This window comes from Elephas maximus, chromosome 8, assembly GCF_024166365.1.
Source record: "Elephas maximus indicus isolate mEleMax1 chromosome 8, mEleMax1 primary haplotype, whole genome shotgun sequence".
NCBI classification, from domain to species: Eukaryota; Metazoa; Chordata; class Mammalia; order Proboscidea; family Elephantidae; genus Elephas; species Elephas maximus.
The window spans coordinates 76,391,216-76,535,394 of NC_064826.1; the positions used below are offsets into that span (position 1 = coordinate 76,391,216).

The 144,179-nt window shown below is 36.3% G+C and overlaps 1 protein-coding gene across 1 annotated transcript; it reads right to left on the reverse strand.

Annotated features, from left to right (window-relative positions):
- Nucleotides 1-6,661: 6,661 nt before the first annotated feature.
- Nucleotides 6,662-91,961, reverse strand: MEOX2 (mesenchyme homeobox 2). The gene is made up of 3 exons (XM_049893816.1): nucleotides 91,161-91,961; nucleotides 20,956-21,128; nucleotides 6,662-8,020 (listed from the first exon to the last, which is right to left on the reverse strand). The coding sequence occupies exons 1-3, from the start codon at nucleotides 91,672-91,674 to the stop codon at nucleotides 7,796-7,798; spliced, it is 912 nt and encodes a 303-aa protein (XP_049749773.1). The 5' UTR covers nucleotides 91,675-91,961; the 3' UTR covers nucleotides 6,662-7,795.
- Nucleotides 91,962-144,179: the final 52,218 nt, after the last annotated feature.

Genomic DNA, 144,179 nt, shown 5'->3' on the forward strand with positions numbered 1-144,179 from the left:
AATATATAATTGGGAAGACATTTTATGGAGGAAACACATAACTTTAATGCAGCCCATATCCTTGCTTTTATGTAATGCTTTATTTCATTGTAGATGGTGAAAGTAGCTTGAAAGTTTTACAGTTTTGCGAGACAATCTGACCTCTGCACCCCCCCAAATATGGAATGCTTGCATGCCATGCTTAAATTCCATTTTGCAATATGTTGTGCCATTCTTTCTTAGAATAATATAGTCATTTTAGGGAATTCTAACTTGACACCTGATTTCACTTTAACAGCACCTGCTCAGAGGATAATTAGCAGTCCATTTTTAAAGAAAGGACTTCCATACTGCACAGATGGCATTCCTCATACCAGACAACCAACAATGTATGTTGGAAACCAGCCAAACTGACTGTCTGCAAAAAATTGTGAGAATTTCAAGACAGGCATCTGAGTGGAAGGAATATTTTCCCTTTTCTCCCAAACCATGTATGAACATCTGCTAAAGCCTATTCTCCTTAACTTTTCTTTCTTGTTCTCTTCTAACTTGGTATAATATATGAGCGAAATTTCAAAGACCATAACCAGATTTTTGTCTTGGTTTGTGACACCTATATATTGTCTATTAAAAAATGTTCCAGAGCTCATTTTATAACTGTGCTAATTTAGATTTATGGGTATGTCCTTAAATGGACTTCATGTTATTTTGTGTGTATTTTTTTTTTTTTTTTTTGTATGTATGTGTTTGGAAACCCTGGTGGTGTAGTGGTTAAGTGTTACAGCTGCTAACCAAAGGTTGGCAGTTCGAATCCTCCAGGCGCTCCTAGGAAGCTCTATGGGGGGCAGTTCTACTCTGTCCTATAGGGTCACTATGAGTCAGAATCGACTTGATAGCAGTGGGTTTGGTTTTATGTATGTGTTTATTCAACAAATATTTCTTGATTGCTGCAATTGTCAAGCTCAGAGCTAATGCTCGTAGTTGTGAAAATAATGCACTGTCCACCTCCAGTGAGGTTATTCGCTTCATAGTTACAATATAGTTCTACATTTGTTATAACGGTGTCCAGGTGACCATGGTCTGGTATTCTGGGAAAGAAGCAGCCTTTTCTAATTCACAGAAATTTAGCTTGTGGGCTGTTGGTGGGCTGCCAGGGACTGTTCCGGCGGCTGGAGACATACCAATGAACATGAAAGACAAGGTTTCTGCTCTCATGTAGCCTACATTCAATAGGGGGAACAAATCATCAGATACCTGCCTGACAGCTAAGAAGAAAAAAGTTTCTAAAGGAATAGAATGTGAGAGGCGGTGTCATTTTAGTTAAGAAGATCAGGGGTTGTGGTATGAGGAATTGGAGACCTAAAGGAAGTGAGGGGATAAGTCAAGACATAAGTGGTAGGAGAGCATTTCATTTCAAGAAGAGAGTCTAGGGATTTTGAAGGGAATGAGGAGTGAGCTCAGGGCAGCCAAAGATCAGGCAGAAGCCAAGAGTCACAAGAGCTGAGATCATGCAGTGAAAATGTTGGCAGACAAGATGAGAGATCAGGCTATTGCCAGATCTTACAGTATCCTGAGGACCAATTAAAGGTTTTGGTTTTTGTGCTGTTCTGTGCAAAGAAGGGACATTATCTGATTTGCCTTTCCTAAATGTGTGCAAATGTTTCCTTACAGACCATTGCCTTCACTCGGAATTTTACGTTTACAAAAGTTAACATAAACCACTTAATAATCTGATTTTAAAGGGACCAGTCAGGCTGCGGTGTGGAGAAATGTTTGCAGCAAGAATGGAAACAGGAAGATAGCTATTTCATGTGTTAATTTCCACAGATACATTGTAAGTGGCTTCAGTGCTTGGCCACTGCATTTTTCTGTCCTACTTGCTGGTCAGATACCTGGAATTTCAAATGCTCTTTGGAAAACCGTCATTGTTTCACAGAGCTTTATTTGTGAAATTATTATTTTTTGTTGTTTTGATGACTTTTCTTTAAACATGTTCATTAAATGTACCCTAAATCTCTTTAAAAGTCACTTTTTAAATTATCTTACATAATTGGGTTATTGAATATATAATTGGATTATATAGGAAGAGTGATACAGGAAACTGTAGGTGTACTAAACATACCAAAATAAATATTTTTAAAAAACTAAGCCTTTCTTATTATTTGATAAAATTTTATGTACTAATCTAATGAATCATATATGTATGTATATAAATATATATAAAGTAAGGAAAAATAATGAAATAATAAGTGACAAAGAAAAAAATGTCAAAATATGGAGCGTAAATGGCCAGAATCATTATTGATTTTGCCACAGAAACTTGAAAATCTGCAGACAGAAAAATAATGATAGTTGAGCACAGAAAAAGCAATCTTTTAATTAAAAGTTGGTTATTAAATGAGTTTGCTGTGCTGTGATAGTTTGCATGTTGCTATATTGGAAGCTGTGCCACTAGTATTTCAAATACCACCAGGGTCATCCATGGTGAACGGGTTGAAGAGGAGCTTCCAGACTAAGACTAAAAAGAAAGACCTAGTGACCTACTTCCGAAAATTAGCCAATGAATTCTACGCATCACAACAGAATATTGTCCCATACAGGGCCAGAAAATGAGCCTTCTAGATTCGAAGGCACTAAAAATACACAATCGGAATCAACTCGAGGGCACTGGGTTCTGGGTTAAAAAATACACAGTGACCAAGACAATGGACTTGAGCATACCAAAGATGATGACAAAACAGGACTGCATCATGTTTTTTCGGTTCTTCATGGGGTCGCTGTGAGTCAGGCCTAACTCTACAGTAATAACAATTAAGGGGAAAATAAGACTTTAAAGAAAAATTATTATTTTTTTTTACTTCTCTTATGTGTACTTTCAATATACTTAACAAGTTTAAATGTTAAGATGAGAGCATTATAAAAATACATTATAATATAGAATAACCTAGATTTTTTTTTAAAAAGCCACATTTAAATCTTGTATTTTTATAGATTGTCAGAGTTTGTTGTAGCAAGTTTTCTTTTTTTCTGGAACTTTTTATTTTTTCTTGTGTCCAATATCTCTAGCAGCATTTTGACAGAGCTGAAAGCAAGAATGTTGAGGTACCCATGAGAAGAACTGTTCTTACATATATTCTGGCCAGGTTTAGGCATGAAATATGAAAACATGGCAAAAAAAATAAAAATAAAAATTTATTATACAATTTCAAGATCAATCCTACAGATTCTAAATGTTCATAAGACTTGGAATGTTTCAAGAATCCAATTTAAATATCAATCTAAATACTAAACTTGCATTGATTATACAACCCAAAAGCCAGTGCCGTCGAGTTGATTCCAACTCATAGCGACCCTATAGGACAGAGTAGAACTACCCCCATAGAGTTTCCAAGGAGCGCCTGGCAGATTCGAACTGCTGACTCTTTGGTTAGCAGCCGTAGCACTTAACCACTATACCACCAGGGTTTCTGATAATACAACAGTAGGTCTGAATTTATTCTTATTTATTGATAACTTTTTACTGAAAGAATTTACCAAAGGCAGTTGACAAGAAAATGAAATTTTCCTCCAAAGGGTTCAAGGAAAAAGATGAAGAACTCTACCAATTTAGAGTTTATGTTTGATATTTTAAGCATAACATTGTAATCTGAATACCGCTCACCTCATATATTAACTAAATTATCTTAATACCATTTTTAGTATAAGATAGGACATACTTAGGCTTAAAAATCACCAGCCTAAAAAAAAAAAAAAAATTTTTTATTTAAGTATATTTAGAAGTTGAAATGAAAACATTTTTCTATATAGCTCCCTACTCACTATCCTAGGATTCTCTAATATCTTACTACTGATTTTGTTTTAGCTCTATAGTTTCCTGGAAACCCTGGTGTCATAGTGGTTAAGAGCTACAGCTGCTAACCAAAAGGTCTGTAGTTCAAATCCACCAGGTGCTCTTTGGAAACTCTATGGGGCGGTTCTACTCTGTCCTACAGGGTCGCTAAGAGTTGGAATTGATTCAAATTGAGTTGGAATTGATTCAAATTGACTCAATGGCAGTGGGTTTGGTTTTTTGGTTTTCTATAGTTTCCTCTCAATTTCTCTGAGAAAACAATTAGCATTTGGCCATTGTAAACATGCCAGTAATTTAAAGAAAAAACTGTTCTTGAAAACCAGTAATATTGGTAACTTAAAATACATATTTATACAACTCACTTTGTTTTTCAGGCCTCTGATCTTATCCTACTGTCCTGAGGAAAACTCTTATTGAATTTCATAAGTCAGACCCACATTTATTTCATGCAATGTTATTCAGAACTGTATTAAAACTGTGGTTGATTATTTTAAATGCATTCAGTTCATTTTTAAAAATAAAATGGCAAACTCAGTTCTTATACATGGTTTCTGAAATAGAAAATATAGGCTGACAACCCTAGATAAATATGGGAAATAAAAGTTAATTGGGGTCATATTAATAATGAGTTGAAAATAAGTAAGTCAGCTTTTGGAAAAACTGGTGTTCATCCCTATGAATCCTGCTGGAAAAACCACTACAACCACAATTCCACACTATTTTCATAGAAAGGTTCTTTTATGCTGTTATGAATTTCCGCAGAGCTACAAGATCTGAGACTGAATCACACAAAAAGGGAATTATGTAATAAGATACCAGGGCATGCCTGAATCCCAGTGTAGAATTAAAAAAAAAGTATAGTTCTTTTCAATTTTATCACTTTTGAAGTAAATTAAACCCAGATAATTTAATTTTCTTCACATGATTTTAATTCTAGAAGGATGCTGAGATACTATCTAGCTAACCTATGCACCTCTTTTAACAGAGGAGAATATGAAAATACTCCTTAGATAGTAAATTAATTAAAATTAGTCTAGCCTACTTGTTTGCTTGTTAATGTGTCATCGGTGTGGTAATGTGTTCTTTCATCTTGCATATAATCTTATGTATTTGGGATAAAAAGATGATCAACCGTGTAGCCAGTCCAGCCTAGCAACTCTTTATGCACTCTGGAATCTAATTCCACTATATTGTTTCAGATACAAATCTTTAATAAAAGTCATAGTCCATGATACAATGGCCTCACATTTCATAAATGTAGAATCTATTTCGAATCACCTTTTCCAACTTCATGTATCATGCTACATTGTAATTCTTATATCTTTCTCTTTGGCTATAATCCTTAACCCTCTTTAGCTACTCTTAGTGGTTCTTTCCTCTTTATTTCTGGAAATTATTTTCCTGCCCAAATGAATTATCCTCCACTTGTCCCTATTGAACTCAATTCAATTTGTATCTTCCCACTTCTCCAACTTGTCAAGATATTTTGAATTTAAATCCTTTTCTACAATAACAAAGTCAGTCCACCCAAGTAGATGTCATCAGTACAAATACACTTAGCTTTCATTCAAGTGATGGATAGAAGTGTCTGTTTTATGCCTTGAAGCCTCTATCTGAATAATCTGCCTTGAAGTTAATTTAAAACTATTGCTAACTGCTATGATAAAATTTATTGCATGAAAGGAAAAATGTGATATAAATAATATAATTACTTAATTTCTTGAATACTATATATCATGTTGGAAACCTTGGTGGCATGGTGGTTAAGAGCTATGGCTGTTAAACAAAAGATCAGCAGTTGGAATCCACCAGGATCTCCCTGGAAACTCGAAGGGGCAGTTCTACTCTGTCCTTTAGGGTCACTATGAGTCAGAATTGACTTGATGGCAATGGGATTTTTTTTTTTTTTTTTTTTTGGTATCTATCATGTTAGAGTAAATTAAAATAAGCTGAATCTATTTTTTCTATCATTCTAAAGAGAACAAAATTAATTAAATAATGAGGTTTTGGAAACTTTAACTGCTTGTTTCTTTCTAATTAATGAAGGAGACTGCCAATCTTTCCAAGTATTTCTGTTAAAATATTGAACAAATGAAAAATACACTGCAAAGTTATTATAATAAGTAGCATTTATGCATCCAATGCATGTGTAATCATTCCTGACCCTAAATGAAGCTACTATAATCCTGACTTCTAGAACCTTATATATGTAATGTCCATTAAAACAGGCCTACACATTCTAATTAGTTTATTTAGCTTATTTTCCACATCAAATGTCTTTGGATATTTTAACTCAAAAATCACTACTGATGAATTCATTTATACTGTATAAAACCCATTGCCATGGAATCGAGTAGAACTGCCCATAGAGTTTCCAAGGAATGCCTGGTGGATTCAAACTGCCAACCTTTTGGTTAACAGCTGTAGCTCTTAACTACCATGCCACCAGGGTATACTGTATATAACTTTTAAAATGTTTGACTATTTATCTCATTGTGGTGAATATTACTTTTCTTCTTACCTTTAACTTTAATATCATAAAGCACACTGAGAAATCCACTTAGCATATTCTTCTGATCAAGAAATGTCTTAATATATACCTACTCTTGGAGTTCTTTGATTACCCAAGAATTCCTTTTGCCTGCCACAATAAAAAATAAATATAAAAACAGATAAAATACAGAGTATTTGTTAATTATGATAACCTGGATTTACATAAAAGCAGACTTACCTGGGACTTTAAGTATTTATATTAAAACCTATAAAACATTTAGGAAATCACAGTAGGAAGACCAAAATTATTTACAAAGAATCATTTATTAAACACTTCTTTTTACAAAATACAAAGATTGTTGTTCTGTATGAATATACCACATATGAAAAAATAATGTTTACTGTATTTCATTTTAAGACATTCAGAATTTTGTTGTCTATCAACATGAGGAGTCAACTTTGCTTTGCAACTTGCCTAATGCTATTACCAACTGGGGGGAAATCCCTTTTCTTGTTCATTAAATCATATTTATAACAGCTAACATAGAAATAAAATCAGACAATATCTGTCATACAAAGCTCTTTTTGCAAGGTAACTGATTTGCCTATGATCCTAAATTTTTTTTTTTAAGCTATAAGATAGGAAGAATTGAGGAGCTAGGTAAGTTTTAAAATATGTATTAGCAGCAGTTGATAGTAAATGCAACATAAGATTTGTTTTGTCTGTGGTACAAGAATATGTCCTATCAGACTCTACTGTATTTTTCTCTACTTGAACACAAGGAAGCATGTACTGATTGTCTTTGGGATGACAAAAGGTATAAAGAGAAGCTGGTTTTCATTGTGAGTGCCTATTTTCATCAGCTTATATGAATGTATTGCTAAAATTAGTGAGGACAGAAAAATGAGTTAAGTATAGTATAGTATATACAGAGTTAAAATACATTTTATATCCACTTAAAAGTGATTTCAGGCACTGTGGCTGTTCAGGATAAAATATTTCATGGTTTATTCTTGGTAGCAATTTAATTTTCAGTGCAAGCAAAAGCAAATACCTGCCCACTGTCATACACATGACCCCATACATCCGGAATGTTCAAAGTAAGTTCGTCTTCTGCATCTTCACTTTGGAGGCATCTTGAATGCAAATGTCTCATGGTTTGCTCTTGAGAGCAATTAAATTTTCAGTGAAAGCAAAAGGAAACACACCTGCCCACTGTCATACACATGACCAAACATATCTGGAATACTGAAAGCAAGTTTAGCTTCTCCATCTTCACTTCGGAGGCATCTTTAATAAGTGGCACTTTGTGTAAACCCTCCACAAATCATGAAAACCAGACTTGAGATGCCTGAATTTAATAATAATAAAAATCACTGTCCTCGTCATCTTTCTGTGTAAACGATGTTAGTGTAAGCCTTGCCATCACAACATTGCTTTCCTGAGAATGGAGTTGGTCTTCTCGGCATGTATCATAAATGTGCGTGCTCTGAGCTGTGGTCGCTGTCGTGACTATCTTCGTTTGCTAGAGAGTCCCCTGTGTGCTGGAGGGTGGCTGCTCCAATTCCCGACAGCTCTGAAGGGAGAAGTGTTCCTTTTTTCACATTCACCAGTTCCTTTTCTCGAGCTGCAGCTCCTTGCTGCCCTCCTTTTACCCTCTTCCATTTCATTCTCCTGTTCTGGAACCAGACTTTCACCTTTTACAAAGAAAGAGAGCAAACAAACAAGGAAATTAAATGGACATGTTTTCCCCTCTACTGTCATCAATTAAAAATAATTCCTTGAAGGATACCATGACACTGTGAAAGAGCAAATATGAAAATGGACCCAAACTGAATTTAATTAGGTTTCATAATCCTGCTAATGATTTTGTAAGTAATTTTTGAACTTTCAGAAGGCCATTACAATTGCAACATATTTTGTATGCTATGACATACAATAAAAAAAAAAAAAAAAAAAACCCGAAACAGATGGGAAAGAATTCTACCTTGTAAGGTTCCTCAAAGGTGTTTGGCTCTATAAAGAGTTAACCACAAATTCGAGCTAACATTGTAATATTTGTGTTCTTCCAACTTTTTTTTCCCGCAAAATTCTTCTTTGACTAGACATCTAACTAAATGCCTAGACAAAGAAGAATTTCGCAGGGAAAAAATTCTGTCAGTTCATGAGCTAATTTAAAGCATACCCAAGGAGATAGTGATGAAGGTGTACCTGAAAGGTCATTCTGTACCGTTAACAGTCCTCTGCTTCCATCACAAACTTTTACTTGACCATTCTTCCCACCGTGAGCCCTTCTTCTTCTGAACTATTCATTTTTTTTATTCTTTTGCCTTTAGTACTTTAATTTTTCTCCAAAAAACAGGTGATTCTAATCATTTTCTAACAGTATGGTCAAACATAAAATTTCTCGACTCTATTAAACTCTAAAACTAAAATTGTATAATAATTCACATCAACTTTCTAGAGATAAGATTCCCTTTCCAAAGATGAACTGAAATTGCCTAATACACTTAGTGCTCATCTAAGTTTTAAAGCAAGAAATAAGGTAAGTATGCACTAAATGACCATCCATGGTCAGAACCAGAATAACACTGCCATCATTGCGTCTTCCTGCTAAGTGTTGCTTTCATATTATATTTCTTTCCTTGTATACTTTCCTTAAGCTAAGTTTTCCTTTTAGATTTTATTTCTCTATCTACCCCACCCAGTGCTACAAGCATGAATTTTGTGTTTGACATGCCCTTGCCTTTCTTTAGAACAAATGAAAAAAAGAAACAGCTCTTATCAGAACATGTGGCACTCAAGAATACACCATTTTTGCTTGTTTCTCGGGGTTACCAAATTGGAGTGTTTTTGCCTATAGACTCCGTGCCCTGTTCATGCTGAAACAGGCTCATCCGCATTCATTTTCATCGCTGCACGCTATTTCACTGTGTGACTATACCGCAGGTTGTCCATTCTCCTGTGCATGAACGCTTGAGTTACTTTTTTTTTTTTAATGCATTTTTAAAATGCATTTGTGTTTTCATGAACACGTGATAAAACTCCTCTGGGTGCTGCACCCAGAAGTAACACTGATGGGTCTTAGGGCACATGAATGTTCAATTTAACAATACAGAAAAAATGTTTTCCGACATTTTAATTTAACTCCTCCACGCACACTGCAATATGTAAGAGTTCCAATTGATTCACATCTTTGTCAACATTGGAGGTTATCGGTCTTAATTATTTGCCAATACCGTATTTTTACACAAATAACGGGTGCCTTTTTTTCTACATTTTTTTGCCAAACGCTTCCCCCCCTCTGCCCCACCCACCATGAGGTATTTTAGTAAGCATTCTATAATTTTTTTTTTTTTTTACAGCAACATGTTAAAAAAAAATTGGAATAGCAGCACTTACAAAAATACCTTGTAGAGAGAGGGATCGATTAGCAAATGAACGTGGAAGGCAATGTTATTTGCATAAAAATACAGTACACTGTTATCACATTGTGTTCTAATCTTGCATTTCCTGGTTACTAACAAAATAAAGCATCATTTTAAACTTTCGTGGATCAATTTTGTTTCTTCTTTTGCAAATGCCTCTGCATCCCTTGTTTGGGCTGCATTCTTTTTAAATTTAACCTTAGTCTTCATTAAAAAAAAAAAAAAAACTAAACCTGTTGCCATTGAGTCGATTCCAACTCATAGCAACCCTATAGGACAGGGTAGAACTGCCCCATAGGGATTCAAACTGTCGACTTTTTGATTAGCAGCTGTAGCTCTTAACCACTGCACCAGGGCTCCTATTCTTTATGGAGTTTATAAATTATGTTCTGGGAGCTTATTTCATTTTTTGTGGTTATATGGCTGCTATTATCTTCCCTCAATTTATGGCCTTTTTCCTCTCCTTAGAGTATCTTTTGATGATCAGACACTCTTAATGTATTCAAATTTATCAATTGTTTCTTTTATGATTAGTATTTTTATGTCTTCTTTTTTAAAAAATTAGTTCCTTGCTGAAGATACAAAGATATTTTTCTATGGCTTCTATGAATTTTAAAGGCTTGCTTTCAAATTGAAGTGCCTAATCCATGAAGTATTGATTTTAGTTAGTATACTATAGTATAAAGAAAATATTTAAATTGACTTTTTTCCATAAGGATAACAAGTTATCCCAGGACCATTTATTAAACAGTCTACCCTTTGCCCAGTGATCACTGCATCAGTTCAGTCATAAATCAAGTTTCCATGCATGCATGTGCTCTGTGTTTCATTCCTTTGGTCAATTTTTCTATCCCTGTAGCAAAACCACACTGTCTTAAGCATTATAAATTTATAGTAAGTCATTTTTGTTTGGTAGGAGTAGTTGCCCTGTTTTCTTCTTCTTCTTCAGGAATATCATCAATAGCCTCCATTTTCATTTTAGACACAATTGTGATTTCTGCAAATATACAGTGCTAAAAAAAGTGAAATGTATTAAATATTCAAAGGTGTATATATATTCAGTCGTCTTTGAATCAATAGTCCATCAAAATTAGTATAGTTTCATCAGAAGCTTGCACCATATAACATTTAAACCGAGACCTTTCTCAACTATGGAGCTCTTGGCTGCTAACCAAAAGATTGGTGGTTCAAACCCACCCAGTGTTTCTGTGGGAGAAAGACCTGGTGAAACGCTTCTGTAAAGATTACAGCCCATGGGGTACTTCTACTGTGTTACATGGGTAGCTGTTGAGTTGGAATCAACTAGATGTCACCCAACAATGACTATCACGCCATAATTGAAGTCTTCAATCATACATTACACATGTATATGGCAATAAGAAAATATAATAAAAAAGACGGGTTTGAAACTTAGATATGTGTTTGTGTGGTATTATTACTTAGTAACAAAAATAACGATTACTTGCATTTTTATTGCATACTACTAAGGGCTAGGCAACTGTACTAGGTGTTACATATGCATTATTTCTAATACAATTTTTCCAGATACTGTAAACATTATTCCTATTTGATGGATGAAGAAGCTCAGACTCAAAGGTTAAATGACTTGCTTCAGGTTACATAGATGGGAAAACATGGTGCTGAGATTTAAACCTGGGCTTGTTTGGCACCAGGTGCTGCTTTATATTCTATTACAGTTCAAGGTCCTATTTTTCAGCATTCAGGATAAAAAAGTAAAGCATATAAAATATGTGTGCTCCATCTATGTGATTACTATCATTCAGGTAATTCTCCTACTCGATATAATTAAGTTTGCAAATATGACACTATTTTCCTGTACTGTAATTTAGGTAATTACACTACTCAATTTAATTACCTTTGTAAGCCTGACATTGGATGTTGCATTAGATCTTTTCCACATGAGTTGGGTTCTACTCTTGGCTTCACTTCTAAGTTTTTGTGTGTATTTGAGAAAATTATACTTCTTTCTGCCTCAATTTTCATATTTGTGTTATTGGTATAATAAGCCTCTCAAAATTCTCCGTAGGGACATTTTCTCCACAGACAATCCCAGATGGAACAAGCACATAAATCGTCATCATCATCATCACTGTCACCAAGAGCTGAAACATCCAGTCAAAATAATCTTGGCAGAAAAATGGAAGAAACAGATTTCTTATAATCTATACTTATTTCCTCTTCTGGGAGGAAGGGGACTGTAAATCCATAATAGTATAAAACCTGTTATGTGCAATTCTAAATGAGAACAATGTGAGATTATGGTATAGATTTTGGCGATACCGTAGGCTATTTTGCAATATTTCCTACATCTGCCATGTGAAATTTCACCACTTTTAATTTTTTAAACAGACTTGCAAAATACTTTGTAGCTGCTTATAAAAATAAGCACTTAATAATGATATAGCAATCCCAGTATCTTTATATACTATTTTCTTTAGGCATTAGAAAATTATTTGAAAACTGAAATCCAAGAAGTTGGTAATAGAACAAAAACAGTAATAGACATGGGATAAATACGTCTTTTAAAAATGGGAAGGAAGAATGCAAACCTTCAAAAATCAGTGTTTCTGGATTTATTTTCAACTATGCTATAAAATATTGAGGTGTATTAAAAATAAGGATTAGAAGATTGTTGGGGAAAGCACACACGTTTCCATTAGCACGACGGTATTAGCAAAAAAAAATCTAAAAAATAACTTCAGATTATAAACTAATATTGTCATTAGAATAATAGTAGCACAACAGAATTATGAATAAAACTTTATAGTTTAATTTAGTATCACTTCACCAACTCAGCTTCATTTTTTGTTTCTGTTTTTAAGACGCTGTACCACCAGGGCTCCTATTTTTAAGATAAAAAAAAAAAAATTTTTTTTAAGATAGCAGGGCATAATCGTTCCAGTGCCTGACATCTTATTTTAAAAAATAATTATTCTTGTTATTTTGACCAAAATGTACAACTATGTTTCATACAATAATCAGCATTTGTAAACTAAATAGTGTGAAAACAATCTTATATTTCCTTGGTGACTTGGCATATGCATTTTTTCATTCATTCTTACTTTAAAAAATATTACCCAATGTCTAGTGACAAGTACAGTGTCAGATCAAAGATGGGAGGGTTGAAGAGAGGAATATACAAATGAATAAGACATAGGCTCTACCCTCAAGTTAGTCACAATCAAGAAAAGGAGACATGTAACTAATAGAGATTTTATTGGCTGTATATGAAGCCTTTGGCATATACTGAGGTGTGTAAGATTTAACTTCATATTTTATAGAATATCCTTAAACTGTTTGCTGTTCTAGTTGAGGTCATTTGTATTCATTTATTAAGAGATCCCACCAAGCATCCATGAGGTGGCATAGAACTTTTTACCCTACTCTTAATGTCCCACATTGCTATGCTGCCACACAATTATTAGAGTTAATGATTTATTTCCTCTACTAATTTCATGTTGCTGCTGTGGTTGGCATGCTGTTTGCCTTCTGAATTTTTTATCCTGGTCATCTAGAGTATAAACTGGATCACCAAACATTAAGACAAATACCTCTACCTTTGTGCATGATATATAAATTTTGTCACCTTTTATTATTTTATTTGGGCTTAAAGTCAGTTTCATCTTCTGGTCTGCAACTGTGCTTGAAAGTGTTGGATAAGTGAGATTTTTTTCTTAAGGTTGGATCCAAAGTAAGAGTCCATACAAAGACTGTTTTGTTATATAGTACAATTTACAAGTCAGATTAAAAAAAAAAAAATGTATCCCAAGAGTCTGAGTAGTGTAAAAATACTATTATTCATAAAATCAAACCAATATGAACCAAGCCTTATATGTTCTTAATATTTCTGCATGAAGAAAATATTTTTCAACAAAATCATCATAATTAGAAAAATGAATAAAACAAAAGTTTATAATGGTCCATTGCACTAATAGTGAATATTTAAAGTGCTCGGTCATAGATTTCACTTTTCATAACATTTTCTTATGAAGAAGTATACATTTTTCTCTCTTAGTCAACAAATTATATAGTATTTACATTGCCTGGATGATCAAACCACTCCTTAAAGAAAACGAAGAACACTGATTCCCATCTGACTCTTTTCACTATAGAAAGCTGCTAAGAGAATTTTGCTGTGATTAATTTGTTTGAATTATGTAGTTTTAGAATCAAATTACATTTTTGTTTTTAATAAAAATATTGTGAGAATAATTATTGCCATTTACTAGATATTTATTTTATATCTTTATTTACCTTATTTAGTTATTCAAATTATAACCTTCCACGTATAAGTCCAAAAGATACCTGTCCTCTTAGGGCTCACAATGTACCAGAGGAGAAAACAAATAAAATATGTAGCTATCTTGTCACACAATTTCCTAAGATGGCCAAAGAGGTAAACGGGTTGATAGAAATATAAATCTACATAATTCTATAATCCATTTTTATAATACTATGAGAATATCTGTCTTTTCAAGAAAGAAACAATCATAAAACCAAGTGTGTAAATGAAAACTGAAAATTTCAGGTCTCAAAGCATTTGGAATTTGTAGATTTAACATTTCAATTGTTTCCATTTTTATCTGGGCATTTGAAATGGTACAGACAGTATCTAACAAATACTTGTTCACAAAACATGCAAAGAGTAATCACATAAATACAATTTATAGATTTATCACATCCCAGTGATTAAATTTGTTCGCAGTAGCTAATCTAGTAAACTCAATATAAATAGGTCCTAGAAAGACTTATTCAAGTAATTCAGGTACAAAGTCAGCCGTTAAACTCAAGAATTAGAATCGAGCAGCAGCACCAGTGGAGCCTTAGTGGTGCTGTGGTTAAGAACTCAGCTGCTAACAGAAAGGTTTGTGGTTCAAACCCACCAACTGCTCTGAGGGAGAAAGATGTGACAGTCTGCTTCTGTAAAGATTTACAGCCCTGGAAACTCTATGGGGCAGTTCCACTCTGTTCCACATGGCCGCTAAGAGTCAAAATCGACTTAAAGGCAACAGATTTGGTTTTCGTTTTTTTTCCATCACTAAGGGGGTGCAAGGGGTGTGGACCACACAGGTACACTGTCAGAAGAGGTGACACCAAAATCGCTCTCCATAAAATTTCTGTGCAGTGTTTCAGCAGAAATTTATTACGTTTTAATAAAAGTAACCATTATTAATTACAACAACAAAATTTTTTTTCATAAGCCTAGCTTACAAGTATCAATATATCTACAAGGCTAAAACTTTACGCCAATTTACTTTTTGAACCTTCCAACGCACCCCGGTCAGAGCTGTCATTATTACCCAGTTACAATGACGTTTTCAATAATTGTATGTGCGCGCTATAAGCACATGCTGTTGTTTTTGTTGCTGCTGGTGTTTTTATAGTAGCTGACTTTGTCAAATTTTCTGGTGTTTTCGCTACAATATTGTGGTAATTAGCATGGGGGGTGATGCCATAAGTTACCGTACTGGGTGACACTAGCCCTAGTGACATCACTGCCCCATTATTCCAGTTTGGAGCAAAGTCATGTTTAATCTTCCCAAATAACAGGCACTCTATAAATTAAACAAAGGAAACATCTTAGTGTTATACTGGGTGACTGGTGAATACTACTCTGAAGAAATGAAGAAATCGTCTAAAATCGCTGGCTACACAGGTAACCTTGGATTAGCTTGAAAAGCCCGTATGTCTGGTCAGTATGTCTGGACAATATGGAGACATAATCTATTAGCTAAAAAGTAAAAGTATTTATATAAATTTATAGAAATAGACCTCGAAGGAAAAGGATTGTGTGGAAAAACTAAAAAAAAAATCTGGGCAAAAGACAAAAACCACTGTTTATTTGGCACACACAAAAAATTCTCCTTTTTTGGATGGCTATTTTGAAAATACTTGGTATTGGGCCATTTAATGATTTATGAGTAACAAACAAAATATAATCCCTTTTATTCCCACTAACAGAATATAATCTGACTAGGTGGGATTTTCCATTTATCTTGGCAGCCGTATCATGAATTTGGCCTGTTTATTCCAGTAATCTTAGCTAGTTTACAAATCTTCAACACTGCACCTTTGGTTAGATCTATGAAAAAAATTTTGTGAAGTGGAAGGATCTACTTTTCCTATATTTGGCAGCACTAACTCCATAAAAATGTCCATTCTGCCACTCCTTTTATCATGCAGCTGCTTTTTCTCTTCTTCTCACTGTGAGATATCAAAAATTTGGCTGGAACAGTCTCCAAGTTTATCTGGATGGACAAAAAAGCCAGAATAAGCTTGTCAAACTTATAAATGCCTTGGAACAGGAGGGTCTTTAGACTGACTCATTCTTTGAAATATTCTAAACGGCCAATTATTAGCTGTGACTGAGAAGAACATACAAAATGTGTTGTAGGGGACATGAATGCTGGAATATTACTAGAGTGGTAACAATGCCACAAAATAGCATTATATATTTAATAATATTTGAAACTCAACTTTGTTCTAAGGCCTCCATGTTTATTTAACCTAAAATAATTTTCTTTAATACCTATATGCTAACATGAAATCATTTTGAAGGCTGAGCCTCTTCATTATCTTCTTCTTTTTCTTAGGCCAGGTGGAGTTCCAGGGAATTATAGACTTCCCTTGATATGTAAAGATTTTGCATTATGGAAGACACAAATATAAGAGTGTGGCACCATTGTGACATTTTATGATGACTCTTCATGAAGAAATCTGGAATATTTGAAGGCTGAATGAGGCTTAAGTATTTAACATATCATTTTTTTTTTCACTAGAGGGAACATAGTCATTATTATTGCAAATCTTTCTAATGACATACACGTGGTCCATCATAAAACATAAATCAGGAGTTTTGATTGGTGATATAAGCAAAGTATCTACATATAACATAACTGTTATACACATACATATTTTATAGGCAATCACATAAAATTTCTGGATGAAAGTATGTGTAAAAACCACTTCTGATTATATAGTAAGTTTTCCTTAAGGAGAAAATTATTTCTGTAAAACAATTCTGCTATAAATCAAAATGTTTTAATATTTGTTCCTTTTCCCTTTACATTATATGCATATGACTTTTATCTCTGCATTGTAATATTTTGAGAGGCTTTTACAAAGTCAAAAATATTTTAGGAGATATAGAGAATTCTATTAAAGCTAAGGAAAACACTGAACAATATAGGGTTCTATATAATATTCTTTGGTGTGTTCATTTAAGTTACCTGACTAAATCTCGTGTGAATTTAAAGTCTGGAAAAAAGTCTTGCAGAATGGAAATTTTAAAAGCACGTATCTTTAATCAGAATAGTTTCACTGTGGAAATCCTATAAAATGTATTACTTAAGAAAATATATGGTCAAGACACGGATTACATAGATAAAGCATGTAGGGCCTTAATGTAAAATCTAAGTAATGGAGTAGCTGGCTCCAAATTTAAAGAAGATGAATAAAAAGGGTTTTGTTTTTAATTACGTGCCTGTAACTTTAAAAGCCCAACCTTTAGAAAATAAACTGGAAATACATGACTGGGACTAGAACCCTGGCACCTTGGAGGAGTGTGTCCTCCTACCTTCAAGGACAGTACAACTGATGATTGACAGAACAGAATAATTTTTTTTCTTGATAAATTCAGCTCAGAATATATAAGTAAAGCTTCCAGAATCTGATTTTAAGATAATGCATGCACACAGAAGTGTAGGAATTTAATGGCTATTGGGCATAACCAGAAACATTCTCCCATGCAATCCTGTCATTCTTCTCTTGTGACATAAAACACTCATCACAATTGTTGGTATTTGTTCAATATTTGATTCTTCTATGAATTCTGGCAGAGACTTGTCTAGCTTGTGTTTAACCAGATTGCATTTTCAGCACCTAACTTAACAAATATTTGTTATAAAAGAATTAATGCAACATACATAGCAAGATTCCCACCATGGGTGATAGCTGTGTTTTATAGTTTACATTAAAAACAAAAATCTTTCATATCCTTTAGGACATATAAACCTACTTAGAAAAAGAGCAGAAAGTTTTAATGGGAATTTTGTACCTTGGGGAGATTGTTACTTACCTAAGAGTACACAATTCCAAGTGTCAAGTCCAGGACTTCTACTCAAATTTTTCTTATAAAAATTCAAGTCTTTCAGACTAACCATAGGGGCCCTCTAAAGACTTAGTTTTGATTTGGAATTTAGATTTCACATGCACACATCTCCTTTTCATATTAAATTTAAAACCACAAATAGAAATTTATTATTATTTTTTTTTTCTGTACAACATCAATTCTTTGAAAAGCTAATTATCTCTCAAGTTTTTGACTTTGTTTTGTCCTATGAAGCTGTGGTTAGATTTTTTCCAGAATGGCCTCCAATGAATCTAGACTCCCTATATTCACTCCCTTAAGTGGTCCCCTCCTACACTGACATTGAGCTTGGTCATATAACTTGCTTCGGCCAGTGGGATGATAGTAAATATGATGTAAGCAGAAGCTTGAAAAGCCCTTGCACAGTGGAGCTTGTTCGTCCTCTCATTCTGTTGAAATGTTTCTACTGCCATATGAAAAAGCCAGGCTAGCTTATTAGAAAATGAAAGTACATGAAACAGACGAGTTTCCCAGCTGAGGCTGCCTAGACCAATAAACTCTTAGTTAACCCACCAGCTGACTGCAGCTGCGTGAATGATCTAGGTAAAACTTGCAGAAGAACTCTAACTGAGCCAATTCCAGTCCCTGACTCACAAAATTGTGAGCAAATAAACTGGAGGTTGTTGGGCGATTTGTTATATAGCGAGGGCCAACTGATACAAAATTAAAAAGAGACTTTTTTTAAAAAACAAAGATTAAAATTGCGTGTGTGCATGTTTGTACGTATGTATGTTGTCTTAGTTATCTATTGTTGCTATAACAGAAATACAGGTGGGTGGCTTGAACAAACAGAAACTTATTTTCTCACAGTTTAGGAGGCTTGAAGTCCGAATTCAGAGCACAGGCTCTAGAGGAAGGCTTTCTCCCTCTGTTGGCTCTGGAGGAAGTTCTATCTATGTTTCTTCCTGGTTCCTTCAAGATCTCCATGTGGCTTGGCATCGGTCTTTCCCATCCCTGCTCTGCTTGCTTATTTACTCTCTTTTCTATCTCAAGAGATTGATTCAAGATACACCCTACACTAATCCTGGTCATTAACATAAGAAAGACAGCCCATTCCTAAATAGGATTATAGCCATAGTTATTGGGGTTAGGATTTATAACCCATATTTTTGGGGGACACAACTCAATCCATAATACATGTATATGTAATTTTTGGATATAACTGTGTAAAATTCTTTTCCAAGCATAGCATATCAGTTAGGAAGAAAGAAGAAATATCCAAAATGCGTTCATAGTCCCCAAACCAGATTTACTGAACTGCTTCTAAACAGCAATCATTCTTAAACATAAAAGTGAAACCTCTGCCCTATAACCAGATAATGATAGGTAGCTATAGACCATCCCAGATTAGCAACACAGAGTCTTAACTTTTCTCTTGGCTGAGAGCAGAGTACTGGTCTTCTACCATTTCTACAGATTAGAAACAAACCCTAGTTTGCTATTTCCTTAATGTTTTATGTAAAACGTGGACACATTTCCCGGAGTTCACTGTCTCTACAGAAGATCGTCAATGTGCAATACCCCCTCCCTTTCTTCTGCATCCCAGTTTAAAAAAAAATTAAAAAAAAAAAACAGATGTCTGATGATGTAGATTTTGGATCCTGCTTTTGAGCATACCAAGTGCTGTACACTTCTGGAGGAAACTTTGTATGTAAACTTCAAGGCAAGGAAAATGTTGTGCTCCATAACTTAGGTACTAGTCATAATACTGAACAGAATATAAACTGCCAATGAATAAAACCACTTTAAAGTGTTCCTCTGTATATTTCCACTACCCAGAAACATCCCACTAAAAGCTAAAATATAGAAATCAACAGAAGGAAAGCAGATGATTTAAGAATTGGATAGAATAACTTGCTCTTCTAAGATATGTATTTATTTGTCCACACCCTGTTGTTTCTTCAGCTCCAGTGGGATCCCTAGAGAAGGTACATACAGTGAGAGAGGAAATGAGACTCTCGCCCTAACAGAGCCAATCATAACTGCACTGTCCATAAAAGATGTTTGCATTTCTCTTTCAAGAATGTTTTTCTAAAGATTTGCAACTTTTAACCATCAGTAGGCTCGACTTTCCTAGGGCAAATCAGAATCTATACAAAATGCAAGTTGTCCACTATTGGAGCAAATTATTTGGCATTCAAACAAAATCCAAGAAACGGACCTATATTATTTAGGTCTGTGAGGTCCACAGATCATTAATAATTTCAAATTGTTCTTTAAACAAGTGAATACCAGAATTTTGAATTTCTGAGACCAATAGAGTTTCAAAAATATTTTAGTTAATCGGGCAGAAATACTTACCAATGATCTATTTGACCTTTACTCCATTATTTTTCACCTTCTTGAACCTAATCTAGACCATTTGACCCTTTTTTTTATACATTGCAGCATAAATGTAATTGGCATGGATCTTTTCCAGGTGAAAACATTTAAAGGTCAATGCATGAGCCTCCAACTCCTTCTTACCTCCCATGGTTACCATCCAGATTACATGCGAAGATGTCAGAGTCAGAAAGGGTCTGTGAGTGATTATTTGGAGTGCTGAACTTGTACAGTTAGTATGTCAAGGGGGTAAATAATAAACTTTTCTTTTATGTTATGCCATTGATTATTTGGCATTAATTTGTTACTGCAATATACCATATCCTATGCTGAGAAATACAGGAAATGAACATGGGGTTGCCAGCTTTTTATTGTGCCAATAAGGAGATTTTAAAATACAAGAAAAGTTCTTATCATGTGCCATCATTATAAAAAAGAAATAATATTTTAAAACCAAAAAATATAGGAAGGGCATACTATCAGAATAAAGGACAGTTCCTTAACTGGGGTAAATACAGCTTTCTTTTAAGCATCACTATATTTTTCTTATTTTTGTCACTTTGCTGGGTCAAAACTTTGTTGTGAAATAGTGCACCTATCCTCCAACTGGTTTTTGGGAACCATAGATCTGGATATTTTGAAAATGGCAAAAGAAAATTGTTGACCCAAAGCAATAAAGAAAACATCACATATTGGCCGTGTCTAGCTTTACCTGTCTTTCAGTGAGATCCAGATTCACTGCTATCTCATATCGCCTCAGTCTGGTCAAATAATTATGATGGGCAAATTCTGCTTCAAGTTCTCTGATTTGTTCTTTAGTAAAGGCTGTCCTTTCCTTCCTGGGTTTGCTGTTGACTTCTGACTTATAATTTCCTTCCTGGGAGTCTGAAAAAAAGAAAGAGAGAATTAGCCTTCATTCATTCATTCTAACACACTCAATTATTCTTACCAGAAATGTTTATTATGTAGCTTCTTTCCCAGGTATTATGCTCCAAGAGACAAAGAGATCAAAGAGGGTAAGATCTGTCTCACCTCAGCAGGGTGAGATCTATTTATTTTTTATCTGGCCTCATCTAACAGCCTAATTAGGGAATTGTCTAATTTTCTTCTTACAAAATATGAACAGAAATTGTAATTGCTCTTAATATGCTAGTATAATAATTACAAACTAAGTCCTCTCTACAAAACAATCGTAGATAAGATTTTTCCCAATAAATGGCTCATATACTTAAAAAAAAAAAAATTTTTTTTTATACTTGAGCTCTAAGTATGAGTGAAAGGAATAAGCCTAAAAAACTAGTGGCGATTCAACATATGAATATTTGAGCAATCCAAATATTTAGGGCCAGTTGAATGCAACAGGACCATAAAAGCCTGTTCAAGTTCAGATTAAGCATACATAAATATATGTGTGCACTTATGGATCTTTTTATATTTATTTAGGCAAAATCTCTCTTGAGGGCAATAACAATGCTCTTTTATTTTGTATAATACTTAAAATAACATGGAATCCTTATAAATAAAATGGTGTTTATACAATTTAATAAATGAACAGAGTTTTAAAATGGTTTCTTTTTATTACGTATGAGATAAATAGAAGACACACAATAGGTAACATCAACTGTCCACAACACCAAGTCTTACAAGGCCACATAGAAATAACAATAATTTAGAGCATATCATTCCATTTTTTCTCTCAAGGGTTCAAGAGATAATTAACAGGAGTATTTCATATATCCTCACACTATCTCTGACATGTAGATTAGAAGTCTTAATTATACTGAAGAACAGTATGTTTCTACAATGAAAAAAACATTTCACATACACCACTGAAAGGCAATTGTACCCAGCTCTAATAATTCATGTCCAATTTATCCTTGGTAAAATAACATAATCATGATAAAGTGGCATGTTTGTACCCTCGTGAAAAGTATTTCAGTTTTTTTAAGTATTTTTGAGCATGTACACACAACTAGTGATATCTCCATCCAATGGGAGTACAAATAAATCTTCAATGAGTCCAAATGAGAGAAGGGATATAGAAAGCACGATGCTTAACCAACGGTTACAAAGGCAAAGACTTTGTGTTTTAGATTGACAAATGTAATATGGTATGGCTTGTAAAGAATCTTTTTAGATGCATCATTTGTTTTTTCATTCAATGATACACAAGCATGTCAATATACAAAACAGACGATTTTTCTTTTTTAGGTTTCTTTATTCTTTCTGTCTGTCAGGGGGAAGTCTAAATGGAGTAAGGAGGGCTTTGTATAAATGGAAATCCACTAGACAAGGCATACTCATGTAAACAATTTTGTTTGATTCTCACCAGAATCTAAGCTGGCCAGATGTGAAGTTTTCTAGGTCTAGTAGCAGCAGCAGCAGCAATAAGTTTGCATCAAGATTTTGGCACACTGGCCATTACTTTTCCTGTGACGGATCACAGAGTATGTCTCACTGACTGGTGCACTAGCAATGTCTGAAATTCTTCATAACTCACTGACCACACTTCTGCTCTTGTCACTTATCCCCACGTTGACTTGCTCCACACCTTGGCAGGGCATATGGGACCTTATTCAGAGTAAAAAGTGGTTTTGTGAGATGTCACACACGGGCTGATTGCATTTTACAAGAAGTCACTGGGATCAGGTGAGTTATGTAATAGATGATGTGTGAATTCTCAGGTAGACCATATTTAAACGCTGCCAACTTACCTGGCTCTAAGTGGAAACTGCAGTCCATCATCCCCCCCCCCTTTTTTTTTTTTTAAGCTACAAATTTGCCAAGATCCATGTCATTGGAAGCATTTAGCTATTCTGGCATTCTGTGAGCAAAACTTCCAGATGACTGATTTTTTTTTTTAATTTTCCATTGGCTGTTCTGGCCAACCACAAACTCAGTCACAGCACAGAACATTCAGATAAGAGGTCCCTCTCACAAGGATCTATGTTCTCACGTGAATCAAAAGAATTTTTGCCAACTGGAGCCACGCTCAGTCTGAAATCTGTGGCCGATTATTCTTTATGTGGGGACAATACTCTTTTCCCTTCAGGAAAGCAACTGTGGAAACTGACAGCAAAGCCAGAGCATTTTTTCTCATGAGCAATTCAATTTGAATGATTCATGTTTAGCACATTCCCTTATGTAAGCATGAATGAACAAATCCACACTGAAGAAAGCTATTAATTTGTATATATTTTTGTTTCTTTGAAACCTATCTCTTTAAGCTTTTGCAATATTCTAAAATACTTCACAAATACCACTCCCCCACATACAAACACACACACAAAAACAGAAAACATGAGCCAACACTCAGAAGGACAGTCGCATGTAATGGGTCTATAAATGCTCCCACTATAACTAGAAATATATAACAGGAGGATTATGTATCCCGTGACTGGATTTAAACAAAAGTCTGGCTACCATTCAACATTTAAATCCAAAAGCAACTTACTGAAGGCCTAAATTCCAAACCACAATTGCTCACCAAGTAAAACCCAGTGACTAAAATGGAGCTGTGCATACTTACATTTACAATAATCACAGATGGACAGGATAATTAAACAGTAATTAATGTGATGAAGAGTGGGTGTGCCTCTTGACATGATCACCTAAGAGAGAGAATGTCAATATAGTGGAGGTCGTACCAGCACCAATGAACCCTATGCATACTTGTATCTTTGTATCTGTGATTGTGTTGTGGGTTTCACAACAATGCTCCAACTTTTTTACTCCTATTAAAGCCATGTTCCTGGGAATTACATTTCTGAACTTGGGTGTTTAAACCCTTTTGACTTTTTTTTTCCCCACAATTCCCATAGCCTATCATTTTCTGACCCCGAAGCCTCTGCCACTATCACCTGACTGGCTTTGCTTAGGTGGAAAATGTGTGGGAGGCTTGGATGAGGCTTTTGGCAAATTTCTCATTAGTTTCCATCTGTTTCCCAGCTGTTTCAACTGAAGCAAACCTCCCTCCGTTTTCTTCAACCTCCCATAGCCTATGCCAAATGGTAGGTGTTGGAGGGGAATCTGGAAACCGCCTTCCTTTCTTCCATACAACCACAAACAAAATGTCACCATCTGTATACTATATTTCAATGTAAAATATTAAAATTGTTGCTTTTTGTCTCAGATACTTTAATGCACAGGCGAGTGCACCCTCATGCTCCCTCACCTCTTTGAGGAAATATTGACTTATGTGTTCAGGTATAGTTGGCAGTCCCAGTTCCCTAACCTTTTGCTCCCTGGGACTACGCTAATGGAAGAAGTCTGCAATACTTCCGCGGAGGATAAAAATTGCCCTCCAAGGATCATTTCTGTCTAGCATTTAGAACTTCTCCACATGTGACTTTTTATTTCCCCTAGTGCAAGAGGATGCCAAAAGATAATCATGTTTTATTGAAGGCAAGTAATGTGGGGGCTTGGTCTGTTCACTAGTGGCACAGCATGCTCTTTAGCAAAAGAGAAATATTAAAGTACAACTGAATGTATTTTTGGCTACCCTGAGTAAACTTATTAACTTGTTTAAATGAAGAACATAATTTACCTGTGTCTGTACACTATCAAAATGTAAAGGAACATCTATACAGCTTGAATTTAAATGAATTCTTGTTCCATATTCTGAAGAAAGAATGAGTGCTAAACCTCAACATATTTTAGTCCTTTGTAACTTTTTGTATCCATGTTTTATAAGCTATTCGGAATGATAGATATTCTGTTATTTTATTAGCAAATCTGTACAAGCAGTAGGCATAGAAAACTAGCCAATAACCATCTTTATATAGGCATGGGGATTGTGGGTGGAATAAGAAATACTTATAGAATAATCCATTTGATACTGATAATTTTCACATTTAAACAGGAAGTTGCCTTCTTTATGAGGAATTTATCCAATCTGCTAGTCCAGCTTTTTTGATAGACGTTTCAGCCTCTCCATGGTTGTTTTATGTTACGTTTGTATGTCTTGGTTTGGTTTGTTGTTTTCCAAAGTAAACAGCCTTCCTCTGGGATTCTAAATTCTCTTGCCAATACTCTGCAAATTTGAAAACTACAGCCATAGTGAGCCTCTATTATAGATGAGTTGTGTAACCAGGTAAAAATAGAATTGAAAACCACTATGCTAGATCTAGAACAGAAATTCACCTTGAAAACATTATTTCTTGTACCTTCAATTTGAAAAAAAGGATAGTTAGGGTAATAGTTTCTCTTATAACACAAACCCACATTTCACAGAACAACAACAACAACAAAAAATTTCCATAGACTTAAATTATTATGATAACAGTTGCCTTTAACATGCAAAAATTATCTTATTTGGTGAACTAGTGATTGTCAGTCGATGAATTTACTCACTTTCACCATCTGGCCATCCTGCTCTACTATCACCTCCTTGATTATTCATGGGATAGTCTAATATCCTCTCAAAAAAAAAAAAAAATATCCTCTCAGGGATGAATTAAGTCAGATAAATCCCGATTTTGTGAAATACAGATAGATTACTTCTTATTATATTTGTACAGGCAATTTTTTGTTTCGAATAAATAATTTACAGAGTATATCCTATTCATTTTTCTTAAAGGAATTTGGTTCTCACGTGGAGGGCTATATTCAAAGATTAACTGTGTGTAGCTAAGAATTTTATGTAAAAGTTCTTCAATTTTAGTTTACAGATCTTTTTTTCCAGTAAGTTCAGACTTGTTTTTATTCAACTAAAACTTAAAGTCAGATTAATAAAAACTTAAATATACATGACCATGTAAGTATTTAACAATAGCTACTTACATAAGCAAAGTTTACAATTCCTAACTGCTTTCTCACATCATGTAATACTACGTAATGATGTAAAGGGAGATAGTGTTGAGCCCCAAGATGCTTTATGAGATGCTTTATTTAAACTGCCTTTTAGAATGAAAGAGAATTTGGAAAAAGCTGATTTTTGAAAATATCTCATCATAAACACAGTGCCTAGGCTGTGAAAATTTACCAAATATGAAAGAGTAAATAAGCCAAGTTCAAATATATATGGTATGAGAGACAGTGTGCATGTGTGTAAAAAGAGAGAGCTGAAGTTACCACAGGATTGTTCTTAAACGGATGCTAATTTTATAACTTAGCCTAAATATGAATATGAATACTTTGAAAACATATATATCATAACTTACATAAAATATAATGTTCATATCTCTAAACTCATCCAGCCAATAGATATAGATACTTGTTAAAATAGGTAATGCAAGGGTCAAGATGTTGCCCTGACCCTTACATTGCATTCCTGGGATAAACTGGTAAATACCATAAAATGTTTCTCTTTGCATCCTCTTACCCCACCTATAATTTTAAGATACTGGCAGTTACAGGAATTTTAGCCAATTTAAGCAGGTACCTAGTCCATAATTCATTTCAATTCTCTACTTTTTTGTGTTCATCAACATTTGAATCCAGTTTTACCTTATAGCCTCTTCTTAGTGTTATCTCTGTTTTTAAACAATGGAACTTTATCAGTTGAGTTTGTTTAATTTTATTATCTTACATTTTTTTACTATTTTCTATGTAGTTCTTCCTGGTACGAAGGGGATGCAACCCACTGGCTCTTCCTTCCTGACAAAATACAAAGTGAAATCCACAAAGAACTGAAATGTATGGATGACATTAATATGTAATTAATGGTGTACAATTCCAAATGTTAAATAAAATCAGTTACATCTGGGGGAAAGAAAAAAAAAGGGAGAGAGAGAGACCAAAAACACACAAAACTGGAATACAGTGCAACTACCTTTGGTCAAATCAGGCAAAGATTTAATTATTTTCATTATCAAGTTTAAAACATCTAACACAAAAACAAAACAAGCACATCTTCTGGGTATATGTAAGCTTCTTAGATCTTTCTACATATTTCTAGGCTTAGAAACTGGTTATACATGCCCAAAATTGGCTTTATGCCTCTTGCTACATTCCAGAGAGAAAACATAAACTACAGAAAGATTATGCCACAAAGCAAGGCACATGCACACATCTGGATAGCGTGTCATGACAGCACTAAAACCAATGAGTTCACAATAAGCATCAATTCTACCTTCAGTGGAATTAGGAACCCCTAATGAAGAAAAAAAAAAAAAAAATTTTTTTTTTTTTTTTAATGAAGATGTTCTTAATATACAGCATTACGTTAAGTATTCCTCAATCCAATTATTTTAAGGAACATAGCCCTCCTCTCATCAAAGAGTTCTCATCAAGCTCTTTTTTTCTTTTCTTACAATGCTTAACACATTCTGCCACTCTATAGGTGAATTTTTTCTCTGCTAGAGTATAAATGTTTGTTGCCAACAGTATAAATATTTGCTGCCAACTATTGTGCCTAGTTTACTCAGAGACGCTGTAGGTGCGTGAAGATAATGCTGGCATTCGCACTTACGTTGTAATACATGCAGAAGCAATAGGCAAGGTCATGAAGAGGATGTAAACCTCCACACAAGTCCCTCAATCGCCTCCCATCCAGTTCTTTTATCATCAGCAAATGGCTTGGAGTTATATAGTGTTACTAATACCTTTAGGGGAAACCCTGGTGGTGCAGTGGTTAAAAGTTCAGCTGCTAACCAAAAAGTCAGCAGCTCAAATCCACCAGGCCCTCCCTGGAAACCTTATGGGCAGTTCTACTCTGTCTTGTAGGGTTTCTGTGAGTCAGAATGGACTTGACAGCAATGGTTTTTTTTTTTTTTTTTATTACTATTCATAAACATATACATATATATGAATAATATGGAGCACATTATGCTGAGTGAAATAAATCAAGCGCAAAAGGACAAATATTGTCTGATCTCACTTTTATAAGAAGACAAAAATAGGCATACACATAGAAATCAATGTTCTTTGGTGGTTAGCAGGGAAAAAAGATGGAAGGAGAGGGAATCACTCTCTAGACAGTAGACATTGTTAATTCTGGTGATGGGAAAGGCAACGCCAAATGCTGGCGAAGTGAGCAAAATTTAACCAAGGTAAAGGATGACACTAAGAAATACACGAATATGGAACATTATTGGTAAAAGCTATAATATATACAATTTGGCAACAACAGCTGTAACAACCAAAAAACACATGGGTGATTACATAGATATATATCTATGCATACATGGATATAAAAAAAAATGGATATAAGAAGGTATATATGTGTATGTACGTGATCATATATAGGTGTATTGGTAGGCATATGTATATACATGTTTATGAGTGCTGCACATATACTCGTACAGACAATAAAGTACATAGCAGGCACAGTCTTGAATACTTCCCAGACTTATCCAAAAACCTTGCTGAATTGGTTTTCTGTGTTTGAATGCTAGGACCATAGTCTCATGGGACATCATGGTCAACTGGCACAACATAGTCCATAAAGTTTATGTTCTGCCTTTTAGTTTGATAAGTAGCATCCAGGGCCTTAAAAGCTTGCAAGTGGCCATCTAAGATATAACTATTGGTCTTTACTCATCTGGAGCAAAAAAGAAAGAAGGGAACCAAAAACTTGGAGATGAAACCAGTCACAGGACCAGTTGCCTACACGAACCAAGGCCTTACCTATCCAGAGACAAAAGAACTAGATGGTTCCCACCTACCACTACCAACCATTCTGATCAGGGCCACAACAGATGGTCCCAGATAGAATGGGAGAAAATCGTAGAACAAAACTCTAAATCTCAAAAAAAAAAAAAAAAAAAAAAAAGGCCAGACTTGCTGGTCTGGCAGAGACCTGAGAAATCCCTGAGATACCCTTTAAACTTTGAACTGAAATTAATCCTGGAGGTCACTTTTCAACTAAATAACAGATTGGCTCATAAAATAAACTATCACTGTGAGTACTGTGCCTATATATATATAAATATATATATATACACACACACGTGCACGCACACACACATACAGATGAATTGCCCAACAAGCAAGGTAAACACATGCTTAGGGCATCAACAAAACAGGGGCAACAGTAGTCCAAAGCAAAGATGCACAGATGCCAAGCACACAAGATACAAGAAAAAGTGAGTGCTGCAATGGAAGGGAACTGGCAGGGCACTAAATGAAATTGATAGCAGCTCCAGAGTGTGAGAGTGTGTCATCTGGAAATAAAGTTCACGCAGGATCACAAGAACAGGTGCAAGGTTGTTTAAGCTATGAGGCTCCTACCGCTTCAACACCCTCACTGACATCTGTCTCCTATGTTCCCCTCCCGTGTGACTGAAACTCCTAATCTTGGTAGGTCTCTTGGGAGTATACAATTTCCTTCTAACAAACAAGAGGTAGGGCTGTGCTATCAAGTTTAACTCTTGCTACATTCACACAATATGGAACTGGATCCAACAGGAGTGGTTACTGGGCAAGGACAGATTATATTAATAGATAATCAGTCTCTGATTCATTCTGAGAGAACTGTCTTGTACATCCACATCTGTTGATCCAGCAACTCCAGCCAGGTGAGCCAGTAATGCTCTTTGCCATGATGCAAACACAACAGCATGCTCTTATGCATGCCCTGGTGAACAACCAGTGGGAACGCCAGTCCCAGGTGATGCATAAAAGCAAGGGAACTCGAATAAGTCAACTATAGTAATGAATTCAATCATCATGTTACTTTTTAACTGTATAGTGTTTACATACAGAGTCATGTCCTAAGTTTTGTAAACAATAATATTCATATCTTTAAAATATGTTTGGAGATGCATGAATGGTTCTCAACCCACCCGGAGCAAAGGAGAATGAAGAACACCAAAGACACAAGGTAATTTTGAGCCCAAGAGACAGAAAGGACCCCCTAAACCAGAGACTGCATCAGCCTGAGACCAGAAGAGCTAGGTGGTGCCCAGCTACAAGCGATGACTGCCCTGACAGGGAACACAACGGAGAGCTCCTGAGAGAGCAGGAGAGCAGTGGGATGCAGATCCCAAATTCTCATAAAGAGACCAGACTTAATGGTTTGACTGAGACTAGAAGGATCCCGGAGGTCATGGTCCCCAGACCTTCTGTTAGCCCAAGACAAGAGCCGTTCCCAAAGCCATCTCTTCAGACAGGGATTGGACTGGACTATGGGATAGAAAATGATACTGGTGAAGAATAAGCTTCTTGGATCAAGTTGACACATAAGACCGTGTGGGCAGCTCCTGTCTGGAGGGGAGAGGAGAGAGCAGAGGGGTCAGAAGCTGGCCGAATGGACGCGAAAACAGAGAGTGGAGGGAAGGAGTGTGCTGTCTCATTAGGGGGACAGCAATTAGGAGTATATAGCAAGGTGTATATAAATTTTTGTATGAGAGACTGACCTGATTTTTAAACTTTCACTTAAAGCACAATAAAAATTTTTTAAAATATATATGTTTGGCATACATGGGGACAAAATCTAGCATACATTTAATATAATACTAACATTGGTAATAATTTGATACTAACATAGAAAATGTAAAAAAAAATATACTGGAAATATTAATATTTACCTAACACCAAAAGTTTTAATTTGTGTATCAAATGAGTTTAATTTTTTTCTGCCTGTTGTGTGGGACACAGTGCTTGATATTACTCTACATACGCTAGTAGAAGAGGTATTAGGCACATTAAGAGGATGCAAAATTTAATATTGTGCGAAGTGTGTTTTTGTTTTGCAACAAGGAGGGTGTTTCTAAATTCACCTTCCAAGAAAGCAACAAAGGGCGTGGATATACCTGATGAAGAATGCATTAAAGCATTCAAGAAATTACTGCAGGCTTACCCTGACGACTTAAATACAAACCTTTACAGAGAAGTGAGACAATTTCATTCTTACCTGAGAACTAGGTTTACAGATTCAGGAAAGATAAATTTATTCAAGTAGACATATATGATTCCATAACAGAAGATTAAAAAAAAAAAAGTGTATTTCCCAATGTTGAAATTGTTTTACACATATTCCTAACTTCAATGATCACAAACTGCACAACGAAATGCTCATTTTCGTCCCTAAAGAGACTCAGAGATCCTCAGCGGACAACAATGATTCAAGAAACACTCAATTCGTTATCCTCGTTATATATGGAAGCAGCTATTGTTCGGCAGCTTAATTGTGATGAAATCATTGAAAATTTTGTAAGAGCAAAGAATAGAAATAAATGTTTTTAATTACAACATGTTAGAGATGAAAGATCTACCTAAAAATAAAATGCAGTAATTGTTATATTTGTTTCTCGATCATTAAGTTTTTTTATGACATCTTTTCATTTGTTCATTTGTAATCATAGCATATATTATGAAATAAGCACCCAGACTGAAGTATGAGCTGTTTAAAACAAAATTGGCCAAAGTCAATTTTTCATTGTGAGAGAGCAACAGAATTTTACACTGACTATTGAAACAACTAAGGTCACTGACTCATTTTTCTTTGTTGTGGAATATGTGGCATATTCTTTTTGTAGAAAATGTGGTATATAGTAAAAATCATAGTATTCCGCAACCACTAAAAATTTTATAATCCAATTCATCTCATTCCACTAAAATGGCATACACCACTTTTGTGTTCAATTGCTAATATCATAGTCACATTTAAAAAGAAGTTACGGGGGGCAGAGCCAAGATGGCGGACTAGGCAGACGCTACCTCGGATCCCTCTTACAACAAAGACATGGAAAAACAAGTGAATCGATCACATACATAACAATCTACGAACCCTGAACAACAAACACAGATTTAGAGACGGAGAACGAACTAATACGGGGAAGCAGCGATTGTTTCCAGAGCCTGGAGCCAGCGTACCAGTCAGGTACGGCACAAGCACAGAGAGCTGCCCCACCCCCCTGAACTAACCCCGGGAGGGGGACCAGCCGGTTCCGCGGGCAGTGTGGGACGCAGCCGGTAGGAGAAGTCCCCGGGAGGCAGTGACTGGTCTTGGAGCAGAAAGAGCAGCGTCCGAGCCGGGGAACCCTCCCGCAGGGATTTGGACTGGACACAGGTACGGCATAAACACGGAGAGTTGCTCCACCCCCTGAACTAACCCCGGGAAGGGGACCAGCCAGGTCGCGCGGGTGGCGTGGGACTCAGGTGGTAGGAGAAGTCCCCGGGAGGCAGCGACTGGTATTGGAGCGGGGAGAACAGCGTCCCAGCTGGGACACTCGGTCGCAGCACAAGCACGGAGAGCTGCTCCACCTATCTGAACTAACCCCGGGAGGCGGCCCAACTGGTTCGCGAGGGCGGCACGGCCACACGGCTGGAGGGACGAGAAGTCCCCCAGAGGCAGCGACTGATTTTGGAGTTGAGAGTGCACCGTCCCAGTAGGGGAGCCTTGACGCTGGGCGTGGGGCTGGAAGCGGAGGATCTGACCGTGACTCCAGCGGGCCAGACCCCCCGGGGGCAATCTCCACACAGCCAGCACACATAGGCGACGCGCCCCACGGGAATCTCAGATATAATAGTCATTCCAAGCAAGACAAGCAACTCTGGCTATATTCTGAGGTGCTACTCTCCTATCTCTCTGTTCCCTCCCCCACCCTCCCCAGGCGGCTTCATTAACATCTGAATAGCCTGAGCCAGAGGGAGAACTCTGATAGGGATCTGACTGCATTTTTTTTTAGCGGATTTTCTGGAAAAACTAGTTTCCCAGTGATGGCTCAGAGACAACAATCCATATCAAACCACTTAAAGAAGCAGACCATGAAAGCTTCTCCAACCCCCCAAACAAAAGAATCAAAATCTTTCCCAAATGAAGATACAAACTTGGAATTATCAGATACAGAATATAAAAAACTAATTTACAGAATGCTTAATGATATCACAAATGAAATTAGGATAACTGCAGAAAAAGCCAAGGAACACACTGATAAAACTGTTGAAGAACTCAAAAAGATTATTCAAGAACATACTGGAAAAATTAATAAGTTGCAAGAATCCATAGAGAGACAACATGTAGAAATCCAAAAGATTAACAATAAAATAACAGAATTAGACAACGCACTAGGAAGTCAGAGGAGCAGACTCGAACAATTAGAATGCAGACTGGGACATCTGGAGGACCAGGGAATCAACACCAACATAGCTGAAAAAAAATCAGATAAAAGAATTTAAAAAAATGAAGAAACCCTAAGAATTATGTGGGACTCTATCAAGAAGGATAACCTGCGGGTGATTGGAGTCCCAGAACAGGGAGGGGGGACAGAAAACACAGAGAAAATAGTTGAAGAACTCCTGACAGAAAACTTCCCTGACATCATGAAAGACGCAAGGATATCTATCCAAGATGCTCATCGAACCCCATTTAAGATTGATCCAAAAAGAAAAACACCAAGACATATTACCATCAAACTTCCCAAAACCAAAGATAAACAGAAAATTTTAAAAGCAGCCAGGGAGAAAAGAAAGGTTTCCTTCAAGGGAGAATCAATAAGAATATGTTCTGACTACTCAGCAGAAACCATGCAGGCAAGAAGGGAATGGGACGACATATACAGAACACTGAAGGACAAAAACTGCCAGCCAAGGATCATATATCCAGCAAAACTCTCTCTGAAATATGAAGGCGTAATTAAGATATTTACAGACAAACACAAGTTTAGAGAATTTGCAAAAACCAAACCAAAGCTACAAGAAATACTAAAGGATATTGTTTGGTCAGAGAACCAATAATATCAGATATCAGCACAACACAAGGACACAAAACAGAACGTCCTGATATCAACTCAAATAGGGAAATCACAAAAACAAACAAATTAAGATTAATTAAAAAAAAAAATACACATAACAGGGAATCATGGAAGTCAATAGGTAAAAGATCACAATAATCAAAAAGAGGGACTAAATACAGGAGGCATTGAACTGCCATATGGAGAGTGATCCAAGGCGATATAGAACAATACAAGTTAGGTTTTTACTTAGAAAAATAGGGGTAAATAATAAGGTAACCACGAAAAGGTATAACAACTCTATAACTCAAGATAAAAACCAAGAAAAACGTAAAGACTCAACTAACATAAAGTCAAGCACTATGAAAATGAGGATCTCACAATTTACTAAGAAAAACGCCTCAGCACAAAAAAGTATGTGGAAAAATGAAATTGTCAACTACACACATAAAAAGGCATCAAAATGACAGCACTAAAAACTTATTTATCTATAATTACCCTGAATGTAAATGGACTAAATGCACCAATAAACAGACAGAGAGTCACAGACTGGATAAAGAAACACGATCCATCTATATGCTGCCTACAAGAGACACACCTTAGACTTAGAGACACAAACAAACTAAAACTCAAAGGATGGAAAAAAGTATATCAAGCAAACAATAAGCAAAAAAGAAGAGAAGTAGCAATATTAATTTCTGACAAAATAGACTTTAGACTTAAATCCACCACAAAGGATAAAGAAGGACACTATATAATGATAAAAGGGACAATTGATCAGGAAGACATAACCATATTAAATATTTATGCACCCAATGACAGGGCTGCAAGATACATAAACCAAATTTTAACAGAATTGAAAAGTGAGATAGATACCTCCACAATTATAGTAGGAGACTTCAACACACCACTTTCGGAGAAGGACAGGACATCCAGTAAGAAGCTCAACAGAGACACGGAAGATCTAATTACAACAATCAACCAACTTGGCCTCATTGACTTATACAGAACTCTCCACCCAACTGCTGCAAAATATACTTTTTTTCTAGCACACATGGAACATTCTCTAGAATAGACCACATATTAGGGCATAAAACAAACCTTTGCAGAGTCCAAAACATCGAAATATTATAAAGCATCTTCTCAGACCACAAGGCTATAAAACTAGAGATCAATAACCGAAAAACTAGGGAAAAGAAATCAAATACTTGGAAAATGAACAATACCCTCCTGAAAAAAGACTGGGTTATAGAAGACATCAAGGAGGGAATAAGGAAATTCATAGAAAGCAACGAGAATGAAAATACTTCCTATCAAAACCTCTGGGACACAGCAAAAGCAGTGCTCAGAGGCCAATTTATATCAATAAATGCACACATACAAAAAGAAGAAAGAGCCAAAATCAGAGAACTGTCCCTACAACTTGAACAAATAGAAAGTGAGCAACAAAAGAATCCATCAGGCACCAGAAGAAAACAAATAATAAAAATTAGAGCTGAACTAAATGAATTAGAGAACAGAAAAACAATTGAAAGAATTAACAAAGCCAAAAGCTGGTTCTTTGAAAAAATTAACAAAATTGATAAACCATTGGCTAGACTGACTAAAGAAATACAGGAAAGGAAACAAATAACCCGAATAAGAAATGAGAAGGACCACATCACAACAGAACCAAATGAAATTAAAAGAATCATTTCAGATTATTATGAAAAATTGTACTCTAACAAATTTGAAAACCTAGAAGAAATGGATGAATTCCTGGAAAAACACTACCTACCTAAACTAACACATTCAGAAGTAGAACAACTAAATAGACCCATAACAAAAAAAGAGATTGAAACGGTAATCAAAAAACTCCCAACAAAAAAAAGCCCTGGCCCGGACGGCTTCACTGCAGAGTTCTACCAAACTTTCAGAGAAGAGTTAACACCACTACTACTAAAGGTATTCCAAAGCATAGAAAATGACGGAATACTACCCAACTCATTCTATGAAGCCACCATCTCCCTGATACCAAAACCGGGTAAAGACATTACAAAAAAAGAAAATTATAGACCTATATCCCTCATGAACATTGATGCAAAAATCCTCAACAAAATTCTAGCCAATAGAATCCAACAACACATCAAAAAAATAATTCACCCTGATCAAGTGGGATTTATACCAGGTATGCAAGGCTGGTTTAATATCAGAAAAACCATTAATGTAATCCATCACATAAATAAAACAAAAGACAAAAACCACATGATCTTATCAATTGATGCAGAAAAGGCATTTGACAAAGTCCAACACCCATTCATGATAAAAACTCTTACCAAAATAGGAATTGAAGGAAAATTCCTCAACATAATAAAGGGCATCTATGCAAAGCCAACAGCCAATATCACTCTAAATGGAGAGAACCTGAAAGCATTTCCCTTGAGAACGGGAACCAGACAAGGATGCCCTTTATCACCGCTCTTATTCAACATCGTGTTGGAAGTCTTAGCCAGGGCAATTAGGCTAGACAAAGAAATAAAAGGTATCCGGATTGGCAAGGAAGAAGTAAAGTTATCACTATTTGCAGATGACATGATTATATACACAGAAAACCCTAAGGAATCCTCCAGAAAACTACTGAAACTAATAGAAGAGTTTGGCAGAGTCTCAGGTTATAAAATAAACATACAAAAATCACTTGGATTCCTCTACATCAACAAAAAGAACACCGAAGAGGAAATAACCAAATCAATACCATTCACAGTAGCCCCCAAGAAGATAAGATACTTAGGAATAAATCTTACCAAGGATGTAAAAGACCTATACAAAGAAAGCTCCACTACAAGAAATTCAAAAGGACATGCTTAAGTGGAAAAACATACCCTGCTCATGGATAGGAAGACTTAACATAGTAAAAATGTCTATTCTACCAAAAGCCATTTATACATTTAACGCACTTCCGATCCAAATTCCGATGTCATATTTTAAGGGGATAGAGAAACAAATCACCAATTTCATATGGAAGGGAAAGAAGCCCCGGATAAGCAAAGCACTACTGAAAAAGAAGAAGAAAGTGGGAGGCCTCGCCTTACCTGACTTCAGAACCTATTATACAGCCACAGTAGTCAAAACAGCCTGGTATTGGTACAACAACAGACACATAGACCAATGGAACAGAATTGAGAACCCAGACATAGATCCATCCACGTATGAGCAGCTGATATTTGACAAAGGACCAGTGTCAATTAACTGGGGAAAAGATAGTCTTTTTAACAAATGGTGCTGGCATAACTGGATATCCATTTGCAAAAAAATGAAACAGGACCCATACCTCACACCATGCACAAAAACTAACTCCAAGTGGATCAAAGACCTAAACATAAAGACTAAAACGATAAAGATCATGGAAGAAAAAATTGGGACAACCATAGGAGCCCTAATACAAGGTATAAACAGAATACAAAACATTACCAAAAATGATGAAGAGAAACCAGATAACTGGGAGCTCCTAAAAATCAAACACCTATGCTCATCTAAAGACTTCTCCAAAAGAGTAAAAAGACCACCTACAGATTGGGAAAGAATTTTCAGCTATGACATCTCCGACCAGTGCCTGATCTCTAAAATCTACATGATTCTGTCAAAACTCAACCACAAAAAGACAAACAACCCAATCAAGAAGTGGGCAAAGGATATGAACACACATTTCACTAAAGAAGATATTCAGGCAGCCAACAGATACATGAGAAAATGCTCTCGATCATTAGCCATTAGAGAAATGCAAATTAAAACTACGATGAGATTCCATCTCACACCAGCAAGGCTGGCATTTATCCAAAAAACACAAAATAATAAATGTTGGAGAGGCTGCAGAGAGATTGGAACTCTCATACACTGCTGGTGGGATTGTAAAATGGTACAACCACTTTGGAAACCTATCTGGCGTTATCTTAAACAGTTAGAAATAGAACTACCATACAACCCAGAAATCCCACTCCTAGGAATATACCCTAGAGATACAAGAGCCTTCATACAAACAGATATATGCACACCCATGTTTATTGCAGCTCTGTTTACAATAGCAAAAAGTTGGAAGCAACCAAGGTGTCCATCAACAGATGAATGGGTAAATAAATTGTGGTATATTCACACAATGGAATACTACGCATCGATAAAGAACAGTGACGAATCTCTGAAACATTTCATAACATGGAGGAACCTGGAAGGCATTATGCTGAGCGAAATTAGTCAGAGGCAAAAGGACAAATATTGTATAAGACCACTATTATAAGATCTTGAGAAATAGTAAACCTGAGAAGAACACATACTTTTGTGGTTACGAGGCGGGGAGGGAGGGAGGGTGGGAGAGGGTTTTTTATTGATTAATCAGTAGATAAGAACTGCTTTAGGTGAAGGGAAAGACAACACTCAAGACATGGAAGGTCAGCTCAATTGGACTGGACCAAAAGCAAAGAAGTTTCCGGGATAAAATGAATGCTTCAAAGGTCAGCGGAGCAAGGGCAGGGGTCTAGGGAACATGGTTTGAGGGGACTTCTAAGTCAATTGGCAAAATAATTCTATTATGAAATCATTCTGCATCCCACTTTGAAATGTGGTGTCTGGGGTCTTAAATGCTAACAAGCGGCCATCTAAGATGCATCAATTGGTCTCAACCCACCTGGAGCAAAGGAAAATGAAGAACACCAAGGCCACACGACAACTAAGAGCCCAAGAGACAGAAAGGGCCACATGAACCAGAGACCTACATCATCCTGAGACCAGAAGAACTAGTTGGTGCCCGGCCACAATCGATGACTGCCCTGACAGGGAGCACAGCAGAGGACCCCTGAGGGAGCAGGAGATCAGTGGGATACAGACCCCAAATCCTCATAAAAAGACCAAACTTAATGGTCTGACTGAGACTGGAGGAATCCCGGCGGCCATGCTCCCCAGACCTTCTGTTGACACAGGACAGGAACCATCCCCGAAGACAACTCATCAGACATGAAAGGGACTGGTTAGCGGGTGGGAGAGAGACGCTGATGAAGAGTGAGCTAATTATATCAGGTGGACACTTGAGATTGTGTTGGCAACTCTTGTCTGGAGCGGGGATGGGAGGATAGAGAGAGAGGGAAGCCGGCAAAATTGTCAAGAAAGGAGAGACTGAAAGGGCTGACTCAAGAGGGGGAGAGCAAGTGGGAGTAGGGAGTGAGATGTATGTAAACTTATATGTGACAGACTGATTGGATTTGTAAACGTTCACTTGAAGCTTAATAAATGTTATTAAAAAAAAAAAAGAAGTTACATCATGGATGGCTGAGACACACACACATGCGTGTATATGTATAACTCACATACCCTGTTCTAATGCATGAGTAAGCAGAGCAGAGGGAATAACAGTTATCAGCATCTAGAGCCCTCACATGCTTTAATCCTGCCCTGTATATATATATATATATACATAAAACCAAAAAACCAAACCTGTTGCCATCCAGTCAATTCTGACTCATATCGACCCTATAGGATAGAGTAGAACTGCCCTGTGGGATTTCCAAGGAGTTGCTGGTGGATTTGAACTGCGACCTTTTGGTCAGCAGCTGAGTTCTTAACCTGTGCCACCAGGGCTCCGTGTAGGTGTGTGCGTGTGCGTGTGTGTGTGTGCGTGTGTATGTGTATATACGCACACACGCATATATACGTAAGACAAAAAAACAAACAAACAAAAGTCATCTATTTGAGACCAAAAGGTCAGCATTTACCCTAAAGCAAAGATGAGAAGGTCGGGGATGGTGGCAGGGGCCAAGGAAGATAGAATAATGGAAACAAAACAATCAGAATGGAAATAATGAGAATGTTAATGCAATGTGGAAAATGTAACCAATGTCACTGATAAAAAATGTGTATAAATTGTTTAATGTTAACCTAATTTGCTATGTAAACTTTCACCAAAAACTCAACAAAATACTGAAAAAAAAAATGATAAGGTGGGGGGGTGTCCCATGCACTGTAAATGTTAGCACTAGCTCTGGCCTTCACTAGATGCCAGTGGCAACTCCTACCCCACTTCAGTGTTGCTAGATAAAATACCAGACACCCAGATAAACTCAAATTTCATATAAGCATTGAATAATATTTGAGTATAAGTGTGTCCCCTGTATGGAGCCCTGGTAGCACAGTGGTTAGGATCTCAGGCTGCTAACTGAAAGGTTGGCAGTTCGAGTCCACAAACTGCTTCTTAGAAACCCCATGGGGCAGTTCTACTGGGTCCTTCAGGGTTGCTATGAGTTGGAATCGACTCAACAGAAACAAGTTTTTTTTTTTTTAAGTACGTTTCAAATATTGCATGGGACAAGGTTATACTAAAAAATATTCATCATTTATCTGAAATTCAAATTTAACTGGGTAGCCTGTATCTTTATTTGCTAAATCTGGCAGGCTATCCCAGTTGTGGCATTCAAAAATGTTACCAGGCTTTGCCAATAACCCCTAGGGAGTAAAATAGCCCCCAGTTCAGAACCACTGAATACAGATAATATTTGAGACAAGTGATCAATAACTCCAAGCTACAATGACTGTCTCCAGGAATGACTAACTTGATTCAGAAGTTATTGTGAAGAACTTACATGTAAATACACCACCTCCTATACCGCAGCCAAGACTTCCCATTTCCAAGCCAAGGACTAGATTGTCTTCAGTAAGAATTGTGCGGGTGAGAGATTTTGTCAGTATATCCAAATGTATAACTTCAGAATAAGTGCCTTCAGGAACTTCAGAGAATGGAAAAATTGTGCACATACCATCACTATAGGAATATTTTTGCCATTTCTCTAAGTCATCACTTTAGAGAGTCTTGATAGATTTCAGAAGGGAGCATTATGTTTCTACAACACATCAATGCACACAAATACTAATAATTAATAGATTAAGTATTATATCAAATTAATACCTATTTACAGGATTAGTAAATGCCAACAGTTTATCCTCCTAGATTTTACAACCTGAACAGATTCTTACTAATCATCTATTTCCACCTGCCCTATTTATGTCGCTGTGAGTGGCTGCCTTCACGTTGGCCCTGACTCATGGCAACCCCATGCACTACGCAATCTGCCTACTGTGACTCATAGAGTTTTGATTGGCTGATTTTCAGAAGTAGTTCACCAGGCCTTTTTTCCTAGTATGACTTAGTCTGAAGGCGCCGCTGAAATCACTGTCATAGCAACACACAAGCCTCCACTGACAGACGGATGGTAGCTGCGGTTGAGGCGCACTGACCAGGAATCAAACTCTGGGCTCCCTTATGTGAGGCTAGAACTCTACCACTGAACCACCACTGCCCTCTCCCCCTATTTACAGGTGAGAAAAATGAGGCTCAGGCTGGCTGAACGATCAGAGGTTACACACTGGCACACAATGTTTCTGGGCCCCAACTGCCATTTAATATAGAAATGGACATGAAGATGTTTTTTGAACTTGCTACATATCCTTAACCCATTGCTTGGCCTTTTCACAAAAACGAGAATTTGAGAAACATCACCATTTAAATGTTGTATTAAATATAGCTAAAGAAGATAAAAAAAACAAACAGAATCTGATTATTCAAGGTGCCAAATGTAGAGGTTAAGAGCATGGGTATCACCACTTGACTGCTCAGTAAGCTTAAACCATTATTCAACCATTATAACCTTCCTTTTCTGATATATTGCACTGTATCCGTAAGTGAAAAGGATGAAACTAAGAAAATCATTTATCACAGGGCCTGACGATTGTGAGCGCTCAATAATTAATTGTAAGCTCTAGTCATTCTTAGCGGAGGACAGTGCTCTATGGACATTAGTAATTGAAACTTATGCTCTATGGATATTAGTAATTGAAACTTACAGATGGGGTAAAATCAGGAGTTAGCTAAAAAAAAATGTAGGAAAATTTTATTCTGCAACAGAACTCAATCTGACGTCTAGGAAGTTTAGAATTTACACAGTGACTAGAAAAGTTTTACTTTACGTTAAAAAATGGACGTACCTCTAAAAGCATCTTTGTGTTATTTTTGGCTAATCCAGGAATGAAGCTGAAGGTTTCATTATGATTTTCCAATGCAACTGTGGAGGTGACACTTTACAAGGCCCAGTGGGATTGATGTATGAATTTCTGTTTCCTCTGAAAGTCTTGTTGGGAAATTTGATAAAACTTAACCAAACCTGGCATACCTAAAAGACTGGAGTCAGAGAGTGTGCTTGAGTGTGTGTGTGTGTGTGTGTGTGTGTGTGATTTAAAGAGTACCTGTGGCCATGTACACGGATTTAGATAAATAGGAGTTACATCCTGGCTAGAAGTCAGAGCATACAAAACCATTCTTAAACGGATAAAGCAGGAAAAAAGTTACATTAAGAGGTATTTATTACGCAACAATTATAAACTCACTTTCTTAAGTGCTTCTTATTTGTTTCTTGGAAATATTGTCTAGATACAACTTTCTTCCTATGGAGGGTTTAAGAAGTAAATCGCTTAGATTTTTTTTTTAATTCAGAAATAATCATATGGGAAGATTAATGGCTTGTGATGTATGAATTTATTTTACTTTAATTTCACAGTAAGAATAACAAATTATTAAAAATAATAAACAGTACTCAAAAGTAATCAATAAAACTAATTTTAAAATCCCAGCAATCTGAGTTGTGGCCAAACACCAAGCGCAGATCCCTTGTGATGCTGCCGGTGGAGTTAAACACTTTGTGACCTGTTGCTCAGTCGCAGCTGCTGTGGCAAGAGAAAAAACTGCCTCCAGGGTGAATCATCTGCAATACAATCTGTGACTTTTTTACAAAAAGGAGTTCCCAATTATAAGAAGCCTAAAAAATTAGAATTTACATTTATACAACACTCCCTAAATACCCTTTACAAATAGGATTCTGTCCAAATTGACTAAGTAATATTTAGTTTCTAAAAAATGAAATCAGGGGTTCAAGAATAAACCAATTTATTTTCCAATTCAATTTCCCAAAATAACAGAAAACAATTCTAATGTAAATATATTTGAGCGTAATAATACGAAAACAGCAAAGAAGCATTTCCTGTTCCCAAAATATACAAGTAATATTTTATTATTGTTATTATGATCATCATCACTGTTACTAACCACATATGTAAGTTTTCAGTTGGGAAAAACTTCAGTGTAATTTACTTTGGAAAAAAAAAATTGAAGCATAGTGCCTAGGTTGGGGGATGAAATAATAAGTAGAAAGGATTTTTGATGGTAAAATGGTAAGGGTTGCCAGCTATACAAAAAAGAATGTACAAGCATAGGTGGTTAGTGACAGAAAGCAGCAGAATCAGAATGGATGCAACAATCTGCAAGTTTATAAAGAGGACACGACAAGATGAGACTTGAGTTTACAAAGTAAATACTATTCTAGGAGATGAAGGAAGAAGGCTGGGGTCAGAAAGGCTGATATGAATAAAGGTGAAGTCCAGAATTTGCCTATTTATAGAGACAGGAGTATTTTAAACTGACAGTCTTGTTGAACTGTTAGTCTATAATAAAATGTCATTTACTACAAATGTCAACGTTATATTGATGCTATCATCCATTTTGAAGCCATATAAACATAACCTATGCCCTGTGGAAGAGTCCCCGGGTGGCAAAAGCGATTAAACGCTCGACCACTAGCCAAAAGGTTGGTGACACCTCAGAAGACAGGCCTGGTCATCTGTTTCCAAAAGATCACAGCCTTGAAAACCCTATGGAGCAGTTCTACTCTGCACCCATTGGGTCGCCATGAGTTGAAATCTACTCATCAGCAACTAACAACAACAAAATATGGTAAAAATGTGATGTGTTACATATACAAATGAAGAGTTTATTGTGTAATGTGCTACGAAATATACACAGATTAATAGGACATAGTACTTGTCCTAAAGTAGCTTACAATCAAGTTGAGCATAGAGTCTGCTTAAGCTAAGCACACAAATAATTGTAAATAGCAGCTTGAATGTAATAACACAGCAGTTGTGTGGTACATTTTGATATTTTGGGATGATTAACTTATGTCTTTCTTAAAGCACTTCATGGAAATATCTATAACAATATCACTATCACTCCATTTATTGGGGGACAGTTATAGAAAGACGCTTATATATATTTACATATATAACAGACTCTAACCATTCTTCAGGAGCTCCTGGATGGTGCAAATGGTTAACATGCTTGGCTACTAATCGAAAGGTTGGTGATTTGATTCTACCCGGGTGTGCCTTGGAAGAAAGCCCTATCGATCTGATTCAAAAAAAGCAGTTATTGAAAACCCTACAAAGCACATTCCTATTCTGACACATACGGGTTTGTCGTGACCTGGAATTGACTCCACGGCGACTGGTTTTTAACTGTCTCCCATGAAGTCTTCTTTTAACCCCACACAGAGTATGAAAGATTCTGTAAAACCTAAGAATTGCTAACTAAATAGGAAACTTCTTAAATACTCCTTTGAAAGTCTTAATTACAATCATATACTTGATATACAAACTTAGAAACTTAAAGTACAATTATTATCTATGTATCCATGATACTTTAGGGACAATTTCAATGTTATGTTAAATGAATTATAACAGGAAAATAATTTTGACTGAAGTACAAAACAATTAAAAGTGTACATAATTTTATCTTTTATTAGATATGAAAAATCTTATACACCTATTTCCAATTTCTACCAGGATGCCCTATGAATGGTGTGGAGTTAAGCTTATGCAAATGTGAACCATTCATCTAGATATTGTGGAAAATTCATGGGTTGTAATTTTACATCACACTGAGACATTCCATTAAAGCTTTCATTTAATAATTTGTTTGCATGTCATACAGCACAGGCTATAACTTTCAAAATGTTCTACAAGCTTATGAAAGTTAGAGGCTAGATTGCATTCAGTATTCTATTACACTATGGAGAGAGAGTCTTCAAGTATAAACATATTTATTGTACTTAACAGCTGTCCTGTCGCCCATGCAAGGAGTACAGCATCTACTTCTAAAATATAATTTTTCAACATACTCAAGCACAAAGTAAAACACATCATCTGTTTATCTTGCAATACTTTTCAATTGGTAGAAAAGATACATCAATAATAATACACATTTTTAAAAGTATTGCATTGACTAAAGAGAACTGTGGTTACAAATACAGCTGTCTAAATTTTATATTTTTGCTTAAACTTTTATGTATTTGGAAGGGAAGAATGGTTTGGGGAAAACATCATAAACTTTGAAGCCAGCAGACCTGAATTGAAAACCCAACATTGCCACTTACCGTGTGGACTTCTAGTCCCTTAAAGCTTTTGAAATTCACATTCCTCATCTGCAGAATCCATATACAATTGTTGTAAAGAGAAAAATTAGGGAACTTAAAGTACACAAAACTAAGATATAGTAAGCCAAAAACCAAATCCATCGCCGTCAATTCCGACTCATAGCGACCCTACAGGACAAAGTAGAACTGGCCGGTTGGGTTGCCAAGGCTGTAAATCTTTACAGAAGTAGACTGCCACATCTTTCTTCCTCAGAGTAGCTGGTGAGATGGAACCTCCAACATTCTGATTAGCAGCCAAGCACTCTGACCACTGCACCACCAGGGCTGTACACATATTAGAGAATAAAATATACCTATTATTAATAATATTATTGAAAGTACCAGGAATAAGATTTAGTTAATTTTTTTTTTACCAAATTACACTAATATTACAATTTTATTTGAATCACATGTCATTTCATGGATTCCTGGTGGCGCACTGGTGAAGCACTCTGCTGAGAACCCAAAGGTCTGAGGTTTGAACCCATCAGCCACTATGCAGAAGAAAGATGTGGCAATCTGCTTCTGTAAGATTTACAGCCTTGGAAACCTTTTGGGGCAGTTCTACTCTGTTCTATAGGGTCGCTATGATTTGGAATTGGCTAAACGGCCAACGGGTTTGTTTGGTTTGGTTGGGTCATTTCATACCTAGAAGTGAGTAAAATGCATCTTTGTTTCTTGAAAATTAAACTAAGTTTAGTAAAGAGGAGATACTATTTTCTAGCTCTTTCTACCAACATATATTTTGAAAGATCTGGCTACGTTCATAATTTCTTTGGCTAATCAGCAAGGTTTACATATGGTTCATTTGCCAAAATAAATGGGTTTTACAAGTCTCCACGCTTTTATTTACTTTATGTTTTCTTTTAAAGCTTTGCTACTAAAAAGGTGAGTTAAAATTAAAGGTTAAATTGTTTTTCTGAGTATAATCAAATGGCATAGTCTTTTATTTTCAAAGTAAGTCAAAATAACAAGTGTATGTGTGTTTTCATATCTGTGTGTGCATGAATATTTATACCTTAGACACTTAAAATATTCTATTTTATTTAATCATTCTTGGTCATATATGCACTTAAGCAAATTCACACAAATTTCTAGTATATACATAAAGAACATAATATTTTTTTTTTATTTGCAATCACTTACACCCGGCGGTGTGCTGGTAAATGTTTAACAGCACTCTGGGAGGGGAAAAATGCCCTGGTTTGTAGAATTTGCCACTTCCAAATTTCAAGCCCTGGTGATACAGTGGTTAAGCGCTCAGCTGCTAACTGAAAGATCAGCGGTTCCATCCATCAGCTGTTCCACAGAGAAAGATGTGGTAGTTTGCTTCCCGAAAGATTACAGCCTTGGAAACCCTATGGGGCACTTCTACTCTGTCCTATGGGGTTGCTATGAGTCGAAGACTCGATGGCAATGGGTTTGGGTTTCAGCTAAGATGACGTCAATCTGCTCTCAAACTTCCTAAACATTTAACAATCAGCTCCCTAGAAATCCTGCCAGCCAGCTTCAGCACACCACTGTAACAACTTGCAGTTGCACCGAATAAATCTTGGTATTCAGAAACTATTGTAAAATGATGGATAGTAATCGATGTAGTGACACCTGCTAGAAAAGAGTTAGGTTAGGCTAAGACGGTAGGATTAGCAAGTTCAAGTGATCTTAATGATTAGACAACAGTATTTAAATGGTATTCTAACATTCATATAATTTAAAACATTTATCTGTGATTCATTGGAGCCCTGGTGGTACCGTGGTGAGGAGCTACAGTGAGCTATGGCTGCTAGTCAAAAGGTTGGCAGTTTGAATCCACCAGCTGCTCCTAGGAAACCCCGTGGGCCAGTTCTACTCTGTCCTACAGGGTCACTATGAGTCGAAATTGACTCGATGGCAATGGATGTGGTTCATTAATAGCTCTTCTTGCTTCCTTGATCTGACAGTGAATTCACCAAAATGGATAAAATGTAAAATCAGAGGCTATGCTGGTGCCATTGTGAACAATGAAAATGCTAGAAACTTCTATAGATTAGTGAGAAAAGTTTTTTTTTTTTTTTTTTTTTTTTAATCATACAAACCGTGCAGTAAAAACAGGTAGTAAAAAGTTGCTAACCTCCGATTATTGGGGCATCCAGCAATAATCACCATATTTGAGTGTTTTGTTTTTTAAATAAAGTAATAGCCAGGCCAAACCTAAAGCATAGAAAGAAACAAATACGTCAAAAACACAAGGACTGCCCTTGGATATTCAAATGTTCAAACCTCAAAGTAGAGGCACGGTTTCATATAAGTGAAAAGAAACACCGAATTTTCCACAACTGCAATAATGTTTTTCTTTTAAGATACATATTGGAATTATTTCCCCTTGAAAATATTTCTACACTGAAATTTTTTGAGGAACTTACAACTTAAAACAAAGAAGAATTTAAAGAATTGGTCAGAAAAACCACCTTTAGAGGTAAAAGACTACCTGAATTGTCTGGGGATTGTCAACCAAGTAAGAAGCATTTCTCAGGTGGTTTCTTGAATATCGTGCTATTTTAAGTACTGAACAATGGAAGTAAAACACAAAGTCCCTGACCTCTAGAAGGAGCTGGCTTAAAACAGTAAACAGACAACAGATGGAAAATTACTACAAAAAACTCATAAAAACCTGTATTCCAAGGAATGTGTGTGAGGAGTTCTGCATATGTGGGTTATACGCATTTAAGCGTATGCTGGTGTCCAGGTACTAAGGGCGAGTGTTAGTACCAAGTACTAAGGGGGAAGCTTTCCTATTTTAAAGCCTATGTTTAATTACAATATCAAAAAGAATCTTCCACAAATGGGTATTTACTGAAAATTAAAGTGAATGTTTTTATGATTAAACTTCATATTAGTAGCCACACAATCAATGCCAATTAATCTGAACTAAAAAAAAAAAAAAAGCCCTAGTTTTGTGGCAACAGGTATGGAAATAATAAAAATGGCAACAGACTTGCATAAAAACTTCAGTTCTTGTCCCCATTAATTTATATAATAATTGTAACCTCTTCACTCTTAGTTTACTACCAGCCTCACAGATTTCTTAAATGCACAAATTAGATAACATATATCAAGGTGCTTTATAAAATACCCCATACATAAAGTTTTATCTGAAACAAAGTTTCTATAGCATTTTGAAAATATATTTACACAAAACAACTGTATTTTTTTTTCTTCCCAGACCACAGATGAAGCGACACTGGCTTTCTATTATTATCTCACTCACATACCTACACACCTAATTCTTTCCACTCTGGGATATACTATTTCTCAACTGAAAAAGGGAGCCTCTCTGAAGCACAGAAAAGTATTGGGCTTGAGTTTGATAAAGCAGGCAAGGCTCAATAAAATCCATGATATTAAAGATCTGGGCTATTAGAAAAATTGTATTTAATTTATTATATTTTAAATCTTCATTATTTTAAAAACAGAGCTCTATCATGTGCTTAGCTATAAAATAATGTATTACTAAAGAAAGTACTCCATGGAACATGAGAAGGCTTTCATAACAGATAGAGAAAACTCTCTAATTGGTAAGTACAGCCCTTCTCTCTCAAAGGTAATAACTGATTTTAGTATTTCCCAGGGCTTCGAACCAGTTCATTCTGGTCCAGATCCCATATTCTTATGCCTATCCCAGATATATCTGAATATACATACCTGGGGTGATTCTTATGTCTACCCACATATACTGAATCAGAATCCCCTCATCTGTGGATCTTGTTAAAATGTAGATTCTGATTCAGTATATCTGGGTGGAAATGCAAATTCTCAGTAGGGAATGAATCGGTTCAAAGTTCTGGTATTTTCTCTTCCCTGACATCTTGTTATCCTCTAGGATACTGAAGGTGTTGACCTGTATTTCATAGACAGCATTAGTCACACGTTCTTTATATTTACATAGATGGACATATACACTGAGAAAAAAATATAAAAATATATATTTATTATTTTAAATCATAACTAAAGCTTATATTTTATCTGATGTTCATAAATAAGAATTTACTATTATCAAACTTCCTTATTTTAGGTATTTCAATAGTTCTAGAGGAAAAAAATTATTAGCTCAAGTGAGGTTCTTTCTGATAGTTATCTCTCTTTAAAAATATTGAGTTTTCTGTTGAAAGATCAAATCATGTTATTTTCACACGACTGTGATACTCAAACATATATAAAAAAGCTGTTGAAAGAACATTTCCTTTGCTTTTACCTATAATCTGGATTTGCTTCATGAGTCCACCATAACATGGGATCTCAGTGACATCCCCATACTTGCCACATTAAAACAGTAAGACACTTTCAGACGTATGGCTCAAAAATTTGCTTTCGTGAATTCTCTAGCTAAGCTCGAAAATGACCATTAACCTTCTGCTTATTATGCAAGAGTTCACTTTGATGGTTCAATTTCTTTGTCTTCTCATATTACACTATTTCCTTTCCTTAGCAACTGTATGCATTAAATACCAAATTCTTAAGGATTATGATCTAGATTCTAAACTGTAAAGACAGGAAGCTCAATTTCACAGAACATGAAACTAAAGCTGCTGTGAATAATCGTTACATGCAGTCATTGGTGGCAATGCTGTAAGATTGAAACTTTATAAGTGTTTATAATAACCAACGACAATGACAAGTCATGACAAGTTTTATTACTGCAATTTGCCTGAAATAGCTAGAACATAAAAAAAAAATTCTCATTTTAAAAATAATTATTTAATAAAACACTGGAATTTTTTAATTTTAATTAACTGTGAGAAAAACAAGACTTCCAACTGATTCATTCCAGTACAAACCCCTGCTGAGAATTGCATTTCTACCCCAGATACACTGAATCAGAATCTACATTTTTACTAAGATCCCCAGGTAATTCTTCTGTATAATACATTTTGAGAACTGCTACTCTACTAGTGATTCTCAGAATTGGTCCCTAACCAGCAGCATTAGTGTCACCTAGGAACTTGTCAGAAGTGCAAATTCTCAGCAGAGGTTTGAACCAGAATGAATAGGTTTGAAGCCCTGGGGAAAAAAATCACTTTTTCTACTACTATCATGTATGCATTAGCTCTTCTGGTTATAAAGAAATGGCTTCAGAATGCTATTTTATTTTGAAACTTTTCAATTTACAAACCATGCTTTAGGGAGCTCATAAGACAGTAAAAAAAAAAATGGAAATATAACAATAGCAGAAGAATTTTCTTTGACCAACTAATTGAGATGGGAAAATCTGGCTTGCAAAATGCTGACTGTTAACATGTTGACCCTATCAGGCTCGGGATATTCCCGCAGCATTCAAATTCATTCTATAACAGAGATTTTTTTTTTTTTAATGAATTAATTAATACACAGTGAAAAAAATAAAAAATAGGCAACATTTGTCTCTTTTTATGTACAAAGTCTTTAAGATTTAATGTAATATTTCCTTCTCTGAATTATTATTAGCAGCATGAATAATAAATATTTACAGAAAGAAAACACTGCTAAACCAAAAACCAAACCCAGTGCCATCAAGTCAATTTTGACTCATAGCGACCCTTTGGACAGAGTAGAACTGCCCTATAGAGTTTCCAAGGAGCGCCAGGTGGATTCGAACTGCCGACCCTTTGGTTAGCAGCCATAGCACTTAACCACTATGCCACCAGATTTTCCAAAACACTGCTACTTAAGAAAAAGTAAGACTTTATTAGCAACATTTTAATTGAGTAACAGTTAAGAAAATTTTGAATGATATAGTCTAAAAATGTAACCAACTCTCTATATAAAGGTATTTTATGCTGTTGTGGATGAGGCAAAAAACAGGGAAGTGAGGATTACATCGCACAGTACATAAATCATGAATTGCATTTGGAAGATTTAAGATGGCCCTCTTTTTGGAAGCTGAAAAATCACTGATGGCATATAGAGGAAAGGACAGCAGGCCAGAGAAGGGGAGCTGGGTCCTTTATTGTTACCATTAAAGTCTTACATAAAACTCTGTCCACATTCCATAAAAATGCCATGGCGCTTCAGCAAAAATACAGACCTGAGACAATAGTTTATTTTGGCTGGAACTAAAGTTCCAGAACTGAAGAGTTTCTGCCAGAAATAGGAACCAGCTTTGAGAAAAATGTAACCCAACTAGGATGCAGCAGGGAAAGTTGTGGCATTAATACCTGCCACTTGGGGATCTGAATCAAGGATCCTTTGTTAAGAGCGTTGCAACATAATTAATCACCCAGAGGAAGTAAAGAGGTTTGAGGTTGGGGTTTATTTGCCCAGGGAATTCCCTCTTCCTCTGGCACCCACCTGCCAGCAAAGCTATAAAATAGGAGCAGAAATATCTCACGCTGTAAATGATTGATAATAGCTGATTTACATAAAATTTAGTTGTTCACAAGCTAAGACACAGGTGACCTGGGTTCTGGGGAAGCTGTGCCCAGCAAGTTACCATCTCTGGGAGACCTCATCTCTGTTCCCTTTAGTCTTCCCTCTCAAAGTAAGGATGTCTCCAAGGGCATGCTTAGGTTGCCCTTTTCTATAAACAATTTCCATAGCTCAAAAAGTTCACTATTCTCAAGGTGTTAATTATCATTCCACTCAATTAGTATTTATTGAATACTTACAATGCAAAGTATTATGGTAATCACTAGGAAGCCAACTGGTAAACAACATATTATACACAATTTCATTAAGGAGCTTATAAAAGTAGTGTGTATGTGTGTGTGCTGTAGGGGAACAGGTGAGATTTCGGGAACAGGAATAAACAGATGAAAACATCAAAAAATAGGCTTAGCGCAAGAAAATAGATGCAAAGACCAATGGATAATCAAAGAAGAAAAAAGTCACATAAAATTGAGTAATCATCAAAAGTCTCATGAGTAGGTTACATTTATGATGATCCTTAAAGAAAAGGTCCCTAGGTGGAGGAAACAGTTTGTGCTTGACTGTTTACCTGAAGTTGGTGGTTCAAATCCACCCAGCAATATCAGGAAAGAAAAGTCCTGGAGATCTAATTTCCTTAAGATTACAGCCAAGAACATCCTACAGAGCAGTTCTAATATGTAACACATGGGATTGCCAAGAATTGGATTTGACTCTATCGTAACCAACAACAAAGAAAAGGCAGAGCTTTCTTTACGGTAATGGAAAGATAGCAGAATACTTTCCAGGTGACAGTAAAAATAAGAGCAAAACCAAGTTAGGGACTGACTAGCTGAGTTCAGGAAACGGTGAATACCTGGAATATGGAGTACAGGTGAGAACAATGGTAGAGGTCATTTTGGACACACAAGTTAAGGCCATGTGGTATCTTAAATGATGGGCTGAGGGCAGTAGTTGCATGTGTTTAAGCAGAGAAAGTATTCTGTTACAGCAGTGAGGAAAGGTTATGGCGGTTGTTCTGGTTGGAATACATGTACACATAAGAATCACCTGGGGATTTTGTTAAAATGTAGATTCTCATTCAGTATATGTGAGGTGGAAATACAATTTCTCAGCAGAGGGTTGAACAAGACAGAACCAGTTTGAAGCTCTGGTTACAGCAAAAGTGTTGGTGCCCATCCTATAGGATCATGAGGCCAATCGAGGCAGGTCAGGACATTAAGCTGCTGGCCACCCATCTGGAGCTCAGGGCAGGGCTCTAATGCAGCAGAGAGTTTGGAATATTGGGGACAAGCAAGGCAAAAACCGTTCACATATATTAGGCCATATCTCTAGGGGATAAAGGGAGAAATAGACTTATATATTTTGTACTACAATTAATTCTAAACCTTTATTTCAGGAATGAGGAAACTAGGACATAGAGAAGTTCAGTAACACATGCAAGTTCTCACAGCCAGGGCTGGCATCTAATCCTGAGGGGTTTTGCTCCAGATCCTGTGCTCTTCACCATTATACATTACAGCCTTACCTAACTACTCCATTTTTAACCCATATCAAAAGAGATCCTAGTGAAAGAAACACAAAATAAGGAGAAAAGACCATCATGAGCAATATTTAATGACTTGTACCTTCTCAACCTAAAAAATACAAAAACACGCATGATTTCAAATTTATCAGGGTTTTTAAGTACATGTTGGTGGTGGTGGTGGTAGTTGAATCCGACTCATGGCAACCCCACGTGTTACAGATTAGAACTTCTCCACAGGGTTTTCTTGGCTAAAATCTTAACGGAAGCAGATGACCACACCTATCTTTTGTAGTACGGCTGAGTGAGTTCAAACTGCCAACCCTTACATTGAAGACTACATCATTAATAAACTGACAAGATTACTCCTTAATTTCATTCCTCTAACATGAAACAAGGAATCCTGGGTAGAGCAAATGGTTAAGCACTGTACTACCAACCAAAAGTGACTGAGTTATATTTTCTGGGATAATGCTTTAGAATCTTGTCCTAAAGTATAATAATCCTACTGAAGAATTTATAATATTTTCAACAAAATGTATGTGGCATAAACTCATGGAACATATGTTGCAACATCTTTTGTAAACACCAGTCATGTCAACAGATCTGTTCTCAGTCAAAAACAAAACAAAACAAAAAAAACTCATTTCAAAAACATCACTGACATCTTCATATTAGAAGAGAAAATACCTACTATGCTTCATGTTGTTGTTTGCTGTCAAGTCGATTTTAACTCATAGCAACCCTATAGGACAGTGTATAACTTGCCCCATAAGGTTTCCAAGCTGTAATCTTTCTTTTTTTTTATTGACTTTAGATGAAGGTTTATAGGACAAACTAGTTTCTCATCAAACATTTAGTACACACATTGTTGTATGACATTGGTTAACAACACCACAACAAGTTAACACTCTCCCTTCTCAACCTTCGGTTCCCTATTATCAGCTTTCCTGTTCCCTCCTGCTTCCAGCCCCTGTGCCAGGGCTGGGGTGCCCCTTTAGTCTTATTTTCTTCCATGGGGCTGTTCAATCTTTGGCTGAAGGGTGAACCTCAGCAGTGACCTCATTACTGAGATGAAAGAGTGTCTGCCGGGCCATACTCTCAGCGGTTCTCAAGTCTCTGTCAGGCCAGCAAGTCTGGTCTTTCTTTTTTGAGTAGAATTTTGTTCTATGTTTTTCTCCAGCTCTGTCTGGGACCCAGTATTGTGATTGACTTATTTCACTCAGCATAATGCCCTCCAGATTCCTCCTTGTTATGAGATGCTTCACAGATTCATCATTGTTCTTTGTTGTTGCATAATACTCCATTGTGTATATGTACCACAGTTTGTTTATCCATTCATCTCTTGATGGGCATCTAGGTTGTTTCCATCTTTTTGCTTTTGTGAACAATGCTGCAGTGAACATGGGTGTACATGTATCTATTCACGTGACAGCTCTTATTTCTCTAGGATATATTGCTAGGAGTGGGGCTGCTGGATCATATGGTATTTTAATTTGTAGCTTTCTAAGGAGGCACCATATCGTTTTCCAAAATGGCTTATCATTTTTCATTCCCACCTGAAGGGCATAAGAGTTCCAATCTCCCCGCAGCCTCTCCAACATTTATTATTTCCTGTTCTACTGATTTGTGCCAGTAATGCCAGGGTGAGATGGTACCTCATTATGGTTTTGCTTTGCATTTCTCTGATGGCTAGAGATTGTGAGCATTTTCTCATGTGTCTGTTGGCCACTTGAATGTGTTCTTTGGTGAAGTACCTTTTCATTTCCTTTGTCAGTTTTTTAACTGGATTGTCTTTTTGTTGTAGTGGTGTTGGATTTTCTTGTAGATTTTAGAAATTAGACCTTTGTCTGATTTGTAACAGCCAATTTTTTTTTCCCGGTCTGTAGGTTCTCTTTTTACTCTTTTGGTGAAGTCTTTTGATGAGCATAAGTGTTTAATTTTTAGAAGATCCCAGTTATCTAGCTTATCCTCTGGAGCTTGTGTGGTTTGTATCCTGTTGATGCCATGCATTAGGGCCTCTAGCGCTGATTCTATTTTTTTTTTTCCTATGAACTTCATAGTTTTTGGCTTTATATTTAGGTCTTTGATCCATTTTGAGTTAGTTTTTGTATATGGTGTGAGGTATGGGTCCTGTTTCATTTTTTTGCAGATGAACATCCAGTTTTGCCAGCACCATTTGTCAAAAAGACTGTCTTTTCTCCATTTTGTCAACTTTGGGCCCTTGTCGAAGACCAGGTGACCATAGGAGGATGGATTTACATCTGGGTTCTCAATTCTGTTCCATTGGTCAATGTATCTGTCATTGTACCAGTACCAGGTTGTTTTGACTACAGTAGCTGTATAGTATGTTCTGAGGTCAGGTAGTGCGAGTCCCCCTACTTTGTTCTTCTTCTTCAATAGTGCTTTACTTATCTGGGACGTTAAGTTTTTCCATCTCTTTAAAGAATGCTGTTGGTATTTGGATTGGTATCGCATTGTGTTTGTAAATTGCTTTGGGTAGAATTGTCATTTGCACAATGTTGAGTCTACCTACCCATGATTATAGTATATTTTTCCGTTTATGTAGATCTCTTTTTGTTTCTTGCAGTAGTGTTTTGCAGATTTCTTTGTATAGGCCTTTTACATCCCTGGTTAGGTTTATTCCCAAGTATTTTATTTTTGGGGGTGCTATAATAAATGGTATTGTTTTCCTGATTTCCTTTTCATCACTCTCTTTATTGGTGTATAGGAATCCAACTAATTTTTGTATGTTTATGTTTTGTCCTGCTAAAGTGCTGAATCTTTCTATTAGTTGCAATAGTTTTCTCATGGAGTCTTTTGGGTTTTCCATGTACAGTATCATATCATCTGCAAATAGGGAGAGTTTAGCTTTTTCATTACCCATTTGGACAGCCTTTATTTCTGTTTCTTGCCTTATTGCTTCACCTAAGACTTCCAACACAATGTTAAATAGGAGTGGTTATAAAGGGCATCTCCAAGGTGATAACCTTTATGGGAACAGATCACCAGGCCTTTTCTCTCACAGAGCCACTGGTAGGTTCAAACCTTTGGGTTAGCAGCCTGAGCACATAACCATTGTGCCACCAGGACTCCTTACTATGCATCATAGCCCATATAAGTAATTAAATAAACATAAGTTATATATAAAGATATTCTAAAGAACTACAAAGCCATAATATTAAACTTTTTAGATTTACAAAATTTCTTTTTAAAATTAATATTTTTATGTTGAGATAATTTTTTATTTACATGCAATCTTAAGAAGTAATTCAGAGAGGTTCCATGTACACTTTACCCAGTTTCCTAATGAAAACTTCTTGCAAAACTAGTATGATGTTGCAACCAAGATATAGACAATGAAATAGTGAAGATACAGTACATTTCCATCACCAGAAGGATACCTCATACTTTCTTTTTATAACCATGCAGTTCAAACCCATCAGCCACTCCATAGGAGAAAGATGTGCAGTCTGCTTCCGTAAAGATTACAGTCTTGTGAAACCCTCTGGGCAGTTCTATTCTGTTCTATGGGGTTGCTATGAGTTGGAGTCAATGCCAGGGCAAGGGGTTTTAACCACTAATCTGTTCTTTCAGTAAGTTTTCACCCACTTTCTCTTTCTCCTCTCTTTCTGGGAACCTGATGATAGGAATCTTAGATCTTTTGTTATAATCCCACAACTCCCTGAGGCACTTTTTTTTTTAGCCTATTTCCCTTGTATTGTTTGGAAACCCTGGTGGTAGAGTGGTTAAAGAGCTACAGCTGTTAACCAAAAGGTCAGTAGTTTTGAATCCACCAAGCGCTCTTTGGAAATCCTATGCGGCAGTTCTAGTCTGCCCTATAGGGCTGCTATGAGATGGAATTGACTCGACAGCAATGGGTTTGGTTTTCCTCTGTATTGCTTAGAATTCAGGTTGGATAATTTCAACTGTTCTTCAAATTCACCAGTTCTTGCCTCTGTGCTATCCATTATACTGGTTGACCCTACCCATTGAGATTTTTGTTTGGTTATTGTAATTTTTTAGATCTAAATTTTAGTTCTCTATATCTTGTATTTCTTTGTTGAGGCTTTCTGCTTCTTTGTTGAGATTTTTTTTTTTTTCCACTCCTTTCTTTCACACATGTTCATAATTGTTCACTGTAAGACTTTTTATGATGGCTGTTTTAAACCTTTGTCAGGTAGTTCTACCATCTCTGGCATCTTGGTTTTAGTGTGTAATGATTGTAATTTTTCATTCACGTCTAGATTTAACTGGCAATTTACCTGACAAGTGGTATTCAACTGAAACGTGGACACTTTCGGCATGTTATGATATTCTGGATCTTATTTCAGACTTCCATTTTAGTTGGCTTCATTGGACACCACTCTGGCAGGAGGTGGGGTAGTTGCCCTGTTATTGCCAGTTGGGGGCAGAGGTGCAGGTTCTTCACTCAGCCTCAGTTGATATCCAAGATGGAGAGGGGCTCCTGGTTACAGCCAGATCGGAGAAGGAGTTTTGGTTCCCCACTCTTCTCAAATGATACCACCTTGCATGAAGAGGTAGGAGTACCTTGTTACTGCCCCCATGTTGCTTTCACTGACATCACAATATGGAACATGGTCCTAACTGCTGCAGGTTGGAAAGTTTTTTTTTTTTTTTTTTTTCTCCATTAGGCCTTCTCCAACCACTGCACTGGGGCAGCAGAGGGGCAGCGGAGGGGCAGCTTATTACTGCGAAGTGAGGGGGAAGTCAAGACTGTGTGTGTGGAGGCGGGGTGTCATTAAGTTCAAATATGTGTTTTAATACAGTAAAACCTGCGAAAGTCAGAACCTGTGTAAGGCAGAAACCTGTCAGAGGAGGAAAGCGCGAATATTTTCCACTAAAAAGAGCCATAAAAAAGTGATAAGACTGCAAGTTGTCAAAGGCGGAAAACTTGTGAGAACTAGAAAAACAAGGCAGTCTTAAGAACTTCTGGCTGTCACAGGTTTCACTGTATATAAACTTATTTATAAATTCTACCATGTATAAAATGTGTTCATTTTAAAATGTGTGGTGGAGAAGCCATAATGCTGCATCTTTTTTTTGCTAGCAATTTCCATGTATTTATTTTTAAGTGTAGGGGTTAGTAGTTGGAGAAAAGGAAATGATCTTGCAGTCTGGTGTGTATATATATATGAAATGCAGATTTCATATCCATGTCTGTTATATGTCAAAGGATGCTTAATGTCTTCTGCAGAGTCTAAACCCAGAATTTCAAATACCCTTTTTTTTTAAGAATAAAGGAGCTAGCCTTTTTTTTTTTTTTAATTCCTTGACATATGGATCCTTCATTCTCTTTCCACAATTACTCAAGTACTTATTTTATACTTTTATCAAATATTTGAGAAGAAAATCTGTGCCAGTCATTGTCCTAAGCACTTACAGCTAAAGGTTCAGTCTCTGAAATCTTACAGGTAAATAAATCATTTTAATTCGTTATGACTTGTTCAAAAATAATAGCATGTGCAATAAAGTACAAGAACCTTAAGAAAAAAACAGGAAGGCCTCTTCTCAGGTGAATGAAGGATGGCTTCGAGGTGAAGCGATATTTGGTATGTGTCTCAAAAAGTGAGTATCATTTCTGTAGACGCAGAAAGAAGTGTATTCCAGACAGAGTGAATAGCAAGAACAAAATCTTAGAAATATGAAAGAGCACAGAATGCCCTTCAGAAAGCAATACTCTTGAAATTGAAGCCCAGCAAATGGAAAGTGCTGGAGAATGGGAGAAATTGGCAAGAGAGCATGGGCTATAAATCACAGCAGTACATTAATGGGAGGATTTTAACCAGGGCAGAAGTAAATGTGTGTGCTGAAGAGTATGAAATTAACATTATTCTTTAGATATTCACCATCCCTTTCCCAACCCCATCACCCAGAGTTTCTCATCCTCGGCACTGCTGACATTTTGGACCAGATAATTCTTGGCTGTGGAGGGAATGTCCTGTGCATCTTTGGCCCCTAGCCTCTAGATGCCAATAGCACTTCCTCCACCCCCAAGTTATGAGAATTATTTGTCCCTAAATATTACCAATATCTTCTGGGAGACAAACTCACTTCCGTTTGAGAGCCACTGATACCCCCTTAAGGTTCTAGCACTGTGCTTAGCACATAATCGGTGCTCAGTGAAGGATAGTTAAATCAGTAGTCACATTCACGTTAAAAAAAATGAATGTGGAAGGGACTTTAGGGTAAATTAGAGAGGTGCTGTTGTAATGACAAAGGTGAAAAAATGGGTTTCTAAACTAAAAAATCAGGATAGAAGAAGGGAAATATAAATAGTTTTTCAGGATATAAAATAGGCTTTGAAAACTAAATACTTAAGAAGCTTTTCTATTGGTAAGTGGCAACCTACTTTCCTTATCAGACCTACCATGATCTGTTGCTGGGATACCTTGCATTACAAACTAAAGGCTTTTCTCACTTGGTCTCTAATTTTTCTGAGAGATAAGCTAATTAGCATGGGTGGAGAGTGAGATATTCAAAGTACCTCAGTTTTCCTATTAATTGACTAGTATATTAACACATGGACTAAACCGACTCATGCAAATAGGAGCCTCTATAAAATATGGGGCCTGAGCTTTCAGAATGCTTTTTCCTTTGTAAATCAACCACATATTTTTTAGAAATACATCACTTTGCCAAAGGGAAGCGCTCAATACACATTTTGTAAATGAACAAATGACTGAAGGAGTAGGGAGTTGAATCAATCATCCTAAAAATATGATCAACCACGCTATTTATCCAGTTGTAAAGTATTTCTCATGAATACCTGGAGTTCTATGTATTTTGTACTTACTTGATAAATAACGTACGTAAAGTTACTGATCCGTGATGAAAGTGACATTCTTGAGTGGGTTTTCTGTTTATGGCTAAGTAAACACACACGGTTCCCTATATAACACAGAGTGCATTTATTTTACAGTTAGGGCAGCACTCTATAGCCATGAAAGAAGGTAGTTCTCAGCAAAAAGCTAACGTCACAAAAACTAAGCCTGTGGTTTTGGCATTATTAGTATCACTCTCCCCACTTGAGCTGATTGCCAAACTTTTCAGTAGCAGATAATGACTGGCTGGGGGAGTAGAATGTAGGTGCCACTCCCACAAGGGTTATATTTATTCACAAATATGAAATAACATTATCCAATGAGAGAGTCAAATTAAATAGGGTAAAATAAAATTAAGTAATTTTATAGGTAGACAGAACTTTGCAAATTCAACTATTTCATCTTCTATTTAGTAAAGACTATCCTTTTCTCCAGGGATTACAAAAGGTAATATCACTTACATTGGGAAAATCTGCTGCAAAAAGTATCTTTAAAGTGTTAAAAAGCAAAGATATCACTTTAAGGACTAAGGCACATTTGACCCAAGTCATGGTGTTTTCGATCACCTCATATGCATGTGAAAGCTGGATGATGAAGAATGAAGATGAATTGATGCCTTTGAATTATGGTGTTGGTCAAGAATACTGAATATACCATGGACTGCCAAAAGAACAAACAAATCTTTCTTGGAAGAAGTACAGCCAGAATGCTCCTTAGAGGCAACGTGGCAAAACTTCGTCTCACATACTTTGGACATGTTATCAGGAGGGACCAGTCCCTGGAGAAGGGCATCATGCTTTGTAAAGTAGAAGGTCAGCAAAAGAGAGGAAGACCCTCAACAAGATAGATTGACACAGTGGTTGCAACAATGGACTCAAGCATAACAACAATTAGGAGAATGAAATGTTTCATTCTGTTGTACATAGAGTCGATATGAGTTAGAAGTGACTTGATGGCACCTAACAACAACAATATCACTACACTCTCACACAACAGTTTATTCTCTCTTCTGGTGCCAAAAGAGGAAATCTAGATAAAAATATCAATACTACTTCTGCTATTTGTTTCCTTATTTATTTTTGAAAAGATAAAACCAGCCAAAGACACTTATTTGGATAATTCTATATTTAACAACTTTGAGATCTTCAAAGAAGGGTGCCATATTAATGTAATAAACAACCACCAAAACAAAAAGCAACCGTTGCTGTGAAGTCAATTCTGACTCATGGCAACCTCCATTTGTTACAGAGTAAAACTGCTCCATGGTTTTGTTTTGTTTCTTTAGCTGTAATCTTTACAGATCTCCAGGCTATTCTGCAGAAGAGCTGAGTGGGTTCGAACCACCAACCTTAGGTTAGTAAAAAAAAAAAAAAAAAAAAAGTAGCGGAGTGCAAAAACTACAATACGCAATCCTTTTTTCTTCAAAGTAGTGTATGAGTTTTAGTGATTTTCTGTTCTCCATTTTCTTAAACTAAAAGCAATTTTAAGTAGATCTGGAAGAAATCTTGAATCAACTTTGCTTATAGCCAATAAAGAAAAGTCTCTACCAGAATGTTCCTACCGCAATAGAAGAACATCAGCTGTACAATATTCTAATGAGATTCTGAGACTGCCAGAACAGGAACTTCCGAATGATATTGGATTCAAAGTAAAGGAATAAAGACAGAAATACTGGGAAAATTAAACATATTTTCTAGTTGCCAGGCAATATAATTTTTCAGGGTTGAGTAATACATTAATTCCCTATAGGAATAAGCCAACTTTGAGTTTCCATAGTGTTATAAGCCAGGTTTCAATGCTTTTGGCTTATAACAATGGAGTGAGCCCTTATTCCTTCAAAATTTTCCACATCTTCTTTACTATCCACACAGTGCAGTGGCTGAGAGTATTCTTGGCAGTTTATTTGTATTTCATTCTGAGATTTATAAAGAATAAAACCATTTCCAAAGATTCGTGATTGGATGTGGTATAAACGTGCATTTAAAAGCGAGATTCCATTAATCAATGTTTCCCATAATCAGAAAGCAATAACCTAACAGACAATGGATTTTTCAAGTTCTATGAGCCAAAGTCTAAGATAGTATCAATAATACGAGAAGCCCCAGAACTAAAAGACCTCTATAACTTTTTATCAGAGATTTTAAATAGCTCAAGCTTTACATATATTAGCATAGTGGACAGTCCCACATATATAAATAACCAAACCTTTGGTAGTGCAGTGGTTAAGTGCTCGGCTGCTAATCACCAAGTTAACAGTTTGAACCCCCCAGCTGTTCCACAGGAGAAAGATGTGGCAGTCTGCATCCGTAAACATTACAGCCTTGGAAACCCTATGGGGCAGTTCTACGCTGTCCTATAGGCTCACTATGAGTTGGAATCCACTTGATGGCAATGGGTTTGGTTTCGTTGGTATACCTGTGGATAGAAAATCAACTGTCTTGTTGTAGTTTCCAGTGACTGAGCCACACAGAGCATCCAAATATAACGCTCTTTTACAGCTACAAACTATGTTTTGTTTTAAAATATCAGGAATTCCTGAAAACCAATGTAATTACAAATTCATTGATGTAAGTGATGAGTAGAAGTTTCAATTTTCAAAAATAAGGAGTGAAGTAAGAACTTTCCTCTTGGGGCCAAATCTGTTAATGTCAAGCAAGAGAAATTTCTACAATAATCTTTAAAACATGAATAGCATAGTGCTACATTTATTTTTAAAATTAAAAAATAAATACGCAAGCTTTTTTGAAGGCAGTTATAAATAACTACACAGTGTCTAGCATCCTTAAGATAAAGACACACTAGCATAAGGCAGGCAGAGAGACGCAGAGAAGACCACGGGTTACAGTAATGGTGTCATTCCAGTCACTAAGCTACTCACAAGGAAAAATAACTTGCTGTCTTGATCTCCGAGTTACACTCCTTTCAACATCATCTGCTTGAAAAAAATATTTAATGTAGTTACGTAGTTTATCAAACTTTGAAATGGAGAAAATTTCTTGTTCAAATAAGCATTTCAGGTCAGATCAACAGGTTTTTTTTTTTTTCCCCCTGTGGTCATTGTTGTTATTTTTAGCATTATGATTAAGACAAACACAAACCACAGTTGTTTGTGATCAAAAAACTAACAAGTACGTATAAAGAAGACAAGTTAGGAGAGATTTGCTTTGTTATTTGAGATAAATATCTTCCTTAATCCAAAATAAAGAATGAACACAATATGTAGGGCAAATAGAAATATACCATATTCTTAACTTATTTTTGGATACACTTTCAGTTTGCTCAATTTCTTTGTGTCTTATTTGCTTTTTGGTCTTCCTAGGTGCTTTGGCATTTGGCTGCTCTTTTTATCCTGCCTCTGAACTGACCTTGAATTTCCCTAGTGAATGGCTGCTAAAGAGCAACCAGGATGCTCTCTAAAGAAGTTAGAATACAAATGCATTTACTTAAAAGGAGCTCACTTATTTTCACTTGAGATAAATGAAAAAAAGCATAATTCTAGAATTCTCTGAAAGTAAGCAAACAAAAAAAGCCTTTAGCAACCAATGCTTGAAGTTTATCCCTTAACTAAGACCCCACCTTTCAAATAAAAGTTCTTATACAATGGTAAGTTATCATCCAATCTAAAGCAGAAGTTGAAACAATTTAATGATGAAACAACTATAGGACTAATCCAGTTGGGAGCCACAGACCTCCAGATTTAACTCCTGGCCTTCCTCTTCAAATTTCCTATGTTCGCTCAAATCAGGTTTTCGTCTTAAGGAGTTTCCAAGGGCCCTAAAACATTCGTTCTTGGCTTAGTCTCCTCACTGTTGCTGAATGTCAAGGTTTGAGGTCTGTTTGAATTCCTGCTCTGTGGAGATCTGCTGGACTTTGCTGCAGGTGTGAAGACCCCAAGACTCCCTCTGTTGCATCTCATTTTCACTTATTAAACACTTTATCTAGGAGGATGAAGCAAAAGTGACTTTTGTGTTTCCTGGCAGTCTCCTGCTTCAAAAGACTTAATGGTGATTTGTTTATTTCAGAGGAAATGGAGACCACTTAGTGATGACAGATTTATTAGTTAAGTGGACATCTCAAAAAAAAAAAAAACTTTTCTTACAGTTCAGGCTTCCTTCTAACCACACTCTAGATTCTCAAGATAAGGTTATACATTTTGGCAAATCGAACCCATGTGACTCAATAGAGTCAGTTTTTTTAAAATTTATATGGTTTCCTCTACACACATTTCCAGAATAACCTAGAGGAAAAAATGAGCTGAGAAAACAAATGTTACCCTAAATTAAGAGTAAAAGCCATCCGGAAGCATTGACAACTCACCAGAAACTGGAACGCTGAATACCTTTTAGAAAGTAATTGAAGGAATATTAAAAACAAAAAGTGATAAACCACAAGGATGCCAGCTAGATACCTGGTATTTAAAAGAGCACTTGCAACACAGGAAAACCCTCAAACTTCAGAAATTTGAAGTAATTTCAACAGCACTATAGGATTAATTGCCATATTAATCCCTGATTTTTTTTTTCCCCTAATGTTAACTTAAATTTTTAGAGTACATGTGAAGAAGAGGTAGCAACTCTAACCCAAAAAAACCCTAGAATGTTCTAAATTATTCCTCTTGAATGAATGATCAATTTTACGAGGAAGTAAAAATCATGTAGGGCAGACAATGAGTTCTCATCAATGAAAGGCTTATCCTTTCCAGATTCAATTAAAAAAAGACTGGTGAACTAATGTTCAGTATTCATTCAAGTCAAACAGCTAGCAGTAACTCAATGGCAATTTGCTAGACTAGGAAAGTAGATTTTTATGCTAGCATTACCCTTATTGCTGAAAGTAATTAGCTGAGCAATCATCAAAAGAAACATTTCACTCTGATACCTTAAAAGTAAATGGGGTGAAATTTTTGAAAAGCAGGTTACAGAAATAATAGAAAGATACAGAATTGAAAGTTAGTAGTCTCAACTCCACATATACCATCTTAGGGTTGCCACTCTGGGAATCTGAATTTTCATCTTTGTGATTGAGGGGAGTGGTTTTGATAAACTCTAGAATCCTTTCTAATTCTAATATTCAAATATAGCCCAAGGGAGAGTCTTAACTCTTTAAGGTAAAGTCTGAGAGAAAGGAGTAAATGCCAACACCGAAGAAAGGAAACCTGTTGTTGTGTGCCTTTGAGTGGATTCCAACTCATACCAACCTTACAGGACAGAGTAGAACTGCCTCATACTCGACGGCAGTGAGTTTTTAGTAACCTTTATAGAAGCAGCTGGTGGGTTCAGATCACCAACCTTTGGGTTAGCAGCCCACCTCTTAATCACTGCAGTCTCCTCAAAGGAAACTTAAGAAGGCCCCAAAGATATTTCACTTTGCTTCACAACTTTATCTATAGTCAGACCATGAACCATAAGAGACCTAATAATATCACTATCACGCCTATACACGTAACTACTGTGCCTTCCATGGGCCTAATCCTTCCTTGTCTGATCAAAATGACATCCATTTTATGCCAAAAATAACACAGTATATACAGTGAGAGCCGGAACTCCACTGGACACCCTTGTTTTTCTGGGTCTCACAAGGTTTCCACCTTTGACAGGACACAGTCTCTCCACTTTTCTATCACTCATTTTAGTGGCAAATATTTGAGTTTTCCTTCTGTGACCTGCTGCCACCTTACACAGATTCCAGCTTTCACAGGTTTTACTGTATATTTAACCAGCCCATAAAATCTCTTGAGATTTTATCAAATCATGTCCTGGAAATGACATTTTCAATTTACAAAGCTTAGTTGTCTAGGATGAATTACTACTTTGGAGACTTTGTTGCATGAGAGAAAGTAATGATTAAAGGGTAAAAACACAATATGAACAAGAATATCGTAGGAATGGGTATTGTGCATGATTTCAGGAACCCAAAACCTACTCTGCATTCAATGTCCTTGTTATTTAACATAGTTCCTTATATTTTTCTCCAAGAATGATCTGATCGAGGACACAAATTAATAGAATTTCATGCATTCATCACTTCAGAAATATAAAGTGAGAAACAGGTGAGAGAAATTGAGGGAGGCGTGACCCATTTTCTGAAACCTTCCTGGATTTCTCTAGTTTTTTTTTTTTAATTGCCTTCAGTGCATTATTATGTCCTCTATCACACTGTTGACACCATTTGTTTCCATCCTGCCTTCCCTGCTTTACTCTGGACCATCCCAGGAACTTCAAATGTTCTATTCATCTCTGTTCGTGCAGTGTAGAATCATTCTCCTAGCACACAGTAGGCATTTAATGGGTTGTGTTTGAGTTATAAAACTACTTAAACACTTTCTACCTTGGGGGGTGGGGTGTGTGTGTGTTGGTGGAGGGTGATAAACTACAATTGGACACTACCATTTGACTAAGTTTTTTATTGTCTTTTTTTTGAGCTACTTGTTTTCTAGTAATTCAGCTTGATGCAAAATATTAATGCTGCTCCCTAAGGTTAAAAGTTAGGTGATTCAAAGTGAAGTGCAATCCCATTAGAAAATGTAAAAGGAGAAAGATTTTTATTTGGTTTGTTTTAATATTAGGAGAAGTGTACAGAAAATAATTAAACCTGGACTGAGCATGACACAGCTGCCTCAGGAGGAAAACCCTTTCAAATCTTTCTGCTTGTAACTCTTTCATTAAATATTTCCTCTCTACTTCACCACCTTTTCAGGACACAGTTAAATTATGGATCCACTTGACTCCACTCGCTTTGAATAACAAGCCTAAATTTCTATCGGTTTGGTAACATACCTAAATTTCTATCGGTTTGGTAACATACCTAAATTTCTATTGGTTTGATTTGGCTTTCTCACATCCTGAGTTTTCAAAGTGAAATCATTCAGTTTGGAGATCACCTATTTCCACTGTGTACTAATATGCATTGCACTTTAACTCGTGGCTTTAATACCGATATCTTACACATGCAGTCTATTTCTTCTAAGTGGTTCAGATACAAAAGCAACTTTTACCTACTGTGCTTGTGGAAAAAAACAATAACACTTTTTTCTTTTTTTAATTGGGAAAAATTCAGACTTATTAATCCAAAGTAAAAGCAATTCTCATTAATAACACAGATGATTATATCCACACATTTACACACCAATATTATATGAGCAGAGTTTCGATGCAGAGTGAACTCATAAATTTTACTCACTGAAAATGACTAAAATATTTTCTCCATGATTCTTTGACACTGCCACTAGAACTTTATTCTAAATTATATTTGGTCTGGCCTGATTCTATTCCAAAACTCCTTATAAGCAATGAGGATTGCTGTCTTAGTTATCTCGTGCTGCTGTAACAGAAATACCACAAATGGATGGCTTTAACAAAGAGAAATTTATTTCTTCACAGTAAAGTAGGCTAAAAGTCCAAATTCAGGGTGTCAGCTCCAGGGGAAGGCTTTCTCTCTCTGTTGGCTCTGGGGGAAGGTTGTGGTCATCAATCTTCCCCTGGACTAGGAACTTCACCGTGCAGGAACCCCGGGTCAAAAGGATACACTCTGCTCCTGGTGCTGCTTTCTTGGTGGTATGAGGTCCCCAACTCTCTGCATGATTCCCTTTCCATGGGAATCACAGCCTAACCAAGCTGACACATATTTTTGGAGGACACAATTCAATCCATGACAGTTGCCTAGACACTTATGCATGCTCTGCCTGGTACTATCATATGTATATCCCCAGGTGATGCAAATGGTTAGTGCCGGACTACTATCTGAAAGGTTGGTGGTTCAAACCCACCCAGAGATGTCTCAGAAGTAATGCCTGGTGTTCTGCTTCCAAACAGTCACATCCTTAAAAATCCCATGGAGCAGCTCTAGTCTGCACACGTGGAGTCACCACGTGTTGGAAGTGACTCAACAGCAACTAACAATAACAATATGCATATTTGTTTTCTGTGTTTCTAAGATAATCTAAACGTGATCGTTAACTTTTTTCTATATTTTTGTACTTGAGTGTACATTCTCCACCTATAAATTCTAACATAAATGTGTTCAGAGACATCTTTGGTTAATACGTAGGATTAATATTGCCTTTAAAAAAAAAAAAAAATAGGAGTGAAATCTTCAACTGATTCTCAATCCACCTCTATTAAAACTTGAATCCACTGGCGAATAGTCCTCCTGCTCCCGACATACTCAAAGCTCTGTCATTGTGGCAGCTCGTGTAGCTCATGGCCTCAGCCAAGCAGGCCCAGATGGTTTACAATAGAGTCGTGAGACTCCCTGTACTTCACTCATCCTTGCATTTGCTCTTTTCTAATGCCAAGATGACAACTTTATTCCCACTGTCCTCTTAAAAAGTTAAAAATCTCTTCTAATAGGCTCTTCTGGTTATCAGCTACCTGGCTTACAATTCCAGAATTCAGACCAAGGATTCTAAATGACCAAATCTTAAGAGAGGGTTTAAATGTTAATAATTGTATGTCATTAATTGCCACTGTCTGATCCTATTAAGTTTCATACTTTCCCCCTGGAAAATCTAGCTTTGTTCCTGGCATGTTCCCCACCCTTTCCCAGAAAAATGTTCTCCTCCCTATTCCTCAAGAGGCCTGGAAGAATCTCCCTAGTTGACCTTACATTTTTGAATATGCCTTTATTGTTTGCTTTCACGCTTCCAAAATCCTGTTTGTATTTTTTTTCTAACTTCACGCCCATCGTGATGTTGTATTTAGTTCATCTTAGGAGCATATCTACATTGCCTTGATATAACATCTCTAATTTTGCTTTTATGTTGATAACTGCACAAATCCCAGGCTTATCCAACATGTTTAATTAGATCTTTTTTTTAGAATGCACTTTGGCCTCTTCAAAGCCATGAATCTATTTTATTTTGATACATGGTTGAGTAAAGCAAGATTTTATCCAAAAAGTCCTTTAGTAAAATAATGATCTTTACATTTAACTTTCAGCTAGGCTTCAAATTTTGTGTTTGGCTTTGTGTGATATTTGAATTTTCATAATCTCCTTCTCTCCTTGAGTAGGTTCCCATCCTTGATGTCTCTTTCAGTAGCTGAAGAGTAAAGCAGTTTGCCTTTCCATCTGGCCACATGGTCCAACAGGGCTTTCTAGAGGACGGAAATGTTCTATTATCTACACTGTCCAATGCATTAGTCACTGGCTATTACAGATATTGAGCACTTGGAATGTGCCTAGTGATGCTGAGAAATTATATTTTTAATTTTATTTACTTTTAATTAATTTACATTTATATAGCCATATGTGACTAGTGACTACCAGAGTACATAGCATAAGAAAGTATTATGATTACTGTAAATAACTCAGATATACAAATGACCTCTTCTAATAGGTTTGTAATGGTTTATTCAGCAACTATGTGGACATTACCCTCAACTGTGCAGGAAAGAATCAGGTTTAGGATACAGAGTCCCTTTTTCTGAGAACATTTCTAACTAGACACAAGGATACTCAAAGCTGGTAGTTCTCAATCTGGGCTACACATTAAAATCACCTGGGAGATTTTTAAAAATAGCAATCTTCAGATAAAATGATAAGCTGCCTGAGCTTTGCTTCAAAATAACTGGGACAAGGTGAAGGAGGAGTGGAGTGGCTATAAATAAGACTTGCACTGTGTTGACAAATATTGGACATAAATGGGTAGATGGGTTCATACCTCCCCCTTCTCTCTATTCTTTTTTAATGCTATGATTTTCCATTTTAAAACTTTTAAAAAATGCCCAGCTCCACTCTGAGTGAACTTAATCATAATCTACGGAGGCATCAGTATTTTTTTTTAAGCGCCCAGATCATTCCTATGTGAAGCCAGCATTGACAATTTGTGGTCTGAGGGCTCCTTAAAGTAACCTCATAATATCATGCTAATGAAAAAGGCCAGACATGGAGAATCTGGCCATTATCTTTCCTTATGAATTGAAGGAACTGATGAAATAGAATCAGTACCAAAGTTCTGTATAACAAAATCAAAAGAAAACCCGTCAAAATGCATTGATCTTTGCTCATTCACAGAAAGAAATGCTAAGTCACTTGCACAAGTAGGTTTACTGCAAACCCTCCTTTCATCAGTTTATATGACTAAGCTAAGTGAAATGATTTTTGTTAGCTTGCCCACCCTCACTCTCATTGCTAATTCCTTACTCTTAGCCAGGCCACTCATATGTAGTCACTGACTGGTGTCTCAGAATCTCATTTTCTAATCATGCAGCATGGTTTGAATCTGGTTAACCCGGCATACTCAGAGCAAAATGATACAGACACGGGCATGGAGTAAATTAGCGTCATTGATTGTATCGAGGTTTTCATAAAAGGGATTTTTCATTTCTTTTTTTTTAATTTGAAAATGATCTGTTTCTCTTTTTCAGATCACCAATTAATTGTGCCAGTATCCAATATCACAAGCAGATTGCTTAATATTCTTTACTTTTCCCAAGTGTCCATTAATTTCAAGTTTTATTTGATTTTTCAGTTTTAGACTTTGGCATTTAAATGCTATGTTTATTTGTCTATATGTCATGTGCAAAAGCTCAACAGGTTATAGCACAAATCTTCATAGAATGTAAAATTTCACATTTCATCTAAAAAATAAATGAAAGGGGGTATTCCCACATGTTAATTAACATGATTTTGAGTTTAACAATTATCAAATTTTTGAAAAATCTAGATACCTTACTTATAAATATGTATTTTTTGCTGATTTATGGTAATTTTATGAATGTATATCTTCATCTTAATTAACCCCAAATAGATGAACATATCCTATTAATTAAATGTATTTCACTTTAGAAAGCATCCATAAATGTCAATAAGACACAAACATAGATAATTACATGTAAGTTGGATGTTCAACCCTCCTATATATAGCTTGGAGCCCTGGTGGCGTGGTGATAAGAGCTCAACTCTTAACCAAAAGGTCTGCAGTTTGAATCCCCCAGCTGATCCTTGGAAACCCTATGGGGTATTTCTACTCTGTCTATAGGGTCACTATAAGTCAGAATCGACTTGATGACAATGGGCTTGGTTTTTTGGTTATGCATAGCTTAGGCCTCTTCTGAATTCGTTCTACTACTGTAAGCTTGAAACCAAAATACTCGGATGAGCCCTAATGAAGCAGATTTATTCATCATTAATGAAGTATTTTCTATGCCACGACTTACTAAGCACTTCGGTGCACCTAATTTTATGCTAGACACCACGTAAAAAATGAAAAATAAGACACTGCCCTTTCTTTTGTAGTTGTATATAATTCAAATCAGAAACTAGAGACACGTGGACTAGAGACAGCAAAGAGCACCACGAAGAAAAATATAAGTGTATTACTACGCAGCTTATAGTTATCAATGTGGCAAAGAAAAGGCAATGATTAGTGTAGGGTGAGAATGATCTGAGAAAGTGTCATCAGCTAGATTTCAATGACAATAATGCATATATATTGGAAAAAGGCAATATGGACCATAGAACCAAATTAAAAATATAAGGGGGTAGAGCGAGATGGTAAAGTGAGTGGAATCTTCCATTTACTCCTTCAGCAATTAACCCACTGAACAACAAACACAAACAAGCACAGACTGAAATCTCAGAACTCCAAATGGCAGCCAAGGTTTTGGAGAGTTGAGTCCAGAAGCGGGGAGAAGGAGGAGTGGGGATGGAACAGGAGCTGGGAGAACCTACCCACTAACATTGCGAGTATTTACTCATCGCAGCCATTTTGGGATGAGGCTGGGCAACTCCCAAACAGGGAACACAGAAAGGGAACTAATCTGAGGAACTTGTAGCCGGATTTTTTAAGGCAGGATGCAGGCTGGCCATGGGAGTTCAGAGGCTGCACAGCTGGGAGAGGGCAAAGGGAGACTGACATTGTAAGTGAATGCTGTTGAATCTTGCTGAAGCCCGAGACGGATAGGCACTAGGTCCAGAAAAAACTGCAAGTGCAGCAGGGCAAGGGGAATTCTTCGGATCAACAGTATTACAGAGGGAAATTTCTAGCTTCCTGCCCACAGTGGAACACTATGGGAGAGCCTGTGAACGGGTGCCTGCGAGAAAAAGAGAGAGTCCCCCACCCTTGCTACAGGGAAGTCGAGCCCCACCGCTTACATCAGAGTCTGCAAACAGCTAAACCTCACCCCCTTCCTGTGCATGCATATTGGATTCAATTAAGAAATCTGACATAAGAACTACTGTAATCCCAGAGCACCATGCCAGTAATAAAGGTGTAGAAATGATTTTCAAAGAGATAACCAGAGAGAATTTTCCAGGCTTGAACAGAGAAACAAGGCTGCAAATTCAGGAAGCTACATGAACCCAAATGAGAAGAGGCACGAAAAGATTAACTCTGTGCCATATCCTAATAAAATTCTTGAAAACCAAAGACAAGGAGACAATTCAGAAAGCAGTAAAAGAAAAATGCAATATAACATACTAAGAGGCTTTCAGAAGAATCAGTGCAGACTTCTTCCCAGAAACTCTAGTGACCAGAAGACAATACAGTGACATATATAGAATACTGAACAAAAACAATTGCAAACCAAGAATTCTTTACCCAGCAAAGCTGTCGTTCAAAAATGAGGGGAAAATCAAGACATTCCCAAATAAACCGAAGCTCTGGGAATTTGCTACTAGACCAGTTCTGCAAGAATTACCCAAGAGAGCACTCAAAATGGAAAGGCATGAGCATTAAATAAATACTCATATCTATACATGGGAAAAAAATAATAAAAAAAGAGAAAGATCTGCAAAAAGCGCCAACAACATGTGCAATCATAGGGACCAAGTATTTGATATTTGCAGGGAATAAACTCAATAGTTACATCCCGTAAACAATACAACCTGAAGTTTGGAAGAAATAAGCACAAAGTAAACTTGCCAAACATAGGTTGTATATTGATGTCAACGGAGGCACATTAACAGAAATGGGGGAGGGAAAACCATATCAGGAATAGATATATTAAGTTAAGGTTATATGTTAGCTATTGTTCATACATTAAATGTTGTTGTGATTGTAAGTTGTGTAATGTAATATATGTGGTAACCGCTAAGAAATCACCAAGAAAAAAAAAAAATCAGAAGAAGGAAGACAGCGAAAAGGTCATCACAAGAAAACGGCTAAATACAAGCAAAAACCAGAAAAATCAGAATAAAAAAACAAAGAAGATATGAAACACTCAAAAGAGGTAGACAATTAGTTTTCAGTAATAACCTTAAATGTGAACGGTCTGAATGCCCCATGCAAAAGGCAGAGAGTGGCCAAATGGATAAAAAACATGATCCATCCTTTTGCTGTCTGCAAGAATACAAGAGGCACACCTTAGATATAAGGACACAAACAGACTGAAAATAAAATAAAAATATTCCATGCACACAGAAACAAAAAAAAAAAGCAGGAGTGGCTATACTGATACCAGATAAAATAGAATTTATATCAAAATCCATAAAATAGATAAACAATGACACTATATAATAATAAAAGGGTCAATCCAGAGAGAAGACATAATAATTATAAATATATATGCACCTAACAGCAATGCACCAAAATACATGAAAAAAATACTGACTAATATGAAAGGAGAAACAGACAACTCCACAATAATAGTAGGGCATTTCAACACAATACCTTCAATTAAATTTAAATACAGAACATCTAAAAAGAAGATCACTAAGGACACTGAGAACTTAAATAAAACCATAAGCCACACTCCACTCAGCATCAGAACAATATACATTCTTCTCCTGCGCTCATGGATCATTTTCCAAAATAGACCATATGCTAGGACACAAAACAAGTCTCAACAAATCTAAAAAGATTGAAATCATACAAAGCATCTCCTCTGACCATAATGATATGAAGCTAAAAATGAACAACAGGAAAAATAAGGAAACAAAAACAAATATGTGGGTCATAGAAAAAAAACAAAAGTGAAATTAAAAAATCCCTAGACTCAAACTAAAATGAAACCATATATATCAAAACCTTTTTTGGGACATAGCAAAAGCAGCACTCAGAGTAAAATTCATAGCAATAAATGCCTACATTAAAAAATAAGAAAGATCCAAAATCATTAATTTAAACTGCCAACTTTAACAAATAGAAAAAGAAGAGTAAAATAAGCCAAAAGCTACCAGAAAAAAAAGGAAATAATAAAGGTTAGGGCAGAAATAAATGCAAATAGAAAAGCAATAGAAAGAATCAACAAAACCAGAAGTTGGTTCTTTGAAAGAATAAATAAAATAGACAAACCATTAGCTAGAATGACAAAAAAAAAAAAGAGACAAACAACCAAATTAAGAAATGATCTAACAGAGATAAAAAACATCATAGCTGATTACTATGAAAAATTGTACTCCAACTAATTTGAAAACCTAGATAAAATGCACAAATTCCTAGAAGCACACGACCTACCCAAAGTAAAACAAATAGAGGTAGAAAATTTAAACAAACCCATTACAAAAGAAGGCACTGAAGATGTCTCAAAAAACCACCACCAACAACGAAAAAAAGCTCAGGACCAGATGGCTACACTAGAGAATTCTACCAAACATTCGGAGAAGTGTTGACACCAATCCCACTCAATCTCTTCAAAAACAAAAAAGAGGAATAAACTCTATTGAACTCTTTCTATAAAGCCAGCATTACCCTGATACCTAAACCAGGCAAAGACATCACAAAAAAAAGAAAATTACAGACCAATATCCCTTATGAATATAGACGCAAAAAAATTCAACAAAATTCTAGTCAACAGACTTCAGAAACAGCAAAAAATTCATACACCTTGATCAAGTGGGATTCATGTCAGGATAACAAGGGTGGTTTAGTATTAGAAAATCAATCAATGTAAACCACCACATAAATAAAACAAAGGAAAAAAACTATATGATCACGTCAATTGGTACAGAAAAGGCATCTGATAAAATTCAACCCTAAATAACCAAAGTAATATTGAAGAAAAAGAACAAAACAGGAGGCCTCACAGTCCCAATATCAAAACATACTATACAGCCACTGTAATCAAAACAGCCTGGCATTGGTTCAACAATAGACACATAGACCAATGGAATACAATTGAGAACTCAGAATTAATCCAAGCCATCTATGGACAACTGATTTTTGACAAGGGGTCAGAGTCCACTCAGTGGGGTAGAAACAGTCTCTTTAATAAATGGTGTTAGCAAAACTGGATATCCACCTGAAGAAAAATTAAACAGGACCCATACCTCACACCATACACAAAAACTAACTCGAAATGGACCAAAGACCTAAATGTTAAACCTAAAACCATGAAATTCCTGGAAGAAAACATAGGGAGAAAACTATGGGACCTTATCTTTTGCAAAAATAGGATAACAAACATTACAACAAATACATGAATAGAAGATGACAAAACAGATAAATGGAACCTCATAAAAATTAAGAATATATGCTCATCAAGAGACATTATTAAAGAATAAATAGACATCCTACAGACTGGGAAAAAGTCTTTGGAAATGACTTATCTGATAAGGGCTTAATCTCTAAAATCTATAGAAAATTGCAACAACTTGACAAAAAAAAAAAGACAACTCATCACAATATGGTCAAAAGACATGAACAGAACTTTCACCAAAGAGGGACATACAAGTAACCAACAAATATATGAAAGCATGTTCAAGATCATTAGCCATTAAAAAAGCCACAATGAGATTACATCTTACCCTGGCTAAAATGACACTGATTAAAATATATACATACATATATATATATATAAAACAATAAATGTTGATGAGGATGCAAGGAGATTAGAACCCTTATCCATTGCTAGTGGGACTTTAAAATGGTACAACTGCAATGGAAAAAAGCATGGTGCTTTGTCAAAAAACTAGAAATAGAACTAACCTATGATCCAGGTATATACAATGGATACCTAAAGATAATGACACGAACAGACACACGCACACCTATGTTCGTTGCTGCTTTATTCACAATAGTAAATAAATGGAAACAACTGAAGTGCCCATCAACAGACAAAGGAATAAGCACACTGTGGTACATACATACAATGGAATACTATGCAAGCATAAAGAACAATGATGAGTCCATGAAACATGTAACACGGATGGACCTGGAGGGCATAATTCTAAGTGAAATAAAGTCAAGCATATAAAGACAAATTGTGTATGATCCCTCTTTTATAAGACGACAAGAGAAGACAAATATAGGGAACAATGTTCATTGGTGGTTACCAAGGAGAGGACGTGGGGAGAGGAAGTACACTTCAGATAGTAGAGACTTGTTATTTTTGGTGATGGAAAAAGTGGCACTGAATGTAGATGTAGTGAGCACAGCACAACCAAAGTAAAAACATGCGTTGCACATGTATGGATGGGTACAGGCATATTGCTATACAAGTAAGTACAGGTCTGTACACGGGAGAGAAGAGATAGAAGTATCTATATCAAAACCAAATCCACTGCCGTCGAGTTGATTCCAACTCATAGCAACCTTACAGGACAGAGTAGAATTTCCTCCTAGGGTTTCCAAGGAGCAGCTGGTGGATTCAAACTGCTGACCTTTGGGTAGCAGACGAGTTCCTAACCACTATACCACCAGGGTCCCAGAAGTATCCATAGGTACATGTAAATACAAATATGTGGATACAGGCACATATATTTATTGAAGACACAACCAAAGACATAACCAAATACCTTCCAAGATTGGTTTTCTGGGTTTGAAAGTTTAGGACCATAGCCTCATGGGACACTCAGTCAACTGGCATAACACAGCTCACAAAAATCATGATCTGCATCCTGGTGAAGTGAGTAATGTCTGGGGTCTTAAAAGGTTGCAAGCGGTCATCTAAGACAAAACTATGGGTCTCTACTCGCCAGGAGCAAAACACTAGGAAGGTAACCAAAACCTCGGGGAAGAAACAAATGTGCATGAGCCAGAACCTCATCTATGCTGAGACCAGAACTGGTCTCTGGATGGTGCATGGCTACCACCACTGACTGTTCTGACCAGGGTCACAATCGATGGTCCTGGATAGAAGGAGAAGGAAAAGAAAAAACGGAGCATAACTCAAATTTTATTTAAAAAAAAAAGTTACCATGAGTGAGGAGAGGGAGGTGGGGAGATAATGTTTAAGAGCTGAAGAGTTTCTGTTTGAGGTGATGGAAAAGTTTTGGATATAGGGATAATGGCTGCATGACACTGTGAATGTAATTAATGCCAAAGAATTGTACACTTAGAAATGGTTGAAATGGAAAAATAAATAAGTAGGATAGGCAGTACAAAACTAAACACACACACATACATGCAAATGCATTTAAAACTACTGAAATCTGAATAAGATGAGTGGATTGTATCAATGTCAATTTTCTAGTTGTGATTTTGCACTATCGTTATGCAAGATATTACCATTAGGGGACACCGCATGAAGGTACAATGGATCCCTCTGCATTACTTCTTACAACTACATGTGAATCTGCAATTATCACGAAATAAAAAGTTTTTTAAAAAAAGGGGGTAGGCAAAAGCAATTCTATTAAGTAAAGATTGGTTAAAACAAGCAAAATCACTATCAACAACAACTTGCCCAGCTGGTCACAAAAGACCTTTAGTGATTAGCTTGGGACATTGTAGAGCGAAGCCCATTAATATATAACAGTAAATTCGATCGAATGAAATTAGATGTTAAATAAGATATAGCACATCATTGAAGGTTCTTGACTAAAAGAGAGATGTAGAAAACTTCTTGGATGTAGCTATGACTATATATATTTAGAACAGTGCTTTAAACTCTTAACATTTAGCATATGTTCAAAAGACTAAATGAAAAGATCACTTTCCCAGAAAAGCACTTCTCTAATTAATGTGCGTGTATTTAGAGAAGTGTTTCTTCATATTACATATTATATATGCACAGTGGTGGTTCGGTGGTAGAACTCTAGCTAATCCAGGTGGGAGAACCACGTTCAGTTCCCAGCCAGTGCACCTGAAATGCAGCCACCACTACACCCCTTGTCTGTCCATGGGCGCTTGGCGTTGCTATGATGCTAAAAAGGTTCCGTGGAGCTTCCAGACTAAGACGTACTGGGAAAAAAGTTCTGGTGATCTGCTTCCAAAAATATCAACCAATGAAAGCCTTGTAAATTGCAATGGTCCAAATCCCATTGTGCACAGGGTTACGATGAGTTAGGGACAATTCAAAGGCATTTAACAACAATATATATTACATAAAATAGATATTAATCAAAATTTCGGTTCCACGCAAGAGCCAGTACAAATAAAATGTAGTCATATATCACTGATGCACGTTAGCCTCTTTAGGTCACACACGATAAAAGCCTGTAATGAAACGTTTTCATTGCTTTAAGTATGGAATAACTGCAGGTTAATGCAGAATTCTAAAAAGACGAATGATGGGTCAAAATACTACTTTTTTCCAGTGCCATCGATTCGATTCTGACTCATAGCAACCCTATAGGACGGAGTAGAACTGCCCCATAGAGTTTCCAAGGAGCGCCTGGCAGATTTGAACTGCTGACCCTTTGGTTAGCAGCCATAGCACTTAACCACTACGCCACCAGGGTTTCCAAAATACTACTAGATGGTGTATATAGAATTCCATTAAAGAAGAACGAAGAAAAGATAAAGATGATCAAAAGACAGTTACTTGAGGAGTCTTAGAGAGAAAAAACTTAAGAGGAAGAGATGAAAAAGTAGGAAAGGGAAAAGAAAATACAGACGGATGGAGAAATGAATGGATCTGGCAGTGTTGTGTAGGAAGAAGCAGCATAACCAAGGCCTGAATATAAGTCTAGTGGAAAATGAGAAATCATCCCTTGAGACCATTAATGTAAAGACATTTTGAATATAAATTAAATTAAAAGGAATTTGTTTTATTATGTTTGGTAATGGAACTGTGTTTAGATAATAAAAGGAAAAGTTCAATTTACTGGAAACAATCAACTGTTTTTTGATGTTTAATTTTGTGTTTTGAGCATCTAGTAAGAGTTAAGGATTTGAAATAAGCAGGAGTGGTCAAATTTAGAGAGTCCCAGAATTATTCGGTTCATAATAAGGGGAAGGAACAGATGGGGCTGGTGTTTAGAGATTGTGGGGAAGATGGGTGAGAGGAGGGAAAATAAGGAAAGCATGTCTGGCTAAACCAAAACCAAAACCACTGCTGTCAAGTCGATTCCGACTCATAGCGACCCTACAGGACAGAGTCGAACCACCCGATAGAGTTTCCGACCTCTTGGTTGGCAGCCCTAGCACTGAAACCACTATGCCACCAGGGTTTCCAAGGCTGGTTAGCATAGGCAAAATGACCAATCACTAATACTTCTGAGAAACTTCCGTGCAAGAAAGCTATTCAATTTTTAAAAAATCAATAGTAATTTAAGAATGGAGATAAAGTTAATGACTTGAGATAAGAAAGGGCTGCTTGACATCCACTCGTAGGTATTTTCTTAATTTATCTTAACACAAAAAGGCACATGCAATATAGGTAATGCTCAATTTAAGAAAATTTATTTGTGTTAAATTAAAAATTTTAAAACATGAAACAGACTCTTAATTCACAAAATGAGTGCCCAAAACATGATTCTGTTACATAGATATATATTATTTATAGCAAAGTCCATCTTCATATTAACAAGGCACACACACACACACACACACACCCCAAACCTGCTGCCACTGAGTCAATTCCAACTCACAGTGGATTTGAACTGCCAACCTTTTGATTAGCAGCCAAGCTCTTATCCACTATGCCACCAGAGCTCCATCTTCACATTACAAGATACTAAATTTTTAAATGCCATGGTATGTTGTATAAGATGTTAAAAAAATTCAGGCACATTGGTAATTGGTTCAAGAATGACATCATGAGAGTGTTAGAAAATTGAAGCTAAGAAAGTACATCAGCATTTACGTTCATAAAACTATGATGAAAAATGAAAAAATTAAACAAAAATCAGATTCAGAAATAGGTAGTTTACACCCAAGTAAAGTATTTTGTGAAATTCCATTTTGTGCACTCAAAAGCAGAAGCCAACATTGTAAATGATACTGAATTTTTTTATTGGGAAACACTAAAAGCTTACGGTTTCAAAATATTTTATGAGGGATATATTTCCTTTTAAGGGCACTACGCTGAAGTCAGGATATGGAAGTCCAGCTGCCACTACTTGGCTGAATGGACAGACATTACTTAACTTCTCTGGGCTCATTCCCTCATCTAGGGAGTACATTCATTGAACTGGATGATGCCTTGTGTAACTTCCAGTGTCTTGATCATTATGATTCTAACGATCTGTTTAAAAATTATACATTACAACTCATTAAGAAAATGTTGACACATCAAGCCTACACTGAAATCCTAGAGTAACAACTAGTTCTATGCAGTTGTCCCTTGTGGTCACTGTTGTGTATTGTTGACCATTAATGTCTTGTTCTTCTCCCTGTACCTCTCCCTATTCCCACCCAGTCCTCCCATTACCTAATAGAGAAAGAATCACTATTTCTTTAAACTTCTTTCATTTTAGGGATTAAACTACTGTGAATCTGAGAGGTCTGAAAAGACTTAATTTTTGGCATTTGAGATTTTATTACAGTATTTCTTTCTACTATTTTCTCAAGAGCAATGCCAAGTGCCATGACAGATAATAATTTAAAATTTTTCTGAAGCATATTTCCGAATTCCACTCACTGCACAGTGGGTGTAAGGGATGTCACTAAGCTAAATACAGTGAACCTAGCCAATCACCCAGGACTTGCAACCCAGGGAGTTTTATTTTTCTCTATTGCCTTAATCTAAACAGCAACTCCTAAGAATTTATTAAATATAAACAAATGAATACATAAGTAAGCAAATGAACAATTAAACTCTTTCCTTTGTAAAAAATAAAAATAATAACCAAAATAAAATTAACTGTCTTTTTATGCTTTTTATATGAAGTATTATATGGTTAAGAGCTTGGCTGCTAATCAAAAGATCAGCAGTTCACATCCACCAGCCACTCCCTGGAAACCCTATGGGGCAGTTCTACTCTGTCCTATAGAGTCTCTATGGGTCGGCATGATGGCAACAGATTTGGTTTTTTGGATTTATATGTTTTTAGTGGTATTTGCACATTTGTCATTCATAAGGGTTTCCAAATGGAACCACTAAAAATAGCAAAGAGCTATAACACATAAATTCTTTCTACAGTCAACTTTATATCCTAGCAGAGAAATGTCATGCCCCCAGCTTGCTAGTTAATAGCTGAAATTGAGGCCTGAAATTACATTGTCATATTTGAATCCCTTTGGTTTAAGTTTTGTACCTTCTTGATTAAACAGCCTTCTGTCCACTTCTCTTGAGAACAGATTTTTGACAGAGAAGTGGCAGAAGACACCCAAAAACAGGAAACTAGGAGATCCCCAAGTGACAGAGGCTATAGAATGAGTATCTCAAAGGTAATGAAAGCAACTCGGGCTTCTCGGTCTACATTTCTGGAAAATGTCATATGGCTTACAGTGCAGACTATTTTAAATCTTTAGCAATCTTTTATCCAAGAAACATTTCCTATAGTAATATGTGTAGTAAAATACAAACAGGTAAAATAAGGCAAAGATTGTTTTCAGAGGATCCTCACTCACCAGATAACTGTGTCTGCCTTGAAATATAATAAAAGTAATAACTGATATTCACTGGGCCAGACATTGTTCTAAGTGCTTTATGGATACTACCTCACTTTTATTTTTAGAAAACTAAGGTACAGAGAAGTTACATTACTGGCCAAGGGGACACAGCTATGAGACAGAGCCCAGCTTTAAACCCAGACATTGTGTTCTCCCAAATTTACCTTCCAAAAGTCTCCTCTCTGCCCTCCACGCCTGTAGGTTGACTTCTATGGGTTTCATCCACTGTACTCTCACTTCTGATTACATTTAGCCAATGGGAGGCAACAGAAGGAGACTGAAAGGCATGAAGACAGGTTACTGGATGATATTTTACATTAGTTGTTGCCTAAGCTGTGACCTAAGATCACAACTTAGCAAGAAAGCTCCTGTCCTATTGCTTACACTGGATTCTTGTACAAACTCCCTCTACTTGACCCTTCAAGCCTAGGGGGAGGAGAGTTTTCCACTTGTGGCCAGACTCTGAGTGACTCACCATTCCTGTTGCTTCTCTACACATTAACCACCATCAAATTGTCATCATCAAACTTTCTTCAATTATTCACCTGTTGCCTTCTGATATGCTGATTAAGGAAAAAGACATATCCCTTGTGATTTATCAACTACTGGGTAAATATGCGCAGCCCTGGTAGCACAGTCATTGAGTTTAGATGCTAACCAAAAAGTCAGCAGTTTGAATCCACCAGCCACTCCTTGGAAATCCTATGGGGCATCTCTACTCGGTCCTATAAGGTCTCTATGAGCAGGAATCGACTTGACAGCAACAGATTTGGTTTGGTTTGGTAAATATGCGAGAGAAAAAAATTGTGTGGCCACCTCTTTTTATTTTCCTGAACATTGAGTATTCAAGAATAAATTTAACAAAGCTCCTAACTGGTGGGAAGAAAGAATAATCCTGGAAGGAAAGGTATCTCTAAGTTCCCTGAACTTTGAGGGTGGACCTTCAATGTGGAAATGTGGACAGCAACAGTCTCGTGGATTTGGATGCTTAAACTGTCTTTCCTGTCATGTCAATCTGTCTCAATGCTTTACATCTAGAAGCTGTTTAGTTTAATGTATCCAGATCCACTTATATTTAAAACAGGGGGAAAAAAATTCAGTTTAAACTTACCCTGCATTTGGGAAGGTTTGGATTGTTACAAACCAAACTAAACCTGTTGGCATCAATTCCAACTAATAGTGACCTTAGAGGACAGAGTAGAATTGCCCCATAGGGTTTCCATGGCTGTAATCTTTACAGAAGCAGACTGCCACATCTATCTCCCTCGGAGTGGCTGATGGGTTTGAACCGTAGGCCTTTCAGTTAGCACCCGAGAGCTTAACCACTGTGCCACCAGGGCTCCTTTGAATTGCTAAAGGTAATGTTTATACTGAGATCTCATCTTAGTTTTGAAAAATATTAAATGTTGAGAGATAACACTTAACTTTACCCAGTTAGTAGTGAAGGACTTTTTAGATAGTTCTGGAAATGTGAGAGCCATTTGCTGAATTATTGGCTCTCCAAATCCAAGCTAAATAATATCTATTTAGTTTCCATTAAGAAATAAGGTTTTAGAGTATAATTCTATATTCTTGAACCTTATGTGTAAGTTATGAAAATAAAATTATTTGTGGAATTTCAAAGTCCTTGTTCATTTGATGTCTCTACCCACTTTAATTAAAAAAAATAAGAAGAATACATGTCAATTTAGTTTTCTAAGTTTTCCAGCAGCTAAGAATAATCAGAGTAATCCTGGTAGCACAGTGGTTAAGCAGTCGGCTGCTAACAAGTTCAACGGTTCGAACCCACCAGCCGCTCCATGGGAGAAAGATGTCGCAGTCAGCTTCTGCAAAAATTTACAGCCTTGGAAACCCAATGGGGCTGTTTTACTCAGTCCTATTTTTTTTTTTTTTTTATACAGTCGTTCTATAGGGTCGCTACGAGTCGGAATCGACTTGACGGCTCTGGGTTTGGTTTTATTTGTTTGTTTGTTTATATGGTCATTATGAGTTGGAATCAACTCGATGGCAATGAGTTTTTGGTTTTACGAATAATCAACCAAAAGTTTGTTTGGCAGCCTAGACACAGTAAAAGCTGCTTCTGCAGACATTGCATACATTTCACCACTGCATTTGCAAATAAATATCACTTTGCAAAAATAAATTTTTATTTGGGTGTCATTTCTGGCAATGCTTTAAGCCTGTATTTTCAAAGAGTACAATTCCAGGCCTTTAAAATTCTACTGGCATCCGCCAGACTAAGCTGGACCCTCCTCTAGGTTTCCACAGAGGCTGAGAGAGGAATGACTTCATATTAATCATTTTCTTGCCCACAGTCATGTAAGATAGCTGGGCAACATTTTTTTTTTTTTTTCTTGTAGCATTATGGAAGTCTCTTGAAGTGTGTGGAGAATAATGAGCTAGAGGAAAAGGAAAACAAAAGAAAACAAAAACCGCAGGGGAGTTGGCGGATTTGACTTTTATGACTCTCCGTGATTACCAGCTTCAGCCTGCTGGATTCTCCACACAGCTGTATTTGCTTCAAGCTTAATATTTTATTTTGTAATTGGAACAGTCAACATACTGTGGTCTTTAATGCGGATGCTCTAGTTCAGATTTACTGCTATCAAGAAATTCGATTTGGAGTTTTATCAATCTATTAATACATATAAATGAATATATTAAGACTCTAAAAACGGATTATTTTATAGTGTGCATTAAATACCATTTCCACTCTGCTTGCTTTTTATTTGACATTAATCTATTAAAACATGGCAAAATTAAAAACTATGAAAAATAAACTCTGTTCCTTCATCATTTTAATCAATATAGCCTACTCAAGCCCCAAGAAATTTACCTATAACATCTTAAAGAGAAAGTTTATAAAAACGAACAACAGAAAATTTATATACATTTTGAAGAACAAGTTTAGAATTTAAAGCTTTAATCAATACCCTAAAGTTTTTACCACTATGAGTTATTGCCTACTAAATTTTATTATATTTGCAATAAAAGTGAAACTTCCAAAGACGCAAGAATTAAGTCACCAATATACACAAAAATCTACAATCATTAAAATTTAGTATATGTTGAATTTTAAAAATAGCAAAGCAATAAGATTGTATAAGTTAACATCTAATTTATTTTTTCATTTCTAATTTTTTTATATAGTATAAAGCAAAAATTATATATGTATTTGAAAGGTTTTTTTTTCTTTCATTCAAATCCTTTCCAAAAAATGTATATGTAATACAGATTTTACCTGATCGCTCTCTCATTCATATTCACATGTGAGAGATGAAAAATCATATAATATTTTCATAACCCTATGAAGAGCAGTATTCCCATAAACAGTACCCAATTATAGACAGTAACATGTATAAATCCAAAAATATTATATTTTTGTGGAAAATTTAATGTTGTAAATGAAGGTTTTGTGACTAATGGGATACTTCTGAATTATATACTTAAAATTTCAAATATGGTGGAAAATTAATAATTTGGCCCATTTGAATACATATGAATGTACACTTTTATGAAGTATCTTTCTTTTAACATAGTAATAAATGTAGATATGTATTCTGAAACATAAGAACAGTATCTGAAATTTATACAAATGAACCAGCAGACATATTACTTCATATCATAAAATATTATCTAACACCACTTTTTTTAAAAGGAAAATATATATCTTGAACTTTTATAATGTAAGTAAAATAGGAAAACCGTTGGAGGAGAGAGCAACAAATTTAGATTAATTTTGCCTCAGCAAAGGCACTGGGTTTTTGGGTATAGGTAACGCATACTGAATGCTAAGCTCTAAATGACCTTTACTGTTGTAAGTTTTTCTACATGAGAACATAAGAGATTCTGCAAGGTTTTCTCCAATTGGATTTTAAATCTCACTGATGGCTATGACTTAGGGGTAGTATAGAGAATTTTGAAGTTAACTTTGCTTTATGATGTTGCTCCTTCTCTACTTGGGGGTTTTAGTTCAACATAGCTATTGAATGGAATAGTCATAAGAACATGAAAACAGAGACAAAATGTCAGTGTTTCATTATCTTTACAACCTTAGCAAAAAGTTTATTGTTGATAAGTAAACCATATTAATGACTAAAACACGTAAGTAGAAATATGCTGTAACAATAAAGTGTGTCTTATTGCTTAAATATATTACATAGGAAATATAGCATGTTTCTATTTCTAATTTTCAGATGGCAGCCTTGGTTTGTGTTTCTTTTTTTCTTAATTTTGATTTTAACTGTTGGAATTAGTCACCAATACCGTAAGCTAGGAAACGTCATTTAAGTTGCCATTCAAGAATTAATCCTTATTTTATGATTACAATGAAGGTGAAAAAATGTGACTGCTGATAGTCTCACTTCATGTGCTAATATGTTTTTGCCCATGAAAGATTTTATTATTACAAAAAAAAAAAAAAAACATATGGCAAAATACAGAAAATTTAGGAAACAGCAATAAATCATCTACAAGCATTAACTCAAATATTAATTAAGGAATTCCTATGTGTTTTATTTTCTAATCTTTCTTCATCCTTAGCATTTATCATAGATGTTTGCAACTCTCATAGGAATGTTTAGAAAAGAAATATACTCTGAAATTTTCACAATAAATAATTAAATACGGTCTAACTAAAATACATTGTTGCATTATATTTGTTTTTCTCATTTGAAATGAAGATGCAAAAAACCATTGCATCATTGTTTTGCATTTCAAGATACCATTTAATATAGTAAATGAATAAAATGCCCAGGCAAGACAGCATTACCAGGGCAGGTTCATATAATAGATTTCTATTTTGTGGGTACTTCTGACATAATTCAGCTATTAATTCATCCATAGGTTGAAATTTCTCAAGTGGAAAAAAAATAAAACATTTAATTCTTCCATTAAATATGGAATTAATCTCCTGAATTTTATGAGTCTAAGGGAATGGATTGATCCTTTTTGATATTTCATTTTTGTTTAAATTTAGTTTCTTAGAATATTTAGGTCTCATAATAAATATCATTAGATATTTTAAATTCCAGTGCTGCGATGAAGAATCTATGTTTCAAACTCAGAGAAAAAATGGGATAATCATTAAAATATCTTTTTTCCGTTTATGAGTGGAAATCAGCTTGTAGGGTGACAAAATCATGGTTTTCACTGGCAATTACTATAGACAGAGACTAAATATTTAAATACTTAGTGATGGGTTCTTATTCTGAATGAAAGCTTGAGTAGTGCCGTGTCTGATACTAAATAATTCTCCTTTTTAAATGAACTATAAAGAAATTCATGAAGAACTGCAAACTATTCCTATTTTTATTTGCATTGTTCCTTCCATTCATTGCTGACTTTCACAATAAAGCACCTTAATTCAAAAGGAAGCGCTGCTCCTGCATTTTGAATGTGATTACTCATGTAGGTTAGTGGTACTTAGAATTTATATATACATACGTGTGCGTGTGTATGTGTGTATGTATGTATATATATGTCAGGTCTTCTTTTAAAAATGTTTATAACTAAAATTAATCTACCACTTCAAGAAAAGGAATAAAGACATTTTTTATTCCATAGCTTTAAGACATTAATTTGTTCAATATTCTCTCATAATCTTCATAATCCAATAGGCTTTTTTTAATTAAAAAAAGAAAACACAAATTCCTTTTTTTTTTTTCTTTTGGAAAACATGATGATTGAAACATCTTAAAAAATTTACAATATAATACCAGGATTGGGGTAGGTAAGACATTATTCTTGGTTTAACTTCCAGCTTATTAAATGTAATGCTTGCCTGCCATTATACCTAACCAAATAATATTGAAAAATAATAATAATATAGATAGATGTAATTTGACAATAAATGTTTTATAATTTAGCAGTTGTAAATACTTGCAATTTTACAAGAATCTAATAGGATTCAAAACCTAGTAAAATCTATCTCTCCCATCACTCCTTTCCTTTTTAATATAATTTTGATTATCTTTATGAAATATGTTCTGATATGCATTTATTATTTATTATATGCATTTCTATTTATTATAATAGAAAATTTGGTATATTTATATTGCATATTGCTTCATAAAAGATAAAATTAGATTGATGAATTAATTTGAGTTATTTTAGCGGAAAGTGGGCAGTATAAACCTATTACCTACCACAGTACTTAGAGAACAATCAACTGCAATTGAAGCCAAGGAATTCACACTATTTATAGACATTTTTTTCAGAATCACCAGCTTTGTACTGATTATTTTAAGTACAGTTGGAAAGTTTTGATTTTTAAGAGTTACTCTGAAGACATAGCAGATGTTGGTTTTGCTAATGTTGGAACTCACAGTGATTCAAAGTTGTAAACATGATTAACGCATGTAAAAAATAATGGTTTGCTTTTCTGTTAAACTTGGTTGTTTTCAATTGTCGATAAACTCAGATGGAAGTCTACGGTTTATAAATATTTGTTTTAAACTCTTAAATTTCTTGAGTTTGTATACGTGTGTATTCGTGTGTGTTTGGGGAAGGAAAACACATGTAAACACAGAGTGGAAAAAGTTACATATTGTAGTTTGAGCATCATTACTATGAATAAAAATGTACGGTTTCTAAACATTTGGATTGTTCATCAATATTTTCTTGTGTTAAATTTGTAGTAAAATTCAACACAGCTATACATACATACATATATATACATATATGTATGTATATATATACGTACAGTCAGGATACCAGACACACACACACACAGACATCGCCATCGAGTTTACTCTGGTTTATAGCTACCTTATAGGACAGGGTAGAACTGCCCCATAGGGTTTCCAAGGCTGTAAATCTTTAAAGCGGCAGACTGCCACATCTTTCTCCTGCAGAGCAGTTGGTGGGTTCCAACCACCGACCCTTCGGTCAGCATCCAAGCGCTTAACCACTGCACCACCCAGGCTCCCATACTAGATACAGGGTACACAATTTTAGTTCCCATTTGGCCATAAATTTATGTACTCCATTTACTTTCAAATATAAGTACGTGGTGAGTATAAATTGTCCAACAAAGTATGAATGATCTCTACTAGGAATGATTTGACTATCATCAACTACAGTTTGAAGTTTCAAGAGTTTAGAAATCAATTTAATTTTATTTTTAAGGAATATTGAAATATGAAAACTGTGTTACAAGATACGAGAGATATATGTGTTAATGATATACCAGAATTATAATCATTTTCTCTACTCCTTTTAATTGCTGCTTGATCAAGAGGCCCTTATATTACTGTGAAACAGTTTCGAACATAAATCACAGAAGACCAAAAGTCATCACAGAAGAAACATACCTTGAATTTAAATCTAGCTAAAGATCTAACAAATATTAATTAACCCAAACAATGAAATTGGCAATTTAAATTTTATTTTTAATGAATATACATATGTTTAATCAGAAACTATTGCGATATTCCTTTTAGTCAAAAATCCTTTCAAAATATCCCATCAAAGAAAAACTCACTCTAAGTCTCCAGTGAACCTACCCTTGGTGATGACTAAAAGTATTTCCCAATCAAGTTATGTTCTATTAATAGTTTGTGCAGCTGACAAACTTTTCTTTGTTTTTCCATAACTCTAGTAATTAGCGTCAATCTGTAAGAATAGACTTCGTTATGTGATTAGCTTCCGACAAGAGGGGGGGAGCTGGAGTAGCACTATTGGCCAAGGAGCTTCAAAAAGTTTTTATTAAAATAATTTAACACAACCAGCTTTTAGATCCCACTTTCTCTATTTCCGCCAACCAAAATAACATGTATCTGTATGAAAAGGCAGTTTGTCCTAAGGAACTTAGGTGCATTGGTTCAGTTCAGTCAGTGTAAGGAATAATCCCTCACATAGATTTTTCATTGCAGAGAGTAAAATGAACGGTAAGAGCTTCTGGTAGTTGTAAAAGTAGACTGACCAATCTGAACTGGGATCTGCTTTCCCAAAGTTACACTGTCAAATGCTCAGTCTATAAAAACGTTACTGTATTCCAAAAGGACCTTTTTTTTTTTCCTTTTCCTAATGAAGATGTAAACCTTCCTGCAAGATTAGCCTTTTAACTCACTGTCTTGAGAGTTTCACTTACACTAAGTAAAATCCATTAAAAATGAGTGACTTAGCTGGTAACTCTTAGATATAAACTACTTTGGTATGAAAAATCAGAAATTCACTCCTGACCTTGAAAAGTAAAAGTTAGGTTTTGAGATTGTGACAGAAGGCTGTAGTCCATACCAGCCCTGAAGATTGATACTATTGCTGCTAAGGAAATGAAATCCGCGGCTCAGTCATTGTCATTTATGTAGGATCTTATCTAAAGCTTTATAAAGAATAAACATTTTCAAAGCTTGAAACCATTACCTAGGATTACCTTCTGAAACTATTAAACCAATTTCGCAAAGGAAGATAAATATGCAAATACATTAAACAAGTGACACTTTCCAAAAAGATGGAACCCAGGTCGCGCCGCAGCTGCAGAAGAAAACTCAAAAATGCAACTATTAAGTATCATTCAGCAATTTCGTAAGATACAGATAGGTAAGGGCTTTTAAGAGCTCTCTGGAAAAGTCTGTTTCTCAGAATTACTAAAATTTACTTGGCAAGCTGTGCCGTAAGCACCGGAGTTGAGGAAGGCTCCTCTTTTGCGTGGCTACTCAAGTTATCTCCATAAAATTCAGTGGTTCCTGCGCTCACCCTCACATATGAGCTTCAGGCACGCAGCAAACCAAAACTACCGGAGTTGCTTTTTTGCCTCACAGTAATTGTCCCCAGATAATACCCAATTAGAGGAGTATTTTATGTTCCACTTTTGCAACTCAACGTTTTCTCTTTAGATGAGTACCCAGAGAAGGCGAACTACTATTAAGAATTCTCTTTCTTGAAGAGTTTGAACATCTACTTATTTCTTTACAATTCTCTGACACATTGCTTAAAATCCTCGGAATTCCTAGATACTGTCTTTCTCCTCAAGGAAGATAATTTTTTTTTTTTTTTTTTTTTTACCATTTGGAAAAAAGTGCTATTTAAAGAACTCTGAAATAAGAATTTAGAAAAAAAAACTAGAACTTTTTTTTCTCATGCGCTCTGCCAAATTCCACTGCAAGTTCCAAATATTGTGCAATAATTTGGAAATCGAGTTAACGATGGGAAAAATCGAGCAACTCCGAGTCGGGAACTTACAAAGGAGAAGTCAAGGAGTGGCACCCGCACGCACACGGCGGCGGAGACAGCATCCCCTGGCGCACCTCCCTCCCCACCCCTCGGGCGGAAGGACAAGCTTCGCAATCTATTTCAGTAATGTCACTTGTCCTTTTTTCTCAACCCTCTGATGAACTAGTATGGGACCTTGGAGCGCTTAAAGCTGCTGGCTGCACTTGTTTTGCCCACAGAAAAACTCGTGCACCCCATAACACAACCAAAACGGCCCCGTTGAATTAGTCTACGGAGAACCAGAAAGGGCAAACAGGTCCCATTTTTCCTGTTGCCTCATTGTATTGCCAGAATCTTCCCTGGCATCTCTCCGCCTCCTTTCCAGCCCCGTGCACACTCTCGCCGAGGGTGTCCCGCGCGCCCTTACCTGAGCTGTCGCTTTTCCTCTTGCCGGCACTTCTCTTCTCCGCCTCCGCGGGCGACAGCGCTTGGCGTCCGTAGTCTCCTGGCGCGCACGTAGCTCCTGTCGGGGTGCTAGAGCCCAAGCTAGAAGAATTGGAACACAGGACCGGCGGGCTGCTCCCCAGCTCCGGCGGGCCTCCAGAGTCCGGCTGGAGGCAGAGGCTGTGCCGAGCCGCAGTCGGGGGAGAGGACATCTGCGGGAGGTGCCAGTTGGTTTGCAGAGCCTGGTGCTGCTGCTGCTGGTGGTGATGGTGGTGGTGATGGTGGTGGTGGTGGTGACCCCTGTGATGCTGGCTGGCAAACATGCCCTCCTCGTTGGGGTATCCCGCGATTATGCAAGACGAGGAAGAAGTGGAGAGCTCGGGATAGGACATGTGGTCAGATCTTCCATGGAGGGCGAGAGAGGACTGGGAAAACGGGTGCAAGCCTTGCGCAGTGGCGTGGGGGCTGCGCAGGCAGCCAAAGAGCGGGTGTTCCATAGCATGCAAGTCTCAGGTTCCAGACAGAAGATTTCACGAAGGTTCCAAAAGCCACCAAGCTCTGTCAGTTTTCACTGGAAACTGTGACTTCCCCACCCCCCTCCCACAGCAATAGCCGCGCGTTTCTGCAGAGCTGGGATAATCCCGGTCCTGAGCCTTAGCGGCCAGTCTCCTTTACATATAAACACTCGGACCTGGAGGAGCTTTCCACTGAGCTACTCAGATGTCAAGAGGAGGAGAGGTTGAAGCCAAAAGAAGGTGGTCCCAGAGAACTGCTTTCAGGGGAAAACTGCTCTGAGAGGTTATAAATAGAGTGTAATGTGAGCTGGGGGCTGGCTTAGGAGCCCAGCGCTGACCACATGCAAACTCCCTCCAAAACCCTCGTTCAGTCTGCGCTGCGCGCTCGGAGTTTCACTTCCTATTCCGCGCTGGGCGGACGCAGTGCTTCTAAACCCGTCACAACCTTGCTAGACGCCAAAGTTGCAAGCGGTGCTCCTGGCGCCTAGGTCGCAGCCTGGGCCGGCAGTGCTCTTCCCTGCGGCTCAATCGGCAAAGACGCGCGGCGGCGCATCGCAGCCCCAACCCAGCACCCAGTTTTCAACTAGCTCACTTCTCTCAGGAAACATGTTTTGTCAAAGCCACTTGGGAACTGTCACCTGCAGGAAACGCACGGAAGGGCCAATAACATAGAGAAAAAAGATCAGCGGTAGTTTGGCGCGCGCTCCGAGGCGTCAGTTTTTCAAACTTCGAAAGTTCCTGCGCCCTGGGCGCAGCAGCGCTCCCAGCCTTGTGCCGCTGGTGTCTGTGGGCGGGTTGTTAATAGGCTCCAAATCCGAGGTTGCAGGGATGTTCACGCGAACGGGAAACGGCAGCTCTCTGTGCTCAAAGGAGAAGGACCTGGTGGGGTGGGTGAGAGGAATGCGTGAGGCGGGTAGAGTTGCAGATACCCAGGTCTTGGCATCCTCACCTGCGATGCCAGGTGGGGTTTCCCTCCCCCCCCCCCCCCGCCCTCCGCAAACGCTACCCGTACCCGTTCCTGGTCCCGCTCAATTTCCTGGTCACTTTTTTTTACCCACCAAGGAGAACTTTTCCTGGGTCAGGAATATTACAAAGTGCTCTCTTCTCGATCACATGAAATGTGTAGATGGCACGCACATTTCCCCTCAGGAGCCCTAGTCCCTTCATTTCCCTCCAGCAATCCACTCTCTTCCGTTCAAACATAAATCAGTTGCTCGCATCCCCCCATGGGTCCATTTACACTCCCCACACTCACCCCAAGTTTACTAAATTTGGGGGCTTTGGGCCTCCCTAGTAACAATTTTGCATCCTCCCCCCTCAAAAAAAAATTAGAAAACTTGCCACCGGTAACTACCAGCGAGAGAGGGCTGTACTCGATTTTCTTTCCAAGAAGGGGCAGGCGCTGCCTTTGATACTGCCACTTGCTTGGGGGCGACCCTGTCTGCTAGGGGCAAAGTCATTTACACACGACAAACGAACCGCGCGTAATGAGCTGCAGGAACGGCCGGGTCTTGCCTGCGACGTGTCGCATCAGGAGAATATCTGCGGTCACCTATCCCTCCCGTGGCCCCCGAATGCGCCACCAGCAGCGTCGCGCCATTATTTTCATTGTCTCAGGTGTCCAGAGGACGGTGATCAGGTCTTTGAAGTTGTTAATGGAATTAATGGAGACAGCAAACTGGGCCAGCCATCTGGTTTGAATTAGGAAAAAGTATTGATTAACCTTTGAGCGGTGTCCCCAAGGCAGAACTTTCCTCTCGCCCAGTCTCTCCAGCCTCAGCCTGATTCTCTCTAGCTTTTGCTTTTAAGTTCTATTACAGTGTGGTGGCTTCGCAATAAACCTTTACATCCGTGTGAAAGATCGAATTATTTTCCATTACTGAGAGGATGGGGTGGGGGTAATCAGGAATTCTGAGATTTGTAAGCGCTGCTTTCTTTAACGGAAATTGAGCCCTATTTTGAGGAAAATTAGTTTTGCAGACTTCGTTTAAAAAAAAAAAAAAAAAAACCTAAAACTTTTGTTCACCAGCTGCTCCGCTTTTTCAGTCTTGGTCTGAGCTGGAACCTGCTGCAAGCGTTTGACGGTAAGACTTTCTTTGCCGATATTTTGGGAATCTAACATTGTTTTAGACTTCGAAAGAGAGTGTTCTTCAGGTTGCACGTTTTTAGGGGTTTTAAGTATTCATAGGACGGGAGCCAGAGCTTAGATCTTAAGAATATTTCTTCCTGCCACTCCCCACGCCTTTGGTTTTTTAAGAGTAAAAAAAGGAAGGGTATATTCTTTCAATATCGAAGGAATATTTTTTGAATTTTCATTTTGTTTATCGTTTCAATATGTGCTCTGATATTAAAAGTTGAAGTACAAAGAGCAATACTAAAGGTCCCAAACTCGGGTTCTGGGTAAAATTATTAAAGGGTTTATCCAAATAGAAATTTAGGCAACTTTTTACCTCAATAAACAGTAGCCAGAAATATTTACATAATGTAATATTGGCAGTGGGTTTAATATTGTCTACTAAACTGTAGAAAATATCAGACAAGATTGACTAAAGACACACTTGATTTGTAGACCCCAATAAAAAGATATCCATAACGGTCCTTTTGGTTTCTATTACAGTGATAGAGAAGGAGCTAAGCCATTGAAAAAAGAATGGATTTGAATTTAATCAGTGTGTTGCAGGTAACTAGCAACTAGCCACGCAAACTTTTCATCTCCAGGAGCTGCCATTTCTCCTTGAACCTGCCTGGTGACTGGACTGGATTTTTTCTCACTTCGCTGTGTCAGATGTTAACAACATATCCAGAAGTTTCTCTACAACCTGCCTTAGTCAGTCAGCCTCTGGAACTGTGGGGCCAAGAGTCTGGGAAGAAAAATTTAGTAAAGGTTAGAAAGAGAGAGGGAGTGTCTTCCAAAGGCATGCAATTAACACAAAGCTAGCAAGAAAGGTCTTCTTAATGGAAGACACAGAACATTTAATACCAGTAACAATTGTAAGTCCCAATTTTCAGTTGAAAGCGTTATATAAGGAAAATGTTATTTGAAAGTGAAAAGAAGTATAATGCAAAGAAAGGAGTCAAAAAGGGGGTTTTTAGAATATATGGGTGCATTTTGGAATTATATATGCTTTTTTTAAATTTCAGTTTTCAAATATGTATGTGTTATTTCATACATCGGTTTTAATATTCTAATTTCTTAGATATTTGGAATATCTAAGATAGAATATTGGGTTTTATTCTCTAGGCCATAGAGAATTTTTTTTTAAACGTATAGTAACAACAGGAAAAAATCCCTAGCATTTCCTGTAATGACTACTTCAGTGTCCACATTTATAAAATCCAATGTTGAAAGATGCCTTTTAACTTCTAATGGCTAGCTATATCATGAAGAATGATAATAATTAAATATTTATCGTAAGATTTCTATAACAATTATTTTAAACTATATATGGAACGTGCAGTAGTCTATATTTACAATATCCTTCAACTTTTCCTGAAAAGCATGCTGTGTTAATGACAATATTTCATACAAAGTTTAATACCAAGTGGCACATTATAAAGGGGCTCAATGTATGAAAAAAGTAACCTGCTCAGCTCTTGTAGGAAACATTGTCAAAATAATTTTAAACATGTGTTAGACTCTTTAAAGTTTGTAAGTGTATGTATCTATTGTTCCCTCTGCTTAAATGAAATCATATTAAATAATAAAGGGAAAGATAGTTTTGATTAGCACTATTTTAAGGAAAATAGAACTCATATTAAGCAATCTGCAAGTTTTGTATTTAAACTTTATCTTGAGATTTATTATGATTCTTATAAGAGTTGCCGTTCTCCTGTATGCTTGTGATGTGAGGTGTGATAAAAATAAAAACATTTAAAATAAAATATGATGTTTATCAACAGATACAAAACTCTACTTTGCATTTCACCTGATAGACAAATGTTTGCCTTGGTAACATATAACCAGATGAATTTGCGTGTGAGTAATTATATTGAAACGGAAATTTGTCTCTGAAAGTTTTGTTGAAGATGGAAACATTGTATCTCTAATATTTCCCTAAGAAATAACATTAATGCCTTTCAGTTGGTCTTTCTGGAAAAAAAAAATTGAAAATATGTACAAATATCCTAAATATGCTGTGATGATTTCTGTGATTTATGATATACTATATTTTACAAAACTGAGGAATTAGCTTCCTCCAGGAGCCTATATTATAAAATTTAAAGAAATAATTTGCTTTTGGTTAACTCCTGTTGTTTAGTGATTCTGTATACCTCTACTGATTAATTTTAAATAAATGTTTATCTTAACATGGTGCTAATTGGTGATTTCCCAGTAAAATGTGTTTCATTTTTACATACAGTTGAAGAAATGAATATTTAAATGTTAACCTCTGAAAAGTGTGAACTAATATCTAACGTACTTTGTTTTTCTAGTTTCTACATTTAGTTTACAGTTTCCTTCAGACATTGATGGTTTCTTCAATTCAATTCACAAGTATCAAGTATCTTATAATAAATGATCTACTAAACACTACATATAACTCTTTTACCTCAATCAATAAGTGACAAAACAAAATGCATCAAAATTAAAACTACTTAACAGATAACTTTCAGAAAACCAGCTTTTAATATAAATTATGACTTATAAATTAAATGGAAAAGGTTTAATAAAAATTCAAAATGTATGCAATATTCTATAATTCCAATTCTGTTCCACCTACATTTTATGAAATTCTGATTAATTTTTTTTGTTTGGCTTTTTCATTTTGTCCTTTTTGTGTGTGTGTGAGGAGTGCTAAAATTGAGAAGACATTGACTACCTCTCAAATTTAAAAACTTCTGACTGGATGACCCTGAAATGACAAAGTTATCCTGTAATGACACAAATGAGGAATAATTAACGTTTAATTCCTGCATTTTCCCTTGCATTCACTTTGTATATTATTTTATTGATAAACACCAGCCTTTCAGATTTATATAGCTGAGAAATGGCTCCTTTTCATATCTAACTGTAAGATGTACAAACACACTAATGTGAGATAGTTCTAAAATGAAATCCTGTACATTACGGTATATATTCTATACCGTAAAACTCATAAGCATTAAATTTCTATTCAGAATTTAAGAAAAGTAAACCATTTATTTCTCTCATGTCATAAAAAGTAATGCTATATTTTAAATGGATTGAATTTAGAATAAGTTCATAAATCTTGGAGAACAAAAACTCAATTGAAACTAAAGACGAGAATTATAGGTAAAACCTTAGTCTTCTGTTTTAAGTTTTCCAACTTGAAGAGTTTCACATGGCTAATAGAATGTCGGCAATATGGTAGGTTAGTCTTTTGTGTTTTTATATTTTGTACTTCATCAAATTGTAGCATAGTTTATTCTTAAAATGACTTGTATTATGAGTGTAGGTTTATGGTTCGAATCACTAAAAATCTCTGCGTTAGTTAACCCCCCAAAATATCTAATTGCATACTCTAATTTTATATGATTCAGACTTAGCGAAGACACAACAGTGGCCTTTGATGTCAACATTTTTGCTTATAGGAATAAAGAAATAATGGTGTACATTTCTGTGCAAAAAATAAATTAAAAAAGGAAAGTCATGGCCAAATACATGATCTATTATGACAAAAAATTTTGAAGAGTTTAAATCAGTACCTTGATTCAGTTCAAATTTTTCAAAAAATTTGAGAAGTGATATTGAGCATGTTTGTATAATGCAGTGGCCGTATGGGAATGGATCAAAACAAGAATACCTGCTCCTGTCTCAATTGACCTTAGAAACTAGAAAGACAATAGGAGGTCAGAATTGGCTAAAAGAAAAACAGAAGGGGGTATTTAGCAGGTGAAAAGGCAGAGAAGTTAGATAAGCTTAAAGATATGGAAAATAACTCTATGTTTGATAAAGTAAATATGTAATTTATAAGCCACATGTGAAAAAAGTAAAAAGATCCCAGGTGCATATTTAGTTTAATAGGAATTTTAAAAAATAAATAATCAGAAAGATTTATATTTAAACATATGACATATACATGTTTGATAGAAGTGAGAATAACAAAATACTTTTCTGAGTAATAATTTCAAATAATCACACACAGGCATAATGTGAAACTTGGGTGCAGATGTGGTAAATGCCTGGATATGTGCAAGCTACTGAATGTCTGAAGTTCTGAATAATCATTGCCTTCTTGTTTGAAAAATGTGTAACCTGAAACTCATTGTAGTCAATTGCTTTTCCTAAATTTTATTTATTTTTAGAGGATGGATTCGGCAAAGTTGGGGTAATATTATATGGGAAGGGAATAAGCAGATTTTCAACAGCTGTTAGTGACAGAAAAAAAGTAAAAAGAAGAAAACAAATCTGTTGTGCCAACCAAACCCTAGAGCATTTCAAAGTACAAGGAAGGGGCTTTCTATAGAAACAAACACCAAAAATCAGAAGGAATATCAGCTCAGAATCCAAGGGTTTAGGATAAGGCAATTTCTCATGCCACCAGCTAATGGCCACTTTCACCAGGAAGGGACCTGTGATCAAAGTAAAGCTTTCTTTACACTATGTGTTGTCATTGTTGTTAGTAGCTGTTGAGTTGATTCCAACTCATGATGACCCCACGTGTGCGGAGTACAGCTGCTCCATAGGATTTTCAAGGCTGTGACCTTTCAGAAGCTGATCACCAGGCCTGTCTTCCGAGGCACTTGTGGTGGGTTTGAACTGCCAACTTTCGGGCTAGTAGTTGAGTGCTTAACCATTTGCAACACCCAGGACCCCTATGCTACATAAAACCAAACCAAAACCAAACCTGTTACGGCCAAGTCAATTCTGACTCACAGTGACCCTATAGGACAGAGCAGAACTGCCCCATACAGTTTCCAAGGAGCGCCTGGTGGATTCGAACTGCTGACCTTTTGGTTAGCAGCCATGGTTCTTAACCACTGTGCTGCCAGGGTGTCCACACTACATAAGAGTGTATAAATATTAGATGAAGCCTCATCAACACTTAAAGTAGCTGGAGAAGATTGTTTTCTCCAACTTTGCACGTTCATTATAGCCTGAGAGGGACAGGGACACATTTTGATCCAATTCCACATATCTAAAAATGATCAGTTCTTGCTGGTATAAATAACTAATGAACAGGTGAACAGATCAGTGGCTAAAAATGTCAAAAAATCTTGGAATTATTTATGAGGAAAATACAGCAAAACACTACTGATGTGAAGGTGGGCTCCATTAGTAATGGGAAACCTGACAGTTTTTTCCATTCAACTGGGACATCTGTACTGTTCTGCAGCAGCATTTAAAGCTGATTAAGTCTTCTGATTACCAGTAACTACTTGCTGTGCATTTAATTCTTACTCATGGAAGCCCCACGTGTGTCAGAGAACTGTGATTGATTTCAGTGGCTGATTTTTCCGGAAGTAGATCTCCAGGTCTTTCTTCCAAGGTGCCTCCGGGTAGACTCCAACCTCCAACCTTTCACTTAGCAGCTCAGCCCGTTAACCATTTGCACCATCAAAGGACAGGTTAATGCTTCTATGAAAACATAATCAAGGTCAAAGTAAATAAATTCGACACATCATAAAATACAATAACACCCGCAATATTGCAACAATTTTAAGAAATATTTCTTAAATTAGAGAAATAAAAATAGCATAATCATGGCTTCCCAGGACTTTCTAGTTTTTTTTTTTTTTTTTTTTTTTTTGCTTTAACTGTTATCTTCTGGAGCCCTGGTGGCATAGTGGTTAAGAGCTCAGCTGCTAACCACAAGGTCAGCAGTTCAAATCCACCAGCCACTCCTTGGAGACCCTCTGGGGCAGTTCTACTCATCCTATAGGGTCACTATGAGTTGGAATCAACTGGTTGACAATGGATTTTTTTAACGGGTTATCATCTGTCTGTGGTGAGTAGCATATGTTAGTAGCCAGTAGCTTATGAGATGCTTGAATTCCTTCAGTTTTGTTCTTGATCACTTCTTGAAATCTCTCATTGCATGATTAATGATGTGATTTTATCAGATTGAAAAGCTGAGTCCCTTTGAACTTTTAAGATCCAAATCTTCCAAATTAAGTGACATGCTACCATCTGATGGACCCTGCCTAGGCAGATGGCATAGGCCTAGGACCCATCACTTGGAATCACTTTTCCAGGTCTAAAGACAAACACATAATTATAAAACTACAAAAATCTCCACTGTTGTATATGTGGTGACAAAGGTGAAGGAGTATCTTTAGAAAAGATACAAAGAAAGACATTGAAGCTAATAAACATTATGCACTGTAAAGCTGAGATTGTTAAATTAGCTATTGGTGTATCTATTTTTATAATAATAACAAAGACTTGCCAAATTATGTGTGGTTTTGTTATGTATATATCATTTTTCTTAGTTAGCAGTTGTTAAATCACTACCATTTGGCATATCTGGCCAAATATAACACAATCATGGCTAAAAGAGAGAAACAAACAAAAAATGTGTTAGGTTCCTTGTACCATAATAACAATGCCGATGATAAAAAATTACTACATTTTAGTTTACTACAATGTACTACAAAATTACTACAAATTCGGTTTACCAAGTCATTATCATTCTCCCTCTAAACATCATTGTCAACTCAGTTGATTAAGCTCAAAGTAAGAACCCACCTTTGACAAGTCCCTATTTCCTCAACTCCCATATGCAATCATCAAATAGAGTGTCCCCAATTATACCTCTTCAATATTCATTTACTCTGTCCTCCCTATCACCAATGCTATTATTTTTTTGAAGGGGTGCGAGGTGTGCTTACACTTCTTGCTTCAGTTACAGAGGAGCCCTGTCATAATTCACTTGCCTAGATCATTGCCCCATCTGCAGATTACTTGTCAGACACAAATTTAATCACATTGTGTACCAATTACTAGGTTTTCAGTGGGCTTCCACAACCACTGGTTGAAGTTGAAACTTACTTATCCAACCACACTCATCTCTTGCTGTCCTTCTTCAAATTCTGTTTACTGACATTTATTTTATTAACAAATAATAACTTGTTTGCAGTTCTTCTAACTTGCAATATTCTGTTTTTACTACTATAGCTTTTTGTGTGCTGTTTCAACAGCGTTTCCAACCATCTTCGCTTGGCTGTAACTTACTAAACAATTTTAACGTCAGTTATAACTCACCCTCTCAAACTACTATCACCGAGTATGAGCTACTTGCCATTCCTATTTACTGCCCCAGCATGTGCACACATGCACACTTCTATTTGTGGTTAAGAGCTACAGCTACTAACCAAAATGTCAGCAATTTGAATCCACCAGCTGCTCCTTGCAAACCCTATGGGGCAGTTCTACTCTGTCCTATAGGGTCACTATGAGTTGGAATCAACTCGATGGCAATGGGTGTTATACTATACATATATTTTATATAATGTTATATTCATATTATATAGACAATATATATAAAAACACATTGTTAGTTGCCGTTGAGTCAGCTCCAAATTATGGTGACCTTATGTATGACAGAAAGAAACGTTGCCTGGTCCTGTGCCATCTTCACAACCATTGGTATGTTTGAGTCCATTGTTGCAGCTATTGTGTCAATCCATCTCACTGAGAGTTTCATTTTTGCTGACCCTCTACTTTACCAAACATCATGGCCTATAAACACACACACTCACACACACACACACGTATAATCTTTATCATAGTACTCATAACATTGCTTCTCATTGTCTGGTTTCCTCATGTGCTATATATATTTTGATAAGGACGTGATACATTAAAAAAAGGCACAAATACATTTGCTAAATAATAAAATTCTTCAATGAATGCATCTATTCAGTGAGCGATGAGGTGGACTGTAAATGATTTTCTTTTTTTGGAAAAGGATAAAAACAACATAACTTCAGAGAGATTTGGTGATCTTCCTTGGTTTTGGGAAGAGATGGATTGGGCCTGACCTTCAGTAAAAGTGGTCTAGTATAATGCTGAAATAGGCAGCGGAGGGTAGGATAAAGTTCACTAGAGAAAGAGGCATGAGGGAAGACTGGTTTGAATCTTACCTTTGTCATGTTCTAACTCTCTAATTACATTAATTTGCTAACTCAAAGGAATATTATAAAGAATAAATTGGATAATGTTGTAAGAATGCAGTGTCTCACATATGTTCAGTAAGTGTTGAATAAATTTAAGTTACTTCTATAGTGGTATTGTAGAATACAACCTGATGTGGTTATTGAGCACTTGAAATGTGGCTCGTCTAAATTAAAATGTGCTTTAAGCATAAAATGCACACCAGGTTGCAAAGACTTCATGTGAAATTAATAAACCTTATATTGGTTACATGTTAAAATTGTCATGTTTGGATACACTGGATTAAATAAAGTATGTAATTAATTTCACTAGTTTCTTTTACCTTTTTTTAATGTAGCTACTAGAAAATTTACAATTGCATATGTGGCTCACATTAAATTTCTCTTGTACAGTGCTGATCTAGAGGATGTCATTTAACTCCTTTTCTCTTTTATTCCTCCCTCAAAATAGGTATCAAATTACATATATATCTGTCAAAATGATGTAGGACCTGAAATCTCTCTGTAAGCTGATCCTTTCGACTCCATGATTAGGAGCTTCACAATGTGGTACCACACCTGGAAACTTCAAGAACAAGATTTCAAGGAAACACAGGAAATTCCTGGACCAGCAAAGCATCATACTTGAAGACATTCGGTTATTGCTCTGTGAGTCAGAAGCAGCATCATTAGTTAACCATTGACATGCTTGAAAGAGTTCTTTTGGTAAAGGCACTTACCAAAAAAGAAAGGCACACCTTTTAACCTAGAACTGAAGCCACCCCCAGAGGTCACCTTTCAATCAATAATAGGTTGGCCTATAAAATAAACAATAACAACTATAGCAGACCAAACTGGCAACATTTGCCCAAAAGCAAAAATGAGAAGGCAAGGAGGGAAAGGGAAACTGGAGGGACGGAAGCAAGGAAGGCAGGGTGGAAATGGGGAGAGTGCTGACACGTTGCAGGGATAGCAACCCACGTCATGGAACAATTTGTGGATGAATTGTTGAATGGGAAACTAATTGGCTATGTAAACTTTCACCTAAAACAGCATAAAGTGTTAAAAAAAAAAGACAGGCCAGGTGTATTATTAAGGAAGAGCTAGATAATGCTGTCACAATGAGTTAACCTTTGCATCTTATTGCCTTAGCGGAAGCTTAGTCCTTGTCCCAGCAAATTGTGATGCAAGATGGTTGGCTTTCCACAGTAGCAACTGATCCTGTGAATCAATCATCTCAACATGTGCCTCTGAGATTCTACAGCAGGAGAAAAGACAGAGAGAGGGTCATGTACCTGGTCTTATATATGTTGAGTCAGAGGTGATGCATGTCATTTATTCTCACAGCTTGTGGGCCATACAAAGCTCTATATACATGCAAGAGGGCAGGAAAATATTCAGTTTGGTGAGCAGTAAATGTATATGTCATGCCAAGCTTTGAAAATTTCAAATTTGCTTCTAGTTTGTTTACTCATAAGTTGCTGTACCACTAAATTACATGTTGTATGAGTCTTTCTGGTATCTTATTATTGTATAATAATGTCACTGTGCTGTTATTTACTGTATTGAAAATATGTAAAACACTAGGTTAATTGATTAAATTTTGTTATCATTATAACAAATTAGAGTGCAGCTTTTAAAATCCTATTATAAAACAATATATATGAACGTGGGAAATTAATAATAATATGATGCTAAGAAAAAAGCAGGTTACCAAACGAAGATGATCCAAATACACCCATATCATTACATCTTTTACGTATAGTGGACACCTCTCTCTCTATATATGTATTTGTTTATTTATATATAGGTATGTATGTGTGTATATGTGTGTGTATATATATGTATATAACCTTTTGATATGTCAAAAGATATGATATACTCAAAAAGGCAAATTTGACTTAATGTTATCTCTGGTGGGATTAGTATATATTTGTATTATTTTCTAAATGTCTCAAAATGGTTTTATAATTTTGTATAATGAACATATATCACTTTTATAAGCAGGAAAATGGCAATCACTGCTATTTCTAAACAATTAAAATACGTCTTATGGTATAAAAAACCTTCATGGTTTGAGTGAACTTTTCATATAGCTCAAATGTAGACATATTCATGTTAAATGCATTGATTCTTTTTCCTATATTTTTGCCTTAGAAACTATTGTTCCTCTTTCTAATGAGATTTACAATCCAGTAACATCCATTACTGTAAAACTGTATTATTGTTCTATCTCCAATTTGGAACTTCTCTAAACCAACTCACATGTGAAAGATGCAATTGTCTTGCTTATGCAGTAAGGCGAAGCATATGGAGTCCATTATGCCTAAGGCTGAGAGTTCACACTAGCTACTTGGTAATGTAAGGAGTATAAACTAAGGTGTTGTGTTGGACAAATATGGTCCTTAATGGTTTGAGTTATGTTAAATATGAAACTGAGTCTTCTCCCATGTGGGAAAGTAGAGAGTGGGTGAGGAACTTTTTTTTTTCCCAATGACAAGGTTTAATCTTTAGCGGGGTTCTCAGGAGTAGAAGGTGTTCTCATATTAGGGTATGACAAGGTAAAGTTCAGAGTATCACATAACACCTATTGTCTAAGAGGCATGAGCTGCTACAGTGTGAAAGCAAGGAGACGTTTACAGAGTTTCAATGTCTTGGGAATTTCACACACTATAGAGAACTGGTCTTCTGTTACCTTTTCTCCCAGTTGATATTATTTTAGGAAATAACTCACAATGCCAAAATAAATCCTTACCAATTTCTAACACATAACCAAAGCAGTCTTCATTCCTTACCTGATCCTGAATATATTGAAGGAAAAAGCCATAGTTTACCATGCATTTGCAGTAGAGAACCTCTCCCTCCTCCTCCCTCTCCATATATCACAGAACTCAGATACATTCGCATCTTCAGGGCTGAAACTGTGGTTCACTGAAATGTAAAATTAAAAGCAAATCTGAGAGTTAGAAGGGGGTCTAGAACTTATCTGCTTCAAACCTCTTAATTTACAAAAGACTCGGAGGCAAATGACTACTTGTGAAAGGTCTACAAAGTCCTAGTCCTAGTGTAGTTATCTGTTATTGGACTATGCAAAAATTAAAATTCATCTCCCTAACAAACCTGGTACTACCTTTCAAAGCAGCATTGATTTTAGGTATTATTTCATTATGATCATTTTAAACTCATAAGACTCCGAAGGGCTCCATTACATTTTTTGATATTTTAGCTGAGGAGACAGGAACCACAAATATAAATGGTATTTTTTTTTCATATATATCTAGATGTATATCCCTTTAAAACTGTAGCACAAGTCTATATTTCTAAAAACTCTTTATTGAAGTAGAAGATATATAAAGAAAAGAAGACACGGCTCTATTTTGATGAGAAAAACTGTTCTAAGATTCTACTCTGTAACCCAAATGTACTGAAGGAAAAACAAATACTGCCCTGTAGTCCAAGTGCACTGGAAGAAAAACAAACAGTTTAGTAACCTGATGGTGCATTAGTCATCAAGATTCTCACCACCAAATCCCAACCAGAGTCTCATCCATCCTATAATTAGCAGTCAAAACAACATCACTCCTCATTGCGTACTTGCCTTGCTGAGATCTCTAATGTCACTGTGGCCCCAAAAGAACTTAATAGTACCAGTTAATATTTCCACAACAGCCAAGCTCATGTATAAGGGCTCGTGTATACAACCACAAGAGAGTTAACTACATTATGGGCCTAAATTAAGGGATTATATCTGGGAATAAGAAAAGTGTAGTTATTGAAACACTTGTAATATATCAGTTAGTTACTGTTGACACAAATATCTCAAATTCAGTGTGTTCTACTCCATTGCTACTACTTATTGCATGCACATTTTCTGAACAAAATGCTAACTTCTTGTGTTTTCCACTTGGAGAAAAAAAATTACAGGAAAATTTTTGTGTTTTATATTTGGCTCGATTACAAAGTTAATTTGGCTTTTAATAATTTGACCCTGAATTTCTAAGTGGCCCCAGTTAATATGCACTTAACGTCTTGAAAGAAGTGATCTGAGTATCAAGAAAAGTGACCACCCTAATTCACATCAACATGTGTGTATGAAATGTTAATATTTTTATTGTCCTATTACCTTTTGAAAAAAGCTGTTCTTTTTATTACATGTAACCAAGGTTAACTGAAAGTAACTGTACATGAAAGTATCCTTGGTAATATGCATTGCTGAGACACTGTTATGATTTATACTTAAAGAAAGTAAATAGCAAGTATTTTCCATGGAATATGAATTATTGCATTATGTCCAAGTCCCATCGTCTACTCAAGCATCACTGGAAATTTTTTTTAATTCATGTCAAAAGAAAGCATATATAAATCAACGGTTTCTCATAAAGTAATTATCCTTTACAGTAATATAGACTTTGATCCATGATGTCTATTGCGTATATACATGTATTTTTTTATTATAACGATGAAACTGAAATATTTGTGATAAAAAATTTTATAGTTATAGGAGGACAAGAGGTTGAAGATTCCACAGGTGTAAAAATGTATGTTGGATGGAGAAAACCACATCATTTTATGTTTTTTATCTGATAAATGTAGGTAGTGTATCTTTCTTTTTATCTTGACTTCTTTTATTCCCATTTAGAACTTTTATTATATGTGACACACTGCAGCTGCAGTAACAGAAGTCCGTTTAAAATATACCTTGACATAGTGATGGGAATATCTGGCTCTAAAATAGGCTATATATCTCACTTTTAATAGGTCAGATATGGCTTAGGTCCAAGGTTGAGTGCAATAAATTCACACTATAAAATTTGCCATCAGCCCAGCTTTTCCAAAGGGGTGTAAGAATACAGATATGCAGTACTTGCTTAATTTTTAAAATTAACTTTAGTATGTTGTTGTTTGACAATAATTCTTAGTGGAAAACTTGAACAAGTGTGACATTTAAGTACAAACTGCACCTGGATTGTAGAATCAAACTAAGGACTGAATTTCTACTCTACTATTTACTATCTGGAAACCCTGGTGACCTAGTGGCTAAGAGGTATGTCTGTTAGCAAAAAGGCTGGCAGTTCAAATCTATCAGGCACTCCTTGGAAACTCCATGGGGCAGCTTTACTATGAGTTGAAATCAAATCAATGGCAGAGTTTTTTTTTTTTTTAGTTTACTATCCAGTGACCTTGGAAGGCAACTTAGCCACTCTCTGCCTCATTTTCTTTCCTACAAATAGACAGCACAATTGTAGTAAGGATTAAAAATATAAAGGGCCTTATTAATAAATAATTAAATTTTATGTCTCCTTTATTTATTTATTACCTTTATAAGTTACATCCATTCATCCAAATAACAACAGTTAAAATGGTGATTCTTTCCTAATGTATCATATACATACTTACAGGCATTAATTAAGTATTTTCACAGGTGTAGTTAGCTCAAGTACCTAGTTTAAAATGTCATTTTTAAGACCCCACCATTGAAAGCGCCTGAGTGGATGCATGTATGTATGTATGTACACATAAAATATTTGAAGTACTCCTCATTAAAGACAATTTTTCCATGGTTTAGGCATGAAATGTATGAACAGTCATACAATGAGCTGTAAAACGCAGATTAGGTTGAAATGATATAGAGTTTTAGGGGCATGTATTTATCAAAAATGCCATGATTGTTATTTTTAACATCATAGATTTTGAAAATTATGTAACCTTCAAATAATACTAACCATGTGCCATTAAAAACAAATGATGCTTTTAGTCAAAGTACATCAATATTGAGCAGTAATTTTTAACTAAAATAAAATGAGAAACACTTTCTATATTTCTTAAATTTTACTGGTTTATCTTAGAGATATAACACATATAAACCATATATTTCTACTACTGTTTAGAAAAAAATTTTTCTGTTTAGTGTTGGTTAAAATCATCAAATCAGTTTTAACACTTTGATTTCTATAGTGAAAATGCATATTTTAATAACTTGAAATAAATTTTCTGTATATATCTTAAAACAAGGATCAGTAGACACTAAAAGATACATAGATTGTTATGTTTGACAACATTTATTTGTACTGACTTTTGTTTGAAATAAGTGACAACTGGGTAGGGTTTTAAAATTTTTTGTTACACGTATTTTCTTCTGTTTCAACTCTTCCCACTGAACCTCATCATTTTATTTTAGAAATGTATGTTATTTACAAACAATTGTTCACTCTTTATGAAAACATTTCAGGTTTTATGTGAACTTCAGGTTTTATGTGACAGGAAGTCATATTTTGAATCTTGGCATCCTTGCATAATCTCATATGGTCATTCTCAATCATTTTATTTTGAACCACAAGCCAGTATTTGGAAAGACATGTCAATCTGAGCAACTACAATCAATAACTGTTTTTAATGCTTATAGAACTTACTTTATAAATTGAGCTTAAAAAAAGAATGAAAATAAACTTAACACTGATTTTAAAAATTTCTCCTAGAAAATGGTCTCAAAATTAAAAGTACTAGATGTTCAATTAATACTGGATGCCCTAAAGGAGTCTTCGAAAGATTTTGTGGATGATGTACTTTTTTTTACTTTCCCAGCCTCACCTTTCCTAATTCCTCCCCATTAGAATCTTGTATTCTATGCTGTAGCCATATTGAACTACTCATAATTTCCTGGCCAGTTCATACTCTCTCGCATTTCTGGACCTTTGCTTTCCTGTTGGTTCTGCAGACTACCATTGCCCACATTCTTTTCCCTGGTGAATCCCTAGTCATTTTTAAGGATCTCCCTTGAACATCGCCTTCTCCAGAAAGTAATTCCCAATTTCCCTACTTGGGGCTGGGTACCCATTACATGGAGTCCCTGTGTAGCACAAGTGGTTAGGTGTTCAGCTGCTAACCTAATGGTTGGAGGTTTGAATCTACCCAGAGTCATCTCAGAAGAAAGGCCTGGAGATCTACTTCTGAAAAATCAGCAATTGAAAACCCAGTGGTGCACAGTCTATCTAACACACATAAGGACTTGTTATATACTCTTGTATACGTGAGCTAAAAATTGTCTCAGTAAATTGGCCCAAAGTTGTTTACTTCTTCATAGCAAGCTAAGGCCTGTCAGCCCAGAAAAGCCTGACAGGCCAAATTCAAATTTGTGCACATTCACTTGGTTTAAAAATCACCCAATAAGCAGATTTTTAGCTACTTGGAGCCCACTTGCTTTACATATCCCACAAAACTACACCTAATACCTGGAAGGCCCAGATAAGATAAAGTCCCCAGCTGCATCTGTCCTTTTGAAGCTCTCTGACCCAAAGACTCCCTACCTTGCTTCAGGAGCATAAGGATGATGTACTTTTCAAAACTGCCTTGGATAACTCAAAATGGACAACTGCACTGATGCTAAAGGTGCACGTGAAGAGTGCAAATAACAGTATTCCATCAAAGCAAAGAGTGCAAAAAATCAATATTTCTAAATCATATATTATTTTATATAGTATGCAAAGTTTTCACTTGTGCTTTGAAAGAAAACTTTATTTCTTTTAGTAACAGAACTGATATTGTGGAAAATCAAACCCAAAATCTTAAAAGAGTGGCTGAATTACAAGGCCAATTGAATTCCCAAACTCAAATGGATGTCTTGAAGTTAAAGTGAGGGCATTGATTGGGAAGAAATGGAATCCTGAAACTTGGGTTGGGGACATATGGACAGATAATCAGGAAGCAGTAGAAACTGAGCCCCTAAATTCCATTGAATCACTCTTGCCAACAGAACCGGCCCTCTTATTCTCCACTGAAGGGATCACTCCATCTTTATCTGATAAGCCACCCCCCTCCCCCCGTAAAATCATTATCCTTTCCACCACCATCTGATGAGACAAAAGCAGCTGTGCCTGAAGAGTCTTTGTCTGGGATCTTACCTGTGGTGACACCTGAGGTGTTGCCTAGGGCATTGCCTGAGGTAGGTGCCTTAGAAGACATTGCTGAATGTTTCCAAGATTCACCCTATCACCCATTTTTGCTTCTAGACCTATAACTAGAGTTAAGTCCCAGAGAGTCCCAAAAGGTGAAGTACAATGTGTGACCCAGGAGGAGTTACGCTACACTCTGAAAGAACTGCTTGGCTTTTCTATGTGTACAAACAGAAACCTGGGAAATACATGTGGCAGTGGCTATTAAGGGTGTGGGATAATGGTGCAAAGAACATAAAGATGGATCAGTCTGAGTTTATTGATATGTGCCCAGTAAGCACAGATTCTTCATTCAGTGTTTCAGCTTGAGAAGTTAGGAAAGGATCTAATAGTTTATTTGGTTGGGTTGCTGAAGCATGGATTACATGGTGCCTAACACTGAATCAAGTTGAAATACCAGACCTGACTTGATATACTGTAGAAGAATGTATCCAAAGGCATAGGAAAATTGGCACATTGGAGTGGATTTATCAGGTTAGGCACAAAGAACCACACAAAGAGTGCCCAAAAGGCACACCTTTTACCACAATGGTGAGGAACAAATTTGTGAAAGGAGCCCTAGCATCTTTGAAGATTGCTATGATTGCTATTTTGTGTAAGTCAGATTTTATAGTGGGAACTGCCCTAACTGAATTAAGACACCTAACTACAATGGGGCTGATTGGACCCTGTGGTAGTAGGGTCCAAGTGGCAGCGTTCAATTGACAAAGACACGGTGAGTGTGGTTAGCATAATGGACAGTGGAGTCAAAGCAGTAATCAGGATAGTCTGACTCATATGGATTTATGATGTTGGCTACTTAGTCATGGTGTCCTTAAGAGTGAAGTAGATAGGAAGTCTACTAAATATTTACTTGACCTGTACAAGTGGAAGAATTCTAGGTCGAGTGAACTACAATATAACTCAAATCACCAGAATAGACAGCCACAGCCCCTCAGTCAATCCCTAGACTTGAGGGAGTTTACAGACCCACAACCCCTTGATTGAAGGGGGGACCAAGTCCCCATGAGGAAGGACTTCACTCACAGCCAGAAACTTCTACTGTTGATGTTTCTCCCAGTCTTCCTCAAGGGAATCTACTGCCTTTTACTAGAGTGACTGTTCACTGGGAGAAAGGATATAATCAGACTTTTGAGGGATTACTGGGTAGTGGCTCTGAACTGACACTAATTCCAGGAGACCCAAAACATTCTCTGTGGCCCACAATTAGAGTGGGGGATATGGAGGTCAGGTTATTAATGAAGCCTTAGCTCATGTCTGTCTCACAGTAGGTCCAGTGGGTCCCTGAACCTATCCTGTAGTAATTTCCCCAATTCCAGAATGCATAATTGGAATAAATATACTTAACAATTGGAGGAACTACCATATCGGATCCTTGACAAGTAGAGTAAGGGCTGTTATGGTAAGAAAAGCCAAGTGGAAGCCATTAGAACTGCCCCTACCCAGGAAAATGGTAAACCAAAACCAATACTGCATTCCCGAAGGGATTGCAGAGCTTACTGCCACCATGGAGAACTTGAAGGATGCAGTGGTAGTGATTCCCACCACATACTCATTCAACTTGCTTATTTGATCTGTGCAAAAAACAGATGGATCTTGGAGAATGACAGTGAATTATTGAAAAGTTAACCAAGTGGTGACTCCAACTGCAGCTGCTGTTTTAGATTTGGTTTCATTGTTTGGGCAAATTAATATATCTCCTAGTACCTAGTATGCAGCTGTTGATCTGGCTAGTGCATTTTTCTCCATACCTGTTTCAAAGGGCCATCAGAACCAGTTTGCCTTTAGCTGGCAAGGCCAGTAATATGTCTTTACTGTCCTACCTTGGGGGTATATCAACGCTCCAGCCCTATGTCATAATTTAGTCTACAGGGACCTTGATTGCCTTTCCCTTCCACAAGACGTCACACTGGCTCATTATGTTGATGACATTATTCTGCTTGGGTCTGATAAGAAAGAAATGTCAATGACCCTGGACTTATTGGTAAAATATTTGTGTGCTAGAGGGTGAAATTAATTAGAAATTAATCCCACAAAACTGCAAGCACCTTCTACCTCAGTGAAATTTCTAGGAATCCAGTGGTATGTGACATGTTGAGAGATCCCTTCGAAAGGGAAGGAGAATTTGTTACATCAGGCCCCTCATACAGCTAAAAAGGAGGCATAATGCCTGGTGGGCATTTTTGGATTTTGGAGGCAACATATCTTTTATCTGGGGGTGCTGTTCCAGCCTATTTATCAAGTGACTCTAAAAGCTGCTAGTTTTGAGTGGGGGCCAGAACAACAGAAGGCTTTGTAACAGGTTCAGGATGCTGATCGAGCCTCTTTGCCTCTTGGGCCTTGTGATTCAGCTGATCCAATGGTGCTTGAAGTGTCATTGTCAGATAGAGATGCTGTTTGAAGTCTTTGGCAGCCCCCTATTGGTGAATCACTGCAAAGATCTTTAGGATTTTGCTGTGAAGCTCTGCTATCTTCTGCAGATAACTATTCACCTTTTGAGAAACAAATTTTGGCTTGTTACTGGGCCTTAGCAGAGACTGAAAGTTTAACCGTGAGACACCAAGTCACCACGTGACCTGAGCTGTCCCTTGTGAACTAGGTTTTGTCTGATCCACAGAGTCATAAAATCAGACGTGCACAGTAGCACTCCATCATTAAATGGAAGTGATATATACAAGATCGAGCTCAAGCAGGACCTGAACACACAAGTAAGTTGCACGAGGAAGTGACCCAAATAACCATAGTCTCCACTTCTGTCACATTAACTGCCCTCTCTGCATCTGTACCTATAGCCTCAAGGGGATTAATTGACTGAGGAATAGAAAACTCATGCCTGGTTTACAGACAGTTCTTCATGATATGCAGGCACCACTCGAAAGTGGAAAGGGGCAGCACTACAGACCCTTTCTGGGTCCTCCCTGAACAACAGTGGTGAAGGAAAAATCCTCCAAATGGGCAGAACTTTGAGCAATGTACTTGGTTGCTCACTTTGCCTGGAAGAAGAAATGGCCAGATGTGTGACCGTGTACTGATTTATGGGCTATGGCCAATGGTTTGGCTGGATGGTCAGAGACTTGGATGAAACATGATTGGAAAATTGGAAACAAGGAAGTATGGGAAAAAGGTATGTGGATAGACCTCTATGAGTGGGCCAAAGCAGTGAAAATATTTATGTCTCAGTGAATGCTCACCAAAATGTGACCTTGTCAGAGGAGAATTTTAACAATCAAGTGGATAGTATGATGTGTTCTGGGGAAACTAGTCATTTTCTTTCCCTAGTCACTCCTGTCATTGCCCAACGGGCTCATGAATAAAGTGACCATGTTGGCAGGAACGGAGATTATGCATGAGCTCAGCAACACGGACTTCCATTCACCAAGACTGACATGACTACAGCCACTGCTGAATGGCCAATCTGCCAGCAGCACAGACCCACACTGAGGCCACGATATGGCACCATTTCTCAAGGCAATCAGCCAGCTACCTGCTGGCAGGTTGATTACACTGGACAACTTCTATAGTAGAAAAGGCAGTGTTTTGAAGATAAACGCTTCCTCTGTATAGGAATTTGCCTTCCCTGCACCAATGCCTTTAACAATACTACTATCTGGGGACTCACAGAATACCTTATCAATCATCATTGTATTCCACACATCATCACCTCAGATCAAGGGAGTCACTTCACAGAAAATGAAGTATAGCAAAGAGCCCTTGCTCATGGAATTCACTGGTTGTGCCATGTTCTCCATCATTCTGAAGTAGCTGGCTTGACACAATGATGGAATGGACTTCCAAAGACACAATTACAGCACCAGCTAGAAGGTAGCACTCTGTAGGGTTGGGTCAATGTACTCCAGAAGGCTGTATATGCCCTAAGCCAGCATCCAATGTATGATGCTGTTTCTCCTAAAACCAAGATTCGTGGTTCCAGGAATCAAGGGGCCGAGGTGAGAATGGCAACACTCACTATTACCCCTAGAGACCCACTCGAAAAGTTTTGCTTCCTGTTTCTGCAACCCTATGCTCAGTGGGTCTTGAGGTCTTAGTTCCATAAGAACAAATGTTTCCACCTGGGAACACAACACTCATTCCATTGAACTGGAGTTAAGAATGCCAGCTGCCCACTTTGGGCTCTTTATGCCTCCATATCAACAGTCAACAGGATGCATTGACAATTACTGGTAATTGGAAGGTGAAATTTGGAAACAAAGAAGAAGGATTGGTAGTTGGAAAACATGCCCTTGGTGATAGAAACAATGACAGCGATCAAATGATAGAATTTTGCAAGACCAATGACCGTCATTGCAAATACCTTCTTTCACCAACATAAACAGTGACTATACACATGGACCTCACCAGATGGAACACACAAGAATCAAATCAACTGCATTTGTGGAAAAAGACTATGGAAAAGGTTAATATCATCAGTCAGAAGAAGGCCAGGGGCCAACTGTGGAATAGACCATCAACTGCTCATGTGCAAGTTCAAGCTGAAACTGAAGAAAATCAGAGCAAGTCCACAAGAGCCAAAATACGACCTTAAGTATATCCTACCTGAATTTAGAGACCATCTCAAGAGTAGATTTGACACACTGAACACTAATGACCGAAGACCAGACGAGTTGTGGAATGACGTCAAGGACATCATACGTGAAGAAAGCAAGAGGTCATTGAAAAGACAGGAAAGAAAGAAAAGACCAAGTTGCATGTCAAAAGAGACTCTGAAACTTGCTCTTGAACGTTGAGTATCTAAAACAAAAGGAAGAAATGATGAAGTAAAAGAACTGAACAGAAGATTTCAAAGGGTGGCTCGAGAAGACAAAAAGTATTATAGTGACATGCAAAGAGCTAAAGATAGAAAACCAAAAGGGAAGAACACACTCAGTGTTTCTCAAGCCAAAAGAACTGAAGAAAAAATTCAAGCCTTGAGTTGCAATAATGAAGGATTCTATGGGGGAAATATTAAATGACGCAGGAAGTATCAAAAGAAGATGGAAAGAATACACAGAGTCATTATACCAAAAACAATTAGTTGAGGTTCAACCATTTCAAGAGGTAGCATATGATCAATAACAGATGGTACTGAAGGAAATAGCCCAAGCTGCACTGAAGGCATTGGCAAAAAACAAGGCTCCAGGAATTGACGGAATGTCAATTGAGATGTTTCAACAAACAGATGCAGCGCTGGAAGTGCTCACTCATCTATGCCAAGAAATATGGAAGACAGCTTCCTGGCCAACTGACTGGAAGAGATCCGTATTTATGCCTGTTCCCAAGAAAGGTGGTCCAACAGAAAGTGGAAATTATTGAACAATATCATTAACATCACACACAAGCAAAATTTTCTGAAGATCATTTAAAAGCAGCTGCAGCGGTATATTGACAGGGAACTACCAGAAATTCAGGCTGGATTCAGAAAAGGACGTGGAACCAGGGATATCATTGCTGATGTCAGATGGATCCTGGCTGAAAGCACAGAATACCAGAAGGATGCCTGTGTTTTATTGACTATGCTAAGGCATTTGACTGCGCAGAGCACAACAAATTATGGATAACATTGAGAATAATGGGAATCCCAGAACATTTAATCGTGCTCATGAGGAACCTGTATATAGATCAAGAGGCAGTTTTTTGGATACAACAAGGGGACACTGAGCGGTTTAAAGTCAGGAAAGGTGCGTGTCAGGGTTGTATCCTTTCACCATACCTACTTAATCTGTATGCTGAGCAAATAATACGAGAAGATGGACCATATGAAGAAGAACATGGCATCAGGATTGCAGAAAGACTCATAAACAACCTGCATTATGCAAATGACACAATCTTGCTTGCTGAAAGTGAAGAGGACTTGAAGCACTTACTAATAAAGATCAAAGACCACAGCCTTCATTATGGATTACACCTCAACATAAAACAAAAATCCCCAAGACTGTATGTACCAATAAGCAACATCATAATAAATGAAGAAAAGATTGAAGTTGCCAAGGATTTCATTTTACTTGGATCCACAATCAACACCCATGGAAGCATCAGGAAACTACATTTTAAATTATTCTTTCAAAATTCTGCCTTAAATTTATTTCAGAAATACATTGAAAATTTCACCTTAGGAATAGTGATGAAGGCCAAGTAGTCTAATCTCACAATCTAAGAGAGGAAGTCATTCTTACCCTTAAATAATGTTCTATCCTCTTAAGTGATTACACTCAGCATGTTTAAGTATTAAATTGTATCTTACAAGTATATATTTGTGAATATGTAAAGTCTCACTATAAATAATATTTTTTCTTTATCCAAATATTTAATATTTCAAAGATTTGCTATTTTTATCTGAACTACAAAATAAAACACTGAAAACAGTTCTGTTGAGTTATACATTGGTTCAATATTCAAGAAAATGCAGGTGTTTGTTAAACAGAATGAGAAAATTAAAAGCAGCCTGTAACTGCAGAAATTCCCTATGAGGCAAAAGTTTAAACTTTTTAATGGTTTTACGATCTTCTCAAGCTGTCAATAGAAAAAAAAGTGGCTTAACATTGAACACATACCAAATCAGTAGCATAACTATTTTATAATTTCTGATTGGTCATTGAAAAAAAAGTAGTTTAAAATTCAATCCATGTGATGGAAATGCCGCTTAGAAAAAGACCATTTAGACGGCAGTGCTGCAAGAAAATTGCAGTTATAACTGTTTCCATTTCATGTAGCACGAGAAGGGTTTTTAAAGAATTATAAATAGAATGATTCCTAGAATGTTGCATTTCGAGTATTAGTAATATAAATTTTGTCAACGTAAAATTAACTATTAGCAACGAGAAAAAAAAAGTGCTTTTTTTTTTTTTTTTTTACCCTTACAGATTAAAGAAACTTCAGGAATTAAATGACAATTCTGAGGTCTATTTACGGGAACCCTTTGGAGATTTCCATTCATAATACCATCATTAATATGACTGAAATATATTGAACACTTGCTGTAATGTTTCTGATACTGGAAAGAAGTTTGCCTGGTCATGTGCCCACATTGCATTTATGTTAGTCTTCTGGATTTTGTATTCTATTTGGAAAGTTCATGATTGGACATAATTGGTTACACTTTACATACAGGAAACAAAATTGGCTGCTTCAAAGGCTGGATATATCATACAACAACAATAAAAAGTAATCAAAATAAATCAAATCCTTCTTTTTTAAAAAAATTTTATTGTGCTTTAAGTGAAAGTTTACAAATCAAGTCAGTCTCTCACACAAAAATTTATATACACCTTGCTGTATATTCCTAATTGCTCTCCCCCTAATGAGACAGCACACTCCTTCCCTCCACTCTCTCTTTTTGTGTTCATTCGGCCAGCTTCTGACTTCTCTGCCCTCTCATCTCCCCTCCGGACAGGAGATGCCAACATAGTCTCATGTGTCCACTTAATACAAGAAGCTCACTCTTCGCCAGTATCATATTCTATCCCATAGTCCAATAAAATCCCTGTCTGAAGAGTTGGCTTAGGGAATGGTTCCTGTCTTCAGCTAATAGGCCTGGGGACCATGACCTCAGGGGTCCTTCTAGTCTCAGTCAGACCATTAAGTCTGGTCTTTTTACGAGAATTTGGGGTCTGCATCCCACTGCTCTCCTGCTCCCTCAGGGGCTCTGTTGTATTCCCTGTCAGGGTAGTCATTCGTTGTAGCCAGACACCATCTAGATTTTCTGGTCTCAGGCTAATGTAGTCTTTGGTTTATGTGGCCGTTTCTGTCTCTTGGGCTCATAATTACCTTGTGTCTTTGGAGTTCTTCATTCTTCTTTGCTCCAGGTGCCTGGAGATCAATAGATGCATCGTAGATGGCAGCTTGGTAGCATTTAAGACCCCAGATGCCACTCTCCAAAGCGGGTTGCAGAATGTTTTCTTAATAGATTTTATTATGTCAATTGCCTTAGATGTCCCCTGAACCATGGTCCCCAAAACCCCGCCCCTGCTATGCTGGCTTTCGAAGCTTTCAGTTTATTCAAGAAACTGCTTTGCTTTTGGTTTAGTCCAGTTGTACTGACCTCTCCTATATTGTGTGTTGTCTTTCCCTTCACCTAAAATAGCTCTTATCTACTATTTAATTAGTGAAAACCCCCCTCCCTTCTTCCCTCTCTTGTAACCATCAAAGAATATTTCTTCTCTGTTTAAACTATTTCTTGAGTTCTTATTAAAGCGGTCTCATACAATATTTGTCCTTTTGCAACTGACTAATTTCACTCAGCATAATGCCTTCCAGATTCCTCCATGTTATGAAATGTTTCACAGATTCATCACTGTTCTTTATCAATGAGTAATATTCCACTGTGTGAATATACCGTAATTTATTTATCCATTCATCCACTGATGGGCACTTTGGTTGCTTCCATCTTTTTGCTATTGTAAAGTGCTGCATTGAACATGGGTGTACATATATCTGTTCATATAAAGGCTCTTATTTCTCTAGGATATATTCCAAGGAGTGGGATTGCTGGATCCTATGGTACTTCTATTTCTAGTTTTTTAAGGAAGCACCAAATCAATTTCCAAAGTGGTTGTACCATTTTACATTCCCACCAGCAGTGTAGAAGTGTTCCAGTCTCTCCACAGCCTCTCCAACACCTACTGTTTTGTGTTTTTTGGATTAATTCCACCCTTGTTGGAGTGAGATGGAATCTGACTGTAGTTTTAATTTCAATTCCTCTAATGGCTAAGGATTGTGAGCATTTCTTCATGTATCTGTTAGCTACCTGAATGTCTGCTTTAGTAAAGTGCCTGTTTATCCTTTGCCCATTTTTTGATTCAGCTGTCTTTTTGTAGTTGGATTTTTGCAGTGTCATGGGGATATTAGAGATCAGATGCTGATTAGAAATGTCATAGCTAAAAACTTTTTCCCAGTACGTAGGTAATCTTTTTGCTCTTTTGGTGAAGTCTTTGGATGAGCATAGATGTTTGAGTTTTAGGAGCTCCCAGTTATCTAGTTTCTCTTCTGTATTGTTAGTAATGTTTTGTATACTGTTCATGCCATGTATTAGGGCTCCTGGCATTGTCCCTATTTTTTCTTCCATGATCTTTAGATTTTATATTTAGGTCTTTGATCCATTTTAAGTTAGTTTTGTGCATGGTGTGAGGTATGGGTCTTGTTTCATTTTTTTGCAGATGGATATCCAGTTATGCCAACACCATTTGTTAAAAGACTTTCTTTTCCCCATTTAACTGATTTGCGGCCTTTGTCAAATATCAGTTGCTCATATGTGGATGGATTTGTGTCTGGATTCTCAATTCTGTTCCTTTGGTCTATGTATCTGTTGTTGTACAAGTACCAGTCTGTTTTGTCTATGGTGGTGGTATAATAGGTTCTAAAATCAGGTAGAGTTAGGCCTCCCACCTTGTTCTTCTTTTTCAGTAATGCTTTACTTATCTGGGACCTCTTTGCCTTCCATATGAAGTTGGTGATTTGTTTCTCCATCTCATTAAAAAATGTCATTAGAATTTGGATTGGAATTGCATTCTATCTATAGATCGCTTTGGTAGAATACTTATTTTTGCTATGTTGAGTCTTCCTATCCATGCACAAGGTATGTTTTCCGCTTACGTAGGTCTCTTTTGGCTTCTTGCAGAAGTGTTTTATAGTTTTCTTTGTATAAATCTTTTACGTCTTTGGTGAGATTTATTCCTATGTATTTTATCTTCTTGAGGGCTACTGTAAATGGTATTGATTTGGTGATTTCCTCTTTGATGTTCTTTTTGTTGGTGTAGAGGAATCCAACTGATTTTTGTATGTTTATCTTGTATCCTGATACTCTGCTGAACTCTTCTATTAGTTTCAGTAGTTTTCTGGAGGATTCTTTAGGGTTTTCTTGTATAAGATCATGTCATCTGCAAAGAGAGATACTTTTACTTCTTCCTTGTCAATCTGGATGCCCTTTATTTCTTTGTCTAGCCTAACTGCTCTGGCTAGGACCTCCAGCACAATGTTGAACAAGAGTGGTGATAAAGGGCATCTTGTCTGGTTCCTGATCTCAAGTGGAATGCTTTCAGGCTCTCTCCATTTAGGTTGATATTGGCTATTGGCTTTGTATAAATGCCCTTTATTATGTTGAGGAATTTTCCTTCTATTCCTATTGTGCTGAGAGTTTTTATCATGAATGGGTGTTGAACTTTGTGAAATGCCTTTTCTGCATCAATTGATAAGATCATGTGGTTCTTGTCTTTTGTTTTATTTATGCGATGGGTTACATTAATTGCCTTTTAATGTTAAACCATTCCTGCATACCTGGTATGAATCCAGCTTGGTCATGGTGAATTATTTTTTTTGATGAGTTGTTGAATTCTATTGGCTAGAATTTTGTTGAGGATTTTTACATCCAAGTTAATGAGGTATATATGTCTGTAATTTTCTTTTTTTGTGGTATCTTTACCTGGTTTTGTATCAGGGATATGGTGGCTTCATAGAATGAGTTTGGGAGTATTCCGTCCTTTTCTATGCTCTGAAATAGCTTTACTAATAGTGGTGTTAACTCTTCTCTGAAAATTTGGTGGAACTCTGCAGTGAAGCCGTCTGGGCCAGGGCTTTTATTTGTTGGGAGTTTTTTGGTTACCTTTTCAATCTATTCTTTTGTTATGGGTCTCTTTAGTTGTTCTACCTCTGTTTGTGTTAGTTTAGGTAGGTAGTGTGTTTCTAGGAATTTATCCATTTCTTCTAGGTTTTCAAACTTGTTAAAGTACAATTTTTCGTAGGAATCTGATATGATTCTTTTAATTTCAGTTGAGTCTGTTGTAATATTGCCCATCTCATTTCTGATTTGGGTTATTTGCTTCCTCTTCTGTTTTTCTTTTCTCAGTTTGGCCAGTAGTTTATCAATTTTGTTAATTTTTTTGAAGAACCAGCTTTTGGTCTTGTTAACTCTTCCAATTGTTTTTCTGTTTTCTATTTCATTTAATTCTGCTCCAATTTTTATTTGCTTTCTTCTGGTGCCTGGGGGTTTCTTTTGTTGCTCTCTATTTGTTCAAGTCATAGTGATAATTATTTGATTTTGGCTCTTTCTTCTTTTTGGATGTGTGCATTTATTGATATAAATTGACCTCTGAGGGCTGCTTTCGCTGTGTCCCAAAGGTTCTGATAGAAAGTGTTTTCATTCTCATTGGATTCCAAGAATTTCTTTGTCTTCTATAACCCAGTTTTTTCTGAGCCCGGTATTGTTCAGTTTTCAAGTGTTTGATCTTTTCCCTGCTTTTTCTGTTATTGGTTTGTACTTTTATGGCCTCATGGTCACAGAAGATGCTTTGTAATATTTCGATGTTTTCAATTCTGCTAAGGTTTGCTTTATGAGCTAATACATGGTCTGTTCTAGTGAATGTTCCATGTGCACTAGAAAAGAAAGTATACTTTGCAGCTCTTGGGTGGAGTGTTCTGTATATTTTTACAAAGTCAAGGTGGCTGATTGTGGCATTTAGATTTTCCGTGTCTTTACTGAGCTTCTTTCTGGATATCCTGTCCTTCTCCGAAAGTGGTGTGTTGAAGTCTCCTACTATTATTGTGGAGGTGTCTATCTCACTTTTCAATGCTGATAGAGTTTGTTTTACATAGCTTGCAGCCCTGTCATTGGGTGCATAAGTATTTAATATGGTTATAGCTTTCTGGCATATTGTCCCTTTAATCATTATATAATGTCCTCTGCAATGGATTTTACTTTAAACACTATTTTGTCAGAAATTGATATGGTCACACCTGCTCTTTTTTAATTGTTGTTTGCTCGATATATTTTTTTTCCATTCTTTGAGTTTTATTTTGTGTCTCTAAGACTAAGGTGTGTCTCTTGTAGGCAAAATATAGATGGATTTTTTTTTTTAATCCATTCTGCCACTCTCTGTCTCTTTATAGGTGTACTTAGTCCATGTACATTCAGCAGAATTATGGGTAGATATGAGTTATGAGTTTAGTGCTATCACCTTGGTGTCTTTTTTCATGTGTTGTAGTCAGTTTCCTTTTTCTACTTAAATTTTTGTGCTGAGTACTTTATATATTTTCTTTTCCTCTTATTTGTTGTTGTTGATTTTGTTTCTGCTGAGTCTCTATTTTTTTCTTGTTTTTTTATATTGATGAATAGGATTGTTAATCTCCTTTGCGGTTACCTTAATATTCAGCCCTATTTTTCTTCTCCATATGAAAGGCCTATGACTACATTTCTTAGTCTGTCTTTGTTGTTTTAATGTTGTCTTCTTTTACATAATAACATCGCTGTTTCTATTCTGAGCATTTTTTAAATCTTGATTTATTTTTGCGATTTCCCTATCTGGGTTGACATTGATTGCTCTGTCCAGTGTTCTAGTTTTGGGTTGATATCTGATATCATTGATTTTCTAACCAGAGAACTCCCTTTAGTATTTCTTGTAGTTTTGATTTGGTTTTTATGAATTCCCTAAATTTCTGTTTACCTGGAAATGTCCTAATTTCACCTTCATATTTGAGAGAGAGTTTTGCTGGATGTATGATTCTTGGCTGATAATTTTTTTCCTTCAATGCTTTATAAGTCATCCCATTGCCTTCTTGCCTTCCTGGTTTCTGCTGAGTAGTCCAAGCTTATTCTTATTGACTCTCCTTTGTAGGTGACTTTTTGTTCATCCCTAGCTGCTCTTAAAATTCTCTCTTTATCTTTTGTTTTGGCCAGTTTGATTATAATATGTTTTGGTGACTTTCTTATAACATCTACCTTATGTGGAGTTCAATGAGCATCTTGGATAAGATATCTTTTTATCTTTCATGATATCAGGGAAGTTTTCTGCCAACAAATCTTCTACAATTCTCTATTTCCTGTTATCCCTCCCTGTTCTGGTACTCCAATCAAGCATAGGTTATTTCTCTTGATAGAGTCCCACATGATTCTTAACTTTTCTTCATTTTTTAAAATTCTTTTATCTAATTTTTCTCAAATATATTGGTACAAAGTGCTTTATCTTCAATCTCACCAATTCTGCCTTCCACTGCCTCAATTCTGCTCCTCTGAGTTTCTGTTGAGTTGTCTAATTTGGTAATTTTATTGTTAGTCTTCTGGGTTTCTGATTGCTGTTTCCATGGATTCTTGCGGCTTGTTAAATTTTTCATTATGTTCTTGAATAACCTTTTTAATTTCTTCGACTGCTTTATCTGTGTGTTCCTTGGCTTGTTCCGTGTATTGCCTGATCTCCTTAATCTTGTTCTTAATGTCTTGAAGAATTCTGTATATTAATGTTTTGTAATCTGCATCTGTTAATTCCAGGAAGGCACCTTCACCCAGAAGATCCCTTGATTATTTGTTTTGGAGCTTGTTGAAGTGTTCATGGTCTGCTTCTTTATGTGATTTGATATTGACTGTTGTTGCCGAGCCATCTATAAGTTATAGTATTAGTTTATTTTATTTTTGCTTAGTGTATGGTAGCTTCTTGCTTTGTTTTGTTTTGATATTCCCAAATGGGTTGCTTCAGTGAGATAGCTTGATTATTTTTGCCTGTGGAGCTCTGATGTCATGTCTCCAGATGGCTAGAGCTGTTATCAGGTATATCAGCCTAGAAGTACATTCACTTTTCTTGTATGGATTCAGCTCAGGTGTCCAGGTAGCTGGTCATCAAGTGTGTGGTACAAGCTCTTTCTTACAGTCTTAGAGGGGTAGGGGTGATTGGTGTAGGTACAGGTATCTGGTTGCAGTATGGGGGTCATGCTGTGAACAAGGTACGGGGCTGACAACTGTCCACTGAGTGTCTGTGAGGAAAGCACGTCCCTGTTTCCTAGATCCTACAGGTAGCTGGGTTCTGCAGACAGACTGTGGGCACCCAATGCTTTTGGTTGTAAGGACTGGGAGGTACCTGGACCCCTTTTGTGGGTGGCTGGGTAACCTGAGTGGAGCCACCAGTCCTTAAACCACTGACGTGGGTAGGTGAAGACCCTGTTTAATAGGCAAAGTGGTGTCAAACATCAAACACGCACCTCTCCACCACACAGCTGAAACAGTTGCAGTCTGCCAACAAGGGCCTACTTTCTTGCAATAGACCCACACAGCTCCGTGCAGGGGGGAAAGGTGTTCTAAGTCCATGGACCGTTTATGCCTGAACAAGAGCCACTTCTGTCCTGAGCTCCCCCAGTTAGTGGAGCTGGCAAGTTATCTTTTCTCCCAGTAGTGAATTTATTCCTTCTCCAAGGCCAAGAGAATGGCTCAGAACGTGCAGCAGAGCCTATCTCAGGCCCAGGGAAATCAACAGCCACTGAAGGAGTTTTGGGGGCTGGGGGCACAGTAAAATATGCTGAAGTTCTTAGCTTTTGCTGAGATCACTGTTCTTCTCTGGTTATGGAGGTGTGAGTAGGCTGTGCAGCTGGCTGTTTCTCCCTGAGGAAACTGCAGCCTAACCCTACCACCAGTCCCCTGCTGCTGCTCCTGGGAATGGCACCTGAGGGACCCCGGCGATTCAGTTCCGGTAACGCCTCTCCACTTCTTAACCGTCTCTCCTTCCCCCTACTGCTAAGTCCATTTTCTAACTTTGCCTTTGATATTCCGGGCTCCTAGCTTGTCATAAATATAATTTTTTCACATCTCTGTTGTAAGAGGGATCGTCTGAAGCATTTGGCTATTCTGCCATCTTGGCCCTACCTCCCAATCATGCTTGTTTAAATTCAGAACCATTATGAAAAATTAAAGAGATTTCATCTACATTTAGAGACTAGATTAGTCTCATCTAAGTGCCAGACAGTTCTGAAGGGACAAAAAAAATTTAACTTTTAAAAATTTGTGCTAATTTTTAATTTTCAGCCAAATTTCTATTGCTAGGTTTTAGAAATCCAAATTCTTTGATTTTATATTTCATAATTGATGAGATTTTTTAAGGATAAAAGGTGCAGGGATGAAGAAAGAAACAAAATTTGGTCTACCTTGGTAATCAGCTTTGGAAAAAAAAAATAGTAGAAAAAGAAGTCAACATTGGAGGCTAGAATAAAAGTGTCACATAGTATGTGGCTTTCCAAGATCTCTTTTATCCTTTCTCCCAACACGTCTAAAAATTAAGAGTCAGTCCTACCATGTAACCATTTTTTTGACACTTGTTTGTGTTCTTATCTATAAAATGAGGTAGAACAACCTACTTCAATAACTATTATAGTGATAAGTAATAAAACTTCCGTGAAGTATTGAGAAGGCTTGAAGGATACAATAGTTATAAAGTCTATAAAATACTTTGAGACCTGGAGAAGAAAGCACTTTATGGATACTTTTTTTTTTTTTAAGTGCAATTTACTTATTCTTAATTCCTTAAAAGAAAACATAGTACTAAGGTTTCCATGTTTATTTGACTTGTCTTTTTGTGATAAAAATGTTTGAAAATTGCATTAAATTTATTTTAGAAATGCATTGATAATTTTATCTTAGGAGTTGCTATGAAGTCCAAACAAGAAAGAACTACAATTAACTACGATGTTTATGAAAAGAAGACATGATACCAGAATATAACAAAACACTTTTATAGAAATCTGAAAACATTCCCTCTTCATTTTACATTCTATCTTACTAAATTTCATTGAATAGTGATTTAACTATTAACTTAAAAACAAAACAAAACAAAAAAACATTGCTGTTGAGTCGATTCCGACTCATGTATTAATAATAGATTATTAGACAAATTCACACCTAAACCTAAATTTTTAAAAAGCTGCATTCCTATACTGGAATACCAGCCACGGTTTTCATCAAATGATGAGGAAAAGGAAGAAGAAGGAAAATAGACCTCTAATATTCTCAGCCTCTAACTTTAATAATTTATGTATCGATTACTGTAAACACACTTCAAACCTTCCAGTTAAAAAAGATTTTCAGTCTAGTAGTTTACTTTAGAAGTTAACTATGAACACTTTAAATTTGAAAAATGAACACTTTCCTTAGAAAAAGATGCTTGACATGAAGTTTTTTAAGAGTCATTGTTTGCTATTACGATACATGAAATCTTCTCAACAGTCAAGTCATATGCATGGGTGCATACACAGTCTTTTTTTGTGTATACAATGAGAAAGTAAATAGAGAAAATTTTTTTCCAGGACTTTGAGAATTGCATATTTTTATCGCTTTCTAAATTGAGCACAAAAAGATGGTGTTAAAAATGGGGAAATATAACTTGAGGAATGAGAGGACCAGAAGTCATTGACAACAGAATTATGAGATAGGAAGTAGAGAGCTAAGTACGTGTGCAGAGAAGTTAAACTGATTAAGGTTTCCCTGGGTATACCTCCATACACACATTATTTCAGTAACTTCTTGTTTTTGGAGGGATACAGGAAAAGAATTTGTTTATCTGTCCTAGGTATATTATTAGAATACGCAGGCTTCTCTTTTTTCTTTCCTTTCAACCCTTGATCCATTTTCTAATTCCCCACTGATTCCATGCCAGCTAGTTCTGTTTTTAACTAGACAAATAATATACAGATTTATTCCTACAGAAACAATCTCTGGTAAAATCGTAGAATGTCTGCTTGAATAATACCCAAAAGTTAACTGCACGCTGTCCTCCAACAGAAAAAAAAAAAAGAAAAAGAAAAAAACAACTCACAGCAAATGAATCTGTATTCAGTCAATGGGATGTTGTAACCCTCTTAGGGGAGCCATTGTACTATAAGAAAAATTTGAAGTGGTGAACAAGCCATTTTATATATATATATATATATATATATATATATATATATAATCCTTTGTGTTGTACAAACTATGCTCAGAATAAACTACACATTCGTCTTTGAAAATTGTCCATTTGAAGTCATATTAGTTTAATATTCTTTTTACTTGTATCATGGTGACATAGTGATGATTCATAAAAAAGGATTTGTATCTATTACAGTTGTAACACTCGCAATGAACTGTGTAGCAATAATTGCAAAACAGAGTGGACTGATGTTACTTCTTAGATACAAATTGACACAAATCAGAAAGTTGGTACTTTGAGATATGTTTCCTTAACCTGAATCCCAGAGCCTCTTTGAGGGAAATAACCTTATCCTTTTAGTGCATTCATGGGATTCTGTATTTCTGGGATTAACAGAAGCATTAATTTAACAAATTGCTTTTACTAAAGTCACTTTGGAATTTGAGGACAGCTAGGGCTGAAAGTAGGAAAAAGAAAAGATGGAAATAAATTTTTTTAGAAATAAAATTTGTCACATGGGAAGTATAAACTTTTCAAGCAATTTGGTTTTTACTATATCACAGTTCTGCCAACCTTCAGATTCATTGTTTTATGCTGACATGTTCTGTTATATTTTTTGTGTTATTGTTGGAAGCTTGCTCACTTTTGAAACTTGATGAGAACATTCTTAGACAGGATCTAATGTGTCTATGAACAAAGGAAATAGTAATTATTTAAGCAAGTCAACAAACAAAAGCAGAGGCGCATCAACTTGCATCAGCCCAATTAAAATATATCCTTTAAATCTAAACCTCACTAAAAATGAACAGTGTTCCTTCTAGCCTAGCCTAGGGATTCTGAAAATTGTTTCCCTTTCCACAGTGATATTCCAGGGGATTTCCAGACCTACTTCCCCTGTTAAATTCTCTTGCTTCTTATCTTTTCACCTCAAAATCTGATGTTTCCTAGAATATCAACACACTTATACATACACAACAACAACAGCAACTACATCACCTATATTGTGTTCCTCTTAACCCTAGTCACATTTCTTCATTGAAATTCTGGGCTTGTCACATTTTTCACTTCATCTAATTTCTATGCTGGTCATAATTTTTACTTCATCTAAATTCTGGGCAAGGGCAGCATTTATGGTGCCAGAGCTGATAGTGACAAAGGGCATGATGAAGGTGAGGTGAAGGGAGCACCCGTTTGCCTCTCACCTCCCTCGCAGCTGCCCTGGGGATGTGGGTCTCAGTCCTCATTTTTCCTTCGGAGGTGATGCCTCAAAAGATGTAAGAACGTGATCAGGGCTTCTCTGTGAATGGGAGTGCCTCTGCCTCTGAAAAACACAAATGACCTTCTGCAGGAAACTCGTTGAGAGTTTTGTCACCTCATAATTATCACTGTACTTGTGTATGCTTTTATGGCTCTGTATTTTCAAAGGGAAAGACAAAAAAGAAAAAGAAAAAATTGAGAGACAAAAATTGAGGCTTCTTTACACTGTTTTTTCTTTCCATTTGTTAATAGCTATGAAGATTCTTAAAAACATCAGTGGGCTTCTATGTCCTTCCTTCATGGACAGGACAGCAGAAATAGAGCTGTTGACTTCATTCTACTAACTGAAAAAGACTAAGAATGAAGGAGACTGGTGGGAATAGGTAGAGCCCAAGAAAGTCAATTCAGGACTCAGAAGAACACAAAAATGGTGACAGGAAGATTCCTGGAGAGAGAAGTGTGCTCCTAACAGAGCTTTCCTTTCCACCTTCTTCCATGGCCCTCTGGGTTCCTTGCTCCAGTCCCGGAGCCACCAACAATAGTCTCGAGCTCAGAAAATGCCAGTTACTACAACCAGGAAGATTCCTCCCATTCCAGTGTCTGAGGTGGTGTGTGATTACAGCATCCAAACACGGAATTTTGACTGGCTTTTTTTCAAAAATAACATTTAAAATAACATAATACTAGTACAGAATTATTCTTTATGCATAATCTATAGGTTAAACAGAATACTGAGTCTGGTTGGAAATACAACCACCACTGACAATCGTGATTTTAATTATTTGATCAGCAAACATTTATTTTTTATAAGGGTATATTCTAGTTTGCAAGCAAAGGAGAATATGTTTCCTAAATTGAGAGTTTTCTGAATATGAGATCAAAATGTGTATATACTGAAGTTGCCCCTTTTTCAATTCAGATAGAGGCTAACTATTCAGAAGATGGTATGGAATGAATTTCAGTGATTTTAATAACCATTATTCAGTTAATATGTCTTCTCCAAGTAGATGTGCTGAGGTAAGGTTTTCTTGTTATCGAGACACAGATAACTTATGTTAAATTTTAGGACAAATAAAAGGTTCTCACTCTGTGTGTACATACACACATACACATACACAAACTTCATATCAAAGTGGAATATAAACTGGAAAAACACTATATATCTGTCATGAATATAATAGATAAGAAGGGAGATGATCTGAAAAACTATTTTCTTACTGCAAATTCAGTAACGCTTATTTTAAAATTCATAAGATGCATTCCTAATTTGAGGAAAACGGACCTGCATTTGAAAAAAAATACTACACCAGAAACGTTATTTCAGAACCCAGTATCAGGTATGGAGAAATATCATGAGATGTTTTATTGTTAATTGTTCCACGAAAAAGTAAACTTTAGCAACTATATTGACTACTTCATGTAATTTAAATATCTCTATATGATCACAGAGACAAAATATTGTAATATTTAATTTTTGTCAATATGTATTTTAATTTACAATATTCATAAAAATTGAGGTTATTTAAGAAGAAAGGAATGGATTGAGATAAAATGATACAGACATAGTTCAAGAATAATAATGAGCAGTTGGAAGCAATAATACTCCTCTTTTGTCGACTATCTCATTATTCAATATTTTGCATTCGTGACAATAGTAAAAATTCTACTGTCCAATTATTTTGCACATTAACCACGTATGTCTGGCAGTAAGAAACACTGAGGTGCAAAGCAAGAGTAAAGCTGGCTGTGATGGTTGAGGTTGTATGTTGACTTGGCTGGGCCATGATTCTCAGTGGTTGACTGTTGTATACTGGTGTAATTTGGCAATTATATAATGATGTAATTTGACAGTTGTGTAATGATGTAATCATTATCTATTTTTGCATAATGCCAATTTTCACATGATGACCTGGTCTTTATAACCTAACCATGTCGATAAGTGAGGAGTGGGTGTAGCTGGATTTCTGACTTCTTGTAAAATTCTAATCAATCATTTTTTTTTTTAAATTCAGAATATTTGAATATACAGTAATTTAATACGTATAAGTATGGCAGAATGACATTTTGATGTTTCTCATAGCACTTTAATAGTTATAACCATAAAAATCATTTCCTTAACTAATTAGGAGAACATAAAGAGACTTTTTATTTTAACAATTTCTACCTAGAAAATTATTATCAAAGTTAGATGTATTTAGCAATATGTTACCAGCCTATGGTTTGCAAAGTAATAATGTGGCAAAGTAGTAATAATCCAAACTTAACTGTGTTCATATAGTAACATCTAATACTTTTCTTGAAATTGTTAATATTATTTTCAGAGCTAATTTCTGAAAAATTCTATTTTCCATATAATTTCATTTATTCAGAGACATATTTCCAGTTCTCTTTTCCATAAGTAGTGTATTTATCATTCTAAATAATAATTTCCCTTTTTAAAAAGAGAAATTACATTAAACAGACTGAACCTGGGCATGTGTAAAATGTTTGTTGGCCCACTGCTGTCACATCGATTCCAACTCATGTGACCCCATGTACTGCAGAGTAGAATTGTGCTCCACTGGGTTTTCAATTGCTGTGACCTTTCAGAAGCAGATTGCCAGGCCTTTCTTTGGAAGCATATCTGGATGAGTTTGAACCACCAACCTTTTGGTTACTAACCCAGTGCTTAACTATTTGCACCATCCAGGGACTCCTAAAATGCTAATTATTGGAGGGGAAAAAAAAATAAATAAACTCATCCAGGTTTGCAGTATTGGGAATGATGTAAGTGAAAACATTGTGAATGTTAATGATTTCTGACTGCCAATACCAGATTTATAAAACTTCAGTCCTGAAATAGTTTTGACCTTTGACTTTCTAGAACTCTAAATAGTATCCTGAATATATAAATACACATATGAATAGATAGGTAGGTGATAGATAGATGATAGACTCAGTTTATGCATACATATGTATATAGATAATATTTTTCTTCTAAAATAAACACTATTACAGTAGAAAAAAAACAAACAAGCAGAATGTATAACAAAAAGCTATCAGCCTGATTTAAAATCAAGTCAAAAAGATTATGGCTCCCCATACACAAAGAAGAATGAGCAGACTGTGTGACTACTGTCTCATTCTTTCCAATAGTTGCGTCCCAATGTCAGGATCATATTTATTTGGGTTCACAAATTCTTGCCTCCCTAAGGGAATTTTAACTTCCATATAATTCTCAGCAGTGAATATGAATCACCATTTCACAATGTATAACTTTTCTCTCAACATAGCAGATGCTAAAGATGACGTATTTAATTGAGGCACAATTCCACAATGATATAATACATTTTGAGAAGTTTCAGTTCTATTTGGAAATAAAAGTACTCTAGAGAGGTGAAGAAAAGATTCTAATGATATTCAGTATTGAATTAAGAAGATAGAAATATTTGTTTACAATGCTCTCTTTTATTTCCATATTTCTTAGCGAACAAAAGATACTTTGAACTTTAGTACGTGAATGTATTGAACTTTAAAATCAGAGATGTCAAAATTTTAAACTACCTACTTTTTATTTTACAGTGTTATAGATTTTAATACCTCAAGTTTAGAACATAAAATAACAGGATGTAACTACCCAAGAGAATTAAGCTTTAATTTTTAATATCATAGGAGATCTAGAGCCAAACTCTTAGAAGTGTTTTATTATTGTCATTATTAAAAAAATGACCCATGATATATAGATGTGGAAAATCCCTACTTTTCCAGTGGTCAGATGTTTTGAGCTTTTGTGTTGACTGAATCATAAAAATGGCTTACTGCACCACTAAGGAAATTGAACCTGAAAGATATACTTTTGTTTTGTTTTATTCCTCTTTTTCTTTTTTTTTTGCCTCTGAGATACTTCCTTTCCCTACAATCTTCAGAATTCCTTCTCTTATATTTTAAATTTAGTCATAAGCCTCTCAAGCAAATGAACAAAATAGTTTTCAACAGTTACGTGACTAAAAGATGAGAAAAAAGAATGCTGCATCAGACTATATATATGTAAATTTTATTTCCATATAATTTCATTTATTCAAAGACAATTCCAGTTTTCTTTTTCATAAGTGGCATATTTATCATTACAAATAATAAATTCCCTTTTAAAAAGAGAAATTACATTAAACAGACTGAACCTGGGCATATGTAAAATGCTTATTGCCCCACTGCCGTCACATCGATTCTGACTTATGTGACCCCGTGTACTGCAGAGTAGAATTGCGCTCTATTGGGTTTTTAATGGCTGTGACCTTTCAGAAGCAGATTGCCAGGCCTTCCTTTGGAGGCATGCCTGGGTGAGTTTGAGCCGCCAAACTTTTAGTTATTAACCCAGTACTTAACTGTTTTGTATCAGTGTACTGAACTTGAAAATCAAAGAGATCTCAAAATGTTAAACTATCTACTTTTTATTTTATTTTGTTATAGATTTTAATGACTCAAATTTAGAACATAAAATAACAAGGTATAACTGCCCAATGTAATTAAGTTTTAATTTCTAATAGCAAAGGAGATATGTAGAGATATATAGATTTTAATGCCTCAAATTTAGAATATAAAATAGTATATAACAGCACTACATAATTTTAAAGGTTTAGATGTCCTGGAGTGGAAAACTTTCAATGAAATAAGAAACCTTACAGCTACATACAAGAAAATCCTTCTTTCCTAAAGAGCCTCTATTTCCCAGACCTGAATTATGGACCATCAGAGCCCAGATTAGAGGAGGGGATGGAGCAAATACAAAAACAAAAATATAAAAACTGAAAAAAAAAATTGAGAAGCTATGCCTAAGTGTTGGAGAAGTGAAATTCTGTTAGGCATGTCAAATTTGGACATATTAATTGTCTGAGCAGCAACCAAACAAAACTACTTCTGCACCAACAAAATATAATGGCATTTCTGAGAATTATCTGAAAAAATAATTCGAGTTTGTTTAATCCCTAAGAGCAACCGTCGCTGAAAATAGGGTACTGACTCCTGAAATTCTAAGAAAGGAGTGGAGGAATGTTTTTGTCTGTAACAATGAATCACATCCTGACAGCACCATCTACCAGTCACAGTCCAAACTGCAATGGAAAAAGAGTTCTGAAACAAAGCCCTGAGTGTAAATAACCAAACCAAGTTCTGAAACCGTGTAATACATAGTTGTGTCTAATATTCGTGTATAAAAACATTGATTTTTAACTTATACTTTTACCAGCTTTTAATAGGTGGTTTCCAGTTAGCCATAGTCAATGAATCACCATCTGTAGATCTATTACACAAAAAATACAGCTTCTTAAGCTAATAAATATTTGCAAAATCAATGTATTTTAATCATTAACAACATGTTCTCCAGGACGGTATAGAGTCCATGGTTTGTTCATTTCTTTCTAACTATGATGATGTCTCATGAAGTGAATAATTTTATGTCTTCCTGCATCACTGGCCTTCTCATGGTATTCCAGGGTCCAGAAAAATTCTATCTTTTATCCTAGGATAGATTTGGAATGGAAAGCATACTGTTCTAGATTTTGTCTTTGAGCCCTGCTTTAAGTAAATGACACTAAATTCTCTCACAGGTATGTGGTATAAGCTGTTCTTCCTGAAACAAAATTAGCTCCATACAAATTTCCTCTCTACCTTTCTCATCTTCCTCCTCTACCTCCTCTTCTTCCTGTTTTACTCTAACAAAAGCAGAGAAATTATTTGAGTATTCTGAAATAAATATCCATCTGGGGCCCAACATGTCTGCCTTTTCTACACGATTGGTAAAGCAGAAGAAGCTGTGTGAACTTGAGAACCAATACAAACTGTGGAGCTGAAGGAAAGGCAAGTTTTCAGGATGAAACACGAATGCTTCTATGGGTAATTCAATTGGTGCCGGTGTACAGATCTACTCTAAAGATTCAAAAGATAATTTGCTTATGAGTAGAAACAATAAAAAAAATTGTATACATTGGCTGTTTGCCACAAGATATTTCGTCTTTTATATTTAACTTCCATTATGAATAACAAATGAAATGAATGAAAAAATATTCATGGAATCATAAAGATAAAAAAAAGATAAAGATCTGTTTATTTGGCTACTTCTTTAAAAACTTTATGAAGTAGATTAAAGGACCAGAAATGCCCCCCTCCTTTTTTTTAAGGAAGAAAAAATATTTAGTTTGCATTTTTCCTGACCTCCACAACGTGATGTCCTTTTCATTTTTGAAAAGGAAGCTTTTATACTTTCGTTGACTTCACAAAAACCAAAAAACACAATCTGGGACACAAATGTAGGCAATTTAAACTAGTCATTTGGGTGAAAATCTCTCTGTCTTCATCTCACTCAAAATATTACCTAAATGTAATATGAACCGTTTAAAGTAGCTCCCCTTAAACTGTGTTATGTTTTCAGTAGTAAAGACTGATAACTTGATAGTTCCCAAGGGTTTGATGCTTACAGTTTAAGTATAGAGTTGACATTACATGCTATTTTTCTGAGAATCCCCAGGGCTGTATTAGAGATGAGATAAGCAAAGACTTAGAGTGCTGTTCAGAAGTCTGTGGGTATCCTCAAACACAGTGCTAATAGACAACATCCCTATAGGTTTATTCATTCTCAAATTAATATAATCTTATTACCGATAGTTGGAGGAGGGTCAGGAAAATTTGGCTGCAAAGTTTCATACATATATGTGTATGTTTGAGAATAGAACTACTCTGAAAAGCACATTAAATAAAACTTTATTGGCATAAATTTTAGAGGTTATGAGTTCATTTTTATTTTTTCTTTGACATAGAATTAGAATTTTATAACTAAGGGCTCTTAATTCAGGCAATCATAATTTCTCCTCTGGACTCCTGTATTACTCCCTCACTTATATTGCAACCTTCAGCCTCACTATTCTTAAACTCATCTTCCGCAGAGTTAGCAGATTGATAGTCCTACTCTCATTATCCTACCATCACTGCATATGAATGTGCTTTGGCGGTCAACAGCAGCTTTTCCTGGTGAGACTTCATTTTCCTCCTTCTCTATCTCAAACCTGAAATTCAGCTGCATAGAATTGATGAACAGTCTTTTAAAGGCCCTGCTTTCTCTGTCCCCCAGTCGTGCCATACATTCTTATGTATGTTTGAGACATCTTTGCACCTTTTGTAATATCTACTAAAACAGCATTCCTGACCTTTTGGTAGTCTCTATTCAGGCTCTTCAGATTTTCTCCTTACACTGTACTTACTTTACATTCACTACCCTGGTGGCACAGGGGTTAAAAGCTCTGCTGCTAACCAAAACGTTGCCAGTTTGAATACACCAGCTAGCTGCTCCTTAGAAATCCTATGGGGCAGATCTACCCTGTCCTTTAGGGTTATGAGTCGGAATCGACTTGACTGCAATGGTTTTGGTTGATTTATTAGATTTTTAAGGATAGAACGTGTGTTTGGTCCATTTAGTAAGCCCATCACAGAAAACTATACCTGATGAAAGAGATAGTTGATCAATCTAGGTTTCAATGAATAAACAAATGATTGAATAAACAGCTCGAGACTGTAATTTTTTTTTATTAACTTTTGTTGAGCGTCAAGTGAACGTTTACAAATCAAGTCAGACTGTCACATATAAGTTTATATACACCTTACTCCGTTCTCCCACTTGCTCTCCCCCTAATGAGTCAACCTTTCCAGTCTCTCCTTTCGTGACAATTTTTGCCAGCTTCCAACTCTCTCTATCCTCCCATCCCCCCTCCAGACAGGAGATGCCAACACAGTCTTAAGTGTCCACCTGATATCATTAGCTCACTCTTCATCAGCATCTCTCTCCTACCCACTGTCCAGTCCCTTTCATGTCTGATGAGTTGTCTTCGGGAATGGTTCCTGTCCTGGGCCAACAGAAGGTTTGGGGACCATGACCGCCAGGATTCCTCTAGTCTCAGTCAGACCATTAAGTATGGTCTTTTTATGAGAATTTGGGGTCTGCATCCCACTGATCTCCTGCTCCCTCAGGGGCTCTCTGTTGTGCTCCCTGCCAGGGCAGTCATCGGTTGTAGCCGGGCACCATCTAGTTCTTCTGGTCTCAGGTGATGTAAGTCTCTAGTTCATGTGGCCCTTTCTGTCTCTTGGGCTCTTAGTTATCGTGTGACCTTGGTGTTCTTCATTCTCCTTTGATCCAGGTGGGTTGAGACCAATTGATGCATCTTAGATGGCCTCTTGTTAGCATTTAAGACCCCAGACGCCACATTTCAAAGTGGGATGCAGAATGTTTTCATAATAGAATTATTTTGCCAATTGACTTAGAAGTCCCCTTAAGCCATAGTCCCCAAATCCCCACCCTTGCTCTGCTGACCTTTGAAGTATTCAGTTTATCCCGGAAACTTCTTTGCTCTTGGTCCTCGACACTGTAATTTTAAAAACAAGAAAAATTGAGAGGAAGTTTGATTGAGATTGGTCTAATGCCCTTTTTGGAAAAATGGCGTCATAACTCATCAGATTTCAGTTATCATTCAGCTCACCTTCCCTTTCTTGTTTCTTGACAGCAGTCCCTGAAAAATCTTAGTAACCATAGCATTAATTTGTGACAAAACAATCTTAGCTATATACAATTCATATTGAGAATAGTATGCTGTGCTTTTTGTCTTTGTATTTAAACAAAGCTTGTAATCTAGAGGACCAGCACTATTTGCTGACGTGGAGGATACAACTGAGGGTATAATGGTTGAGTGGTAACACTGCCTATGAAGCAACCAGGCTGCCCACTTAGTCCCGTTTTCTAGGGTTTCTTGATTGAATACATTGGATTTTCCTGACTTCCATCATTTTTTTTTTTTTTAAGTTTGGAGAAGTAGAGCCAGCTGGCTAAAATCTGCTTCCCATGTGTTCTTAATAACTTTTATTTCCCCAAGGGCTAGCCTATGCTTCTCAAACCTGACTACACATTAAAATTGCCAAGGTAACTTAAAAAAAAAATACCTATGTGTAGACCCACCCCCAAAGATTCTGATTAAATTGGTTGGGGGTGGGTCCAGGGCAACAGTGTATTCTAACATATCCCAGCTGATTCTAATGTGTAGCTCCCAGCCATCTCCTTTCTTGACTTTTTCAGGTGAAATCCTGGAATGGCCTGGCCTTTTATTCTATTTGGTAATCATTTCTTCACAGGACTTCTGGACAGGGGCAGATCAACCAGTAAGCAAGGTATGCATGGGCTTACACTGATGTGAAAAACAGGTGAAAGTGTGCACTACAGATTGTAAGTAAGCACTAGTAAACCCGTGTGTATCTTGCTTATTAGGTAATCCATCCCTGCCTCTGGAGCAGGGGATGCCACATGATCAATATATTCTGACAGTTCCAAGGTGTAATTAATGATACAGCTGGAAAAAAACTGTTCTTTGGTTGCATTTTAGCTCAGAGATATGGCTGGTTAAAAAATCCTATAAGGACCAATATGAAGAGAAGATACTCTTGGATTTCTTACCCTTAATGCCTGACCTCATTTTGGAAAGACGGTACTGGAGGCCTATCTATTCAGATATGGTTTTGAAAAGCCCTTCCTTACCCTAGGGGGCTGGGGGATATGGTGAGAAATGTTGAAAACAGAACAAAGTCATTATTTCCTATAATTTCTCTCTAATTCCTAACATTTTCTTACTAAATCTGCATTTCCCGTAATCCCTCAATCCCTCCTTACATTATGTGATCTGAAGAGCTTCTAGATCTATGGTAATTGTTAAACAGATAATGTTAATATTAACACACTAACGGAGACTAATTAAAATGAACGTTAGCTATAGTTGGCATAACAAGAGTTAAGAGCACTCTGATACCATAATGACTACCTAATCATTATTGTCATTTACAGAAGGTACTGACTGTTCCCTTGAAATATTAATTAGGTTGTTGGTAGGGGGTTTAGAGAAAGGAGATTAGGGTTGATGTGCCAGTCAATTCACCTGCCTGGTCTATGCTTTTGCAGAGAAGCTGCTCTGGCCAAATAGTATTTTTGCAGTGAGATATACCACCTCAGGACATTGCTGATTGGGCAAGAGTAGGCATTTGATTTAAAGCTATTCAGTTTACTGTATAGACCTTGACAATTTTGTTCTTTTCCAATAATAATTCATACTAGCAGTGTCAGAGATAGAGGTTTTAAACACTGACACCTTAAGGTTGTATATTCTAAAGGCTGGCAGCCAGTTTCAGCTATGTGTAAGCTCATAAGGTCTCTATGAGTGGGAATCAACTCGATGGCAATGGTTTGGTTTTTGAAGTCGATAATTAAAGAAAACTGGTTGCAAATAAGGGTATATTGAGTATTTGCCATAATAGTTATACACTGGAAACAATGTGAGTGACAGAGAACAGAGAAAAGAGCTGCCTGATGTCTTTGTAGATCCTGGGAGTTCTGGCCACACTCCCTTCAAATCAGTTGAGGAGATTCCCATGTATTCATTCAAATAAATTCATTTTTCCTTAGTAAATTAAAAAGAAATGCCCCATAGGGTTTCCAAGGAGCAACTGGTGAATTCGAACTGCTGACCTTTTGGTTAGCAGTCAAGCACTTAACCACTTCACCAGCAGGGCTTCAATTTAGTAAAGTTTGGGCTCATTAAAATAACACTGTCCTTAACCAAGAATAATAAAGATTTCCAAAACATAGATATCTACATTATTCTATGTTTTGGTTTTTTTTTTTTTTGTAAAAAGAGACTCAAAGAAAGCGTTTAGTCTCATTAATAAATTTCAAAGGAAGGTTTTCACCTAAAAAATCAGACTGAAAAGAACCACAGTGTATTTAATGGAGGGAAAACAAAGAGGCCTTGAAAGACCAGTAACGCACTTTGAAAGTTAAATTCTCTGATCCTTCATATTAGTAAGTTATTTCTTACAATATAATTTATACCACCATATTCTTCAGATGCACAGAAAATATTCTGTGTAGTTTTAGAAGGCTATATGCATGAAAAAGTAAAAAGAAATCATTCTGACAATGATGGTAATGATGATTGCTAATATTTATGTGCCAGGTTCTGTGCCAAACAACCCCACCACCGTCAACAATAAAAACAAACTATATATGGACAATAGCATTGGATTTTAACAGTATTTTTATGAATTTAGAAATATTATTACTTTTATTTTACAGATATGGAAACCCATGCTTAGAGTGATTAAATCAAGTGTTCAATATCATACAGCTGCAAGGTGGTAGATGAAAATTGCAAAAACAATTGAGTCTGGTTTTTGAGTCCATGGTCTTAACCACTCTGCTTTATTATACTGGGAGGAAAAATTTCCTCAATCTCTGGAGGTGAAGAAGTGGAAAATTATCCGGGCTAGTGGCAATGCAAACCACCTGAAAAGACTTTCAGCGGCGAGTCAGGAGTGAGGCTGTCTGAAAGACCACATTTTATAGCAGCTTGTGTTCTTGGGAAGGGAAGAGACCTTGTAAAAAAAAGTTTAATTTGAGAAGGATTATCTTGACACTTTTGGTGAGGGTTGATCAGAAACCGGAAGTAAGTTTGAAGGCTATTTTAGTTAATTAGAAGACACGTAGATTGAGTAATGATTGTCGAGGTTTGTGGAACTTGATACAAAAATTAAAAAAAAAGATAATTCTAAATTTTGAGTCTGCTGGACTAAAAAAAAATAATAACATTGCCATTGGGAGCAATAGGAAAATTGAAAAATGTGCATTTTTTGATGGGGCAAGTAAAATGATTTATATTTCACTAGAAGGATAATCAAATTGTGTGCAAAGATGTGAGATAGACTTTTTCTTATTCAAGCTGATAATGGTCTTCCTGTTCTGCTCTAGTTGGGCCTCTAAGGGTATTCTTCAGCATATCAATCTCAAATTAATATTTTAGCTAGTCTTAACTATGGTCTTTGTCTTGTTCTTTGGGACTCTATTCTCATCCCTGTCCACATTTCAATAGCTGGATAGTGTGCTATTTCAAGGCTCAATATCCCAGGGCTTTGCTCTGATATACTGATTTGTTTTCCCCACGAATCCAAGGCTATAAAGACCCATATCTTAACAAAGTGGTTTGAGTGTTTTACTAGTACTATTAGCTCTTTGATGCCAATCTCATACATATTTGATCTTTGTTTACTGACAGATGCCAGATTTTCATGGTGTCACATTCTACCTACACTGCAAAATAACAACTTGATGTTTCTAGACCAAGTTGACTCCCAAAGGAACATAATCATAATCATAGATATCTATCTAGTTTCCAGAGACCAGCCATTTCTTCCATGGCTAATTCTACATCAGCCACAGCGCAAACACCTATTTTCTTTGGTTCCCCTAGATAATCAGAATATTACTCAAAGAGGTTCCTGTTTGGTGCAGCTTCTCATCAATAAAGACACACTGAGGTGAGGAGGGAGGCAGAGAGCTTTTATTGCAAGCATGCAGGCAAGGAACAAGGATGTGTATACCACAAATCAAGCTCCCAGAACAAAGGGAGGCAGAACCTTTTATACCTTTTCTCACAAGGAAGTGCATACAAACATTATGGATTACATAGGTTATCATGGCCTTCAAGGGCAGCAAGACAAATACTATTTTTTCTTTGGCATGTAGGCTAGTAAACTGGGTTTGACTGGCTTGACCCACACCCAGCACTTTGAGAACAATGGACAGGAGGGGGCAGGTTCCTTTTGGTTTGAGCAGCTGCTAATTGAGCCACACCCAGTGCTATCACTTAAGGTTTGTTTGATAATGGACAGGTGGAGCAGGTCTTGCTTGATAAATGGCTAAGCAGCTCCTGGCTGCACTGGCTAAAAAGAATGCCTTGATATGATTTAACAGACCAGATATAGTATATATCTGAAATATAGGGGTTAATAGCCAATATGCCACCATCTTTTCATTTTCTTGGTTTTCAAACTTAAAACATAAGGAAAAGTGAGAAATCACCAATAATCTCAGAATTTTTTTTAAATTTTCACAGCGAAAGTAATTCTATCCCCACAGAAGTAACCATTACTAAAAAAAAAATTTGCTAAACATTTTTAAATTTTCTGTTGTATTTATATATATATATATATATATATACACTCTGGTACAATTGTTAATTTGTTTACCATAACTAAAATCATGCTATACACATTGGTTTACTTTTTTAATTTCATGTAATAAAATATGTGTTGCTTCCCAGGTCAGTGGCACATTATTTTTAATGGGTTTATAGTAATGTTTGAATCTATATACTATAATTTGCTTGATCATTTTACAGTTTACTCATTGAAACTGAATACAATGTTTGCAATGAGTATCAGCCTGCATGAGGGTGCATGAATGTGTGTGTGTGTGTATTATCACGGTTCAATTAAGAAATATATTCTTAAAAGTGGGATTATGGGAGCAAGTGGTAGACATATTTTAAAATTATATACATATTCCCAGGCTAGTCCCTAAACTCGTTATCTATTCCTGTAAATATTTCTGAGTATACTTTTTTTTTTTACTGCATACCTGTTAGCACTAAATGTTAAGATTTTTTAAAATACACTTTACTTTTTTAGAGCATATTTAGGTTAACAGTAAAATTGTGCAGAAAATATAGAGTTCCATATACCACCTCTTTCTCCTGTACTCATTTTCACCTGTTATGAACATCTTGCCTTAGTGTGGTACATTTGCTAAAATTTTTGAACAAATATTGATACATTATTATTAACTAATATAATTTACATTAGGGTTCACTCTTTGAGTTGTACAGTTCTATGTGTTTGGACAAACGGATAATGTCATGTGTCCACAATGCCTATCTTCCAAAGCAGCTGTACCACTTGCATTCCAACAAATAAGAATTCTTATTGCTGCACATCATTGCTTTCATTTGGTGTTGTCAGTATTTTGGATTTTAGCCATTCTTATAGGTGTGTAGTGGCATCTCATTGTTGTTTTAATTTCTAATTCCTTAATGACATATAGTATTGAACATCTTTTCGTATGTTTATTTGCCATCTGTTTATCTTCTTTGGTGAGATGTCTGTTCAGATCTTTTAAGTCATTTTTAAGTTGGGTTCTTTGTTTTCTTATGGTGGAGTTTTAAGTTTTCTTTGTGTTTTTTCAATACAAGTCCTTTATCAGATATGTATTTTGCAAAGATTTATTCCTAGTATGTGAGTTTTCTTCTCATTCCCTTGACAGTGTCTATCATGAAATAGAAGTTTTTAAGTTTAACAAAGTCCTACTTACTATTTTTTTCTTTCATGGATTTTGGTTTTGTTTATTTGAAAACTCACTGCCAAGCCCAAGGTTTGCCAAACCCTAGATTTGCTTCTTTATTATCTTCTAGAAGTTTTATAGTTTTGTATTTTACATTTAGATCTATAATCCATTTTTAGTTAATTTTTGTGAAATGTATAAATCCAGTGTCTAGATTTTTTTTTTTTTTTTCTTTGCTTGTGAATGATTGGTTGTTCCAGCACCATTTATTGAAAAGACTATTCTTTACCTGTAAGACTGCCTTTGCTTTTGTTTGGGGGTGGGGGGGGGTGATTCTTTTATGTATGGATAATCATATATGTCTTCTGTGAACAATGACAGTTTTATTTATTACTTCCCAATCTTTATACCTTTTATTTCCTTTTCTTGTTTATTGCATTAGCTAGAACTTCTGTGTTGAGGAGGACTGGGGACACCCTTGTCTCATTCCTGATCTTAGGAGGAAAACATTTAGTTTCTCACCACTAAGTATGATGTGAGTTGTAATTTTGTTTTAATGGATACACTTTATCAAATTAAGGAAGTTCCCCTCAATTCCCGGTTCTCTGAGAGTTTCTAATCATGAATGGGCATTGGGTTTTGCTGAATAGTTTTTCTACATCTGATGTCATGATTATATGATTTTCTTCTTTAGCCTACTGATGTGATGAATTACATTAATTGATTTTTGAATGTTGAACCAGCCTTGCACACTGGGAATAAATCACATTTAGTCATGTTGTATAATTCTTTTTATACATTGTTGGATTTGTTGCTCATATTTTAAGACAGAGGTCCCCAGGCTGCGGAAAATTCTACTACCTCAAGCAGCTTACTTGGTACATCCTTTAGCTTTTCATTAGAATCCTTGTTCCTTTGCTTGGCATGCCCAATAACTTTACATTAAAATCTTGGGTTCCCTCTCCTTAACTGCTGCCCCAAAACTAGAGGAAATTGGCAGAAACTGATTTAGGTGCCAAGTTGATATTCAGGATAAGCTTTTAGCTCATTAAATACTTCATGCATAGTAACCTCTCTGCCTCTGGGAGGAGTTTAATCACCATTTTCTGAACATGCAACGCATGAAATTATATGTAAACCCCATTGTGCCTGGGGAATATGGTTAACAATGTTGCTGATGTAACTTATATGAACTTCCTACTTCTAAACCCTTTAAAAGTAACCTTTCCCCTCACCCTTGGTGAGCTGTCTTTGCAGCAGCAGCCCCAACTCTCTCCTTTCCTTGCCCAACAAAATAAAGGCTCCTTTCTACTCTCCCACCTTGGTCTCTCATTTATTGACTGAAACAAGTCATGCCAAGCAGAACCTGGGGTTTCAACCCAGCAACATGTTGAGGATTATTGCATCTATGTTCATGAGAGATATTGATCTGTAATTTTCTTTCCTAGTAATGTCTTTGTATGATTTTGGTATTAGGATAATGTTAACCTCACAGAATGAGCTAGAAAGTGTTCCTTCTGCTTTTGATTTATGGAAGAGACAGTAAGAATTGCTTGTTATTTTTAAAAATTAATTAAGTAGGTAGGTAAATAGTGTTGTATTACTTTAATTTCATTAAATTAATAAGATTGAGCATCCTTTTAATGGATTTATTGGCCATTTATTATTCCTTCTTTCATTAACTTGCACCTTCATATCCATTATTCATTTTTTACTGGTTTATATCTTTTTCTTTTGTATGAGCTCCCAACTTTTGTTAATATTAAGTACAAGGGCTACACTTTATTGATGTTATACTATCAACTTTTCTATGGTATGTTTTATTAAGATTTAATTAAATTTATTCTCCTGCTTTAATAAATTTTAAACCATATATTCTAAATGATTATACTTAGGGTGTTTAAAAATATATTAAACAAACCATGGGTTGATTTCTTCAGAATTGTACATTAAGCAAGGACTACTTAATTTATCTAAATGCACATAAAATCAAAACAAAATTACAATGCACACATGCCAGATTTTAAAGACATGTAAAATATGTTAGCCTTGTACTGTCTGTTCTTAATCATTGCAATTTTAAAAGTTCTTAGCAAACATAATTGAAGTATTTACGAAGAATAAAAGAAATTACATTATGTTTGCCATAAGTCCCAAGTTTTTATAGTTCTTCATATGCTGCATATTTAAGACTCAGTCAATAAGTTATATTAATAAGTATTGTGTTATCTGTCTAAAAAATACTGTTATCCAATTTCATATTGATTATCAACATAATAAGAATTGTAATGGAAGTTTAAGACTAGATTCATAGGAAATAATCAGATTTCAGGGAATATCTTAAAGCAAAGGTGAAGGTAGGAAGAACTGTAAGAGAAATAGAAAAGGAGAAATTATAGCTGAAGGTTTATA

Excerpts from the sequence above, each read along its gene's own strand:
- MEOX2 (XM_049893816.1), bottom strand. The coding sequence starts at position 91,674 with ATGGAACACCCGCTCTTTGGCTGCCTGCGCAGCCCCCACGCCACTGCG. Across the intron at positions 21,129-91,160 it reads GAGGAAAAGCGACAGCTCAG|ACTCCCAGGAAGGAAATTAT; the intron begins GTAAGGGCGCGC and ends TCTTTTTTTCAG. Across the intron at positions 8,021-20,955 it reads TGGATCTCACTGAAAGACAG|GTGAAAGTCTGGTTCCAGAA; the intron begins GTAAAGCTAGAC and ends TCTTTGTAAAAG.